The sequence below is a fragment of the Arvicola amphibius genome, chromosome 13 (assembly GCF_903992535.2).
Source record: "Arvicola amphibius chromosome 13, mArvAmp1.2, whole genome shotgun sequence".
NCBI classification, from domain to species: domain Eukaryota; kingdom Metazoa; phylum Chordata; class Mammalia; order Rodentia; family Cricetidae; genus Arvicola; species Arvicola amphibius.
Window position 1 is genome coordinate 45,387,064 of NC_052059.1, and position 144,179 is coordinate 45,531,242.

Consider the following 144,179-nt stretch of genomic DNA (forward strand, 5'->3'; position numbering starts at 1 on the left):
TCTTGTCTCTCCTCCCATGAGCTGTGATTACAGGCGGGCTGTTATGTCCACTCAAGCCTCTATGTGTGCTCTTGGGATCTGAACTCAGGTCCTCAAGCTTGCATGACAAACACTTTACTGAGCCTTCTTCCCAGCCCTTAAAGTAAAGGTAACAAGCTAAAGTGTTTTCCGGTTCAGTGTAGTGTAACAGGAACGAGCGGGCTGCTTGTCCCAGCCGCCCTGCTAGCTTACACCTGAAATAACCACACAGAAACTGTATTAATTAAATTATTGCCTGGCCCATTAGCTCTAATTTCCCATTGGCCAACTCTTACATCTTAATTCAACCCATTTCTACCAATCTTTGTAACACCACAAGGTCGTGGCTTACCGGGAAAGATTCTAACCAGCGCCAGTTTCAGGCAGGAGCTTCATGGCATCTTCCTGTCTGCCCTTCTTCCCAGCATTCAGTTCTGTCCACTTCACCTGTCTAAGTTCTGCCCTATCAAAAGGCCAAGGCAGTTTCTTTATTCAACATTTGAAAGCAACACATAGACAGAAGACCCTCCTATACCAGTGTAGTGCTGAAGGTCATCTGTGCCATTTAGGAGTGCATTGTGCAGTAAATCTGTCTGGGATGGTCTTGGTTTTGACTTGGGATTCTAGTTTGTTGGCCACAAACAGCCTAGCTCTACTTTAGTCCTTGACCCCTAGCTAGCCATCGTTTCTGTTCTTTTATTGTAGAACAGGGTCTAGGATCTAGAATCTAGGATTACCCTGTTTTAATGTGTGTGCCCAGAACTAACAAACAGGGAGAAGCTCCAATTCTCGGCTTTCTCTTCTTTTTCTAGTGGACAGAAACTCGTGCCCCTTCCTGGAAGGCAGTGATCCTTTTAGCCCACTCATTTCTGAAAGCTGTCTTTCAAGCAGTGGAGGCCAGTTTTGCCAGGAGGTAAGGTTTGATTTGGCATTCTTCATTCAGCTCTCCTCACCTTACGGACAGATGTTACATTTTCTGTACATCTTAGGTTCTGGTATAGTAACTTCTTATCTTCCGCTGTGCCCGTCTCCAGTGACAGATCAGGGGGAATTTGGGTGCCATTTTAACCAGGAAGTTTTGCACATTGTCTTTAATCAGTGGTTCCTACTCAGCTACAAAGGACTCATGAGCTGTGGGTTAATGATTCTGACCTCGATGTCTTCTTTCCCCTGTTCAACATGAGTAATTTAGGGCAAAACAATTATGCTGCTTTGGCTTCAGTATTTCCCCTTCAAGAATGATCAACTACCTTTTGACCATTACTGGGAAACAATGTGTGTTTATTTGGGTCTTGTGTGTTTGGTGTGTGCTCATGTGTGCATTTCTAAACACATACTGAATGAAAGCATGGGAAGGTCACGTGCAAGTGGGGTGACTTTGAAAATGCTTCTGAGCTCAATTGGTTTTAAACAACTTGCTAAGTTCATTGTTTGTTGAAGAGAGACAGTGGAACAGAGTAAGTAGCTGAGGGGTAGCTTGGTTGATATTAAATGAAAGTTATCCATCTTCTACCAACATCAGACGTGTCAAACCACAGTGGATTATAAGCTACATGGAGGCTTGGGAGCTGGCTCAGAAATCTTTGAATCAAACCAAAAAAGAAAGAAAGAAACCAGCATGAGTTTAATGGTAAGTGCCATGCCAGGCTGTTTCCTACAACAGGTTGGATTCTCAGAGGTGTCCTACTTGCCAAATAGCAGGAGGCAAGCTGGCATGAATCTTACAGAAGTTACTTTTAGGAAGAGTGGGAGAAGTTCCATTGAAGCAGAGGGTCTGGCTCTATTTCATGTTGGTGGAATGGTGCTAGTTCTCTACCCATTTTTTTTGTGTGTGTGTGCACGCACGCACACACACACACATACCACAGCATGCAGGTAAGAAGTCAGAGGACAATTTGCGGGGGCTTGTTTCTACCTTCTACCATGGGATCCAGGGACTGAGCTCAGATCATCAGCCTTGATGGCTAGCAGCCTTCCCCACTGAGCCATCTCACCAGCTTGAATATTTACTTTTTAATGTTTCTTCAAGAAAGTTGGAAACAGTCAATGCAGGCAGGAAGTCAACACTCAGGCTGGAGAAGGCAATTGAGCAAGATGGAAGGGCTAATATTACATAATAACTCCACCAGAGCATAGTGCCCAGATGTTTGGTCAAGCATCAGTACTATGGTCATTGTGAAGATATTCTGTAGGCAAAAGCAACAGTTAAACTGGTGGGTAAAATTTGAGTAAAGCAGATTGTGTTTCCCAACGTGAGTGGGCTTTCTTGATTTGTCCTGGAAAGATAAAAGATTGAGATTCTCTGAGGAAGAGGGAGTCTTTGTCTTCAGGCTCATCCTTCCTCGAGTCTCCTGATAGCAGGACTGACCTGCCAGGCTTGCTTATCCCACAACAGAATAAGCTAAATTTTCTGAATTTAACTAATTTTCTAAAGCTTCCTTCTCTCTATGTTCACCCACTGAGTCTGTTACTCTTGAGAACTTTGCTTAGCATTGCTTTGTTGACTATTCTAGGGAGATATGAAAAAATGTCCATTCACCAAAGATAGGGTACTGGTGACAGACTAAAGCAATGATTCTGCCAAAGTTCAGCTTGGTGAACCAATGAGTTTATTGGGCTGCCTTATAGAGCACAGGTCACTACTGCAGAGCCCCACCCTACTACGTGTGGCAGTCTCATGGAAGCTGCATCGTGGAGTCCCACCTTCAGTTTCCCTCCACTTTCTGTATACTCTAGCATCTTCCAGTGTCACTTGCAGCTGTTGGGATGGGGGACATGAAGGAACATTGGCTGGAATCCTAGCTGAGGGTCTGGTGATACCCCCTTACTTCTTTCTAGTATAGGGAATGTAAACACCTTTACTATGGACCTAGCTACTGTGCTGTATTGTTTTCTGTAATTGGTTACCATGACTAACTGGCTAAGCTAATCTCTACTTCAAGATGATATCATATCATTCCTAGAAGTAAAAAGGCCACATTGCTACAAGTATATTTACTAAAGTCAAAAGAAGGTTTGTTGTGCTACAGGCCTCTTAGACAAGTGTTGGCTCATTCTTCTTTAATAGTTGCAATTCAAGCATATGCCTAACCATGAAGTCAGTTCATGCTTGAATCCAAATAGCCTTAACATGGCTCCACAGTGCCCCAAAGTCAAGGCTAGGCTCTCCTGACAGAGTGAGGACAGCCTGTGTGTTCTGTCTGATCTTTCTTACATAATGCCCCCATTCTAGGCTGATCTTTTTCCTTCTTTACTTTTGTTTGCTGGAAGAGTTTCCTCCTGTGCACTTTTGGCAGAGTCTGTTTGCCATGTAAAAATGTCCTTCTTTCTTTTCTTCTTTAAGTTTTCCCACTTCTTTGTATAGCTCAAGTTCCACTTTCTTCTTGCATTGATATTTCTTGGTCTGTCTTTAACTCCATCCGTGCTCCTAGCAAGCCTCGTACTGCAGTTGGTTAGTATCTAATAGTAACTTGAGAGTGTGCATGAACCCAACTGTGGACTCCTCGAGAGAATAGAGCAAACTTTCCACTCATTCTACATGTCCCATGATGCCTGAGGACAGCCAAGCACACAAACTTGCCTTGCATTCCTTCACAACCTGTTGTTTTGAGAATATTGTCTGGAGTAATGCCACTCGATCATGCTTCTAGAAGATCTATGGCTAACTCATAAACTATGTTAGTAACTAGCTTTCTATTCAGATGATTTGGTCTTGATTTTGTGATCTCTTTGTGCACAATTGCAAAGACTTCCTGGCTGTTACTGTTCATGTTCTCATCAGTAATAGCTTTGTGATAATGTCTTTGGAGGTTTGAGTTGCTTTTTCTATCCAGTAATGGTATATATATATATATATATATATATATATATATATATATATATATAAACTGGGTTATATCTTATAGTGAAAGACTTTTGGCATGTGCTGATTAATGTTGACTCTCAGCTTGATTGGATTGAAGGCTCCTCGGAGATTAGTAGAGCATGCTTTTGGGTATATCTGTAAGAATGTTTTTGGAGAGGATCAACTAAGGAAAGAAGACTCGCCCTGAATATGTATAGCATCACCTCGTAGGGTAGAAACTGAGATGAAAAAGAAGGAAAGAGCCGAAGACTGTTAACATGTGTCTTTGTTTCCAGATAAGAGCTACTTTGCTGTATCATAGCCTTCCCAACACAATGGACTGAAAATTCTGAATCTGTGAGCCAAATAAATCCTTTCGTCCTTGAGTTGTTTCTCTTAGGCATTTGGTCAGAGCAGCAAGAAATTCAAACAGTACTCTCATAACCGGAGTATTACATAAAGAAGGGGAGTTGTGCCTTTTGCTGCAATCTTTACCCCGAGCTATTACCAGACGACCTTTCAATCTGTTTGAAGCTAGGCATAGACCACAGTGGGTGTGATGGAACTCAGGGCTAGGATTGTCTGGAGCCCAGGAAGCTGCTTTGAAGCTGCTTTGAATGCTATCTTTGCAGCATCAAATAGCTCCAGCTTAACAGAAACCCATCTGCTGTTCAAAAAGAAGCCATGCTTGTAGAACATATCTTCAGAAAAAAGGTTCTCTGCAAAACCAGAAGTACAGAGTTGCCAGGTGTTCTGTTCTCTTAACGAACAGGTTGGTGCCTTGGCATGAGAATTAGCTTTGCATATCAACTTGCATGAGCCAAGGGGTACCCAGATATTTGGTCAAACACAATTCCAGGTGGGTCTCTGAGGGTGCTTTTGGATATGTCGCAGTTACTATTCTATTTTTGTGAAAGGGATGCTTTGACCAAGGAAACTTTTCTTTCTTTCTTTTTTTATTATTTATTTATTTATTATTTATTTTTAGTTTTTAGAGACAGAGTTTTCTGTAGCTTTGTAGCCTATCCTGAAACTAGCTCTTGTAGACCAGGCTGGCCTCAAACCCATAGAGACCCTCCTGCCTCTTCCTCCCGAGTGCTGGGATTAAAGGCTTGCATTACCACCGCTCAGCTGACCAAGGCAATTTAAAAAAGAAAACACTTAATTGGGGGCTTGCTTACAGTTTCAGCGGATGAATCCATGACCATCATGGCGGGGGCCATGTGGTAGGCAGGTATATATGGAGCTGGAGTAGTAGCTGAACAGTAGGCAATCAAACACACACACACACACACACACACACACACACACACAGAGAGAGAGAGAGAGAGAGAGAGACAGAGAGAGAGAGACAGAGAGAGAGAGAGACAGAGAGAGAGAGAGAGAGAGAGAGAGAGAGAGAGAGAGAGAGAGAGACTCTGGGCCTTGTGTGGGCTGTTGAAACCTCAAAGCCCACCCCCAGTGACATACCTCTTCCCACAAGGCCACGCCCCCTAATCCTGCCATATCATCTTGTGGTGATTTGAATGAGAATGCCCCCCCCCATGGGTTCATATATTTGAATGCCTAATCCCTAGTTGGTGGAATGGTTTTTGGGAAGAACTCATCTTTCAGATCTGTAAGTCCCAATAAACTCTTTCTTGTATAAGTTGCTTTTATCGTGGTGTCTCTCTTTTCAGCAATAGGAATGTAACTGAGATGGATGTCATTAGCATTTAAATTGCTGGACACTGAGGAAAATAGACCACACTCCCTCCTGTGGCTGGGCCATACCCTATCAGCTGAGACCCATAAAAGAACAAAAGGCTTTCTTACTTAATCCAAGTGAGAAAGCATTCTTTGAGCTTAGTTGCTTTAAGAACCCGGACGTTTGGCTCTTTCCTGCTTTGAACTTGGAATGAGACATTACTGCCCTTTGGTTCTTTAGCCTGGTAACCTAAAGCCTACAATCAAATTCTCATTCTCACACATGTGCACACATCTGTGTGCTATTAGTTTTGTGCTCAGGAAACCCTAATATGCCTGGACTCACTGTGATCCTGCCTGGTACCTTGTGCTTCTTGTTGGGTGGAATCAGAATTTCTGGACCTCAAGCATGGTGTGACCAAGGACTGGATACCGCTTTGTCTGTATTTCTCAGGTGAGACTTTTCTGGACCGATTAGGGACTCTGGTGTTTTTTAGAGCAGGACAATAGGATTGTTCTGCTTAAGAATGAAGTCAACAGGGGCTTGCCTTAGCAAGTCAGTATATCCTATTAATACAGCAGGACTCTAATCTGCTTTCTTAAAATGTAATTTTTGCCCTCCTTAAAGTTCTTGGTCTTTCTAAAGCAGCTCTTTATAACTCTGTAAAGGGTGAGTGGTCCAGGAACTTTCTAACTATGATCATATGGTAAAATATGTCCTTTGAGGACCCTTTCACGGACTCATGGTGGTGAATATCTTGCATGTCCTCAGGACAGAATGAAGATCACTGTTTCTGCTTTTAACTCAGGGTGTGGCCTTGGTAAAAATCATTTGATTGATCTTGGCTATCTATGGATGTTCAAGTGGTCCTTGAACTAGCAGGCTCTATAGAACCTGTAAGCAGAACTTTAAACTCTTGTTCCCCATTTGCTAAATCCAATCCCCATTTTTGTCAAAATTTCTACGTGTTGTAGTGAATCTTCACTCTTTACTGGCTTTGAATTCACCTTGTCTGTGAGGATTTTCCAGAGAGGTTTAACTGAAGATGGAAGATCCACCCCAAATATAGGCAGCACTATTCCAGGGGCTTGGGCTATGGACCAAATCAAAAAGAAAAAAAAAAAAAAGGAGAAAGTCAGTTGAGTATTAGCTTTCTTTAATTTCTCTCTGGTACCCGATCTGCTCAGATATGAGCAAACAACCTCCTACTGCCATGCCTTCCCCTCCATGATGGACTGTATCCCTTCAGACCATAAGCCAAAATAAAACCTTCCTCCTTTAAGTTGCTTCTTCTCAGGTATTTGTTCACAGCCACAAGGAAGATAAGAACACATTAGATGATCAAGTTTGATAACTATTAGTATGGAGACAAGAAGAGACATAGAGGTTACTTAGCAAGCGCCATTTTCTTGTCTGGATGCTCCCTGTGTGACTTTGGACATATTAAACTTTCTGAGATTCAAATTTCTTGTCTGAAAATGAGAGGAAATAAAAAAAGACTTACCTTCCATCCTCCAATACAACCAACATTTGCGAGTTTAAATTTTCATCTGCATAGATCAAGTGTGTTGTGTTTGCCCGCCCTCACTTAAGCACTGCAGGTAAGACCTGGTCCTTGTGCTCAGAAATTCAACCTCTAGTACAATGAGAAAGTATGTATGAAAGCACTCCGGAAATGCACAGGGCCACCTAAACATTAGCTATTATTAGCATGCATGGGATAATAATACTTGTCCTACTTATAAATGCTGCCAGCTTATGCAGATAAAGCACGGCAAAGCAATTTGAAAAGCTGAAAAGTACTGACGTAAAACTTATTATTAGTATTATTATTGCCATCAGTGAACGAGTGATAATTAAGTTCAGTAGGGGAAAACCTAGATTTTAATTACAAGTTGCAAAGAATCCTGAAATTTAAATACCAAACTTGGGACTCAGGTTGAACAGCACCAGGATGCCCACCTAACTTTTGATTCTACAGGGGAGCCACGTCAACAATTAACAGTCTGTTAATACCTCTGCTATTTCAGAATATCTGATCGAGGAAACAGGGATTTCTTTGCAGCTTATTGGCGACCCAGTGAAATGCATCCACCTGTATGGTGGAATGTTGTATCTGATGGGCAGTCTGACAACGGCCCTAGCCTGAAAACGTAGGATTGCTCAGGTGGAAAAAGCAGGTGGGTTATGCCCTGCAAGGTCTCAGGTGGACTCCCCTCTGCATGTGGTGGTCTATGGAAACCATGGTATGTCACTGAACCCCTGAAGCTGAAAGAAGGCCAAGAACTTAGAAACAATGCAGTTTAGAGCTCCTTTTTGTAGACATTGTGGCCCTTAGAGCTTCCTGTAAGAATACATCACAGGCTGATGGGTGTGTCTGAACTTGAAAATCTCTCATGACATTTTGAGGATGCTTTTTGCTTTGAGTGAACTTGTAAGCAAAGAAATGGTCTTTAGTCTTAATTTGGATGTCTCCTTCATTTAAAGGTAGAATCAGTACCCTCTTTTTTTCATACTTCTGATGTCTTCTCTCTTTATCCTGTTATAACATGACCAGCACAATTATATATTTATTTTGTCAGTGTTGAATATGGAACTCAGAATTCTATCAGTGCTAGCAAGCACTCTGCCATCGAACTGTACTCACACCTCACTACTAATTGTATTAAGCAATATTAATATTCCTGTCCAGGAAAGGTCTCACACAAATTGTTTATTCTTCTGAAATATACTTCTCACAATCTCATGAGTAGGGTCAGACTCTCCTGTTAGATCTCATAGTCTAGGACTTTGGAGGGGGCAGCTCCACTGTGAAAATCGAGCTATGTCTCGCCAGAGACCACACCATGTGACTTTGGGGAAGTTAGACCCTGAATCTCATTTTTCCTACCTGTAAATTAAGATGTTGTCATATTTGTTTTACAAAATGTAAACATAAAGCAAACAAGCAAGAGTGAGGGAGAAAGGACTAGAGGAGAAGATGGAGGTGAGTCGATGTGAACAAAGGTACAATGGTAGATGTGTGTAAACTTATCATTTTGTACGCTAACTGAAAAAGCAAGGAATAAACAGAAGATCATATTAAAAGTCATTCTAATGTGGGGCTCTGTCTCTATCTCCATCCATTGCCAGGTGAAGGTTCTTGCTTCTGCTGGGACTGTACTGGCCAAGATCCAGCACACAGTTCCCACTACCTGGTTCAAAAGGGCTGGAGAAGTGTAGTTTTGGCTAGGAGGCTGTTTTCTCGTGATTAGCGGAGGCTGACTGAGAGGCCAGGGACAATGGCGATGGCCATGGTCTCTGCGACAAGGATGGGCTCTGTGGGAGCCTTGCCAGTTTGGTTGCTCACCTTCCTGGACCTGGGGGGAGTTGGGAGGACCTTGGACTTAACATAGTGTGGGGAACCCTGATGGCTCTTTGGCCTGGAGAGGGAGGGAGTGGGGATATGGGTGGAGGGGATGGGAGAGAAGGGGGAGGAGATAGAAATTTTTAATAATAATAAAAAAATTTTGTAAAAAAAAGTCATTCTATTATACTTACCATGAAGACCATTTCTGCTGCTCCAGGGACCTGAAGAGATGCTGCCTGCTGGTCTACAGCCATTTACCTCCCATCTCTGTACTATACCATCAACACAGAGGAGCCCAAGGTTCCAGCTCTACAGGCCAATGCATCACCCGTGATGTCACTGGTTCTACCTATTGGCCCTCTTCCAGGAAGGCCATGTCACAGGCCATTAACTGTCTTTGCCTTTGACCCTTTTGTAACTGCTTCTTGGCTCTGATGTTTCTTGTTCTCTCACTTCCAAAGCTCACCTCCATTTTGTTTTCAGTGATGAGCAATTCTTTCAGCAGAAACTCATGACGTGCTTCTCTGTGCATCCATCAAAGTACATTAGACTAAGAACAGTCAGAAGCAGCCTAACTTGAGACTCTCTGCTGAGCCTTTGATTCTTACAGCATAATTATAGCCACACCCATTATTATTTATTATCTATATGGGTGTTTTGTCTACATGTATATCTGTGTACCACATGCATGCCTGGTGTCTCGGAAGGCCAGAAGAAGGTGCCAGATCTCCTGGAATTGGAGTTACAGATGGTTGTGAGCAGTCATGTAGGTTCTGGAAATTGAACTCAGGTCCTCTTCAAGAGCCACTAGAACTCTTAACCATGGAGCCAGTCCTCCAGTCCAAACAGACTTCTTGTCCCGGAGCTCACAAAAAGAAGTGACCACCATTCTTCCCTATATCCCACTTGCATGAGTCGAGTCTCAAAGGCAGGACCGCCTTGCATTGCTGCAGTTCCACAATAGTGTCTTGCAGCCAGCAGAAATGAACTACAAAATAGCTTCATGACTGCTTCTTGAATCTGGTGCTCCTCCTTAATTAAAAGGAGCCAGCGATTCCACTTCACAGCAGGTGTCAGAATCTTTCTGAGGTAACATCATGGTTCCTTTCCTGGAAAATAGTGCTGTGGGATAATAGTTTTGTACACTATGAAGATTTGTCACTAGTATTGGTTTAATAAAATGCTGATTGGCTAGTAGCCAGGCAGGTAGTATGGGCAGAGCAACCAGAATAAGAGAATTCTGGGAAGAGGAAAGGTAGACACGTAGTTTCAAATCAGACAAGTTACAAGTCAGAGGAAGCAAGATGAGAATGCTGCACTGAGAAAAGGTACTAAGCCATGTGGCTAAATATAGACAGGAATAGACAAAAATTATGAGTTAATTTAAGTTGTAAGAACTAGTTAATAATAATTGTGAGCTAATAGGCTAAACAGTTTATAATTAATATAAGCCTCTTGGGTGTTTCTTTGGTACTGAACAGCTGAGGTACTGGCCAAGGCAGAAACTTCTGTCTAGAAAATACATTCTAAACCTACCTTGGGTAGAAATGGAACATTCAGGGCTAGTGCCTAGGTTTCCGAGAGAGAAAGATCATTTAGAGAGAGAAAGATCAATAGCAAAGAGTAAAGTCATTGGAACAGGAGGAAGGTGGGCAGAGAAAAGGACAAGGAGCCACGCTGAGTATGATGGCAGGTTCCATGCCTTTGGTGTTGTGACCTCTACCCCGATGTTCTAATTTCTCAAGGGCTCAGAGTTGCCTAGCATGGCAGGATGCGTGAGAGATGGCATCTGTGGGGAGGTAGGTCTGCGGTCTGCCCATCTCTGTGATACTCCCGAGTCTTGAGGGATGAATGTGGGTAGGAAATCAACTCTGGACTTCCCCAAAACTTAGATCTGATGTAATGTGTGCAGAATGTAGTAATTCAAGGAAATCAAGCTAATTCGAAAGGGCAGAAGGTCCCTAGCGGCCCATGGTTTAGACTTGAGTGGAGCTTGGCACAAACTCACACATTTAAAATGATATCCTGCCCGGACTTTTTTGTTTCCTTAGAAAGGAATATGGCAGAATTTCAAGGGAAAACTGTTGATATCAGAAAGCCTTTGGGGTCACCTCGTGGAAGAGTCTTTTCAGATTCTAATGGAACAGGCACTAGGCAAACTTTGGAGCCTTGATTCTGGTTCTTCTCCGCATGTCCTTCCATCCCTGTCAGCACAGACAGGTGAAAGCCATCTGGGTAATCTTGATTACACCTTGCAGAACATGGCTATTACTCGCCCTGCACACCATTACCTCCTCTTCCATTGAAAGCCAGAGCCAGGCTGGCAGCAGATCTTGCAAACTGAGATGGGGTTTGCTGGAACACAGATCTGTGTTCAACGTCTTACCCACCTCCTTGGAAAGGGGAGAAAAACCGAGTGAAAAAACCTGGGTGAGCCTCAAGAGTGAACAGATGGGGGTTTCTGAGAAAGTTCCCACATAATTCCTTGCAAAAGCATTCAGCTGCCTTCCCAGATTTGCTGCAGGGCAGCAGCTGTACAGCTGGCAGCAAGGACTTGTAGGGATGCAAGTGTGCAAGATGGATCTCTCGCTCCCTCCCTTCCCCCCCCCCCCCCCCCGTGTGTGTTTCAATTTGACTTACAACAGCTGTTCACATATTTAGTTTCTTTTTAACATTTTCCCACTGGGTTTAAGTAGAGGAGGAGTTTCTTGACCTATAATATGATATACATTAAAATTACCAGTAAAAGTTTTAAATAAAAAAAAATTGACCTTAAATGATATTTGGGGTAACTGAGAGATCATGACGGCAATAATCGACTATTTAGAAAAAAAAAAAACAAACCAACAATAGGGATATCACACATCCAACTTATGCCAACCTTGTTCTCACGGGAAATAGTAGTACTCCAAATGCATTCAGGAATAAACAATAAAAGTGGAACAGAATTAGACTGGGAAACTCACTAAGTCAGACAAAAGAATATAGATCTACAGAAAGCAAGAATAATATTTTTTCAGGTCCTTAGTTTTCCCTCTTTTCTAAAGGAGATGTGGTGGTGCTCTTTACCTGACATCTCTCCATCCCCTAGGCCCCACACCTGCAGGTCATTCTCTGTCTATAGTCTGGGTTTTAGAGTCTGCGTGCACGTGAGGGCATGTAGTATTTGCCTTCCCATGCTAGGTTTATTTACTTATTTATGTTCCTGTGATAAGCACCATGACTCCAAAAGCAACTTGGTGAAGGGAGAGGTTTATTTCAGTTTATACTTCCAGGTCACAGTTCATCACTGAACCAAGTCAGGCAGGAGATCAAGCAGGAGCTGAAACAGACACCATGGAAGAACTGCTTACTGGCTCACTCCTTGCTCGTTTTCTATATAGCATAGATACACCTACTCTAAGAATAGTCTCACTCACAGTGGATTAGGACCTTTTATATCAATAGATAATGAAGACAATTCTCAGACATGGCCACAGGCCAATCAGATCTGGACAATACCTCAGTTAAGCTTTTCTCTCTCCTAGCGACTCTGGGTTGTGCCTAGTTGAGTATAAAAACTAATATTTAACACTAATGACCACCAGGTTAATGCACCAGGTTAATGCACAAGGTAGATGGAAGAGTGTCTTCTGGGAGTCAGTTCTCTCCTTCCATTCTGTGGGTCCTAAGGGATTGAACTCGGGTCATCAGGCTTGGTGCAGTGCCTTTACCCCCTGAACAATTGTGCTGGCCCCTTTTAAACTTTAAAGAAACTCAATGATCATCAAAGAAAACATAGATGCAACTTGACCATGGCTCCAACCCCACTTTCTAGCCTTTCTCCTTTCCCTCTCTTCTCTGCTAACACCACACGCATTCATGTCTCTTGAAGATGGGTCATCTTAGTATCTGATCGGTCATCTACTTGGTACATGTCCGCCCAGCATATTTACATGTTTCTTCATTGCCTTTGCAATTTAGTTCAGTTTTTCCCATCTCAGAATTTCTTATTTAAAATATAAATCCTGCTGAACTTACCCATGATGGCGACATGCAAGTTTTTCTTTGTAAAGGAGCATTTTTATTTATTCCTTAACAATTTAATAGATGTATATAGTGTATTTCGGTCAGATCTATCCACAAGACCCCCTCCCACTCATTCCAGGACCCTCTCAAAACACATCCTGACCTTCATGTTCCCTTTATAACAACCTTGTGAGTCCAGTTAGTGCTGCCCACATGCCAATAGGAGTGGTGGTGCCATCTACCTAAGCATGGGAAATTTACTATTGACCACACTCCCAAAGGAAATGACTCTTTGTCCCCTAGTGGTCATCAACTACTAATAGCTTCTCAACTAGGAATGGAGTCTTAGGAGTACCTTCTCTGCTCATGCTAGGTGTTCACTGACTTAATCTTGTATGGGCCTGGTGCAGGCAACCACAGTTGCTGTGGGTTCGTGAGTGAAATGGTCATTAGAAGACAACATTTCATAGCACTCCTCCACATCCTCTGGCTCTTCCATTATTTACCATCGCAACATTCTGGGATGTTTCTTGAGACATTTGTGCGCACGCGCATGCACACATGCACGCGTGCACGAGTGCTAGATACTCTGTTTAGAACTGAGCGGTCAACAGTCACTATTGTGTGGTTTTGGGAGGCAATATTTGAACCTTAGCAGTGAGAGTCAACACCAGAAGACTGTGATCTATCTTTCAGGGCACCAGACAGGTCTTTGCTCCTCACTTTTGCATTTTCTCACAAAGCACAGCAACTGTCATTAATAGTATGTTTCAAGGTTTCCAAAATCTCCAAAACTCTCTTTATAGAGCTTAGCTCCTGCTGGTTCGTTGCTTCCCACGTTTGCCTCTCTTCGCCTACATCTCTTCTGCCTTGATCACCTCTAGCATAAAATAGCTTAGAATACACGACTGCTCTTGTTCTACATCTCTGTTGTGTCCCATTTACATTGATTTGACCTTGACATTTAATGATATACAACAATTGGCATATTTGCCTTTACCAAGTCACCGCTCTTCAGGCTCAGTTTCCTTCTCTAGAAAGTGGGAAAACCACATGTGTATTTCAAGGCTGTTGTAGGGGTCAGGTAGCAAACCTCTGCTTTACCTGACTTATGAGATGCTCCTCCGATACGAGTTGATTCTGAGTCTGAAAGCTCACGTTATTTTTTCTTTTACTTGCAACACCAAGCTTGATGCTCAACTAGAAGAAGAAACTGGAAAAGAAGCTTAAATATCTAGCAAAGGAAATGGTTAGATGCTGATTACGTGTTATACTAAATAGCAACAACAACAACAAAACAAGCCAAATGAGCAAATATACACAGGTGACTTCCAGCTCAGATGTTTCCAGGGGTCATTTCTGGGGACTCCTTGGATCATAGGCTATACTACAATGAATAAAGAAATTGTCTAACATTGAGGTTCTGGGTTCTAGTTCCAGTTACCCTTACCCAGCTGTATCTCCAGTTAAAGTACTTATTTTTCTTAAGACTTAAATTTTTATCTTTTAAATGGGAAAAACAACCCTCAAATAACTCAACAACAATGGGAATCTCTGTCTGCTTCATGGAGTGGCCACCATAATGTATTTTACCTATTTTAAAATAGAAAAACTTAGATTATTATAATAATTTTATAGTCTTCAGTTGAATAAAAAAATTAAAAAGTCATGCAGCACGTGCTTCCCCCAGTGCAAATTTTCCAGGCGCACACTTGAGGTACTACACAGCTTCTTCCCTCCCTTTTGGAAAATACTGTTTTTAACTGCATTCTCAGGGCAAGGAAGGGCATGACCAATACCTGGATCTAGAGCTGTGAATGGCCTCCTTAGGCCATTGCTTTGAGTTTGGCAGAATCGTAACCCATACTTCTGGGGCTGAGCAATGTCTGTGGTCATTCAATGCTCCCTATCTGCCATCTATCTAATTAATATATCAACAGCTACACCTAAAGAGACATAGATACCTATATCCATGCTTGCCTTTTTATACTACTTATTTACTTTCAACCTTGACCCTTTATTGATCTAAATTCCCTTTCTCAAGTTTTTGCTATAAGATCTATCTTTATTCATTTCCATTAAATATAAATACCCTGGAATGGCTGAGGGGCATGCAAGTAAAGATCATTTATCTATCTATGTCTGTCTGTCTATCTATCTATCTATCTATCTATCTATATCTATCTTCATCATCTATCTAATTTATCATCTATCTGTTTATTATGTGTCATCTGTGACCTCCAAACAGAGCCCTAGGCTGGTGACCAGGTCTTTAGAGTAAGGGCCTTTAAGGACATTCAGGGTCTACACTACAGCATTAGACCTCTATCTATCTATCCCTCCTATCAATAGAAACTTTTGTTCAACCCCAACACTTCATCCCACCTGCTATAATCTACCCTTTTCTTTGTCTTTTGCCTGTCTTTGAGTCCAACCTGGAACGGAAACCATGGCTTTCATCCAAGAAAATGTCATTCAACTTGTTCTCAGCCAAGTGGCATTCTAAATTTGGATCCCGCAAGGTTTTGAGAATGTCTTTCAACCTGTGGGTAATTATCTGAACTCCATCCAAACCTTCCTGCTCGAAGATTTGGCTATTATTAATCGGAGCTCCTGCTCACTGCTGGTCAGTCACCTGGCTGTTTCCATTTTGCCTGAGAAATGACTTTGTACAAATTCCCTGGATGGTTTAACGCCAGCTGCATGGCAAAAGGCGGTTGATGATGGGGGAACTAAAGCAGGCTGGTAGATTTCCTCTTGGCCTTCTCTGGGTCAAGGCCCCATGGTCTTGACTTTGTGAAAACCAAATTGCAATTCTGAAGACCAGCTTCTGTTAGCAGTTGCTTATGTGACAGTTTAAGACACAGAGGTACTGAGAACACTGAGCCAGACTGCAGACATGGGCATGGCTAGAGACAAGTTGTGGGGGGGGGAGGGGGAGACGACGACAAGGGAGCTGACTTCACAGCCTATCTTTCTCATCATCGGGGTAGCTTAGGTTTGAGATTTGATTTTAGTACACCCCAAACTCATTTAGGTTACTGTGTTGGAGACTTAATAAAGCTTTTATTTCATTCTTGGCTTAAAGAAAGATAAAGGCAGAATGTTCTTTTCAAAAAGAAAACAACAAAACAGGTTTTTCAAGGGCTGGGCTTTCAGCCTGGAGTTTCCCACACTATGAAAGGCCTTGGCAAGGGCAGCTAATGACTGTTTAAGGTGAAAAAGGTAAAAAAAAAATCTTTAGGCAATGAATCTGTAACTTACTATGGTTCAAGACAGCAAATAAATTAATATCACGTGGTCCTCGGCATTGTATCACAAACTAGCTCTTGTGTTAGCTGGTTTTGCTTAGCTGCAGGCTGGTGGAAGTGTTCTGAGCACACACAGGGCAGGCTAGACTAATGTTTACAAGGTTGTATGTTCTAAGTGCATCTCTAGTCTCAGATATTTCTCCTTGCAGAGGTTTCATTTTGGTGTAACGTCTTCACAGCTTATATACGTGAACAGAGTTGTGTGCTCTATCTTCTCAGATATCATCCATCGGATGCAGACTCTCCGCTAGGCAGGCTGCTGTGGGCACAAAGGAATGAAGCAAAGCCCTTGCTCACAAGAGAGCATACAGGATGGCAGAAGGAAATCCACACTGATGTCAGAGCCCCTGTTCAGGCCCCCATGCCCGGAGGGAAAGGCCAATATTGTTGAGTATGGTGCGGTATATATGTGGAAGAAAACACAAACATAAATGGAGTTTCTATTTTTGTATGATCCTATGCACAAATTTTAAAGATGAAAGAGCTTTATTTGAAGACATGAAGGGCCTAATCAAGGGCCAATAGCGACATGGGCAGTACAGTGGGACAAGGACATTCAACTTCCAATTCTCAAGGCAGTGGCTCCCTCTTCCCTGTGACGATGCTTTGCACCTGCAGGAAGGGACCAGAACACTTTCACTGGGTACCAATTGCTAGAAAGGGTCTCACTAGCTCTTTGCTTAGGACTAGTTCAAGGCCAGCTGAGCTTTCAGCCCACAGTCTCTACACTTCTAATTCTCTTTTACTGACTGTTGGTGTTCTGATGGCATCTGGGTCTTCCTACGTGGGTGCTAGGAACAGAACTAGGGTCCTCTGAAAAGAACAGTACATGCTCTAAGCCCCAAGCCATCTCTCTAGTTCACAGACCGTATTTTAATTTTTGGACTTGTGAACATTTAACATGGGTTTCGAATCAAAGCTATATAAAAAGATAATAAAATAAACCTTATTACTTCCAATATCCCCTCCATTCCCTCTTCTTTCTGCAGATAATTGTTTCATTTATTTCCTATTTAAATTAATTTTAAGATTGGCATATAAAGTAATGGGTTTTGTTGTGGGATTTTCATATCCCCTTTTCTTTAGATAAAGGAGTCTTACTATGAACTGATTTGCTGTGTAGACCAGGATGGCATCAAATTCATGGAGAATCACCTGCCTCTGCCTCCCAGATACTGGGACTGAAGACATGTTCTGCCCTGCCCAGAAGTCACTGTGTTTGGTTCTAATTTGTCCTTCTCCACGACTGCCCTTGCCTCCTGTCCATCTTGTTTCCTGTTCTGTTTTCATGTCACAAACATTCCATTGTCTCCTCTCTCCCCTTTTCCTTAAGGTCATATTCTCCTATCTTATTATTTACTCTCTGATTTCGTGGCTTATATATACACCACACATATACATTCAAATGCACATATGTGGATAAATCTAAATCTAGATCTAACATCCAAGAGAAAGCATATGGAATCTGACCTCAGAATGGTTTATCTCACCTATATATTGATTATTTTGGTACTGGGAATTGAGGGTATGTTCTCCATCATGTATGCATACTTGCCTTAAGGCAATGTGCTCTATAGCCTGAATACTTCAGTGTAAAACTTACCCAGGAAAGGTGACCTTTGCCCTTTCTCCTGGCCATGATCACACTTTGCTGAGCTCCCCTAGTTCCTAGTTTGACTTTTACCCTCCCAGACTCCCCTTGAACTGAGGGTCCAGATTGGAGCCCGTGGTATCTGATTCCTGTGTTGACCCTTAGTGCTTAGAGGGCCAAATGAGAATAACGTGTTCCTTGTGCCTGAGATGGTCCCTATCCTAAAGCCTGATTGGACCTTTCCTCGGATGCAGCATTCTGTTTCCTTGCAGATTCAGGACTCTCTTGTCAAGGAAACCAGAGGAGAAAAATGCTACTAACAGTTCTTCCCGAGAGAACCTTTGCCATATTGAGAGGGTCCAGCATGCTGGGGTAGAGAATGGACGCATTGCACATTCTCTTTTAACAAGGTATGGCTTCTGAAAAGGCCAGGCCTTTGGCTATAAAGTTAACGAGTGGCTGAATTTACCGTTAGGAAGATTTTGAAAGGCAGTTCAACTTGTGGCAGAGTTGGGCTAGGCAGAACCTTCGGAAAACTCATCTAGAGATTCAGAAAAGTGGATCGATGGGGCTAAGTTTTAAAATTCAGAGTCTGATTGCTTAATAAAGCAGTCCTTTGCTAATTCCTCTTTGCCCCAACTGGATGAGCTATCTCAAATTTAATTTGTTTTCTTAAAGTATCAAATTTATCAATGAGGCAATAAAACAGAGATTCTTGCCAGACTTTGAGCACCATCCCAGATGAGGTGCCAAAGCCTACTAGAGTAGTTTCCTTAAGGGATGGGGGAGAAGGGTCAGCGTGACCGAGTTAGGAAGGGGCTATGTTTCTGAGCTGGAAAATACCACATGAGAAATGGCCGCTTTCCCAATGGGCTCTTGGAGAGAGAATCATAATCACAGGCCCCTTGGAGCAGACTCCCTGGAAAACCACTTATTGCTGTAGCAGCATGGTTTGGCTTTGGAGCTCCAATTAGTTCTGCCCCATCCAAACAATCGGGTCATGTCCCCACCAGGGTGCTGGACATTCAGCATACCTTGTAGAGGCAAAGGCAGCTATTAGTACAAGACTCCCTTTGTGTCCTTTGTATAGAATCCACATCCTTCAGTGGTGTACTTGGAGGCCTGCCATAGCCCCATATGGGTATATCAAAAATGTCTCATCTTGTCTAACTGTGAATCAGCTAACACTGGATCTTAGGTGAATAGGGTCGTGTAACAATGTAACATTTTATCAGAATAAAAGCCAAAGAGGGAAGGAGAGAGGGAGAGACACAGAGAAGAGAGAGGGAGGGAGACAGAGAGACAGAGAGACAGATTTTCTCCCAACACAGAATGAAGATCTCCTAGACCATCTCTTTCGACATTTTCTTCCTCCACAAATGCCTTGTGGCTTGGAGGTTTCTGGGCACACCGCCAAGGGAAAGAGCTCACCTTGTCTCAGGCTCCCTCGTCTAGAGGCTGCAGATGAGGGTGGTACAGTAATAACACCCATCATCTTGGGGGGTGTGATAGAGAGATGAACAATGGTCTGAGGGATATGTCTAGGTCAATGGAGAGCATATTTTGATAAAAAGAGTGAATTTATAGAATGTTATAGCTAATAAGTAGAATGACAATTCTGTTTTGCAGCATTTTTTTTTTTCATTTGTGGTTTAATAGAAGACTGGTTTTATCTTATCTGCTCTTGCAATATAGTGTTTGTGTTGAAGTATGTTTGGTAAAACCCTCATACAGGTTCGTAGTTGGAAAAGGAAGTATTTTAACAGCCTTTTTTTAGAGAAAGGTTACTCTCCTTTGTTACATCACCAAAGCTCAAGAATATAGATCTGAATGATTAGCACATTAGGGAATATTAAACCACATCAATGAACTTTTGTACACCACAAAGTTGAAATTTTCTTGGCCTAATTTACACTTCAAATACAGTGCGATTCATACAAGATTTTATAATTTTCCTCTAGTGATTCTTTGAGATATATTAGTTCATTGAGTCATGACCACCTTTCAATGATTGGTTGGTTTTAAGAAATCACATAAGAAAGGCAGTCATGACAAATATTGATGGTTATTTCTCTTTAATAACAGGTCAACTTTGGTTTTCAAGAAAATGTCTTCCCAATTTACAGATCTAAAAACCATAGTATTCTGGTAGGTCTTCCTTTTAAAATAAAGTGAAAATGCCACAGTTTTTATGTGACTCTAAGCTCATAGCTGAACCACACAAATGCTTCTCGAGCTGACTCTTAAGAGGCCTGTGCAGCCTCTGGCTGCAGCAGGTAGATGTACAAAGTCCCCATCTTGCAACACCTGATCCCAAGGTGCTGTGAACCTCAGAAGTCAACACTTAAAGACTTTGCCACTTTCCCCTGCTTTATCAGGAATCTTCTCTAGATAAAGTGAGCATCTTTTATCCCTGCAAGCCTCTGGTACTGAACATGACCCAATAACAGAGTTCTGTGTCACGTTTTTGATGCCTGCTAAGTAAATAGCAATCTCAATCACCAGTGTGAATGTGAATGTAGTTGGTCTAGGATAAAACATGAGGTTTTTAAAAGTTGTTCAACCATTCAAACGGTTTGGTGCTACTTTTGGAAATCATCTCCTTTGATCCTTAATTTGTGGGAGCTAAACCTTGTGGGTGGTTCAAATGATTATAAACAATAGTGTAGGTCTGCAGAGGAGATGCTAACTCCATTTTCATGTTTGCAGATCCATCATTACTTTTAGGAAGTAGCAGGGTCATGGAACCAGCTTTTTAATCCAGCAAACATCAACTGTAAAGTCTTAATATTTTCTTTACTTCTTCAGCCCATCATTGCATCTCGGAATGACACCTCAGTCTCACTGATACCTTGGCGCTATCCCGAAGTGTCCCACTGTATAAGGTAGCATTTCGTGGTGTCCTACTGCACGAGACACTGACTTTTATATTTTAGAGAGAAGAAAAAGGGGCAGGATTATATATTGTTGGACTTAGCTTCTTTGAGTAGGAGAACAAAATAGAATTTAAAGGCAAAATTTATCCTCAGAAACTAGGGTGGGTTTAGCTTCAGAGTACCTGGTGTTGAAGTTCACACTATAAGAGACTGCTTGCCTGAATCAAGTCCACTGAAAGACGGAAATACGTGATAGCTATGGGTTAGTGTGAAGCCATTTTATTTTTTAAAAAGGAAAAAAGACCAGAAAAAGCATTTTAAACTGTTCCTTTTCCACTTCTGAAATGGCACATGTCAGTTCCTGTGTTTTTCAAACCCTCTCTTGAATAATAGGCACATACATTTCTCAATCACTGTTCTTTTACTCATTCTTTGATTCTTGTTTCCTGCTTGTCTATTTCACGACATGATGGCTTGGCTCTAGACAACACATTTATACTACCTCTCTAAAGTTCAGAGATCACTGGGGAAGAGGGCTGGAAAGAAGGTAGGAGTCACATGATGGGGCACGGGGCAGGATAATACTATCTAAGCAGGGCATAGGCATGATGTAGAGCATAGTAGCACTGAGTGCCTGGAAGTCAGGCCTCCTGGGTAAGGAGAAAAAGGGACTCATGAGACCAGTTACACATTGAGATATGTTGGCCACCAACAGATTCTGGGAGACAGGGAGGTATGTTGCCTAGTTCTTTACCTACTAAGTCCACCAGGCTCACATGGTCCTAATTAAATTCTGTGGGACACTACAAAACCTAAATTTGAAAGTAGAGGAAAGAAATTTGTGTGGGGGAAGAGAGGGCATTTGTTGGAGGAGGCTGCTTGGTTGTTCCTGCCGCTCAGACTAGAAATAATCACACAGAAACTGTATTAATTAAATCACTGTTTGGCTATTAGCTCTAGCTTCTTATTGGCTAACTCTTACATCTTAATTTAACCCATCTACATTAATCTGTGTATCGCCACGTGGCAGTGGCTTACCTGGTTAAGTTCTGGTGTCTGTCTCTGCTGGAGCTACACGGCTTCTTTCTTTCTCCCAGCATTCAGTTTAGATTTTCCTGCCTAGTTAAGTTCTGTCCTATCAACAGGCCAAGGCAGTTTTCTTTATTAATTAACCAGTCATATTCAAAGCATACAGAAGGAAATAGGAGAGCTATAGGAGAGAGTAGGTGGGGTGGAAGGGACCAAAAGATATTAGTTGACATATATGAAATTGTGAAAGAACAGAATTTACTAAGAAAACAAAACAAAAATGCCATGAACAAATAATAAAACGTGTAGCAGCTCAGCCTGTAAGAAAAGCCCCCCAGTGGGTGTTCCTGTGACAGTCAGCATGGCATCCTGAGTCACAGGTGGCTATTGGATTTTGGAAATGCAGCAGGCACAGCTGATGGGTTGAGTAGTTCTAGTGAAGCTTAAGTAGTGACACATGGCTTGTGTGTACTATATTTATTAGTGCATCTCTAGCAATCTTTCACTTAGGCCAATCTTTTTAGTACCTTCTGTCATCTGTGCTCCAGAAACCCTTGGGCTTTAATAGCTCATCTTTCCTCTATAGAGATTGCTCATGATGTTTTCACAGTTTGGTGAAATGTTATTTGTCCTTGAAGTTGCCATTTCATGGCCATGCTAAATTTTCCCAGCCTACAACAGCAAATTACCCTGTACCACACAGTCTTGTTTATGTTAGGTACAGCCCTTGCCATGTGGTCTTTATGTAGTTGACTTGTTGGTCTCTTCCTTCCACTAACCAATACAGATGTTACAGCAGTCTAAATTTAATTTAATTAAACTTCAATGAAATTAAAGATTCTTCTATTTCAAGCATCAATTCCAGAATCCAATGGCCATGTATGGTTAGTGGCTACCAGATTGGATGTACAGGTGTAGCATATTTCCGCCATTGTAGAATTTAATTGTATATTAACAGTATAATATGATAACAAAGAATGGCTATGGGACAATGGTCTTGTACCCTGTAAAGATTTGTCACTTGTATAGGTTTAATAAAACACTGATTGGCCAGTAGCCAGGCAGGAAGTGTAGGCAGAGCGACCATAATAGGAGAATTCTGGGAAGAGGAAAGGCTCAGTCTGCAGTCGTTACCCAGACACAGAGGAAGCAAGATGAGAATGCCTCACTGATAAAAGATACCAAGCCACATGGCTAACACAGACAAGAATTGTGGGTTAATGTAAGGTGTAAGAGTTAGTTAATAAGAAGCCTGATCTAACAGACCAACCAGTTTTTTTTTGGTATTTTTTCAAGACAGGGTTTCTCTGTAGCTTTGGTGCCTGTCCTGGAACTAGCTCTTGTAGACCAGGCTGGCCTCGGACTCAGAGATCCGCCTGCCTCTGCCTCCCAAGTGCTGGGATTAAAGGCGTGCACCACCACTGCCCAGCTGCCAACCAGTTAATAATTAATGTAGGCCTCTGTGTATTTCTTTGGGACTGAATAGCTGTAGGAATGGACAGGACAGAAACTACTGTTAACCATTATCATGACCATTATCATGCTACTTAGACAGTCTTAGGGGTAGCTAGATCCTTATTCTGCCAGGCCACACTATGTTGAAAGGATGGAGCTCTTGGGCACAATTTCACGCTCACAGGTAAATGGTAGAATTAAAAACCAGTTGGTGAGTTACAAAAATAGAATGTTGTAAAAAAATATCATCAGAGACCTCTGTGCAGTAAGAGAAGTCAGAGATTAGATGCTAGATGAATCAGAAAATCAGCCTTAAAAGCAAAGAAAATCTGCTAGATAAAATATGGACACAAAGTTTGTAAATAAAAGGAATTTTCTAGTCAGGTGTTCCCTGCATCTGTGCTAACTTATGGGAAAGTTTATGGTGGTACCAAAGGCATGACTTCTGTTAGAGAAGAGACAATATTCACTATTTTTGTGAAATAAAATGGAACAAGATGAAGTGAAAATTACATATTTGAAGTATATCATGTCTAAGTTATAAGTAACTGTCTTGGTCAGCTTTACCTGTCAAATGGCACAACTTTAAATTATCTGGGAAGAGAATTTCATTTGAAGAATTGCCTAGGTCAGACTGGCCTGTACGCATGCCTGTGGGGGATTGTCTTGATTGATAATTGATATGGGGAGCTCCTGTTCACTGTGGATGGCACTATCCTAAACTGGATAAGGAAGCTGGCTGAGTTTGAGCCTGCCTGTTTGCCTGAGAGCAAGTGGCACTATTTATGGATCCTGTTGTGTTATTTTGGCTGTGGAGTGAATTTCTTGATCAGAGGCAATTTTGTGTAGAATAGGAAGAAAGGACCCATGATTATTCTCTTTCTGCTCCTGGCTGTGGGTGTGATGCTTTAGGTTTGTGCCCTGACTTCCTCTCAATGATGGACTGCAACTTGGAATTGCAAGTCAAGCAAACCTTGTATCCGTGAAGGTGCTTTATGTCAGGATATTTTATCACACCAGAAATGAAACTAGGGCAGTCAGATGGACATTTAGGAAAAATAGACGGGGCTGAGATGAATGGTTCTACTTGACAGCATGTTCCCAGTGGACAGAAACACATAGACAAATAGAATAGAATATGATAATGCTGGTATTATGAACAAGAAACACATAGACAAATAGAATAGAATATGATAATGCTGGTATTATGAACAAGAAACAAGGCTCATTCTTCCCAATATGAAAGCACACCTTGCTGCGTGGGGCACAAGCAAAATGATGATGTACGTCAAGTAGAGGAATGGATATCTCTTAACAAATGTGCTTTAATTTTGCTGCCCCTAATCTGAGCCTGACTCTTCATTACAGACCATTACGATGTCTCTAAATTCCCATCTTTAGACAGATCCCATCTGTGTGTTGTTGGGCAGTTTTCATCAATCAGTGTTGGTAGAACATCTGGATACTTGCTTACTCTCAGCTGCTTTGGAACTGAATATATGTATCTGTTCCTCTTTTATTAATTATTTTTAGTTTTGCATATGCATATGTGTGATTATGTGTGATATGCATGCATGTGCGTGTGGGTATGCATGCACTTGTGTGTATGTAGGCATGTGGGCCTGAAGTTTACACCTTCCTTGATCACTTTCCATTTTACTAATTGACTCAGGAGCCTTTTGCTAAACTATGAGCCCACCAATTCCAACTTGTCTAGCTAGCCAACTTGCCCTAAGGGTATGGGGTCTCTGTCTCTGCCTCCTTTACTTTTGTGTGGGTTCTGAGACTCTGAATTCTTCTCTCCTTGTTTTCATAGCACACACCTTATCTACTGAGCCATCTCCTTGGTCCTATTTTTTTTTGTATGTGGTATATGTGTGCATACATAATGTGTGTATGTGTATACACATTTGGAGGTCAGAGATCAACATCACGTGTCTTCCTCTACTGCTCCCCACCATATATTTTGAGACATGGTCTTTTACTGAATTTGGATCTCACCGGCTGGCTAGTCCAGTTCTGGGTACATCTATGTCTCCATTCTCCTTCCCATCCCCCAGTACTAGAATCACAGATAGACACTTCTTATCTGGGTATGCTGCCGCAGCAAGCATCATCAAGTCACCTTCCTATCCTCTACCTATCCTTGAGAATTTTGAAAGGAAATCAAGGAGAAATACAGTTAAAGTGATCACCCCACCCAAAGCGACTTGTTAACTATGACGTGGATGTTGTAGACATTAAGTTCCGGGGCAGTGCATAGGAGGAAGAAGTGTTTTCCAGCTGTTAGGATCCAGCTGTTGGGATTAATCAGCATAAAGATGCCCCAGGGGAGAGGTATCAGGTCTGGTTTAGGAGGCCCCTACTATTAAGTCACTTCAGGGAAAATCCCCTACTTTTGCTTTCTTTCTTGGCAGACAGTTGGCAAGCGGAACCTACTGTGATTCAGAGACCAGCAGTCTGACACACTGCCACCCTTTCCCCTCTCTGACAGTGAATTGGGTCTTTAGGGAAGCTGTAGACATTCTCCCAATTATTGTGTTTCGTTTTTGCAGATGACCAAAGACTCCCTTAGCAGTTAGGTGCTTGGGAAAAAATTAGATTCTCCTAATGTGCTGGTGGTAATTTGTGGCTATCAGAGAAAGATCTGAGTTAGGAGATCTCTCTCGGCTTTCATGGTGACGACGTGGTAGATCTAGAGACAAACCCACAACACACAAGTGCCTAGAGTACTGCCCCCTGAGAATGCCTCACACTCAAGCTAGTTGCCACTGAGCCTTGAGAAACTCATTGTTGTTATCGATATGCACGTGCCTACCAGTTTGTACACAACTCTGGCATCTTGTCAGGTGGGCCTGGCTTTGCCTATCTCACCATGTATGAAAGACAGACATGCACACCTGCTGTCTGTCCAGAATGGATGAACAGGACCTGGCAGTTGGGAGTATGTTTTCCTCTCATACGCCAACTAACCTTGGCTCTAAAACTTTACCTAGTTTTCTGTGTCTGTTCTAGAAGAGCTAGAAGAGCTCTTGTGCATTTAACGAGCTCTTCAGTATCTGTTTTATTTTTTATTTTTTTATTTATTTTTTATTTTTTTGGTTTTTCGAGACAGGGTTTCCCTGTAGTTTCTAGAGCCTGTCCTGGAACTAGCTCTTGTAGACCAGGCTGGCCTCGAACTCAGAGATCCGCCTGCCTCTGCCTCCCGAGTGCTGGGATTAAAGGCGTGCGCCACCACCGCCCGGCTATCTGTTTTATTATTTGAGCTTCTGACACCAAGTTCCTGTAAGCAGGGAGGAGAGCCCTGGAACACTCTGTAATTTATTACATCTGTAATTCTTTATGGTTTTAGGTAACATCATCAAAAGACTTACTGGGAACTGCTGAATTCATATTAAATACATAGTTGACTTAGCAAAGAGAGCTACACATATAGTCGTAAACAATATAATATGGTTCTGCTATCTCATGGAAGAGAATAAAGAAACCCGAAGTGTGATGGAGAAAATGGGTATGCCCTGGCTTGCCTGCATCCCTTTCATTCTTTCTTGGGTTCTGTTGAGTCCTTTTTTTTTAAAAATTTTTATTTTGTAGAGTCTTTAGTAGATATTATGAATCTTATTCAAGTCTACCTGAGTATGTATGTTTTAAACAGTGCTTAAAAATTATTTTAAATTATGTGTAAGTGGGGAGAAGGGGTCTATTTGGTTGAATGCAGTATCTACAGAGGCCGGAAGAGGGTGCTTAATTATCTAAAGTTGGAGTTACAGGTGGTTTAAGCCACCCAGGAGGGTGCGAGGAACCCAACTCTAGTTCTCTGAAAGGGCAGTTTGTATTCTTAGCTGCTGAGCCATCTCTCCATCCCCCTTGACTGCGGTTCTTAGTTAAAGTACCCCATGGTATGCAGTTGTTTAAATTTCACACTTAAAAGTGCAGAGATAATTAACATTACAGCTTTCAAAGCAAGCCATCTCTGTTTGAATGTGGGTCTGTGTTGTCCAAATTCCATGACCTTGGGCGTTTGAATCTCTTCAAGTCCTCGTCTCAGGAACAGATAGAAGATAAGAATTACACCTATGGGATAACAGGGAGGGGTAGATGAGATAGCTCTGTGCTTGCATTCTGCATGATGCCAAGGTGAGTTAGCTCTTACTGGCAGCCATGCTAATGCTCAGTGCTTCGCTCTGCAGGTGCAATACTGGGCCCAGGGCCACCCAGTTCTTCCCCAGTCTTATCAAATACCTGCTACCAGCACCAGTGACTCGGGAGAGACTTTAATTTGCTCTGTGCTCCGTGACATCTCCATGGAAGAGCTTTCTTGTCCTTACTTACTGTTGGTAGAAAGAAGATATTCTGTGGATTGAGTAAGAGATGAACAAGAGTCGTTTCTTTTTAACGTCTCCCCCAACACTCCATGCACTTTGCAGTATGGCTTTCCTTACCGAGTTGCACCAACACTTGAGGGATTTAGTTTCCTTGTGGCTTGACATCGCATGCAGGGACTGGATGCGACTGTATGCGGGCTACATTTGTACTGCCACAATGACTCATTGGTGAGATTAAACAGTTGCTGCAGAGCTGCTTCCTCCAGATTGACGCATTCCCTCCTGTAGGGAGGATGTTCAGGTGACCCTGGAGTTCAATAAAATATACAAGATTCTGGAAGCTAGGGAAGTTACAAAAGTTACCCCACAGAGCCCTAATGCTGTAAAAGCAAGCAGTGGACAGTGAGGGAAGGAGACCCTGGTGGAGCTGATTGTGGGTTGTGCAGGGGGTTCTGGGGATGGAGCTGTCATGAGTCATAGACCGGGGTGAACTTTTCAATGAGGCAGCTGCCCTCTGTCTCCCATGCTCCACTAAGTGACTGTAACAATTCATGGCTTCGGGACTAGATTTGGATGGAGTTTTCCCACTCTGGGCTGTTACTGGTGTCCTATCCGGAGTGAGCAGACATTTATTCATGTTTCCCTCACAGTATCTACTCTGTATTTCTCCAACAAACAAGTGTGCTTGGCACAACCCTCTGCTGTTTCCTGGAAAAATTATGGAGATGGTGACCCTTGGGAATAGCTTTTCTCAGTTCCTTTTTCTAAGTCCCCTTGTCCGTCTGACATGCAAAAGTTGCCCCGATCGATGTCATTAACATAATTCAATTACACAGAGTTCTGGATTCCTCAAAGCCCCCTAGGCTGTGTCATATTCTGATTAAGGAGGTTTACCCAGGAGTCAGTGTGTTTAGTGCAAGGAACTGAAAGAAATGATAGTGTGGATGTGAGCCGGGGAAGCAAAGACACAGTGCATGCGACTGCTTCCTCCACGCACACAAACACCATGTTTGCCTGTTTGCCCAGTCTCCGGATGTAGGAAGCCGAATAATAGAGGAGAAGGACTTTGACTATGGTTCAGGTGGTAAACCAGGGGCTCACAGAGAGTCAGTCAGAGAGAGAGAGAGAGAGAGAGAGAGAGAGAGTAACACGGAGGCCAGAGAAGAATGTTGGGTGTCATCCGTGATCACCCTCCACCTTATTCCTTTGAGTCAGGGTCTGTCATGGGACCTGGAACTTGGCATAGTTTACCTAGACTGACAACCAACAAGTCACAGTGATCTTCTTGTGTCCTATTTCCATACCTGCTCTACTCCTGGTAACATTAGGGTTTTAGGCACATGCAGGTGGACACTGGAAATCCCAGCTCAGGGCCTCATATGCCCAAAACTAGGGGTTTGGATACCAAACTTGTCAGAGTACCGTGGACACATTCACAGTGTGCCTGTTGGGTGACTGGGTAGCTTGCCTTCTGTCTGCCTGGTCTACCTTGGTGACTGAAACCGACCAGCAATTGAAGTTCTTGAGGGAAGAAATTGTTCGTGACTGGAACATGTGTTGACTTTCTTCTTGGCATTATTTCCTGAACAATAGAGCGTGCCTGCTATTTCTGTGGCAATTTCATGGTTTGAGGTGTTATACATTCTCTGGAGACGGCTTGAGGCACATGGGAAGCATTTGTAGAGGTTATATGCAAATATTATTGGGCATAGGTAACTGACTTGAGCATCCCTAGGTTTGGGAGCCTACGCAGAGTCCTCTGCTGACCCCTGGACCACTGTTCTCACTCCGTGTCTTAGGCTCCAGGAAGATATAGCCTCAGGTACTTTGTTCATATGAAGTCTGACTTTTCCTCGATCAGCTGTGCAGGTTGAGATCAGAAAGGGTTAACAGATGGGTCTGTGGTTTCTTTAGAAAGGCTGCTGACTTCCTTACAGTGAAATAATAAAGCTCCAAATTGGAGCGAGTTTGCTACTGTGACACTAATACCGCCCCAGGCTATTGGAGGATTAGATGAACACAAAGCTTTCTGAGACATCCGTGTGGTACTGGAGGGTGATTCAGCATGTCTGGGGCTGGGAGGGTGGCTGTTAATTGGAACTGGAGGGAAGGAGCTCTGGTTTGGCAGACCAGCTTTAAATGGGAGGATTGTCTGGCAGGGACTTTTGTTCTCTCAGAGAGTCCTGCTTTGCACACTCTGCCTGCAATGCTTTGCCTCTGGTCCCCTCCCCCAGCTTAAAGCTTCATGCCAGTGTGGGACAGCTGACCACAACCTTTGCCCTCCCCTCCCCCAACCCCCGTGCCCATGAATTTTCTGGAGCCACGCTATACTTCTAGTGATTTCTTTCTGCAGCCAGGGTTGCCCTGTGCGACCACTCCATGTGTCCTTGGAGCACAGCAGTGTGACCTTGGGACTTGAAAATGATCTCAGGGAAAGTAACTTCATTGCTTTGAGAGCTGCTTTCTCCAGGTTTGAGTCTCACCTGATATACAGGGTTACCATGGAGACTAGGGTGATAATGCCTGAATGATGCTTCCTGCAGAGCCTCGCTCACCTCAGGAAGCCTGAACACATGGCTGTCTGTCTTCCACCCTTCACTTTGAAAAACTTTAAGTTGTTATAATTATTTGTGTGTGCGTGTGTGTGAGTGCGCATGCATGCGTGTGCTCACCTGCAGGTGCCATGGCACACAGAGGGCAGAGGGCAACTTTCTGGAGTCGGGTCCTCTCCTCCCGCCATGTGGGTTCTGTGGGCAAACTCAGGTCATTAGGCTTGGCAGCAAGCATCTTTACCCGCTGAGCCAGATTGCTGCGTCTCTTTCTCTTTATCTTTTGATTCTCCGTCTCCCATTCCTCTCTTTACAGGATCCCAAAAAGAAGTGCTTGCAAAATAGTCTTTGAAACTGGCAGAAACTGATAGGATTTTCTCTTACAAAAACTCACATTAGCAGGATAAGAGACCCCGTTCCATGAACACCTGGCCCTTTAGCGTCTACTTCTGCCAGAATTTTAGAGGTTCCTCTGTCTGATATTAAGAGAGTCCACACCAGGTACTTTTGGGGAGAATATTTACTTTTTAAAGAAGATTTCTTCTCTCTCCAGCTGTGATAATTTAATCCTCTCATTTTCTTTGTTTCCGTTTCTTAAATTCCGACCTCTATCTTTGTAACTTCTTGGACTGACTGTCTTAGCTCCTTAGTTTATTCTTCCTGTTTGATTGATGTGAGATTTAGCTTTCTCTTCTAATTCTTCCAGTTTAAATAATCCCACTAGTTCATTTTCAAACTTCCAAGGCTTCTTTGTGGCTCTTTTCTTGAACAATATCCCATTCTTATTTTACAGATCTATATCGAGTCCCAAGCATTATCATATTTGTTACATTAATCACGTTTAGTTTTTCTTCATGGTGATACCATCTCCTAGGTTATAGGATTTCCTCAAAGCTCAGGTATTGCAAAGACCAAATGGAGGCTGTGTGTGGCTGGCTGGACCTCGGCGTAAGCAGGATACTTGGGTAATCCGGATCACGAGTTAGGGACCAAACATCAACCTCTGTAGCTTTTCTTTGTAATCCTTCCTTAGGCCCATCTTGTTTCTTAGAGAGGAACTCTCTGGTTTTCAGCCTTGGATGGAAGAGCTAGCTAAGTGAGGTTGAGTGTTCCTGTCTTCCAGGCTATTCCTTCCTCCTGCTTACGCCCACGGGTCCTGTTTCCAGAGCATCTTGGTCAAATCTGTCTAGGAAATAAACCTGCTGCTGTCTGCCGAGTTTGGGGGAGAGCAACATCTCGTGGTTACTGGATGAAGAATACAGTCTGGGTAGGGTTTCTGAGCATCCTTGCCTCTGATGTCAGGAACTTTCCCTCCCATGTCACCCTCTTGCAATTGGAAGAGATGTGGTGGGAAGTACTCGTCCTGTGATAGAGAAGAGGGGATCACAGCATCCGCTCCGCCAGGGGCCGTATACACTGATAGGACCACCGAGCAAAGGCAAAAGCCTTGTCCAGTTCCACATTGCTCCCTGTTTCTTCTTGCTCTTTGCCGAGGACCCATGTGACTAGTCCTTCATGGAGTCTTCTAAATCACCCCAGCTCATACTTCCACGGTGTTTTCTAGCCTAACCATCTGTGACCCTAAGCCGTGAGCTTGCCTGGGACATCCCATGCCACTGACGGGGACCATCATTTTAGGTGCTTGCCTCTTTTGCCTCCACAGATGACAGGCATTTGGGAATGATGGTGACTGTACTGCATTTGTTCAGACTTTCCTGCCCTAAGCAAAAATATCTTCATGTTCTCTCTCTCTCTCTCTCTCTCTCTCTCTCTCTCTCTCTCTCTCTCTCTCTCTCTCTCTCTTTCTCTCTCTCTCTCTCTTTCTTAAAGCAACAGGTGTCTGAATGTGAATGTAACATTATTTATGGGACTATTGATGTGTATGGATCTCTAGTTTCATAAAGAACTTCCTTGAGTGTTGTGGGAGGAATACTATGTTGAGCCTTTTAACATCTGTGAACACAGGTGCTCAGAGAGGCAGAGGAAGCCCAGACTTGGCCCCTGGGCTTTCCAGGACACAGATTCTTCTTCTTGCAAACCTTATCCGTTGCCCTTATAGCAAGCAGGTGGCTAAGAGGGCAGAAGATGTCTGGCTCTTGTTGTAGGCTGAGTGGGCCATCTGAGCTCCCATGGAATCGGTCTGGCAGGACCCAGGTGTCACATCTCCTCTCCTACTTAGCTCCTACTTCCTCTCCAAAGAATGAGAGATTGTTCAGTAATAAAAATACAAACATAGTCATAAAACATGTCTTTGTGGTGGGAAAAAAATGTCCCCGGGCCTAGGAATGTGTGTGTGTATGTATATGTAAGACAGGCTGGGGCAGGTGTCTCTCTTCTCTCCCCAGCCCCCAGCCAGGCCTGTCGGCCAGGTGTGATCTCCTGCTACCTTACAATATGACGAGAGCCGTGAATGGCCAGTGGCATCTGATACTCTCCATCTCAGACCTAGAAATATTTCCCAGAAGGCTTTGCATCCCCAAGGTCAAGAGCTCATTTCCTCCCCTCCCTTCCCAAACCACATGCATTTCAGAAGAAATTTAATCCCTGGGGTTCCGACTCCTCCACACTTACATGGCTTAAGGCTTTTCTGGGGGAGATGTGGTCCTTTAGAAACACCTGGAGACGTACCCAGCATGGTAGCCTTCTCCTTTCTAGGCTTGAAACAAAACCAAAACCAAAACAAAGCAACAACAACAGAGCTGGGGTGGGAGAGAAAAAAAGAGAAGGGAGAGGAAGAGGAGGAGGTAGGATAGAGGGGGAGAGGGGGGGAAGGAGGGAGGAGGAGGAAAAGAGACAGGAAGAAGGAGGGAGGGAAAAGAAACAGGAAGTCACATTTTGTTTTCAAATGATCTTGACAGAGTCTGGCCTTCCAGTCGGGCCCTGGTGAAATTTCTTCTCTCACAGATTTTTTTTTCCCCATGGTCCTATCGCTCTGCATGAGAAGCAGCTGCCAGTCCTAGGGTGTGGCTCTGACTCTGATTTCACCAGTCTAGAGGTGAAGAGCAGAGGAATCTTCGAAAGGGTCCGATTCCCCTCTGGCCTGCCTTACCTAAGGAAACTTATGGCCAGATATGAAGTGTCTCCCTTTCCACATGACACATTATAATTAATAGAGAACCCATATCCCCGTTTCCAAGGATGGATACGGCCAGCCTCTGTCCTGAATTTGTATCAGGAGCTCACTGGTACTCTGATTTACTGACGGCAGGAATGAGGCTCCCTCCTCCCAAGAGGGCCACCTGTTATCCAATGCCCCACGGTTTTGGGGACAGGAGGAATATTTGAGTCTAGCTGTCTAACATCCTCTTTCATGGCCCTAACCAGGTGTGCTGCACTCTTTCTGTGGGGCTCATGTGAGGGGATCTGGGACAGGTTTCAGGGCTCCCAAAACCTATTCCTTAGGCTTTTTAGGAGTTTGGTCTTTGAACTTAATTTACACAGTTGTTAGACTTCAGTGTGTGGACCTACTGTCTGCAACATTGAATCTAATTTTGCCTAATTTTGGCACTGTGAGCACTAACATGGGTGATATTATTTAGTTTTCAACGTACCTCTTTCCACTCTTCACTATGCTTTTATCTCTCTTCGTCTTTTATTATTTTTCAGGAATTGATTTTTTACATTGTAATGTATATTATTGTTATTAGGGCACCTGTGTGTGTATGCCACAGCTTCCTTGAGGTCAGAGGACAACTTACAGGAGTCAGTTCTCTCTTTCTACCACGTGAGTCCTGGGGATTGAACTCAGGTCCCCGGGCTTGGAGGCAAGCAACTTTACCTGCAGAGCCATCTCGTTGGCCCCAGCTTTATCTTCTTTTTAGAAGCAGTTTTGCAGAAAATTGGTAACTTCTAACTCACTCTGAACTTAAACCAAGAGGGAGGACCTCTTGTTGGGAAAGCTGTCTTACTCTTGCTATGAAGTGGAGAAAGAGTAACAAAGAAGGGACAAGCAAGGAAGTGTCACTAACTGACATGCACTTAGTACCAGAGACGGCTAGATTCTATCTCACAACATTGTTCATACAACATCTTTGGATCATTCCCTGGCTGCTGCTGCTGCTGCTGCTTCTTTCTTCTTCTTCTTCTTCTTCTTCTTCTTCTTCTTCTTCTTCCTCTTCCTCTTCCTCTTCCTCCTCCTCCTCCTCCTCCTCCTCCTCTTCTTCTTCTTCTTCTTCTTCTTCTTCTTCTTCTTCTTCTTCTTCTTCTTCTTCTTCTTCCTCTTCCTCTTCCTCTTCCTCCTCCTCCTCCTCCTCCTCCTCCTCCTCCTCCTCCTCCCCTCCTCCTCCTCCTCCTCCTCCTCCTCTGCCCCCTTCTCCTTCTTCTCCTTCTTCTTTCTGAGACAGGGTTTCTCTGTAGTTTTGGAGCCTGCCCTAGAACTAGCTTGTAGACCAGGCTGGCCTCGAACTCACAGCGATCTGCCTGCCTCTGTGTCCCAAGTGCTAGGATTAAAGGCGTGTACCACTGCCGCCCAGCTCCCTGGCCACTTCTTATAGGAATGTGAAGCTTGGAGAGGTTTAATTAATTGCACCATGGCATCCTGAAAGGGCTTTTGTTTCCAGGACTTTCCCACTGCCCTAAGCACTAGATGGAGGAGTTTGGGGGATGCTGAGGGTGGGGAGTGGGGGATATTGCACATCCTTGAATCAGTTGTGAGACACTGACCTCTGCTGGAACCTTTAACACTTGAACACTTGAACACTGAAAGAAAGGATCCATTGGTCTCTTCTCACATTTCCATGAGAAAGTAATTGAACATATGTTCGGCAAGGACCCACTACATGTGAAACAGGAGATGAAATGAAGAAGAAAAGATAGAAGCTGCAGCTTGGCCAGTGCAAGTCACAAGCATCCTATACCCAGGAGGGCTCTGCGACTGGGGAGACATGTGCAATGAACAAACATCCACGGATGGGAGAACTCAGGTCTAGCCAAGGAACAGCTCATCTATCACACCCACCCGTGGTTTGTGTTTCATTTTTTATATCTCCATTTTCATTCTATATCATTATTTTTGTCTCATTGTCCAATTTTGAATTTAGTGTTGATTCTCTAATCAGCCCCACTCACATAAATAGCTTCCAGACCTAGAGAAGTAGAAGTAGGTTAGTGACTGCTTTATTTGCTTATCAGTCATCATTCCTTTTGGTGGCTTTGTCCCCTGTCTCCGGTTACCTTTTTCACTTAACTGGCTGAGAGGCAGATGAAGGCAGATTGCCTTCAGATGCCGGACAAGAGGCCTTTCTTTTGGAGGTTTTACTTTCTTTCACAAATGGTTTTATAGTCACTGAGGTGGATTTCCTTCTTTCTTTCTTTCTTTCTTTCTTTCTTTCTTTCTTTCTTTCTTTCTTCCTTCCTTCCTTCCTTCCTTCCTTTCTTTCTTTCTTTCTTTCCTTCTTTCTTTCTTTCTCTCTTCCTCTTTCTTTCTCTCTCCTTCCCCCTCTCTCTTTCTCTCTTCCTCTTTCTTCTTTTTCTTTCTTTCTTTCTTTCTTTCTTTCTTTCTTTCTTTCTTCCTTTCTTTTTTTCTTTCTTTCTTTTTTCGTTTTTTTGCAAAGCAGAGGATGAAGTGAAGAGGTCAGTGTCCTTGCTAGTGTCATGAGAAACTTGCTTATACCTTCCCTGCACTTGGGAAGGGAGAGGGTTTTCATGATCAGTTTACCTTTCAATTCTTCGTTGGAATTAGGAGACCCACAGCTTAGATGACATCCTACTGCACTAGAGAGCTATGTACAGAACCACTCCCTGTATAAAAGAAGCAATATTATATTAATTTATAGCCTTTTTATTGTGCTTTTCTTATTTTCAAAGTGTTTCACGTAGAAAATTTGATAAGTGCAAACATATATAGAATACAGAAAAAAAACCCACTTGAACGTGGTCATCCAAAGAAGTCCACTGATCATATTTTATCCTAATCCCTAGGTTTTTGAAATGCTTACTTTGTTAGAATTCTCATACTGTTGCCATATCTCCACAGTGATTTCTTGGCAATGTGTCACAGTGTCTTCTTAAGGCATCACATTCTCCTACAATATGGTCACCCTGAGTGTCATGCAGAAGTATTCTAAGTTATTTAGGCATTTCATCCTTTAGAAGTTCTCCACTGATACCCAGTATTTTGTTCTTCTAGACATTTCTCTCCTAAATACCCTTGTTGTTACATTCTGGGTGTGAAAATTACAGACACTCATAGCTGAATTTATTTATTTATTTTTTAGTGACCAAAGACTCTACGAGTACAACAATTTAAGAATTTTTGATACTGGTTGTAAAGCTAACTTCAAGAAACTTGTGTCAGCCTGCACACATCTGACCTGTGAATCGTAACTGAGACAAGTGCGGGTGACAAATTACTTAGAATTTTGCCAACTTGGTACTGCCACGTACATATTTAAATATTCTTGATTGTTGCTGAACTTGAACAGATTTGGTATTTGTTCAACAGTCTTCCTGACCCATAAATAGTTCTTTATTTCATTTGCATATATTTGCATATTCACGTATCCAAAGCAAGGGCTCTGGAGACACGCTGGCTGAGATCCAGGACAAACTCTGACATTTTTGCTTAGCCTAGAATAGCATCACTTGGAGACGATATGAATATCAACTCCTGGGTTTTTTTTTTGGGGGGGGGGGTGACCCTTTTGGATCTCATTCCTTGCATCTTTTTCATTTTAAAAGCTACGTTTGTGCCTGTGCCTTCATGAGGATGCTCTTTCGGGTCTACTCTTGCGCCTTCTCCAGTCTGTTCTGGGCTACAGCACAGCCCAGATGAACCAACATGAACAGGCCAGCTTGCCTGCAGGTTTGTGGCTGGATCCATCCAAAGACGACAGGGCAAAGAGGGGAGAATACACTAAGAAGCTGCAGCACTATCTGGGATGGTCCAGAGAGTTGGGATTCAATTCTGTGATTAGTGGGGAACGGTGGAGGGGTTAGATGATCCCAGACCAGAGTTAATGAAGACAGTTAATTTGTCAATTACCAAGTAGGTTGGAGCAAGGCTGGACAGAAATACCCACAAGGTTGGTATGCGTTGGAACCCCGAGTCTGAACTTGTGCAATTGACTTGGAGAAAGGAAAATAATAAGAGACCGAGCTACAAGCTGAGCTGTGTCCAAGGAAAAGATGGAGCTCATGGATGGGTGTTTTAGGTATAGGGAAGCTTAGTAATTCTGCCATTATGTAATGTTCTGTTCCTGCCCCGATGTCCTGAGTGAGATATCTCGCATGGTCTGTGCAGGAGACCCTAACTGCTGCCTAATAAAAAGCGAAGCCTCCTCCGTTATTATGCTGTGTTTGTTCTCTGGATATTTAAACATCCTGATTTTGTGAACGTATGCCAAACAGTAGTAATAGCAAGGGTCACTGATGACCTCTTTCCCCTTTTCACATATATTTTTTAAAGATGTCATGGTATGGTTTCCACTGCTATGATAACACAGCGTGACAAAGAGCGACTTAGACTTCCAGGTAGCAGGCCACCATTGAGAGAAGTCCAGGCTTGAAGTCATCCGGAGCAGAGGCAGGAACCATGGAGGAAAGCTGCTTCCTGGCTTGCTCCTCATCGCTTGTGGAGTTTGCTTTCTTCTAGAACCCAGCATCATCGCCCAGGAGTGGCATTACCCATAATGGGCTGAGCTGTCCCTCATCAATCATTAATCAAAAAATGCGGGGGTCCCTGCAGATGCTATGGCTAGAGGGGAATGATTCATGTGAGACCAGAAGGAGATCTAGTTCCACATAATGTAGCTAGCTGGTGCTTGTTCAAACTTCTGGAGTCTGGCCCTGAACGGTTTGTTTTTGACATATTTAAACACAATACAACATTTGAAAAAAAGTTTTCTCGTGGCAATAAGCAAGCTTAGAGAATGACCACATTGAAACCCCTCTGCAAATTACAACTCTTTGCAAAGTACCTGTGACCTCTTCCTTTCTATATATCTTTCTTTACTTCTTACTCCATGACTGGTGGTGTTGCTGGGTGACTGGCCCCTGGAGTCCTCCCTCCTTCTCTTGTTCTTGCTTCCCCATCTTCTCCTCCCATTTGAGTTCAGCCAACATGGTATGATAATGATTGCTAGAGGAATGAATGAAATGTTTTGGACCAAGTTGAGAGATGTCTCAGCGGTTAAGAGCACTGCCTGCGTATCCATAGGTCCCGAGTTCGATTCCCGGCAGCAGCACTGTGGCTTACGGCCCTCTGTTATGAGTCTGGTGCCCTCTTGTGGCCCATCGGAAAAAAGTTTTGGGTAGTGTTAAGGATTAAAAACCCATAGGAACTCACCTGCATGTCTGTAAAGATATCACATGTATAGGTAAAACTGAGGTCTGGGAGATCTTCTGCCCTCACCCCAATATTCTCCTTTCTCCCGGATCTAAACAACTACATCACAGAATTGAAAAACTCATAGAGAGGTAATAAACGTGTCTCCTGTTTGTGTAGAACCTTTGATGTTCTCATGTGTTATTTCACTAGAACTTCATATAACCCCATGCCAATATTGTTATATTCATACAGGTAAGGAACCTGAGGGTCAGAGACAAAAATGGACTTCCTCAAGACTCCGTACTTGATTGAAGCAGCTAGACCAAATGGTGATGACTAAGGGTTGAATCTCTATTTGTTACTACATTGGGCTGAGTTCTTTCTCTCTGTGGTTAGAATCTGTTTTTTTCTTTTATTCTTCTTTTTAAAATATATTTTAAAAATTTTTAAAAAACGTAAACAAACTATCTTATTTTCATTTTATATACCAATCCCAGTGTCCACTCCCTCTGCTTCTACTATTCCCCTCCAGCCCCTCCACCCTACCCTCTATCCTCTCAGAGAAGGTAAGACACATTACCTTGGGGAAGGTCCAAGGCCCTTCCTACTATGTCTAGGCTGAGCGAGGTATCCACCCAAAGAGAATAGGTTCCCCCCCCCCCAAAAACAGTACAAGCAGTAGGGATAAATCCAGGGGGCACTGCCAGTAGCCCCTCAGTCTGCTCCAGCCATGCAACTATCAACCACATTCAGAGGGACTAGTTTGGTCCTATGCTGGTTCCTTCCCAGGCTGGCTGGAGTTGGTGAGCTCCCTTTAGCTCAGGTAAACTGTTTCAGTGGGTGAACCCATCATGGTCTTAACCTCGTTGCTCGTATTCTCACAAGAACGAGTGGAAGGAGTGAGATGATGAGCTGGTGTTGATGAGCTCCCATTAGCTTAGGTAGACTGTTTCAGTGGGTGTACCCATCGTGGTCTTGACCAGTTTGCTCATTCCTCCCACTCTTCAACTGGACTTCGGGAGCTCAGCCCAGTGCTCTGCTGTGGGTCTCTGTTTCCATCAGTTGTTGGATGAAAGTTCTATGGTGACATTTTAGATATTCATCAATCTCAGGGCAAGGCCAATTCGGGCACCCTCTCCTCTATTGCTTAATGTTTTAGCTGGGGTCATCCTTGCATATTCCTGAGAATTTTCTCTAGTGCCAGGTTTCTTGCTAACCCCACAATGGCTCCCTCAATCAAAGTATCTCTTTCCTTGCTCTCATCTCTGTCCTTTCTACATCTCGACTATCCTGTTCCCTCAAATTCTCCTCCTCCCCCTTCCCCACTTCTCTTCCCTTCCCTTCTCACTTCTCCCCCCACCTCCATGCTCCCAGTTTTGTCAGGTGATCTATTTCTATTTTCCAGGTGGATTTATATATGTTTTTCTTGAGGGTCACCTTGCTACTTAGCTTCTTTAGGATCATGAACTATAGGCCCAATAGCCTTTGCTTTACAGCTAGTATCTACTTATGAATGAGTACATACCATGTTAATCTTTCTGAGTCTGGGCTACTTCACTCAAGATGGTTTTGTCTAGTTCCATCTAGTTTCATGTAAATTTCAAGACGTCATTGTTTTTTACTGCTGAGTGTAAATGTGTATATTTTCTTTATCCATTCTTCGTCTGGGGGCATCTAGGTTGTTTCCAGGTACTGGCTATTACAAATAATGCTGCTATGAACATAGTTGAACAAATACTGTCTTTGTAGTATGATTGAGCATCTTTTGGGTATATGTCCAAGAGTGGTATTTCTGGGTCCCAAGGTAGGTTGATTCCCAGTTTTCTGAGAAACTGCCATACTTATTTCCAGAGTAGTTGTCTTGCTTCTGATTTTAGTGGAATTGCTTTGAGTTTCTCTCCATTTAATTTGATGGTGGCTTTCAGCTTGCTGTATATTGGTTTTATTATGTTTAGATATGTTCCTTGTATCCCTGATCTCTCCAAGACCTTTATTATGAAGGTGTGTTAGATTTTGTTGAGTGCTTTTTCAGCATTTAATGAGATGATCTAAAGGAGGTTGCTTTGTTACCAAGTATGCGGTCAATTTTAGAGAATGTTCCATGAGGTGCTGAGAAGAAGGTATATTCTTTTGTGTTTTGGTGGAATGTTCTGTAGATGTCTTTTAAGTTCATTTGAGTCATGACATCTGTTAGTTGTCTTATTGCTCTATTAAGATTCTGCCTGGTTGACTTGTCCATTGGTGAGAGTAGGGTGTTGAAGTCTCCTACTATTAGTGTGTGGGGTTTGGTGTACAATTTAAGCTTTAGTAATGTTCCTTTTACATATGTGAATGCTCTTGTATTTGGGGCATAGATGTTCAGGACTGAAACTTCATCTTGACTGGTTGTTATTATTATAAGTATAAAGTGTCCTCCATCCCTTCTGATTGATCTTAGTTTGAGATCTATTCTGTTAGATATTAGGATAGCTACACCAGCTTGTTTCTTAAGTCCATTTGATTGGAAAATCTTTTCCCAACCCCTTACTCTGAAGTAATGTCTGTCTTTGAAGTTGAGGTGTGTTTCTTGTATACAGCAGAAGGTTAGATCCTGCTTTTGTAGCCATTCTCTTAGCCTGTGTCTTTTTTCTTTAAATTTTTTAAGCCTGTGTCTTTTTATGGGTGAATTCAGTCCATTGATATTAAGAGATATTAATGACCAACCAGTGATTGTTAATTCCTGTTATTTTTCGGTGGTGGTATGGTATGAGACAATAGTCTTCTATCCTGTAAAGATTTGTCACTTGTATTGTTTTAATAAAATGCTGATTGGATAGTAGCCTGGCAAGAAGTATATGCGGGGTGGCCAAGTAGGAAGTATAGGCAGGGCAACCAGAAGAGGAGAATTCTGGGAAAAGAAATGGCTTAGTCTGCAGATGTCACTCAGACATAGAGGAAGCAAGATGAGAATGCCTCACTGATAAAAGGCTAGCACAGACAAGAATTATGGGTTAATATAGGATGTAAGAGTTAACAAGAAGCCTGAGCTAATAGGCCAACCAGTTTATGATTAATGTAGACCTCTGTGTATTTCTTTGGGACTGAATGGCTGCAGGACCAGGTGGGACAGAAACCTTTGTCAGCAGTGGTGTTTGTGTGTTTCCCTTCTTTGGGGTTTACTGGTATGAGGTTATCTGTTGCCTGTGTTTTTGTGGGTGCGTAGAATCCAGTTTTTCAAGGAGCAAATGATGATAGAGCAAGGAAGTAGAAGAGGGAGAGGGGTCTTCACAGAAATACGATCAAGTGCATCTAGGAAGACCAGCGGCAGCATGGGGAAAATACAGTGCACTTCTCCAGATGTTCTCAGCATGCATGAGCAGCTTCATGTGCCATGTATGTATACAAGTATGTGTGTGCAAGAAAGATGAGGAGGTATTCACACAAGTACACACACACAAGTACATATATTGTTAATGACACTTAGGATTTTACTCAAATCGGTTAGCTTTATTCAACAACAATCAAATGCATGAGAACATTGAGTCTTAAACAAGAAATAACAGGAAAACAGCAAAGAAAACTCTTCCCTTGCTAAGTCAAGGTTGCAGTCATAGTCCCCAGAAGGCATATTGCCATGCCTGGAAGACACTACCCCATGCCCTTTCTCATCTGGGATTCTGAGATGTCTAACCTGTTCTTCCTTGATATTCACAGTCTGTGTCAAGCCCATCATTGTAATACCCTGTCCCTTAAGTTCTCATCTTCACCACCACACAACCTAGGTTATCACAGTCCTCTAAACTCGACAAGTGACCAATGCATCGCTCAGAATAGTCTGAGTTAAATGAGCCACCATGTGGAAAGGAACCTTTGGAGTGACACAGAAACCATGCTTGGGTCTTATACCAAGCTTCTGACTTTTGGAATGAAACCATAAGGAGGGTCCAGGCATGGAAGTGGATTGGGCCTTTCTTCCCAGATATATGTACAGTCAGCTGTGTATATAGCCCTGCAACTCCATCTTTACAGGAGCCAAACTCACTTATTTTTGTTCCCTTCTTTGTCATTGTAACTGTTCTTGTCTAACTGAGATGCCCCTGGGACACCACAATCTAGATTATTACAAAAAGCAAGCAAGCAAACAAACAAGCAACCCCCTAAACCTCATTCTTGGCCATCTTGTCTTTAGTCTTCTGATTTCACCCAAGATGTGACTATGAGAATAATTTTTATAAATCTTAGACTGGGCCATTCACGTTTCTGCTTGGAAAAATTAAAAACAAAACAAACAAAAGCGGTGCTTTCTATTTATGTGTATTTGTATATGTCCATATGTGTGTAGGCCGCATGTGGGTGCCTGTGGAGAGACTAGAAGAGGCTATCAGATCCCCTGGAACTGGAATTACACGATGCTATAAGCTGTTTTAAGGGAGCGGGGACTGAACTGGGGTCCTCTGTCAGAATAGCAAGCTCTCTTGCTGTGGCCATCTCTCCAGCAGTAACATGAGAATCATAATTTATTTTTATACTATCATGCCTTTTGGTGTGTAAATATAAAATTGAAGTTCAAAAATACATGTGCTTTGGTATTGGAGAAACCTGGGAAGGAACTCACAGCCTTTCTGCAAGCCTCCTCTGCTTTTGCCCCTGTAGAGAGGAACTTTATCCCAAGGAACCCCCCCCCCCCCCATCACATAAACAGACAGTTCCTGGTTCAGTCACTTGTCATCATTCAGAATTATTCAACCAAGTCAACCTCCCTTCCAGGAAAACCAGGGACATCCCATTTTTTTTGATAACGTAAAGTCTGTTTCTTGCATTCCAGGACTGAGTGCCTCCCCTGGGTGGCCCTGCGTGGTGGTGTGTCCTATCCTACAGGCTGTGCATATGTGTGACCAACAAACTGTCATTGCTTTCAGAATCGCAGTGTTTGAGCATTCTCATAACCAATCGCAGGACACTTCCGCTATGAATAGGGCAAAGACTGGGACAACAGAATGACTCTCCTTACTAAGACATTGTTCTCAGTTTCAAATCACAGTGCGACTTCTCGCAGCCGTTTTAAAGCACAGGTGAAGGATACGGAGAACAAGCAGCAACAACTCAACTTTTTAAACATTGTCCTATGAAGATTTAACTTTACCTTTTTTGACTAGCACAATACAATTTTGAAAATTACATTTGTGTGTGTGTGTGTGTGTGTGTGTGTGTTTGTGTGTGCAGGTGTGCCCATGCTGTGGCTTGTGTGTGGAGGTCAGAAGACAAGTTTCGGGAGTTGGTTCTCATCTTGGACCTTATTTGAGGCAGGATCTGTCTTGTTTTTGTTGCTGCTGCATACTCCAGGCCAGCTGGCTCCAGGGCTTCCAGGAGACTGGTAGACACCTTGATCTTAGATGTCTAAGTTACAGAAGTGTGTGATAAAAAATTTCTATTGTTTATACCAATTACTCATGTTGCATTTTATGTGGTATCTTGAATGGATTGATATAACTACAATTTAAAAAAATTCTCTCTCTCTCTCTCTCTCTCTCTCTCTCTCTCTCTCTCTCTCTCTCTCTCTGTCTGTCTCTCTCGCTCTCTCTCATGAGCACTAGTGCCATGATGTATATGTGGAGGTTAGAGGACTTCTGAGAATCTGGTTTCTCCTTCTAATATGGATCAGGAGATGGAACTTTTACCAACTGAGCTATCTCAGCAGCCCTAATTTTAGAACATTACCATCACCCCATCACCCCATCATCACCTCATCATCCCATTTCCCATGGGTAACCACTACTCTATGTTTTGTTCTACAGGTTATCTATCCTGACTTCTCATTGGCATGAAATTTGTGCACCATGTGGTGTTTTGTGATGGGCTTCGTTCACTCCGCATAGTGTTTCAAGTTCGTCTTCACTGCAGTGTGTGCCTGTAACTCATTTCCTTTCCTGGGTGGGTGAAGTTCCATTGTACAGGCGCACCACATTTTACTGAATCATTCAGTGGTTGATTTGGGATATAAATACATGTTATTATTTCTGTGGTTTTTTTTTTTTATAATTCTGAGGATGGAATGCAGGCCTCACACGTGCTAGGTAAGCACCCAGTCACCGAACTCCCACTGTACTGTAGTTCTAGATAAACAAGCCTTCCTATGACATCCATACATAAGACGGTTCTCTCTCTCTTTTCCATCTCTCTCTGTGTGCACACATGTCTGTAGTTTTTCTCGTGCATGTCCAGGGGTGGAATTCTGGGTCATATGGCAGCTTGTATCTTTACTGTTTTGAAGAATCACCAGGGATTTATTCAAAGTGCTACAGTACTCGGCATTCTTATCGGCAATAGGGGCGGGTTCTGATTTTTCCATGCCTTTGACAATTTTGGTCACACTGTGTGTCTTTGATTATAGTTTCCCATGGGTTAGAAGTGGTTATTTTATCTTGCGGCCTTGAATTGCATTTGTCTAATTTTCATGTTTTTTTATGTACCTACTGATTGCTTTATATTTTCTTTGGAGTTGTGTCTATACTATTGTTCATGGCATGCATGGCATAAAACTTTATTATGTGTTCTCAGTGTAAGTTTGTTACAAATGCTCTCTCCCATTCCATAGTTCATTCTTTCTTAGCTTTTCCTTTCTTCTTCCATTCCTCTCTTCTCCTCCCTTCCTCTTCCCTTTGTTCCTCTGACCCCACTCCCAATTTTTTTCTTCCTGGGTCCTCCCTGCCTTTCTTTTCCCTTTCTCTCTTCTATAGACTGGCTTCAGGATAACTACAAACCTCCTGCCTGAGCTTCCTGGGATTGCACGTGCAAGGCACCAAGCTGGACCTTCTTATTTTCTCGAGGATACAGAAGCTTTTGATTTTGATAAAGTGAACTCCTTCTGTTTTTCTTTTGTTATTTGTGCTTCAGAAACTGTTGTTACATCCAAGACCACAAAGGTCCACTCTTATGCTTTGTCTGAAGAGTTTTATAATTAACATTCTTAAATTTAGGTCTAGGGCCCACTTTGAGCTGATTTTATTTTGAATTCTTTGGGGCAGATGGTCACACTCCATTCCCTTTGCCTTTAGACACGAGTTGCCCATCACGGTTGTTGAAGAGACTCCCTTCGTTTTTTGAATTGTCTTGCTATTCTTGTGGGAAATAAACACAAAACTTTCTGAGTTTGTGCATCTCCAAGTCTGAGGAACACTTTGTAAATTTCTGCCAAGCAGGCCATGGGATTTTTGGTAACATTGTAGCAAAACGTTGGTCAGTTTTAGGATGTTTGGCATCTTAGCAACAGCGGGCTTTCTAACCTACAAATTTGGGTTTCTTTATGCTGATCTGGGTGTTCCCCAGTTTTTTTTTTTCAATCCATCTTTTATAGTTTTAAGCATTTACTTCCCCAGTTTTTTTTTGGTCAAATTATTCTTCAATGTTTTATTCTTCTCTGTATGGATTTCTTAAGATTTGTTTTTTAGCTACTGTGGGAGACTTACGTACACTTGATTTTTATGTTATTTTGCATGCTACGAGCACACTGACCTTGTTTATTTCCACAGCTTTTAGATTGCTTAGGGTTTCTGATATGCAAGATCTGTGAATGCCATCTGTGAATAGAAATAACCTTCCTCATTCATTTTCTGCCTGGATGTTTTAAACTTTTCTTCTTCTTGTCTAATCACTCTGTCTAGTATAACCCGGGGAAAAACACTGAGTCATATTCTTGGTTTATCATTTTCTGTTTTTAGATTCATTATTTCTATTTTATGTGTGTGTGTGTGTGTGTGTGTGTGTGTGTGGTATCTGTCATGTGTATTTAAATGCCTGAAGAGAACATTGAACCCTCTGAAGCTGGGGTTACATGTGATTGGGAACTACCTGAAAGGGGCCCTGGCATCCAAATTTAAGACCTCAGAAACGGCAACCAATAGTCTCGACCACAAAACCATCCTGCCAGCCCTCTTGAGTATTCTTAGCCGTATGGCGAACTGTTCAGTCTTTTCGCATTAATCACTGTGGTTTTTGGAGTTGTCGTTTGTTACTCAAGGTGTTCTCTTCTATTCCTAGATCTTTGAGTGATTTCACCGTGGCAGACTGTGTCAAGTGCTTTGTATGACTACAGAGGCACTGGAGTAATGCTGCTCTTTGTCCTATTAATATCATATATTTCACAGACAGATTTTTTAGATGTGAAAGCAACCTTGTGTTCTTAGAATAATTCCCACGTGGCCATGGTGACCAATCCCTTTCACACGTTTCTGGTCTTATTTTTATGGTGTCAGGTTGGAATGCTTGTGCATGCTGGGAAAGTACCCGAGCCCCCAGAGATACCCAGATTCTTGTTGGGTTTGAATTACTGGGGTTTCTTAAGGATTTTACATCTAAGGGAGGCTCCATGGCAGTTTTCAGGGAGGCCGTCTGAATCTCAGCTTTGCTGGTGGGAAATCTTCGTAGTACTGATCTATAGTATCACTATATTTCGGTCCATTCATAATTTTAACTTTTTCGGTAATTCCTATGTTTCTACGAATTTGTCGATTTCATGTTATTTACTTTCTCACACATAGTTTTTGTATTATTCCCTTTTCATGCCTTTTATTTCTGCAGGATCTTCTATTTATTGAGCATGCATGGTCTTTTGTTTCTGACTTTCACAATTATGTCTTCTCTGACTTGTTTAGTCTAGCTGAAAGTTTCTTAATCATACCCATGTTCAAAGAACCATCTTTAGTTTTGTTTTTTAATCATTTATGTCTTTTTATTGGATTTTTGTTACATTATAAAACTGTTTTGTGTGCATGTGTGCATGTGTATATGTGTGTGTTTGTGTGTGTGCATGTGTACATGTGTATATGTGTGTGTGCATGTGTACATGTGTATATGTGTGTGTTTGCATGTGTACATGTGTATATGTGTGTGTTTGTGTGCATGTGTACATGTGTATATGTGTGTGTTTGTGTGCATGTGTACATGTGTATATGTGTGTGTTTGTGTGTGTGTGTTTGTGTGTGTGTGTTTGTGTGTGTGTATATGTGTGTGTTGTGTGTGTGTGTTTGTGTGTGTGTGTGTGTGTGTGTGTGTGTAAAGGAAGACTTGCAGGAGTCAGTCTTCTCCTTCCACTGAGTGGCTGCTGGGCCCTGAACTCAGGTCGTCAGGCAGAGCAGCAAGCGCCCTTACCCTCTGACCCATCTCCCTGGATCTGTTACTTTTCTGATCTCTCCTTTATTCACTCCCACTCAGATCTATTGTTTCCTTCCTTTTTGCTTTGAACTTCATGTATTCCTATTCTCTACACTTAGAAGTTAGGTTATCAATTTGAAAGATCTTTCTTTTCAATCATATTTTCTTTTAAAGCCATAGACTTTATTTATTTTATTTATTTTTTAGGCACTTCATTGGCTATTCCCCACTAGTTTTATATTGTTGTATTTTTGTTTGCTTTTATCTCAAAGTATTTTTCCAATTTTTTTGAGCTTTTTCCTTTGAACCATTGGCTATTACTCTTTGAGTTGTTTATTAATCACATATTTGCACATTACTCAAATTTTCCTTCTGTTCCTGAGTTCTAAGTTATTCTACTATAGTTGAAAAGCATACCTGTATAACCTCAGTCTTTTAAAATTTGTCATGGCTTCTTTTATGATCAAATTGATAATCTGTTTTAAAAATTTCTCATTATACTTCAGAAGAGTGTGTATATATTATATCTAATATATACACATACGTATATCTAATTATATGTACATAGACACATGTGCATATTATAATCAATGTACACATATGTATATAATCACATACACATTATACTATGTATATATATTATAGTATATACATATATTTTGATTTTATTGGGTACAATATTCCACAGTTGTCTTCTAGGAAGCTTACACTGAACAGGCAGCTGGATGTAATGATTATCAAGTTCAGAATTTGAAAAGAGGATCACAAGAGGATGGGAAGAGAAGAGGCGAAGCTTTGAACTCACTTTGTCGCTATGGGTAACCTTGAACTCTTGGTCCTCTTGCCTTCACTTCCCAAATGCTGGAATTGCAGGACTGTGTCAGCATATGTGATTTCCAAGCCATTCTTTTCAATAACTTTAATGAGACAAAATGAGCTGAATGTAATTCAGACATCAGTATGAGAAAATTCCTTCAGCTGGGTGAATTCTTTCTTTAAGGTCTGTTCCCTGGGACTCTTCTGCACATTGTTACAGGCCTGGTGCTGTTCTGTGGTTAGACAATTATAGCACATTCTGTTGTAGGAATGTCACCGCTGCTGCCACCACCACCCAACCTGTGCAAATTGTTCAGTGTCACTACCAGGAGGCTTTTCCTGCAGCCTCATCTGTCACCATCCCCCAGGCTAATCTTCCTTTCCGTCTCTGCCTTTGTCTTGCAGAATCTGTGACTGGACCCCGAGCTGCTGTGTTGCTCGGGCTCTGATGCCCTTGTTGTTGTCTCTTTCAGAAAACACAAATTCTTAAGTTGCTTTCTCCACAACCCTCCACACAAAACAAAACAAAACAACAAAACAATAAACAATCTGATATTGGCTCATGAATTTGAGTTCTCTCTGTGAGCTTTTCTAAAAATTTAATAAGTATTGGAAGCCAGAAAACAGAGTTTCTTGAATCAAAAAATAAGCCTCAATACCCATACTATCTCTCTTCCCAAGTTCTCTCACCTGGGTGAAAAGTGGATGTATAAGTTACTTGATTCTCCAGGCTGGAGGACTGGGCGAAGCCCATAGCGTTCTGCCTCCTAGGTATGTTTGCATCGACTGTATGCCCTTCTGGCAATTGCTCTGTCATACGCCATCATAGCCAGAGACAGCTTTTTCTTTCTCAATTCCAATCCTGTCATCCCATTAGCGCCACAGCTCTCTTTGCTTAGCAATGAGTTTGCTTTACGGCCCCAGCTCCTTGTCCTCCAGACACACAGTTTTTCCTCTAGTTGCATAGCATGGCTTCTGTCACCATGAACATTCCAGGCTCCTGGGGACAGACGTGACAGGAGATGTACGAGATGGTCCTGTAAATGTTACCTTCTGGGAATACATATGCAAGCTTGACATGTATTTGCCAAACGTATTTGACTGGTTCACTTCCTTCAGTGATTCAGGTGAACGCCCACACTGGTGTGTGGATGACTCCGTCCTGTTCCTCTGAAATCTAGGGTTTGGGATCTGGGAGGTTGTGGACCTTTTGCTTCTCATTGTTCAACAGGGATGCTCATTGACTTATATGTGATCTCCGTGCACTTCAGAATCTCATTACAGAGGAAAGGGGATGGACAAATGCCTTCTGCTGTGAGAATTAAAACTGTGCTGATAAGTGTCTCTCATTCTCTCTCTCTCTCTCTCTCTCTCTCTCTCTCTCTCTCTCTCTCTCTCTCTCTCTCTCTCTCTCTCTCTCTCTCTCTGTGTGTGTGTGTGTGTGTGTGTGTGATACAGGTGAGGTTCCCTGTTCATAAATGATTCTAACGTATCAAGTTGACATAAAACTGGCCAGCACAAACTGCATGCATATATATACACCATATGCATGCCTGGTGCCCAAATTAGTCAGAAGAGGGCATTGGATCTTTTAGAATGGCATTTATGGTGGCTTTGAACCACCTTTTGGTGCTGAGAACCAAATATAATCCTCTGCAGAAGCAACAAGTGCGTTTACCCTCTTAGCCATTTCTTTAGCCCCTATATCACCTTTACAATAATAAGGGAAAATTTAAAAATAACACTCCCCCCCACCCATACCCACACCCCACCATCCCTGAAAAAACTATGTATATGTATGATACACACACACACACACACACACACACACACACACACACACATATTCTCAGAATGAGTAGCATACACTTCTTTCTTGTAGAAACCAAGCCAGATGGGTAAAAAAGATTCAGAGTAGTTCTGAGTGATGTTAGGTTGTTCTTTGTTGAAAGTTATTCCCAGAGGACTTCCCATTTGAGGCTTTCAAGTGTGTTATCTTACGAATCACTCAAAAAGTATTTAAATGATCCATTATAATTACCATTTTACAGATGAGCCAATGCAGGCTTAGACTGATGAGTGATTTCCCCAAAGTCAAGGTGGAGTGTCAGAATGACATTCTATCTAATATTCCTGCATTGCACAACAGGTGTGGCTACTAAGACTCAACACGAGCCAGAGGGAAAATGAACAGATCTCTTTTTCCAGAGGGGAAGGGAGAGAGAAAGAGAGAGAACTTTCATGCAGGTGGCCTTAGGGAAAGCAGAAACATGCTCTAAGTACAATGCGGAAAACTATGGTTTTTTTGAGAGATACAAGCTCCAAGTCTGAACGTCCAAATATCTTTGGGTAGATGCCGGGACAATAGGAAGAGGCCTTGTGTCCCTAACTTCACATAGTACAGTGCTCTTAGCTATTTAAATGTGGCAGAATCCATAAAAACTAATCTGATAGACACTCACGTGTTTCCTGCATGACTGTGTAAAGACAAGAGGTTTCCATCGTGGTAGAAAAGAAAGACAAGCTAAACTTTGAATGTTACAACAACCTCTGCTTCTACTCCCTAGGTTTTGTCCACTCTCAGCCTTGGAGGATGAGGTGACCCCAGTTTTAGAGCCTCGTTGGTCTTCTGGTGTTCTTGCCTGCCTTGGTGTAATCTCCCGGGAGAAACCCCCACCCTCTTCTCCTCGCTATTTACTGGTGAGTCTCTGTCTACTGTGTGTGGACTGACATGACTTGTTTAAAATGAGACACTGCTTTAAAACAATCATCTTAAAGAGTGCAGACAGCAAGCAAGTGTTGGGAAATAACTGAGTTGGAGAATAACTGAGTGCCCTAGGTTTCTTGAAGCTGTGATTTGGAGAAGGCCAAGTAAAGATGGTTCATGTAACAAAACCACCTCTGGCCTAGGAGACTAAGGTTCCTAGTTCGAATTCATGGTGATTGGGTGATATTAGTGAGGATGTGGATCTCTCTCCTAGTGTTCGATGAGAAAATAGGTAAGATGGCTGTGGGTCAGGGATAAGGAGTATTGTGGTACCTGGAACACACAGTAAGAAGGTCCTGAGCAGCAGACAGTGAGGTGATGAATGGTAGAAGGGTAAAACCATGGAAGAAACACCCTTGAAGACATCTCTTTGTTACCACTGAGGTAACAAAGAGATGTGTCTCTGAGGACCATGGAATTCTGGAATGTTCACTAGCTCAGGGGTCACAGTTGTAGGTGACTAATGTGGAACTTTGAACTTCTGAGGGGTAAGAGTTCAACAGCTGTTGGTGGCTCATAGTTTGTCCTTTTTCCCTTTTCTTGAGGAGAGAGGAGAGAGAGGTAAAGGAAGAAAAGAAGAGAAGAGAAGAGAGAGAAGAGAGAGAGAGAGAGAGAGGAGAGAGAGAGAGAGAAGAGGAAAAGAAGAGAAGAAAGAGAGAGAGAGAGATAATCCCCGCAGCGAGACCATCGCACTCGAGAGCGGATAGAGCTCTCTGCGTCGCCCTGAGAGAGAGAGCGAGAGGAACAAGAAGAGGGAGAGGAGAGAGAGAGGGGACCCTTGTAGAATCAGGTGAGTCGCTCAGTTGCACAGTCCCTAGGCGTGAGGCAGGAGGGCGGTTTTAGTGAAGCCAGGGCCTTTGCTTGTTGGGGTGGAATGTGTACTGGGCTGTAGGTCCACCGAGGGCAGAGAAGCCTGGCTTCCAATCTCAGCTCTACTAACAGTGTCTTCTTTGGTAAGTCACATTTTTGTCCCCTTACATAGAAACTCATGAAGCTATGAGCTGCAGCCTAGATAGATGTGGCTACACATTTATGTAAAGATTTTATGCAATTTCAAATTTTCTTGCAGCCATTTTATAAAAATCAAAAGGAAAAAGTAAAATTATAGGCATGTGGGCATCCTCACACATCTCAAATTGTTTAGGTGTATTAGGTAGTTAGATGTTTTATTATAACCTGAAAATGACTAAGGCGTTTGTTGACTGTCCTTTACTTGGGGGTTGAAATGATTACAGATGTCAGTGTTTTGGATCTTGAACTATCTTTCTATGCAAAATATGACACCTTTGGTACGGGACCCAGGTTTTAACATAAACTTAATGTATAGTTTCTATGTACCTTCCATATAGCTTGACTTCAACTTTATACAATATTTCTAGTGTGCCCAAGTTTTGACCGATACTAGTTACATGAGGTCAAACGTGGAAATCTCCACTTACTGGCGGTTTTGGATCCCAAATGTTTTGTATTTCAGGTTTTTCAGCTTAGGGATGTCATCCCTACAGCTTTGCATCCTTTCCCTTACTAACTCTGGTCCAGAATGGAGCTAAGCTCTGATAAACAGCATCTATGTGTTAAAGAACTCAGTGGCTCGTCATTGCTGTGGCCCTCCACAAAGCAGCCCTAGATGGTGTCTGAAGTTCTCCTCAGTTCTGACATCGTATGATCCCATCACGGGCCACCCTGGAGACTGTGCTGCCACGTACTCCGTGATCCTACCGTCGACTCCCCAGTGCTCAAGGCCTCGTGTGCCAATCTGAGCACTCATGAAGAAATAATTTGTGGCTAGGCTTTCCTGGTCTAGATAGGCACTAGGCCTTCCAGGAACCAAGCAATTATCTCCACTCCTTGCCTTGGGAAACTGCTCTGAGGTCTCGTGTGAAAGGAGATGGTGGCTACATATGCGCAGCAATTGGGCCGTGAACATTTCTTCTTACGTAGGCACCTCCGTAAGCTCCGCTACAATGCCTGTTTCTGCCCCGAGCCTTCAGAGGCCTAATTAACGATCTGTCATAAAACGCTGCAAGATGTTGCAGATGAAAGGTGGCCATCCCTAGACAAACATCCTCCCTCCCCAGCAGCATCTGATTGTACCCCTCCGGTGATGCACCATTACCTCCCCGACTGACGTCATTCGCTGCAGTTAGCCGTCCTTCTGCCCCAGGAAAAGATGCTGTGGGAGAGGCAGGCCTCTCAAGGTGATTCATCCAAAAGAACATCCCCAGATCTCTGGCTGTGGGGCCCTTGTGCAGGTTCTAGGAAGTCAGGTCCTGTGTTTTGCAAATTGCACTGCGTGACTAAATGCCTGCGCTCTGTTCACTCAAGTCAGCCTGTAGTGGATGAGTCAGATACAGCCACGTGGTTTCTTTTGCTCTGAATGAAGCTGTTATTTTTCTCTGTTGAATTGACTCAGTCTTGAAGAAGAGCTGTGGAATTCAGGCTCCAAGACCCCAAGCCTTTCAGTTTGGCTATGTGAGTAGGGGTTCTTCATATGTCTGTTTGTCCATCCATCCATCCATCCATCCATCCATCCATCCACTCACCCACCCATTCGTGTGTTCATACACATTTATGTCTCTTTATGTATATGTGTGTTTGCACAAATGTAGAAATATACATTCTACTTTTGAGTTCTGGAGGCTCCAGATACAATCTTTTTGACTCCATGATGGTATGAAACCAAGACACATTCATGAGAAGCTGTTCTTTCGGTTTTAGCATTTTATATTATCTTGGACTGAGCCCAATGAGAGGCCTGTGGTACTTTCTTTTGTGATGCCAGAAAGTGGCATCAAGCTGCAGCTCCAGCCAATCATGTGATCATGAAGAGAAACAACCGGCACCTCAAACTGTCCCATGTTGCTAAGCTATGATGTTTGCTAAGTCTGGTATAGTTGGTGCATTTTGTTTTATTATGCTTTTTTACTTACCTTGGAATTATTGGGATATAATACCACTGTTAGTTGAGGAATGTATCTCTCCCTCCCGTGTGTGTGTGGGTCTGTGTTTGTGTGTGTGTGATATTATACAGTAAATATCTGTAGGGATTTGATCATTATTACAAGTTTGGAAGATTTAATAACCTGCCATTTGCAAATTGAAGAACTAGGAAAGGGAACTGAGGAGGTTGAGGAAGTATGAATCCAACTTGGATTTCAAAGGCTGATGTCCAAAGTAAGAAGACAATGGACATCTTAGCTCCAGTCTAGATAATGTGGTGATTCCTCTACCACACTTTTGTCCTGTTTGGCTCTCCATAGCTTAGGCCTGGAAACCAGATCACTGCTGAGCGCCCTTATTTAGTCTGTTGGTTCAGATGCTGTTCTAGTCTAAATACACCTTGTTCTCTGAGCATCACTTAGCCCAATGAGAATGACATAAACTAGCCATCGTCCTGACCACCTCACACCAGTCCTTGCCAGTACCACACCAGACCCTGGAGACATTTATTTCCTCTCCCATCTAATAAGCTGCTTTCTTATAGCTGGAATTTTATAATTTTGCCACACTCATTTTAGTGTTGGAAGCCATCAAGCTTTCTTAATCAGTCATTTTTGTGTCATATTCCTTACCTGATATCTGGTTATCGCATCTTAATGCCCAGTGTGTGGGAGGCCGTGAGTGGTACTTTTTTTTCCCAGTGATTCTCCTGCCTATCCCTTAAATTCTGACATCTCTCTGGACTCCATCTTCAGACTAAAATCCTCCCCATTCATTCATGGAATGTTCTCTCCATTCCATAAGCCCTCCCTGGGGCTACTACTTTGGACTGTGAAGGTTGTCAGCTGCCTAGGTTCAGGGACCATGAGCGTAGAGTTGAGTGCTGTGTGGATGGCTTCTGCTTAGCCTGGGAAGTGCTACCGCTGCTAAGCAGGGTACCGATCTGTGTCACCAGGGTTTCAGTCTTGAACTCCAGACACAGCCTTGCTGTCCTTGCATCCCTTCCCTCCTTCCATTCCCTCTGTTCCTTTTCTTAGCCTCTTCTCTCCTCCTTTCTTTTTTTTAAAATTGATGTAGCAGATAACATTTACATTTAATAAAGTATATCAAGATCTCTGCCATCATCATTTTAGGCCGCCATAACAAAAATGTTATTGACAAGGTTGGTAGTTTAAGTGACACACATTTATTTTTTCCTATAAGTCTGGAGGTGTTGGCTGATTCAGCTCGAGGTGAGTGCTCATTTATTGGATGCAGATGTCTGTCCTTCTTGTATAAAGAAGAGAAGGAAGGCTAAGCTCCAACTCCATCCTAATGGCCTCGACTCCCAAAGGTCCCATCATCTAGTACCATCATTCTGGGATTAGGGTTTTAGCAAATTGACGTGGGAAGAAGGAATGATACACACACACAAACTTTCAGTCTACAGCCAAAGCAATCTTATGTGTACAGAACTGTGAATGCCTTGCACATGAACTTGTGTGTATTCTTGATCCCGCTCAAGAGAGAGGCTATGTCTAGAGCATTATCAAGTTCTCTTTGCTTCTTCTCAGTGGTTAGCATCTCTGGGAGCTAACCACTTTCCAGACTTCTTTTTTTATTTCTTACTGCTTCTTTGTGGATTTCATATCATGCATCCCAATCCCACTCATCTCCCTATCCCCTCACTTCTGTCCTTTGCCCTTGCAACCTCCCCCTAAAACAAAACAAAATTTAAAAGTAAAACCAAAAAAACCCCAAACAAACAAAAACCAAAAATAAGCACAAAGAAAATAATTCTCAGCATGGAAGCTATCGTGTGGCCTACTGAGTCACACAGTTTACCCTTCAGTCCATACATCTTTACTTTTAAGTATTTATTGCAAAGAATCATTGATCTGGTTCGAGGCTTCTGACTTCTGCTACTCTCTCAACACTGAGCTCTCATTGGGACTTCTCTTGGATATCCTGTTGTTGCCTTGCATCATGGAGATCCCGTGGCTTTGGATCTGCAGGTCCGGCCCCAACATCACGTGCTCCAGCAGTTCATAGATGAGGTGGATGTTGGGGAGGCTAACTCATAGCCCTGGTTCTGGGTCTGGATGGTTGCTAGGTTGGTCAGCCCACCAGCTTTCCCTCATCACCACCACCTGGGTGAGTTCTCCAACACTGCCCTGGCTAGCTCACTCAGTTCAGCGGGCAGCAAGAAGTGGGGGCTAATTCTTTCAGGCCCTTGGGTTTGGCTCACTCACACTCATATCACTAAGGCTTTAACTCCACTGTTTTGCCCAGGAGGGTCTGCTCTCCTGATTGCTCCAGTTGGTAAGGGGCAGGGCCAGCTCTTCATTCTCAAGCCCCCAAGGCTGACACTATTGCCTGCCACAGGTGGCAAGGGGTGAAGGGTAGTAGGGCATCTTTCCCTCACCCATACCACCACATGGCAGATGGTGGGGGGAGATCAGCTCTCCTGCCCTCTTGACCCCATGGCCAACCCACTTCTGCCCTCGCCAACAAAGTCAGTTCTTCCATGCTGCCCTGGGCAAGATACCAGGGAGGGTCAGTGAAAATTCTCCCATTCTCATGACTGCAGGGCCAGCTCTCCCACCTGCCACAGGCAGCGAGGGGTAGAGGAGGAAGGGGAAGTCATCCCTTCCTCACCCATTCTACACTGTTGGTAGATGAGGGGTGGGGCCATATATCCCATGAGTGCTTGTGGGACTAGATTACCTGCACCCCTGTCAACAAGGTCAGCTCTACTGTGTTGCCTGGACAAGGTGCAGTGACTGGTCTCCTGAGTGCTGCAGCCGGGTGAAGGGCAGGGTCAGCTCTCCCTAGTGCTGCAGGCAGTGAGAGGCAGGGCCAACACTGTGTAGCCCTGTTCTCACTACCTTTGGTGATAACAGGAACCATAGGTATCAACACCAACTGTGGTTGCGGCAAGGTCATATACCTGACATGGACTTCGGCAGCAGCCCAGGACCAGATGACACCATGACCCCAGGTGGTAGAATAGGTCACTCACATCTGTTTGGCTCCAGCAGAGGCTCAGCCCTCAGACACTAACATGGCCCTAGGTGGTGGTCCAGAATCCTGACATCCATGTAGCCCTCAGTGGCAATATGGGTCGTGGATATCAACACAGACCCCAGCTGCAGTTAGACCATGGACCCAGACATGGTTCTTGGCAACAGCCTGGGCCCAGCTGGCACCATGGCCCCGGTTGGCAGTGCAGCTCATTCAGATCAGCATGGACCCAGGTACAACATGGCCTCAAACATCCATATGGACCCAGGTGGTAGCCCAGATCATAGGTATCTGCATGACCTTTGATGGGAATAGGAGCCTTAGGCATCACAGCTGACCCTGGCTGTGGCAGGACCATGGACCCAGACATGGTCCTGGCTACTGTTTGGGCTCATTTGACGCCTTGGCCCCAGGTGGCAGTGCTTGTCACTCAGATCTGTATGGCTTTGGCAATGACACAGCTGTTAGAAACCAACATGACCACAAGTGGTGGCCCAGATCATGGGCATCCATGTAGCCTTTGGTCACAATGCGGGCCATGACCAAGACATAGTCCTTAGCAGCCAGGACCTGGATGTCATCACAGCCCTAGCTGACGTTTCAGGTCACCCAGATTGGCATGGCCCCAGTGGCGGTATAGTCCTTGAATGCCAACATGTCCCTAGGGTGCAGCTAAGACCCAGGTATCCACTCAGCCTTTGATGATAGCAGGAGCTATAGACATCAGTGTGACCCTAGGTGCTGCGGACAGGGCCCCAGTGGCTGCTTCACTCTCAAAGTCTAACATGTCTCAGATGTCAGTCAGACTGTGGGCCTCTGAACATCCCTCAGTGGCAACAGGAGCCGCAGATGTCAACTGAGAGCCTGGCTGCAGCAAGACCATGACCCAGATTTGGCCCCTGGCAGTAGTCCGGGCCCATATATCACTATAGTCCTGGATGGCAGCACAGGCCTCCTGGATCAGCATGGCCCCATGGTTCTCAGTGACAACAAGCAGGAAGTACCCTTGAATGCATTGGCACAGGAGACCACTTTTTTAGTATAGCAATAGGTGCTCAGATTCTGAGAACAACAATAAGTAAAGGGAACCTCCTGAAGATGAGAAACTTCTGTAAAAAGCAAAGGACACAGTCAATAAGACATAATGGCCACCTACAGAATGGGAGAAGATCTTCACCAACCCCACATCAGACAGAGGACTGATCTCTAAAAATATACAAAGAACTCAAGAAACTAGACATCAAAATGCCAAATAATCCAGTTAAAAATGTGGTATGGATCTAAACAGAATTCTCAATAGAAGAATCACAAATGACTGAAAGACACTTAAGGACATGCCATCCTTAGCCATCAGAGAAATGGAAATCAAAACAACTCTAAGATACCATCTTACATCTGTCAGAATGATTAAGATCAAAAACAGTAATGACCCCTTATGATGGAGAGGAAGTGGAGCAAGGGAAACACTCCTCCATTGCTGGTATGTGTGCAAATTTTTACAGCTACTGTGGAAATCAGTATGAGATTTCTCCGAAAATTAGGAAACAACCTATCTCAAGACCTAACAATACTACTTTTCGGTATATACCCAAAGGAGACACTTTTACACCACAAAGACATGTACTCAATTACATTCATAGAAGTATTATTCTTAATAGCCAGAACCTGGAAACAGCCTAAAAACCTCTCGAATGAAGAATGGATAAGGAAAATATGGTACATTTACACAATGGAGTACTACTCAGTGATAAAAAAATAATGACATCTTGAAATTTTCAGACAAATGGATGGATCTAGAAAAAAAACCATCCTCAGTGAGGTAACCCAGACCTAGAAAGACAAATAGAGTATGTACTCACTCATAAGTGGATACCAGACATTAAACAAAGGATAATCAGCCTACAGTCCACAACTGATGTGGGATTCCCCTCTGTATATTGTGAATACCATTGGTTAATAAAGAAACTGTCTTGGGCCCGCATAGAGAATAGAGGAAGGTGGGGAAAACTAAACTCAATGCTGGGAGAAAAAAGGAGGAGTCAGGAAAAGCCATGTAGCCCTGCCAGAGACAGACTCCGGAACTTTACCCGGTAAATGACAGCCACGTGGCGATACACAGATTACTAGAAATGGGTTAAATTAAGATGTAAATGTTAGCCAATAAGAAGTTAGAGCTAATGAGCCAAGCAGTGTTTTAAATAATACAGTTTCTGCTTGATTATTTTGGATCTGAGCTGCCAGGCGGCTGGGAAACTAACAAGCAGCCTCCTTACAACACACAATCCCAGAAAAGCCAGAGCCCTCACCTAGAAGCATATGGAAGTAGATGCAGAGATCCACAACTAACCACTAAACCAAGGTCCCAGAGTATAATAGAAGGGAAGGAGTAATAATATGAGCAAAGGGGTAAAGATGATTGGTGTGGAAGAGTTGTCTGTATTCTGTCAGTCATGTTTTAAATAAATGCTGATTGGCCAGGCAGGAAGTATAGGTGGGAAAACCAAACAGGAAGTAGAAATGATGCAAGGAGAATGGGAGAATTCTGGGAAGGAGGAAGCTGATTCCTCCCACTCCTGCCCAGATCACCGAAGCAGCAGAATGTGATCTGCCCCACTGAATAAGGTACTGAGCCACATGGCTAACATAAATCAGAAAAATGGGTTAATCAAGATGTGAGAGTTAGCCAGTGAGAGGCTAGAGCTAATGGGCCAATCAGCTTTATAACTTATAGAGATTTCTGTGTTATTTCTTTGGGGCTTGCCGGCTGTGGGGTACCAGGTGGGAGAGAAACCCCAACAAGCAGGACCCCTCATGTTACAGATGATGGGGAAACCCACAGAATCAGCTGACCTCAGCAAGTGACCTCAGCAAGGGAGCTCACTGAACCGACTTTGTGGAGTCTATTCTCTATGGAGAATAGTTTAGCCTAGACACAGGGGTGGGAGGGTGGAGGTTGGTTCTCTCAAAGAGGTGATAGGGCAGACTTAACTGATTACCCAGGGAAGGGCTTACCCTCTCTGAGGAGCATATAAGAGGTGGGGTGGGGGGAAGGTGGGGAGAGCAGGAGGAGAGGAGGGACAGGGAACTGGGATTGGTATGTAAAAACTAAAATAAAAATAAAAATAACACACACATGTAGAAGTTTAAACAGAAATGCTTTGCGTGCATTATTTAAAGAAAAAGCTCAGTGCCAGGCATGGAATATTTCTGTATGAGTTATTGGTTAAGGACACCCCAGAGGCATCCAAAACAACATAGGCTTTTGCCACTGTTTTTGGTTTCCTACTGTAACTAGGTGGTAAGACCATATTGCTGAAGACATCACTCAATTTGGACACAGAATGCAGAGGAATCAACTTGAGATGAACATGCATTAATTTTTTTTTTTGGGGGGGGTGGAATTACAGAACAGACTTTGGTAGTGACTTAATGAAATCTGCAGTGTGGGAAACATAAACCAAGTGTTTTGTTACTCTGAAGCATAGGAATTTATCTTTAACTAATAGAACCTTAATATAAATAAATATAAGTAAACAGAGGAGGGACTCCTATAGGTATTCTTCATCCCAAGTAAATGTCAGACTTACAACACCTTGGGATGGTACATAGTTTACTTTGCATAAGGTAGAGATCATGCTCTATGCCTCCCCAAAGCTCTGTCCAGTATTATAAACATCAAGATAACAGAAAAGAATGAAACGAAATTTTGGAAGTTGGGAACACAGAATTAGGAGTCTCCCATTATGGAAAATGGCACCAGAGCCTGGGAACACAATGAATAGGAAATGTCTGGAGCCAGAAAAGAGATGTATACTGTTGTCTTAAAATTCTACACAGTGAAGATGAATCCTTGGTGGGAACGGCAGCCCCATTCATCTTTGATGCAGTAGATGTAGCCCTTGCAGCTTGCCTGCTACAGCACTCACTTCCCTTGTCATTTAAGAGGCAAAATTTCCACTCCTTACACCCTTCAAGATCAATGTAGCCTAATGTAAAACTGTTATAGTAATCACACATTTAAAAAATGGGAGCAATAAGGAGCTTAGCTTTACACTGATGGGGTTGTCAACTTACTTCATGGTCACAGTCTAAAGGCTGTCTACAGGGAAAGGAAAACACAATCTTATCTTCTCCACCTGTCCCATTTTTCAGCCCCTTGCTTTTCTGTAAGCACAATGAGTAGACTTAGGGTGACACAGAGGAGAGTCCTCTAGAGGACAAGTGGGCCTGTTGGATGTTGAGGCTCTGAGGTATCCACAGATCATCTGAGTGCTGAGAAGTGGGTCTTCCTCATTGTCCTGAGGGTCCCTACAGACAATGAGGAAGACCCACTTCTCAGCAAAAAAAATGAACAGCAAGTGGTGTGAGCAATTACTCTGACCTCCACGACTCCATCTTCTTCAATTTCATGGTCTTAATGTTATCTTCCTCATTTATTGTTAATTTATTGTTATTGTTACTTTATTGTTAATTCAGTGCACACATTTGTGCTTGCTTGGTGTAGGACACTATGCTAGGTTGAATGGCATAAACATGAGCATAACATGCCAACTCTTATGTTATTGATGCTTTTGGAACCATGAGGATGACCTTCTGGAGAAGAAGTGTTGCCTTGAAGATAGGTGAACCAAACTGAAAGCTTTAGGTAGTGGCTTGTTGCTCAAAGATCAAGGGTGGGGAATGGGTGGTGAGAGAGACACATGGCTCGACCCTGGGAGAATGACTGCAAATTAGGACTGAATTCCAGGTGTGTGCCCTGCCAGTGGAGATCATGGCTGGCCACTCTTCGAACTTCCTCTGTGACTCAGATGACTTCCTAGGACTGAGACCAAGGTGAGGTGATATATTGAAAAAGCAGAGGGGAGGACAGGAAATGATAATGGCCTTTCCATTTATTTATTTACCAGCCATTCTTCCAAGGATTCCCCCACTCCTGCTCATTTCATGCTTGAGTCCAAGGGCGAGGCATGGCAGTCCCCATAGAGTCTGCAGCACACACAGGGTACAGCAAGACTCTCCTGGGGTTCTAAGAGTAGCTGTCATATTTCTTTGTGCTCTGAGACTAGATCTCTCATGAAAAGAAGGTTAAAAAATGTAGACCATGTAAAGAATCTTCCTGAATTGTTTCATATGAGTTGGCCTCTGTGTTTCATGCATCCTTCATTACCACCTTCCTATGAATGGATAAAGCTGGTAGAGAGGGATCAAAACCTTTAAGTTGTTCAGTTTGCAGTGATATTCCCACAAGAACATCATTAGTATTGGGGGACATCTTTATGCCCAGATTAAAGTCTACTGTTTGGGGGAGCTTTACTTAATAACTAATATGCAATTTAAAAATAGTAAACCCCAACCAAAAACATTGTTTTAGACCTGCTAGGATGGTGGTGTGATATACATGCGCCGACAGCCTTTAGCTAGTATGAACAATTACCCCTTCCTCAATGGTTCATATCTGCTAAGGTTACTTACGCTAGGACTTTCAGAGCAGGCTGTTCAGCTGCAGTTGTAGATAAGCTCAGGGTGAGAAGGTCAAGTCCCCCACAGCCCAGTCCCTTTTCAGGCTTCCTGCAGCCACCCAGGCTCTCCCAGATGTTTCAAATTCCAAGAATACTTTCATTGATTAAATATTCTATTTTTTGCTTGTTTCTCCATTCTAGACCTTGGAAATGTCATCTGTACTTTTATTGCTTGATATCAGGGCTATTTCTGGAGGGTGTGGGGTTTAGGGAAGAAAAAAAATAACATTGTGTGTGTGTGTGTGTGTGTGTGTGTGTGTCTTCTCTCCGAGAGTTCTATTCAAGGTGGAAGCTGAAGTAACTTTAAGCACAGCAGAGGGTCCTGGAGAGGAGCCAGCCCCTATGCTTGAAGGAGTCTGCCAGAATGTTTCTTGAGTGATGGGTAAAGGGATGCTGACGGGTTCTCTGTCATATATAAAAGATTTGGCACCCTTCTTTTGAGAAGTGGATATATTTTGTTTAATAGTGAAGAACAGAGAACAACTGTGTGTGAAAAATGGGATGGGATACAGGGTGCAAGCCCTAATGTCCTGGAGAATGCACTTCACTTCGGAAAATAAACTAGAAATCTGTGATTTCAATTCTGCCTCACTTCAGTGACCCAGTAGATCACTGCCTTCAAGCTGTGCTTGGGTTAGCCACCAGAGCCCAGTGTGACAGATGGTGTGGGTTTTGAATCAGAAGATAAGACAGAGTTCAGCCACTTTCCAACTCCAGATAGCTAGATAAGTTATTTAACCCCTCAGAACCTTTATTTATTTTTAAAATTTGTTCTTTGAGAATTTTGCAATTTATATAAATACAATATATATTGATCATATCCATTTTTCATCTTCCCTCCACCCTCCCCAGAGTACTTTCCCATGCCTACTTCTAGCTCCCTCTCCTTCCTTTCCCCTCCCTCCCCCTCCCTCCCTTCTTTCCTACCTTCCTTTCTACTTTTCCTCCCTCCTTCTCTTCCTCCTCCTTTCTTTCCTTCCTTCTTTTCTTCCTCCCTTTTTTTCTTTCCTATCCACTAAATCCCTAATGCATATAGGTAAGGAACCATCCACTGAAGTGTGGGCAACCTATCAGAGACTACAGTCTTAAAGAAAATTGAATCTCCCTTCCTCAACAGATATCAGTTTCCAAAACTCCTCAGATAGTGGTTAGGGGCCCCACGAGCCACTCCCCCAACTACACCAGAATTTTGACTGACTTGATTTTGAGCTGATAACCGCAGTTGCTGGGAACTCAGGAGTGCAATGGGCACACCGTGTCCAGAACACAGCACTTCACATGCTTCTCTCCATCCTCCAGCCCTTACATTCTTTCCACCCTCCTCTTTTGCGACATTCCCCAACCTCCGCACAGGGCTGCAAGAGTAGTGTTGATATAGAGTTTGTTTATTCCATTTCATGAAGCTTCATTCATTTAGCAGATGTTTATGGAGTGCTTACCGTATGCCAAGGGCTTTGCTAAGCAATGAGACACAGAAAACTGTAATAAATTGTTCCTGTTATGAAGGAGGTTCCTCTCTTAGGAAGAGGCACCAAGTGGAACAAGATTGCCAAGAGCATGCGAACTGAATGTGACATCAACTCAGTGGACAGTCTGATTTTTCTCTCTGACCCCTCCCATGGCTATCTAAAAGTGAAATCAACGGTGTCAAAATTCACCTGTTCTAGTAGGTGTTGTGATGTCCTTCCAAAATCCAGGCCTATCCAGAGCCTCAAAATGTGACTTTATTTTAAAAAAAAATCTGTGCAGATCTAATCTAATCTAGGGTTGGGGTAGTCCCTAATAAATGGACGGGCTCCATACCAGAGATTGGAATGAGGCTGCCACAAACCAAGATGGTCCTTGGGTTTCCAGTAGTCACCAGAATCCAAGGGAGAGGCATGGTATAGATGTCCCTCTGAGTCCCCAGAGGGAGCCATCCCTGATGAAATCTTAGACTTATGGTTTCCAGAAGTGATGTTTAGCATAAAGCCTAGGAGATGGATGGAGTTGTTTTCTGGATATTTTGTGTTGCTATCCACCTCCTTAGACTGTCCTGAAAACACACAGATGTTCTTGGTATTTGAAAACTACTAATTACAGACAAAACCAATAGATGAGCAAGAGACTATCCTAGATGCGTTCTTGGTGCTGTAATAAAGTACCACGGCCTGAGCAAGTTAAGGAAGAGAGGCCTTATTTTGGCTTGTGGTTCCCGAGGGCTAAACTCCATCATGGTGGAGAAGACATGACATATGGGTGGGTGGAGTAGCAAGCAGGCCAATCAAATTTTTATTCATACAGGAAGCCTAGAGAAAAAAGTAGAAAGTGAGTCAAGACTATAAATCCTCAAAGCCCATCACAGGTCCCCAGTGACATACGTACTCCATCAAGACTCTGCCTCTTAAAGGTTCTATAAACTCTTCAATCTGTGTTACCACGGGCGGGGGGCGGGGAGCATGTGGTCAAATACAGGAGCCTATGGGGGCATTTCTCATTCAAGCCATCTCAGAGATGGTCTAGAAATGATGTAAATGTTGCCATGGTTAGTTTAATTTCCTTCTACCTTATAGTTGGCAGTTTCTGATCAGGCAAACCTGGCTTGTCCTTGGTGCTGGAGTTTTCTTGAAGATTTATCTTCTCCACTGTCCTTTAATGCTATCTCCCTCCACTTTTAACTACCCCAACCCCAATATTCTTTTTGTTTTGTTTTTCAAGACAGAGTTTCTCTGTGTACCTTTGGAGCCTATCCTGGCACACACTCCGCAGATCAGGCTGGCCTTGAACTCACAGAGATCCGCCTGCCTCTGTCTCCCAAGTGCTGGGACTAAAGTCATGTGCCACCACCACTTGGCTCCAATATTCTTTCTTGAAAAACATTTCCCCCTTCAGACACTTTGTATTAGATAACTACAGGGGTTTGTTGACTCATGAGAAACATTATCATTCTTCGGTCCCACCTCGCTGGCACAGGTGAGGAAAAGGACCATGGCTGGATAATGCAGGGGCCTCTTAGCTCAGTAGTTTCCAGTTGGACTTACAAGCCTGGTGACATCTTCTATTGCACTGATAGAAAATCTGAAGTAAGTAAGCGTTGGGCTTTGCCCAACACAAGAACATTGCTGCCCAGTGTTGGAGAGAAGCTTGAACCAAAGTTCTGGCTGTCCACTTCCCACTTCATGAGGCAAAGACACAGAGGCTACTGTCCACTAAGGCCAGTGTTGTAGGGGGCAGAGACTAAGGGGCTCTCTATCAGGCTGGTTTATCTGGGAACATTAAAACAAAAACAACAATCCTGCCTCTCTGCCCTTCCCCCAGCCTCATCACGAAGCAGATGCCAGATGGTGACTTATAGATTGTGTTTCAGTTTTTCCCCTTCACTCGCAAGTTCTATGACCTCGGTTTCATGTCCAAAGGGGGAAAGTGTTTCAAAAGAAGCTTGAAAAATTATCGAAGGATTGCATATCCCCCTAGTAGCCCCCTGGATTACATTCAGGACTAAAAGGACCAGTTTAATCAATTCACTTTGCTAAGGTCTATCTAAGGGGAGCTACTGGATAGAGCATCCCAAAGAAAAGAGTACGTTAATAATTCAGCAAAATAGATAAGTAGATAAAATGACTCCACGGATCCTCAACTTATTTCTTTCCCCATTTCCAAACATGGTGGGACGGGAACCCAGGATCATTCATATGCCAAATGCCTATCACTATTCTATGTGACAAGTTGAAGAGGCCAGCCACACTCCAAATCCCCTCAGCAGCGTGAAGTCCCTGTGTCTGCCTCCCACAATGCGTCTGTGGGAAAGAACAATTGACTGAGTGTGTCTTTGTCACTGAGGACAAATTACTTCCCCTCCGTGGCCTCAGTTTCCCCAAGTGCAACATGGTGGCCTTTGCTCATGTCTCAGGCTTATTATTCCTGGGAGCTCATAAAGCAGTGCTCAGCATGTGATATTCCTCAGTCAACAACCACAAACCTTGTGTATTAAAAGGGTTCTAGTCCTTTGAGTGTATTTCTGTGCAGTCTGGACAAATGGAATTTTAACTGCGGGGAAAACTTCCTTTAGGCTTAAACTTATTAATTTATCGAGGAGATAAGATTTCTTTGAGTTACTTCATTCGTGTTTAGTTGTTTGCTGGCTTATTCAGGGCCATGGACTTTCTGTGTTCTCCTGGAAACCTGATTAGATGAAGGCCTTCTGGTTTCTATCTAGTCTCAGGTATAATTGTGCAGGATTGGGAGCAGCAAGGAGGAAGAGGCAAGGAGGGGTACCCAGTTAAGCAAATAAACCCGGTTTCTTCAACTCCACAGAACTCCTTTCTAGAAGAGCCCAGAGGGGGGCTTTGTTTTGTTTTTTGTTTTTCGAGACAGACTTCTCTGTAGCTTTGGAGGCTGTTCTGGCACTAGCTCTTGTAGAGCAGGCTGACCTCAAACTCACAGAGATTCACCAGCCTCTGCCTCCCGGGTGTTGGGATTAAAGAAGCGGGCCACCATAGCCTGGTCAAAGGAGACTTTTAAAGCCAGAGGAGAACAGTTCACGTTAGACAGACAGTGACATCTCACGGCACCATCTCACCCAGAAAGGTGAGATAGTCTTTGCTCGTGATAACCATGTCTACTTCTCTCCTGCTGTCTTGGAGGCCTCTCAGTTTGCTGCCTTCTGTCTTCTGCTCACTTCTTTTGGGACAAGGAATTGCTTCCCTTCCCATCTAAGACAGATCGTGCTTGTGCTTCTTTGGTGGGAAGGGGGCACTGTAGTCATATGGCCCATGTCTGTATTTCCCCATCTCTCTTTTCTTTAAGATTTATTTTCTACTTATTTGTGTACACATGTCTCTCCAAGGAGCCAGAAGAGTGTCAAATAAATACTGTTATCACATTATAACCCAATAAAATGGAGCTTCATGCCTAATGATTTAATCTGATCTTATTCTCCAAGGAACTTAGAGTCAGCAAATATTTACACACAGGAGAGTGTTCACAAAGCCAGAACTGCCATCTTTGGGAGCTTTTTGTCATTTCTAAATGGATCTGGGGAGAATTTAGCCGCTGAAGCAGTTTCGTTGCGCTTCATTTGTTTTCAAAACCTCAGGTCATCTGGAAAATGACAGGGTTGGAGCTGCGGGGGAAGACAAAGTCACCGAGGAAGACATTGCTGGAGAGCCTGTGGCTGGCTGGATAGTCCTGCTGAGTTGGGGGGAGTCAACTGGATGAGCCATTCTGTGTTCAATCCCCAAATGCTAGAGGAGGGAGTTAATTTGCTCAAGCTTGCCCAGAGATTTTCTGGTGCACAGAGGGTAAAGAAAAAAAAAGATGAATAGGAGGAGATGGGAAATTAGGCTTCTTTAAATTTCTGTGTACTGTGGGAGCAAGAGGTCAGGGAGAGAGGCGTGTCCCTCCCTAGAAGCACTTCACTGGTCCCCGTGGCAGGAAGTGCAGAATTTGTCTTGCTAATAGAGTCTTGAAATATTTCAGCCAGTATGTGGGCTCTTGGAGGAAAGGCACATTGAGAGGCTTCCCTTCATTATATGCTAATGATGGATTTGTGCTCGGATAATGAGGATGGCTTTCATAGTGTGCACTGTAGACAAAGTAACTCCGACTTGACTTCTAAGAAAGCTTCATCCTGCTTTCCATCTCAGGGATGTGTATTTAGGAACCACAAATATTCTCAATCCTTACAGACTCAGGCTAGGTCGACAACATGCCCAACATAATAATTGATTCATTTATTTATCACATTCTATGTTTTATTTATGTGTGAGTTTCTTTTTATAGTCCTCAAAACAACCCTATAAAAGAGGTATTATTACTCTGGTTTTCAGAGAAAAAAAGATAGAACTGGTCAAGTTTTAATAGCAAACTAAAAACACATATATAGATGTCCGAGTCAGGGTTTGAATGCAAGTCTGTGTACACATGGCTTCATATGGTTCCGAGTGAGCAGAGATTTGCTGAGGACTCCTCAGTGGGCAGGGTACTGCTGAAGGTTGCTGTCGCGTCTGTCTCCCAGACTTCAACAGGAATTTCACCTCACTGGAAAAGCAATGAACACTGATAGCTAATCGCATAAGCCCTGAACAGGGTAAATGTCTGAAAGAAGGGGTCATAGCCAACCCATGTTATAAACAGACAACTGAGCAATCAGAATAGCTACCAGATGAAGCCATGGGTCCAGCTATCTCAGCAGAGAAGAGTTAAGACTGATGAAGGCAAGGGAGACAGTGCGTCGTGGAAGGAAGAAAAAGACCAGATCTGCCTTGCTCAAGGCACCCAGCCTCATATTAAACCTTCATGAGCTCATCTGAGCACAATGGAATTTTCCTATATAACATCTTCATGCCATTACTTTTTATTAATGTTATTGAAACATAGAGAGCAGTGCTAAGCAACGGAGAATCTATTAGAGAGCCAAATATCAACTGTATATTTTATAAAGAGAAGGATAATTGTCACCTGGGGTATCTATGGGAGGGACTGAAAAGGGATCCACTGAATTTTAAAGAACAAGCAGGTTCAAATCTGCAATAGAGAAGGCAAACTTAGTTCATTTCTACCTAAAGATTTTTGATGATTAGGAAAATAACCTGTTTGGATAAAAATGGAACTGAAAGCCTATCTGATGCCTCAAGCTAAAACAAAAGGAAACAAGGAACAAACAATAAACCCCAAACCAAACCAGGGTTGGGAAGTGTGTTAGGAGCTCCAGGAAGAGAGTGAGGAGGGTATAAAAGAGGAGATGATGTTAGCTTTTGGGAAAGAGGAGTGGGAAGAGCATATGGCAGCATGAACGGAAGCAGGTCTTGACAACTGAAGTCAGAAACAGAGATGCAAGTCAGTGAAGACCATGAGTTTGTGAGACAGTGAAAACCATTAGCTGCAACAGGGACTTCAGAGGTGGATTCAGTTAGGATGTGGGGACAGAGGGGACAGCTTATGTTCTGTTCACCAACATTCAACTCCTGGAGTATTGTATTTTCATTCTCTTGAGGTTTCTCCTTTTGGTTTAGAGATGAGGATGCTCCTAACTAACTCCTCAGGAAAGGCCAGGGCCACAGCTATTGCTCTCTCATCTCCAGGAACCGCTAGGGCCATGACTTCTGACCTCTCATCAACCCTGTTAGGCAAGTATGGCTCCTTCCTTGCCTTTGCTCTGCCTGTTCTGACATTTAGGTTGGCAACCTTCTACTCCATATTCCAAAGTACGAGCAATCACACAGGTGTTTGAGCCATCCAAGGTGGTGGCAGAGGCAGCACTGACCAACAAATTATCCTTCAGAAGGGAGAGTCCACGGAGTAGAGAAGAAAGGGCTGGAAGGAGAGGGAGGCTGGGCAGAGGTCAGAGAGGCGGAAGCGATCAGATATCCAAGGATGACGTGCTGGACAGGGCGGTGCCTGGGGTATTCCGACGCTTCCATGAGGGAGAGCCTGGCTGTGGGATGCCCTGTATGGAGCTAGGCTCAATCCCCTCCAGGGTGAGCAGCAGCAGTGCCCTGAAAGGTAATTTAGTAAGAGTAGCCGCATGTCTGAGCGCTGTGTTCCGAGCACTTTGCATTGATGACTTGTTTACCACTGCAGTAGTTTAAGGGGAGGTATTAGTACGGTTGCTCTGGGATCTACTTCAAGACTTTTCACCTATGGCGGGCAACTAGGCTCAACTTCCATCTCTACATTAGTGACAGCTGGCCCTTTGAGTGGAAATTCTGAACTTTTTCACCTGCCCCCTGCAATTTTTTTGTTTGTTTCTAGATCAGGTTTATCTGAGAACACTGAACTCAGAGAAGCAGGTGATTAAAAAAGAGTTTATTAGTAAGAATTTCTGTGAGGTGGTTGGCTGTGTTATCTGTTGCCTCGAGCCTAGAGAAGCTCTGAAGACCATGCAGGAGTCTCTGGCTCCTGTTTTCGGAGTTACTTGCAGCCAGGCACCAAGATTTCCTCCCAGAAGCATGGCGCCGGGATTTGTACCTGACTTCTTCTCTTCAGAGTGATGGGAAGAACGTCGTTCTTTGGTCACACTTGCCTGACATTTGCAGGCTGACTGACAGCAGAGTAGCCGTGGCAACTCAAATTTCCTGGAAATAGCCCTTTCATAGTGAGAGACATGTTTAAATAATAAAAATAGGCTGTCACCCCTGGTTTATGGGTGAAGGAGCTATTTATAGATAAGTGCAAAATAAAAAAGAAACCCAGTGTGATAACTTACATTATTTTACAAGGACAACGGAAAACTCTTCAGGAGGCAGATAACATAAAATAATTTAAAAATTAATCTTGTCATGTTTTGCACATCAAGGTCTTAAGTAGGCTTTTTGAAATGCTGGCTGTATAATTTGGGTCCCTTCTACTCCTCTTTTAAAAACTAAACCAGCATTTCAATGATTACCCAAGGCCACACACTGTCCTACTGCTCCTTCCTGCCTGAAAACGTACTCGTTTTGCGTATAAAATCTTGGTTTAAGTCCTTCAGGATGGCCCTGTGCCCTCCGGTCATGTGGTCTGTGTCAATTCTCATGTAAGTAGCTTAGAGATGGCTTCAGTCCCCCACAGGCACCAAAGTCTGTGGTGCCCATAGTTGTCTTTTTTGCTTGTGCTAATCACTGCTCTTCCGTGCCCTTGCCTTGCTGCTACTGGACCTCCCTCATCAGTTCATTTTTCTTAAGTCTCTGTTTAAATGCGTCTCCCAAAGTCTCATGTACTGGTTCAAAGACAGCTCAGGTTGAGTCTATGGTGTCTGTAATGATTTCAGCCACATAAGGCTGATAATTCTGGTTTCTAGGGGCCATGCATGTGCAGACAAACCCTCAGGCAGAAGTGCCAAATGGCCCCAGGGGATGTAAAAGGGCCCCATGTGACCCATGTGCGGCATGGATTACATCATCCACTATGACTTAGTTAGCTCTTGTGCACATGCATGAGCTCTGTCATCTGTGTATGACGTAGCCATGGCAACCCCCTGTGCGCATGTGCTATGCAGCTTTTAAAAGCTGGATGCGCCTTCTTTTCTTCTTCTTCTTCTTCTTCTTCTTCTTCTTCTTCTTCTTCTTCTTCTTCTTCTTCTTCTCCTTCTTCTTCTTCTTCTCCTCCTCCCCCTTCTCCTTTTCCTTCTCCTTCTCCCCCCCCCCGCCCATTGACTTCCCCCCAGGCCTATACACGCCCCCTCTAATAAACTCCTAAGTGGGTTTGCTGCATGTTCTGTGTTTCCTTCTCACTCACACCAAGTAATTTCAGTAACCTCTCCTCTTCCTGTCTCCTCTACACCTGTAATTCTTTTTCTTTAATTCTTCTCTCATCCTGACAGCAGTTTCCACTCTTTTTCCTGCTCTTCCCCCTCAGTCTCTTCTTCACCTTCCCTCTTCCCTAGATCCACCCTCTCTCTCTGTCTCCACTCAGAAAAGAGCAGGCCTCCCAGGGACATCAACCAACCTTGGCATAATATGCTACTATAAGACCAGGCACATATCATATCATATCATAATCATATCAAGGTGGACGAGGCAACTCAGTAGGAAGAAAAGGGTCCCATAAGTAGGCAAAAGAGTTAGCAACTGCCCCTACTCCTACTGTTAGGAGTCCCACAAGAACACCAAGTTACTCAGCCATAACATGTATGTAGCAGACCTAAGCCAGACTCCTACAGGCTCCCTTATCTCTGTGAACCCCTATGAGTCCTGGTCAATTGATTCTGCAGGCCATGGTCTCCCAGTCTTGTTCCTCAGATCCATCCCCTCCTCCACAGGACTTCCTGAGAGTTCTGCCTATTGTTTGACTGTGGGATTCTGTATCTGCTCCCATCAGTTCCTGGATGAAGAAGTCTCTCTGGACTCTTTGATGAGGAGTGTGCAAGGCTCTGATCTAGAACACTCTGCAGGCAGGACAAGCTATAGGTTGAATGTTTCGTGGCTGTATCAGTATCCCAAGCTCTCCACGTAAGGCCTTGCCTGGTTACAGAAGAGGGTCAGTTCAGGCTCTGTGTCCCCTGCAGAGTTTCCATTGCACTAGGTTTCCACCCACCCCGAAATGTCCCCAAATTCCAGTTGTTTCTCCTAGTTTTTATACCTGCCTCACTTGATGCCCCCTGTTCCCAACTTGTAATTCTTATATTTGAGACAAAGACTGGCAGAGAAAATGTGATTACCAAAAACTGTTAGGTGTCAGGCACGGTGGCATGCATTTGTAATATCAGCACCCTGGAGGCTGAGACAAGAGGCAGGTGAGTTTGAGGCCAACCTGCACTACAGTGAATCCCTGTCTCAAAGAAAGTGTTCTAATAATATTTAAGATCTGTGAGAGCAGGCATCTACCCAAAAGTGTGTAACTTACTGTTGGCATGGCTTGCATCTTGTAAATAGACAGCAGAAGGAAGTAAAGTCAAAAATAACAACAACAAAAAAACCCAAAACAAAAAGAAGGAAGACAGAAGAAGTGAGTGAGTCAAGGAGAGAGGTTGAAAGAAAGGAAAGAGTTCGCAGTAATAATAATAATAAGATTATCACTGGGTCAGATCTTAGTGGGCATTTATTGACCTTCCCTCATTTTATGAGACCACAGAGATGTGGAGACACAGGAGTTGGAGTGCCTAATTCAATAGTCTGTTAATTTCCATAGTAGTGTCAGTTGATTTTCTCCCCTCTCCCCTCTTGATGTCCATGCACACTTGCGTGTGTGTATGCGCATGCACGCGTGTGCCTCTCCTAGCATGTATACAGGTACTCTCACACTGCTGTACATACAGTGCTTTGGAATTCTGTTTATAAGGAAAGCCTATAAGACATACTCTTATGGATACAGGGTGACTTTCTGCTGTAAGACTGGTGAACAAATGGTTAACTGGAGAAGAGAGTTTGGTAATGTAGATTTGGAAAATCTCATCCTCAGGTCTTCAGGAAGAGTTAAACAAAAAAAAAGCTGGTGTTTAAACACATCGGAAGCCAGCCATTCTATGAGCTGGGAAGCTGGGCTGGAGGGAAAAGACTCCTTCCCCAAAGTTTACAGAAAGTAAAGCTTTCATTGTATTTCAATTGGTTAACAAATGGGAAGGAACCACCAGCCCTAGCCTTTGTGAGTCTCTGGAGGTGGGGATGGGGGAGGCTCCAGGTGGACAGGGTGCCCTTGCAGAGCCTCTGCCTCGATGCCCTCCTGGTGCAGGGATTGATAGGCAGCTGCTCTCCAGATGTGGCTCTCCCCAGAAGCAGCTGCATCTCAGCAGGGGCCCTTCCATCAACGTGACAACCTGCTGAGGGCTTTGGATCCCCTCCAGATGTGAGGCATGTTGAGGCTATAAAACAAAATCATTAGCATTATCTCCGTTCTTGGCCCTAGAGTCTCAGCTGAGAATGCTGCTGGTACAGATTTAGCGCTTTAATTATTCTCATTTTTCTTCTTGGGTAGCTTCCTTTAGACAGCATGGGATCTTCTTTTCGAGCTGGTTTTCCTAAAAAGAAAGAAAGAAGGGCCGTGAGTAATGTTCCCAGCTATGGCAGGCTGGGAAGGCTAAGCTTAGAGCTCAGCCTCACCCCAGCGGCAGTTAGATGCCTGTCTGCGAGCTACGGCCCTAGGATGACTTGCGCTGAATCACAGGCTTGCTTGTGCTGAATTCACTAGAAATCCATTCCTCCTCCCCCCCCCCCCCTCCTCCTCCTCCTCCTCCTCTCTTCCTCTCCTTCCCCTTTCTACCTTGGGAACACAGCTCCTATCTGTCATATCTTTGAGGGAGGATGTAGTTATGTCGTCCTTCCTGGGACCTGCATTTTATGCAGGAAGGGAGATACAGTGTTTAGGTGAGGGTGTTTAGAAGCTTACATATTTACTTTTAATCAGAAAATAGCAAAGGACTTCGTATGGAAGGTGCAGAACATTTGTAAGAGGAAGCGTGAAGGTCTGTGGAAATAATAAATAAAAAAAGTAGATAAAATAATGACTTTGAGTGACCTTGCCTGTGCAAACTATTTTACTGATTTATATTGTAGATCCATTTTATTATTTATTTATTATTTATTTATTTATGTCTTGTTAGACACTTTTTCAGTGCATAGCTTCAGCATCACACTGGGTTTTCATGATATGACTGGAAATTCTCCCCAAGCGACATGCTTGTTTTTATAGTTTACAGCATCCGTAGACAGCAACCCATGCCAGGAGCTGCTGAGAGGCATTTGTTCACACAGGGAGCCCAAGAGTTGGCCAGGAAGAAAGTCCTGCACGTACTCCTCTCTGCACTTCCCCTACGTGCCTTGAGTGTGGCCTTGAGAACGTTCCTGTTACTGTCCCTGCTTATAGAATGCTCTTCAGGAGGGCCTGCTGGGGATCCTGAGAAGCAGTCTTTCTGAAGGTTAGAGGTGGTAAGCCCATCTTCAATAGGTTCCAGTTTGTGTGAAGAAAGTTATCAAGTCTGGATAGAGTAGTGATCTTCAAATCAGAAATATCCTCATTATGAATTATGAAACCACATGGAAGAGTGGATGCAGTAAGATCCCGTTTAAAATATGCATCTACAGATATGATATCTATCTATCTATCTATCTATCTATCTATCTATCTATCTATCTATCTAATTATCTATCTATCTATCATCTATCTATCTATCTATTTATCTAATTATCTATCTATCTAATACCTATTCCTCCTTCTCTGTAGCTACCTATCAGCTGTCTTATACGCATATCTATCTACCAATTTATGTATCACCCATCACTTACCTATATATCTATGTACCATTTAATCTACCTATCCATTATCTATCATCAATTATTTATCTGTATCTATTTATTATCTATCATTTGTCTTTCTATTATCAATCTACCTATCTTTTATCTATCATCTATCTATCTATCTATTATTTTTCCATCCTCTTTTATCCATGAATGATCTATCTATCTCTCTATCATCAATCAAAATATACTGGAAAGATGATAAGATACAAAGCTGACTGATCTTGATTGAGTGGTGGAACTGTGGATAATCTGTATTTTCATATATTTGCTTTTCTTCTTTTATAGACACTAGTTATCTTTATAATCAGAATATCTCCACAATTGTGAAAAATTTTTCTATGAAATATACAAGCCCTTAAATTATCCTCGAACTTGAACGTGATTGGTATCAACAGTCTTTTCTCTCTGAATCCACGGAAATCTTACTGACTGGGGAAATAGCCATGCATGCCCTGCAGTCTAGTTTAGGCAGAAGCATTCTGGGAACAAAGAGCCGTCATTGCATCATGGTTGTTGCTGACAGGTTTCTCTCACACTTGCAATGTTGTAACCTTTTGGCTACTTCTTTGGCCAATTTGGCTGACAAAATTGTGAACTCTTTTAGGATCTTTGCCTTGCATGTATGTTAATTATATATCAACCAAAAAGAAAGAAATGCGGGGGCTGGGGCTAGGGCTGGGGCTGGAGAGAAGGCTCAGTGGTTAAAAACACTTGCTCCTCGTCCAGAGGGATCGGCGTCCTATTCCCAGCGTTATCTCAAGACAACTGTGGCTCAAAACTGCCTTTAACTTTAGTTCCAGGAAGACTGGATGCCCTTTTCTGGCCTTTGTAGGAACTGCACACATGTGCATGAAATTTCTTATACATAAAACCCCCCAAAATTTAAAAATTAATGCAAGATGAAATACACCTTTCAGACCTTTGTTATTTCTTATAAGATTATCATTTATACATATAAATGAGGTGACTTACTCAGGAGGATGCCTGATGAGAGGAGAACTGACCTTGAGTAGAAGCAGTCTCTCTCCCCTTGAAACATAAGTCCTAGAAAGGTGTGTTTTCTTTTTCTTTTTCTTTTTTTTTTCTTTTTTTTTTTTTTTGGAGTCATTGGTGTTATGGAAGCGTAGCCCTCATATGTTATGATGGCCGCTCCTTTGGTAGTCACATAGATTAGACTGCTCACAGGCGTTAGAATCCATGTGTGGTCCATGGCAGGGTCTGCCTCATTATTGAGCCATAGCAAATAGATGAACACAAATGAAAAGATGAGTGCCCAGTACAAAATAGACTCTGGCAAGGTGCCAGGTGAATTGCCTCCATAAGTGATGACAGGACTCAGGGACAGGAACATGCAGAATGGGACAGCGTTCTTAAGAAGAATCGGTACTGCTGTGTATCTGCAGATCTGGTATCTCACAGTGTGTAGGCTGGCTTTATACACTTAGCAGCCTGGAAAATCTACCTTTGAAGTAAATGTCATCAGCAGATGTCATGTTCACTACTTTTATTTGAAAGAGAACATGACTGTCACAGTGATCATGGCTCGAGAAACACACTGAGAAACATCACACCATCTTCAGAACCCGGGCCCTCTGCACCCCAGAAGGGTGCAGTCTCCAACAATCATTTACTGTTTTTAAACTTATTTTGTCCCTTGAGTCATCTTCTACACGCACTAGGATTTCTCATTAGAAGTGAAAACATTTTTGCACCTATTTTTCTACCACATGTTTTGTGTGTGTGTGTGTGTGTGTGTGTGTGTGTGTGTACGCATGTACACATTCTTGGGAAAGACAGAGTTTAGTCTGGGGTGTTATTCTTCAGGAATTAATTCACTTTGTTTTCTTATACAGCCTCTGACAGGGACCTGGAGCTGGCTGATTAGGCTAGGTTGGCTGGCCTAAAACTTGGGACTTTGCTTCTCCAGCATGCTTTTTGCATGCTAAGATCAAGCTTGTATAGTAAGCATTTCACTGAGTAAGTCATCTCCCAAACAATGCTCCTCCTCCTCCTCTTCCTCCTCCTCCTCCTCTTCCTCCTCCTTCTCCTCTTCCTCCTCCTCCTCTTCTTCCTCCTCTTCCTCTTCCTCTTCCTCTTCCTCTTCCTCTTCTTCTTCTTCTTCAAATGAAGCTTCCTCCTCATTCTTAGTTCACATGTTTGGCAAAATGAGGACGTGAATTTATAAACTGATGTGCAGGGTAAAGGAGGGGGTGTTTGGTAGGTGATGACAGGTGCATGTGAAGTTGTGAACAGGTGTGGAAGGCAGGATGGTGGAGCAAGGCGCTGTCAGCCTGAGTCACATTTCCTCTCACAGGGTGATTTAGTGTGAGACATTTGACACAGCAGGAAATGGGAAACAGAGGGTGTCAGAGCAGATGGAACACCTGTAGAAATCTTAGACTTGGACAGAACTGAATTCGACATCTTCATTTGCTTTGCTACCTGGAAGGGTGAATTATTTTTTGACAGTTTTTTTTTCTAACTGCACTCCAAGCTTCCAGGTGGAAGAGTGGCATTTTGCCTTATTTCCTCCTGTAGTCTCTGGCATGGTGCGCCCAACAATGTATGTGTTTATAACGCTTTGTTAGTTGATTGATTCCTGCTGTTCCCTTGTGGTCAAGGAGACATAGTTTGTTGCTCCACAAGCTTCAGTTAAAGTAAAAAAAAAATTGCAGGAATCTCGATAAGTAACATGTTAATAGTTCTTTAACTGTTTCCCTGCAGCCTTAAAATGTCCAAACGCCAAGGTAGTATCAAAGGGATCTGTACATAGAATTTTTTTTGAGGGGGGAGGCAAACATTAATTAAAAACTTAGAATAAATGCTCTAGAAAAGTTTGTCCAAACTGTGACATCTCAAGAAGAGTTTTCTCATCTAGAAATAACCATTCTGTCAACCCAATCTCTTCCCTCATAGTCTGTCTCACTACTGGTTTCTGAATGGATGGTTTAAAGGCAGCAGAACTCAGTATCAGAAAGATTTAAAATGCAAGTGTGCCAGAGATCAGAACTTAGAATAAAGACACTGTGGCAGACCCCAGGAACAGCTGCAGAGTCTCCTTCTCCAGTGTCTCTCCTTCTTCAGCATCTCTCCTTCAGTGTCTCTGCTTCTTCAACATCTCTGCTTCTTCAGCGTCTCTGCTTCTTCAACGTCTCTGCTTCTTCAACGTCTCTGCTTCTTCAGCATCTCTCCTTGCTCAGCGTCTTTCCTCTTTAACATCTCTTTGCTGTGGACTTGCAGCTTTTCTCGTGTTTGCAGTCTCAGTCTTTCCTCTTTAAGCCTGGTGGGTTTATTCTTGCCTGTGGGCCATGAGCTAATGTGATGCATGCAAGGGTCTGAACGGACTTTTCCACCGAGCCTTTGTCCTCCCTTTCCTCTACTGCAGTGGCTCTCGACCTTCCTAATACAGTCACTCTTTAATACACTTCATGCTGTGGTGACCCCATGGTAAAATTATGTTCATTTCTATCTCATCATTGTAATTTTGTGACTGCTATGAATTATAATGTAAATATCTGTGTTTTCTGTAGGTCTCAGGTGACACTGTTAAAGGGTTATTTGATCCCAAAGGAGTTGAGACCCAAGGGTTAAAAATGGCTGCTCTGTAGTCTCAGGGTACCATGTGAGCTGAAGCTCATTGACCAGGTAGCCCAGGGCTTCTGTTGTCCCAGTTAGTAGCCAGACAAACCCAGAAAAAGAGTCACCTCAGTTTATTAGTAATGGACATAGACAGCTAAGGGAGCTTGACAAAGACTAGCAAAAACAATGTACCCTGCTGAGCCCAACTCAGACTACCAATCAGGAGCTAGCAAAATACTTGATGTTTTAGATACTAAGTATTGTGGTCATTATACAATAAAAGCCAACTAAAATGGTTTCAATGAAAGTTCTAGAATAGGTAAATATATTGAATAGATGAATTAAATATATAAATATTTATTCAGTCTTTCCACAACAAAAGAAAGTGAAATCAGAGTGCTCGGATAACGTGACTAATATGGGAAGATGAGTCAAAAATTATAAGAGGTCAGAAGAAATAAACTAATTTTTCCTTCAAAGTTATTCTTCCTAAGAATACTTTAAGAGTACTATTCTTCCTAGGAATTCCTAAGAATGCTATAATCCACTAACAACAGAGTTTATGAACTTCTGAGAAGGCTCAGTAGATAAAGATGCTTGCTACATAACCTCAGTTCAGTCCCTAGGATCTACGTATCGAGAGCAATGACTCCTGTACGTTGTCTTCTGACCTCTACATGTGTCATGCCTGCAAATACTCATACATCTGCACACACGGACGCATGTGCACACACACACACACACACAATGTATACACAAACGAACAATAATGTATATATACAAATATGCAAACAATAAACTTTTACACACAAGTGATAATTGTTTGCACATAAACAATAAAAGGTATACAAGTTATTTTTTTAAGAAAATGAAGCAGAGAGTATATGTCCATTGATACTTTCTATAGCGACAGGATCTAGAAAAGTGTTTTATGGGTTTCCTATTCCAAATTACCTTTTTTGCTCACTAGTTCATGGCTATAGCACACAGTAACATGGCACAAAGGCTGCAATAGAAAGTTAACCTTTGGCTTCCTTTGCTCAGCTATCCAGCTTGCCTTGGAGGTATGATTTACCTAACATACCCCACAGGTTTTGTGCTTGTTTTACCTTGTGCAGTTTTGGAAGATTTTTATGTGTTTGATAGGGATGATGGTAAGTAGCACGCAGGTTGTTTACAAAAATCAGAGAAAAGAAGCAGAGGAGACAGAGGGCACAATAAACATATCCCATCTCATGTCTTTCTTCCAGCCATCTTGTATGCCACCTACAAAGCTACACCATTTTTTTTTTTTTAAAAAAAGAGATAAGGTCGGGTAGAAGACAATCAGAGCCAATGAAAATCTTTGAAGTGATATCGCCTAGCAGATTGTCATCCATAACTGCCTAAGAGTCAAGTCAAAAGAAAACAAGAGAAATGTGAAATGGTGAGGGAATCTCTGAAAACTAGCCAAGATCCACATCCGTAAGTGTTTTTCCTGGATCAGAAACCATGGAAAAGGATCTCCCGAGTGTGAGGTTCTGAAGGATTTCTTAGGTTTGATCCCCCCATAGAGAGCTGCGCAAAAAAGACAGAAAACAACAAAGGAAGAAGGTTGAGATCTGAGAACAAGTTGGGCGCAGTAAAGGATGGGTGTCATCTGTAGCAGTTGAAGATGCGGTGGAGACATTCAGGATGACCTGTGAAAGGGGGAAGGTTGGATGTGGTTGGAAGGAGGCTATCACTCCAGGGAGGTGCACTATGTTTCTGTAGAAGCAGGGGGTAGAAGCCAGACTGCTGGAATTAAGAAATCAAGGGAGGTAGAAGAACGACCTGTCTAGAGACTAACGGCTGTACGTGTGCCAAGTTTTCTCTCTTTCTCCTGTAAGAGAAAAAAACGAGTAGCAGGAGAGGAGAGATGAAAACATGGAAAGATGTTTGCTTCTGAAGTGGCTTTATTTGTGTTCGCGCGTCTGTGTATATACTGCATGTGTGTGAGTGCCAAGGAAGCCAGAACAGGGCTTTCAATCTCTGGGAGCTGAAGCTACAGGCAGCTGTGGGTTGCTCGACATGGGTGCTGGAAACTGAATGAGAGTCCTCTAGAAGACCAACAAGTGTTTTTATACACTGAGCCATCTCTCCAGTCCCTTGGGGGGTACTTTAAACACAGAGAAATTCAGAGCACGTTTGAATACGGGAAGAAGCCAAAAAGAAAGGTCCAAAGAAAGAAAAATCACTGGAAATAAGTTTTAGTTAATGAGGAGTATTCAGCTGTCTCAGTAATACTCTGAGTATAGCATATTATTTTTTCAAAGAGCTTCAATCTGCACTTATAATTATTTTCTTCTGTCAAGCAAGACAAGGCTTTTTTTTTTTTAAAAAAATAAGACCTAACGTTTTATGACAGTGAAAAACAAAACAAAAAAAATTTGAAGTTTTTCTCTTCTTTTTTCTTCCTTTTTCTCCTTTTCCCTAAATGCACGGTCCTCTAGTGGACACCTCTTTATTTTTTATACACCTGATATCGTTTAGCATTGGTCCCACCTTTTGCCAGAGATCCCAGAAAGTCACTCTCTCCCCTTGTCCTATTATTTTCTCTCAACACAATTCGGTAAACTTGCTTTCTCCGTGTTTTCCTGTTTTTGTTTCCCCCGCTCCCCAAACTTTTACTGTCATAAGTTTACAGAGAATGTCGCTTGTAAAAGCATACTTCACAGGGGCTGCTTTTCTTCTATCGTGGAGGGATACAAAAGTTTCTCTGTCGTGGGTGTGTCTGATAACACGCACCCTTCCTGCTCCATCCAGGTCTTCTTGGTGCAGTCTCCACTGGGGAGCAGGCTCTGCCAACATCACCCACGACCACATCTTTATTTTGCACGGTGAAGATGTCTGGGGTCCTGTTGGCATTTCAGCATGGACCATTGATGATCCTTTGTGGCAGTAGGCCTGGATTTCTCTCTCTAGGCATCCTTGGAGAACAAAGTCCTTGCCAACGTCTCCCTATATCTCCTCATTCTGGTCTTTTCCTTTCGGCTTGCATGAAGGTTCTCAGGTCCTTGCAGGTTTAGCCCACAGCACAGCGTGTGAAATCTCTCCTAAACAGAAGACACTAAGACAAAGCCAAACGATCCAATCCATGTTACATTCTGTAAATCATAGGCGCCTGGGATGTGTGGGTGGGGTAAATGGTTCACTTTCCAGTCTTCATACTCTAAAAACCTTTCTTTAAAGATTTTGCTGTATTTTGTTCCACTTTTCCACACAAAGTACTTTCGGTGATACCTTTTTTTTTTTTGTTATCAGTACAATTGAAGTTGTAAGAAGTTCTTTATATAAAATATATAGATGTTTAGCTATGCATTGTGTATGAAATATGTAGATGAGAGAAGGTGTGAGTAGCTTCAGGGGAAGATGAGACTTGATCTGACCCTTGATGGAGGACTTCTTAGATAGTGTATAACTTGAGGAGGGGAGAGGGCTCACTGGCTTTTTCTATCTAGTGCGCTGCCACTGTGCCTTCTCCCAAGATGACCCTTTTTAGGGGTCACTTTTAGTTTCTGTGCAAAGGCTTCAAGCCACCTTTGAACAGTGGCTCTGTTTCATGAATGATCACTTTTCTCCATTTTCACTAGCTCATGTGTTCCCCTTTTCTGATGTAATAGCCAAAGGTCTCTTAAGGTTGGGCCTCATCTACATGTTCTGTCTCTGGCAACTTTTGATGCTTAACTTCCCTGGAGAACTCAAAAAACACACAAACAAACATCACTCCTTCCCCCCACCCACCTAAAACCCAACTCTCTTCATTAAACCTTCATTCGACTACCCAACTTGCCTTCCAGGTCCCTTCCCACATGCTTCCTGCGGCTGCCAGCCCCGTATCTGTCTAGCTCAACTCGGTGTCCACTTTGATAAGAGCTGGAGCGTAATCAGAACAGCTTCAGTTTCCTGGCTCTGGTTTTCCCTTGTGGCTTCTGCATTCCTGTCGATAATTAGAGGAAGCTTTCTTGCCGCGCTGAAGGCTATATAAAATAAGTTAATAAGCAATGAAGCACCTGGCAAGGGGCCAAAAACTTGCTGCTGCTGGTGTCCTGCCTACCCTGCGCTGCAGTCCCTGGGGGTTGGGAAGCTTGGCTCTCAGAGTCTGCCTTTTGAGTTGGTTAACTGGCACTGCAGGAGAAACTTACAAACTGTTGAGCATGCACTGTAAGAGTGTTTGCAGGGCTCTGGCCTTTGAATAATAGAGATCCCTGATTTCTCTTCCTATCTTTCTTTTTTTTTTTTTTTTTTTTTTTTTTGGTTTTTCGAGACAGGGTTTCCCTGTAGTTTCTAGAGCCTGTCCTGGAACTAGCTCTTGTAGACCAGGCTGGCCTCGAACTCAGAGATCCGCCTGTCTCTGCCTCCCGAGTGCTGGGATTAAAGGCGTGCGCCACCACCGCCCAGCCCTTTCTTTCTTTTGTATGTCTCCCGTCTCCCATTTCAAGCCCGAGATTACCGAATTTTCCTTGCCATTTTTGTTATAGTCCCCTACAGCTCCGTCCCATTTTATTAAGTTATAAACAAATGCTGCGTGGATTTGACTTCCAAGTTGTAAATGTAACCCAAGCATTGGTTTCTTCCCTCTGCTTTCAGGGGTTTACCTGAATATAACATTGGAGACTAGAGCTTGGGGAGAGGGCTGTGTATTTTAAGGCTACTGTGTGTTCGCCTGTTGTAAGTGGGCATGTAGTTACAAAGCCCTACCCAACCACATCGAGTCATCCCTTGGTCTCCATGGAGATCCTTTCCAGTATACATAACTCAGTGGATATTAAAACTCCTGGATAGTTAACTTCTATATATAAAATGTAGTTGTATTAAACGCTGTTGCTGTGATAAATACTGTGATCAAACGTAGCTTAAGGGAGAAAGGAGTTTATTTTGGTTTAAGGTTCCAGAGGGATAGATTCCGTCACCCTGGGAAGGCATGGTATGTTGGCTAGAGCAAGAAGTTGGCTAGTTGCATTTTCTCCACACACAGAAGCAGAGAGAAGGGAGTGAGTTTGGCTACAAAACCCTCAAAGCACCCCACCCCCCAATGACATGTTTCCTCCAGCAAGGCTCCACCTCATAAAGATCTCCTTATCCACAAATGCTCCACTAATGGGGTACCAAGTGTTCAGATACATGAGCCTACAGAGCATATGTCTCAGGCAATCCATCATAGTTGTGTTTGTATACAGCCAATGCTCTTCTTCCAGTATATTCTGCATCACATTTAGATTATAAAATCTAGTGCAATAACGCAGTTGTAAAATAAATTTACATGGTATGATTTAGGAAACAATAGCAAGAAAAGTGTTCAATTACAGATGCAACATTTTTGTTGAATATTTGTAAATCCAAGCAATCTCTCTCCGTCAGTAAATTCAACTAATCTCTGATCAGAAAGAGCACACAGCTGCATGGAGTGGTTTGGACTTGTAATCCCAGCTCTTGGAAGGCAGACACAGGCAGATACCAGTGTGTTTGAAGTCTAGAGAGTAAGTCCCAGTTCAACCAATACTATATAGTAGAGAGGTTTAGTTCAACTCTCAAGGTCTCAGAATCTGGGTGGATGGTGGACAATGCTCTGGTTTTTTGTTTTATCTGGACTCTCTACTGATTGGGTGGTTTTTTCTTACTTAGTTCACTATTTGTAATACTAGTGTTTTTTATAACCACACAGTTCTGGGTATTCCTCGATCTAATCACAATGACATCTAAAATCACCACCACACCTTCTACATGATGGGGGCCCATTTTTGGTTTTATAAAGCCTCACAAAAAAACCCTGTAATGGCCCCATCACAGCCAAGGAAACTCTGATGAAATGTTTGGGCCCGGAGGAGTGAGGAGGTGGTAAGGCTGCTTTGCTGGAATACAAATGGCTTGGTGGAATTCAGACTGCTTTTTGGAACAAAGGAAGAGAATGGGTGAGGGTCACTGTTCAGGTCATTTGTGTTAAAAAAACAAAATAATTGCCCTGGTTGACTTCCCTGTCAAAGAAGAAAGTGATATTCGATTGTGGAGGAGCCAAGATGTGTGCTTCAATGAGTGTTCGCGACACATACTTGCTTTTATGAGCTGCCCACACTGTTTTACACACTAAAAAAGACACACTGATACTATCCTAGCAGGGTAGTTCCAGGAGCGACCCACGGCAACCCTTCTGAGGTCTCACAGCCTCAGATCTGCTGGCATCTACAGAAAGCATGAGCAAAGTTACCTTTTCCGTTCCTAGCTGTTCCTCTGACTCTGGAGTTCATTTGGTAATTATCTGCAGCACATTCCTGGCTTCAGTCCTTGATACTTTTTTTTTTCTCTCTCTCTCTCCATTTTTATCTGGAAACCTACTTAATAGCTACATTTGAAATTTTATCAGTTACATTTTATTTTTCCTTCCTAAGCCCCCTTGTATCATCCCATATTGGTTGCATATACTGTCCCAGCACCATCCTTAGCTGCTTCAGAATTCCTCCTTGGTCTTCTAGGTTGATTCCTGACTTCACTATCACTTAAGGTCATTTGTTCTGAAATTTGACTGAAGGGCAAGTGATGAAACAGTTGCCACCACACAGCTATTTGCTGACTCACCCTAGGATTCCCAAAGATATAATTACAATACCTACCATTACAATTAATTAACCTCATTCTAGACCTGGATTGCCACAATCTACAACCTCAGGGCACGGTTCTCATAAAACGTAGCATGCATGGTACCTTCTGCATTGTGCTGTTGTGAAGACTGGAATTACAACGTTGGCCATGTGAATCAACTCTCTCTTCCACTCTACCACCCAAAATTAGATTTGAGAAAAGTCTGAAAATACTGGCACGTTTAGTCTTTGCAGGAACTTTAAGATCAGTCTTATTAGAGGTAACTGATCTGTTACTGTCTTCTGTGCCTATAATCTAGTGATAGGAGAAAGATCCATCTTTGATCTAGTAATGCAAAATATTATGAAAACATAAAGTGAATTGTGAATTATTTGTGCCCTCTGTCCTTCCTTCCATACCTCTATCCCTAGTTTTCCTGTCTTTCTTCTCAACTCGTGACACTTTCTGCTACTTACGGTCTTTGTTCTAGTCCGAGTTAGTCAATTCATATCCTAATACACACTGCACATGGTTTCCTCTTCTTTTGTATCAGACTTTATTTCTAGTCAGGTTTGACTAATTGAATTTTTTGGTGTTAGTCTTTGACAAGTTCACATAGTGACTGAAGTCCCTCATGTAACCTCTGGGATTCTTCTTTCATTATTGGCATGGAGAGAGAGAGAGGGAGAGAGAGAGAGAGAGAGAGAGAGAGAGAGAGAGAGAGAGAGAGAGAGAGAGAGAGAGAGAGAGAACCTTTTGCCATCAGGAAGACTAGGGGAAGACCAGGGGTTGAGTAAATCAGATGTATATCCTTCCTGCATAGATATATTACTGTGAGTTGAAGGGGGCTTACTTTTGTTTTTTTTTCCCCTGTTACTGAAAAGGAATTGGACAAGCAGTCCCAGTTACCTGACTCAATTGCTAGACATGGTGTGTAAGTTCCTCTTGAGAGGCTGTAACCTGCAAAATTCTATGCTAGAACATAGTAGTAAACAAGAGAAATTGGGTCTGATGTTTGATGAAGGGAGCCAGATATTTCACAACCAATCACAAATATTTCACTATAGTCCCTTTGAAGTGTCTTGAGAGAGAAATCTAATCATCTTTCAGAGATGATCAAAGGGGAAGCAACTGACCTTGAGGATCAGAAAAAACTTGGTTGAACTGGAGTTGAGATTTGGATACAGAGTAAGAATTAGTCAGCAAGATGAGTTGACGGTGATGAAGGAGTCGAGAAACAGAGGAGCTGGCACTAAATCTATAGGTAGAGCCCATAACGTGTAAAGATTTAAGGTAGGGGGGCTAGAGAGATGGCTCAGGGGTTAAGAGCACTTACTGCTCTGCCTGAGGTCCTGAGTTCAATTCCCAGCAACCACATGGTGGCTCACAGCCATCTATAATGAGATCTGGTGCCCTCTTCTGGGGTGCAGGTATTCATGCAGGCAGAACACTGTATACATAACAAATACATTTTAAAAAAAGATTTAAGGGAGGGAGAAAAAATCCATATAGCAGGAGCTGAAAGAAGGTTAGAGTGGTAAGAGCTTGGGATGCAACTCTAGAGATCAACAGAGGTTGGATCTTGTGTAGTCTTCTAGATCATGTAGAAGCTGTTGCATGGAGAATGGGCTAGGATGGTGGAAAGACTGGTTCCAGGGGCAACTGTTAGGAAGTGTGACAATAACTCAGGCCACAGATCACCACAAATTGGCCTGGATTGATTGTAGAGGAGATGTTTTTTTTTTTTTTTTTTTTTTTTTTTTTTTTTTTTTTTTTTTTTTTTTTTTTTTAGTAATGACTGATCAGATATGGAAAAGAAGAGCTGATAGTGGATTGGTTGAAAAGGTTGAATGACATTCGAGTACAATTATCGAATGGCTGGTTTTCAGAAGTATAGTGACAATGCCATTTGCTTGGCTAGACAACAATTGGAAATCATGAATTCAAGTTAGGAAACTGAGTTTTGGTACTCAAGAGACATTTGAGAACAAACAGCATTGCATATACAACCCTAGAGATCAAGAAAGATGTGTTGGGATACAGACATGGCTTTAGCATGGCTGTAGTATGTGACAGGAGAGAGGGTAGAGGAAGAAGGGAGCCTAGGAAAGCACATATAGAATGTATTAGTTACATTTCTGTTGCTGTGATAAAACATCATGACCAAGTCAACTTACAGAAGGAAGAGTTCATGTAGGTTTATGATTCCAGAGGGATAAGAGCCTGTCATAGCAGGGAGACATGGTGGCAGGCGGGCACGGAAACAGGAGAAGGAAGGTGGGAGCTCACAGCTTGAAATACAAGCACAAAGACGAAAAGACAAACTGGAAGAGGTATGAGGTTTAAACTCTTAAAATCTACTTCCAGTGACATACTTCCCCTAAACCCAAAACAGAACCATTGGCTAAATACCAAATGTTCAAATACCAGAGACTACGGAAGATGCTCTAATTCAAACACCACAGAGAAACTTCCACATTTCTTTTTAGTTTTCTGAGACAGGGTTTCTCTGTGTAACAGCCTCTAGCTGTCCTGGAACTAGCTCTTGTAGACCAGGCTGGCCTCAGACTCACAGAGATCTGTCTACGTCTGCCTCCCGAATGCTGGGATTAAAGGCGTGCGCCACCACCACCTGGCAAGAAACTTCCACATTTCAAGATTAGGGGGAAGATAAAAATGAGCCATTAACTTAAGTGAAAGACAACAAAAGGGCAAGAAGAAGGTCAGGGGAATGCAATGTTTTGGAAAACAAAAGGACGTTAGGATTAAGTTGCCAATACTCCTGTACAGCAGGTGTGTTTTAGATATTTTTTATGCAGTCAAAAAAAATGCCATCATCTGAAAATACAGTAAAGTATATTCACATGTACTCATCATGCTTTCACAGTTCTCTGGGGCGAGAGCTACTTCCTTCAAGTTTTTAAAGTATGGTCCTACGTTGTGGTTTTGTTAAGGATCTTTACACTGATGTAAGTCAAAAGTTGCTCCTGAATTTTGGTTATATTGCACAGGATGACAGTTGGTGAGGTTCCGTGATGGGCACCTACTCTCCAGCATCTCCCAAATGCTTTCACATTCATGCTGTCCAAGGGAAAAACCTTTTCTCACAAGAGACTTAAAAGACACTCAACAACCAAGACTGACTGTCTTGTCAGCTATGTCTTTATTGCGAAACAAATGGTGCTCTCGGGTAGCAAGAGCAAACATTGTCCGAGAGCCCAGGAGAGGCTTAGTGGAGACACTGAAGTTCCAGTTTGGTCTTCTAGGTTGGGTCAGGACTGGATGGTAAGAAAGACACCTCTGCTAAAGGATAGAAGTTGCCCAAAAGTAGGGAGGGAGACATATGTGAAATATATTTAGAAGATTGTGATAAAGTAAAAATGTGACACTTGATTGCTTTTGGAAAGAACTGTCATATTTTAAAAAAATCTCTAAAAATTGCATTTTATTTTACCTGACACAATTATGCTCATTATATTTCAGTATTTGTAAACAGAATGAAACAATCATGCTAGAATGATTAGCACTTTGACTACCTCAGACATTTAGCATTGTATTGAGGAAAAGCCCCCTTTTCTAGCTATCCTGAAGTACAAAATAATTTATTTAGTCATCCCAGACTAGAACTGCTTTTTCCTAAGCAATTGCAACTTCGAACCCCATAATCGACTGCTTCCTATCCTTTCCTACCCCTGTCCCAGCCCTTAGAAACTGATACTCCACTTTCTGCTTCTGTGAGGCCAAGTGTCTTTACTTCCAGCCATGAAGAAAACATACAGAGTCATTCTGTACCCGTCTTATAGACCCTAAATTCTAACAGAGCCTTTAAATATCTTGAGAGTTAGATTTTATATATTTTTGAACTTCTTAAATCAGATGAAATGTTGTCTTTTGCATTTTGGTTGGTTTGTACTTGGCTTTGTGGGTTTTTTCCCCCCTCAGGTTGACTAACTTTGACAGCCAAGCCCTAGAGGAGGCTCTCTCTGAAATGTGATCCACTTACACCCACATCTCATTTCATTTCTTTTCTTTGTTTTGTCCCACCAAACCCAAAGAGATCATAATGTGTGTTTTCCCTAGTGAATTACAGATAATGGGTTTGGTAATGGCTGAGAATCCAGGTGAGTAGTTTTTTGAAGCATCTAATCCCTTTGTTTACACTATTTCTGTATCCAGTCAGAATGAACAGGTTACGGCAGAGGGAAACAGGGCAGCACATATAAGTTGTCCCTTGCTGTGCATGGGAGAGTTGGGCCAGAACTCCATGGAATCTGACATCCATGGATGTTTAAGTCCCTCAAGTAACATGCGTTGACATTAGAATATAACTATGGCTATTCTGAAGACTAACAGTCTGACATAGTTTTATTCCAATGCTGCTCCATACAACTCCCCTTTCTATTGCCTTATTGTGCACTGCACAGCCAGTGCCGTAGGTCAGTTCTATAACCCTCCTACATACTTTACATCCTCTCCAGATGACGTCTTACATACAGTATAAATGCTCTGGAGGTAGCCAGTGCTCTCTTGTTTAGGAAATATCACAATCCAACTAGATGTATTGTATTCTCTGGGTATTTTGATCAATAGTTTGTTGAATCTGCAGATATTAAATCTGAGGACATGGAGGTTTAGTTATATTCTGAGGTCCTAAGTAGATAATAGATCCCTGGTATTATTCATATGAGAGATGAACTGTTTAAAAAGTGACAGATGATTGCTGTCAGTCTTTTTCTGAATATCTGATACTAAATATCATTTTACAAGTTTGTGATCCTTAAATATAAACTACTAGAATGTTCTTTCTTTGTAGCACAGACAACTGTGACTATTCTGAAGATGAACAGTCCCAGGTAGCTTCAGCCTCATGCTGCTCAATGTAACTTGCCTCCTCCACCTCCTTATCGTGTAGTACACAGCCTCTGCTGTATATCAGTTCTGTTTGCAGACTGTATGGCATGTAGAGGAGATGGATGCCTTGACTGTTGTCTTCTGGTCTAGGTTGCTTCTGGCCACCTCAGCTAACCCTACCATATACCTCTGTATGACATGTCTGAATAGAGATTTCAGAGTTGAAATTAATGCTCTCTGAGAATTTGGAAGGGTTTGTTTGTTGTAAGAGGCTGCTTCTTTGTTCCCAGCTGCCCAGTTCTGAAACAATCAAACAGAAACCATATTATTTGCAACGCTGTTTGGCTAATAGCTTAAGCGTATTTTTGGCTAATTCATATCTTAAATTAACCCATCTCCATTAATCTGTGCATTGCCATGAGGCTGTGGTTTACCGGCAAAGTTCCAGCATGTCTGTCTCTGGCAGCGGCTCCATGGCTTCTTTAAAGTCCGCCTTCCTTCTCCCAGCATTCAGTTTAGTTTGCCCTGCCTAGCTCTACTCTACCCTATCACAGGCCTAAGATATTTTATTTATTAACCAATGATATTCACAGCATACAGAGGGGAATCCCACATCATTTGTTCTATTAGTTTCTAGCTAATATCTCTAATAGCTAATATCTTGGCAGCATTGCTGCCTAGAAGGCTGTTGTGTTTGACTTCCGAATCCTTGTGTATGCTCTGTTTTGCCTTTTAAGAAACTTTTTGGATCTTTTCTTTGTCTCTAATGACACAGAACTTTCTGGTTCCTGAGTTCTCCTCTCCCATCTACCTCTTTATTTTGGTGAAGGAAGAACCTTGCTCATGCCCTTAATAGGTCACTTTGCTGACATAGTACGTGTCCACAAATATCTTTATTTTAATTTCTCATGTGCTAGTTTGCCTGGGTATAGAATTCTCCCTAAATAGTAATTTTCTTCTCAGAATTTTTTTTAAAAGACTTGGTTCCTTGTCTCAGAGCTTTCAGAGTTTCTGTTGGCAAGGCTGTTTTTCTGATTTCTACCCTTAAGTGTGATTTCTATTTTCTTTTTAACTTGGGAGTTCTGAAATTTTAGAGTGATGTACCAAGGATGAATATTTAAAGAACATTTATTATATTAGTCATTAGTGAGCTATTTGCTTTGGAAACTCATGATTTGCAGTTTAAAGAAAATTTTTACATTGCTAATAAACTACTTCACTTTCTAGCTTTCTATTAAAATTTAAAAACATTTATTTATTTATCTATCTATTTATTTATGTGTGTGTATGTGTGCACATGCATCACTGAGCACAGTTGGAGGTTGGAGGACAACTGGCAGGATCCTACAATGTGGGTCACAAGACTAGACCTCAAATCCTCAGGCTTGGCGGCAAGTTCCTTTATCCACTGAGCCATCTCACAGCCTGATGCCATTTTCAGGGGCAGATGTATTGAATGTGCTCATACTCTTCTTCAAATTTTATTTCTTAAGTCTCAGTGGTTTTTAAATCTGGGTTTTCTTTACTCTGCAAAATGTTTTATCTTCTCTTTTAGCTTCCTTATATGGAATATTTTATTCAATGCTCATATTTTTGATTTCTAAGAACTCTTCTTGTTCCTGGAATGTTCTTTTTTAAAAATAGTATCATGTTCTGTTTCGTGGATTTGGTGTCTTTTCTTATCTCTGTGAGGACTTGGATGGTAAGTGCATTTTTCTTTTTGAATCATCTGATTTACTTCACAAGCTTTTCTTGTTTGTCTTGGATTTCATTCATTTTTCAGAATTTGCCCAATATTGGACAACCTCTGGCAGCAATTAACATTTGAGGGTGAAACCGTGAAGGGAAACAGTGTGTAAGGATGCTCAACCATCAAGGTCATTCCCAAGCGACTGAGTAGGACTGTTGCATCAGACTGTTAATTATCCAGGAATCTTGGAATCTATGGGATGAAGGAGACCGTAGGACTTCTGTTTTTCATGAAGCGGGTGGAAGGATGGAGTTGGGATCTCACCGCTCAGCTTATATACTTTCCCACAACCTGGAGTTGGACCTTCAACGTGGGCATTTCTTTAAGGAGTCCTACTGGCCAACTCAGCAGACATTTCATTTTCTCATAGACAGGAGGAGGGAGGGTGATGTTTTCCTACTTTTCATCATAATTATTTTAAGTATTTCAGGACTGAGGGAACTCCACAGAAGAGGAGGTAGAAACAGTGTAAGAGCCAGATGGGATGAAGGACCAACAGGGCCCTCTAAATCAACATGGTCAAAGCTCATGTGAACTCACAGAGATGGAGACAACATGCACAGGGCCTGCACAGGTCTGCACCAGGTCCTCTGTGTATATATTATGGCTTCTAGTTGAAATTTTTTTAGATTTATTTATTTATTATGTATACTGTACTCTGTCTACATGCATGCCTGCAGGCCAGAAGAGGGCACTAGATCTCATTACAGATGGTTGTAAGCCACCATGCGGTTGCTGGGAATTGAACTCAGGACCTTTAGACAAGCAGGCGGTGCTCTTAACCACTGAGCCATCTCTCCAGCCCTAGTTGAATGTTTTTATGTGATTACTGAGTGGGCGAATGAGTGGGTCTCTCATTCTTCTATCTACTCTTGGGCTCCTTTTCTTTTATTTTCTCCAATTCTGATGGGTTAGTTTTTATTTTATCTTATTGTATTTTTTCTTATTATATTTTACTTATTGAGTATTTTAAGAATGGAATTTGGACATAGGTTCACAGAGAGAAGGCTGTTTGATAATAGAATCAGAGACTTGCTGTCACAAGCCAAGGAACACCAAAGATGTTTGACTCATCAGAAGCCAGAACAGACAAGGAGGGGTGTCTCCTTGGGGACCTGGGCGGGGAGAACACTGCCTCTCTGGGGGTTCAGGGGAGAACACGGTCTCTCTGGGGCTTCTGGGGGAGAACATGGCATCTCTGGGGGTTCTGGGGATTCTGGGGTAGACACAGCTTCTCTGGGGCTTCTAGGGGAGAGCATGGCCTCTTCAGTATCCTTATTTCTAACTTCTAACTTTTAGAAATGGGGTAGTTAATTTTTTGCCATGTCATGCAAAAACAAACCGACAGAAACCAAACCCAAACCCAAACAACAACAAAAAAAGAACAAAACAAAGCACACAAAAAATAAAACCCAAACAAAATAACCCCCACCAAGCTAGTCATAAAATTCGAGGAGATAGAAATCTTGTAGTTTTCCCAATAAATCAAAATTTTCATCATTAATACAAATTTATTACAAATGTTTGAACTTTGATGCCATTACTTCAAAGTAGACCCAAAAGGAATTGAAAAATGCATAAATATTGAATTAAAAATTGAGCCTCTTTCTGTTGGAGGGAGAAATATTTTGACCCCGTTTTTAAAATAAATTTTTTTTCCAAGTTGTCATTCTAGTATTATTACACAGTGGGCACAATCTCCCTCTCCCCCCTCGTTCCTCTATCTGACCCTGCCCTTTCTCATCAGTCCCAACCTCACGTCTGCTTTAATATCATCAATAAACTCATGATTTCATATATGCAAACAAAGTCTAAGAAGTCACAAAGAAGATAAAAAGTTTTCTTTCTGAGACTGTCTTAACAAATGTGATTATCTTCATTGCATACATATTCCTGCAAGTAATATAACTTTGTGGTTGAAAACAATTCATGGTGTACACGAACCCTGTTTCCTTCATCCCACTACCCTGTCGTTGACACCTAGGTTGAGTCCGTAATTTAGTTGTTGTGAACGGTGCTGTAATGAACACGAAGAGCAAGTGTCTTTATTATGTGTTGACTTGGACGACCTTTGTTGACCTTGTTATTAATAGAGTTAAAAAACATTAAAATGATTAATTTCCCATAAATAGCTTGTGTCATAGCACCTCCTCAGACTCCTGTGACCTCTGCCCTCTCTAGGCCTGGCATCACTGCATCCCCTGTGAATGTGACTTTGAAGATCACTGCTGTTCTCATGACTGGAACGGAGAATGCCTTCGCCTGTGCAGTTTGCCAATCCTTATCGCTGTCTCCAGGAGCCTTTTGGGAGTTGCCAGGAGGTCACCTCCCCTAGGCTCTGTTTGGATTGCAAAGCAAAGGAACCCTGTGGTCTGTTGGATGGGTCACATGCTAAGCACTCATTCTGCCTATGGTCTGAGGAGGCCTGTCCAGTCTTGCTTGCCCAATCTTCACCCATTCCCTGAGAACACAGGCTCTCTAGTCCCTCATCTGCATAGCCCCTGCTCTTCTCACACTGTTGTTTACCCTGTAGCAGCTTGCTCACCTTCTCTGTTAGAGAGAGATATCCTCACCATTCACATCTATTTGAAAAATTCTCAGTCTCTTTACATAATTTTTCGTAACGCTTTCTTTCACCTTTACTGAATTTCTCCACGTTTTGCAACTCATGGGCTCTTTTTACAATATCATATCATTCCTTTGACTACTCCCATTCTTCCTAGGGGAGGGAGTGCAGGTGCATTCGTTTGGTGAATTTGGCACAATATATGATAAGGCAAGGCTTTCAAGCAACGTATTTTTGCTTATGTCGGCCTGCTGTTAAAGTTCATATTGCAAGTCTCATTAAAATACAGCCTTTGTTTTTGAATTTTTAAACCAAGCAAAGTAAACACTGAAATTGTATGTGTAATATAGGTTATTCATTAATATACATATTTTAACCTTCTCTCTTATGTATATTTCAGCTTTTTCTCTACTTAAAAGGGGCATGGGTCTTTAATTTATAATCAATATATAATGCTAAGCAAAGTTTTCTAGGAGATACTCAAGGAATGGTTAATTAAGGCATACACATTTTGAAAATAAATTTGAATTGAATTTAATGGTGGGTGCTCCATACTAAAAGCAGTCTATGGTCTGACACTTGAGATGACTTCACTTTTAACTTTAACTGTAGCCTAGCTCTTCTCCTAAGATGCTATCTTCTTACAGCTCCTTTTCGTAGATAATTATTTCCCCATTTCACAGGCCATGGATAAGCCATTCACAGTTGTATTCCTACTTTTTTGAAAACCTGAAATTATTATTGTCCTGATTTCAGAAATTCTCTTATATTATTTGAAACTATTGTTACCCAGATCATAGACCATTTCCATCTTCAGCGGGACCTTGACTATAATGGGCGCGTTGTCCTCTAGATTGTTGGGGTGGGATATCCCATATGTCGGGAAATATTAGCTGGACCAGGTACTATTAAAGATAACATTTGAAGTGTCTTCTAAATGTTTGGAGAGTTGCTAACCGCTTTACACCAGTAATCACACTGAATTCAGTGTGATGGTTCACACTGATAGCTCTCTTAACAGTATCTGGAATCATTTAGAAGAGAAACCTTTAGGCATGTTTGTGAGGGAGTTTCTAGATTGAGTTAGTCAAGGTGGAAAATCTCATTCTACCCGTGAGCAGCACTCTCCTATTGGGTTGGAGTCATGGGCTCAACAAAATAGAGAAAGAGAGATGAACACTAGCATCCCCTCCTCTTGGCTTCCCGACTGTAGATGTGATGTGACCAGCTGCCACATACTCCTGTCGCTGTGTCTCTGCTGCCATGGTAGACTGCGTCCTGAAGTTAGGAGACCAAATCAACCCTCCCTTCTGTAAGGTGACTTTGTCTGGTGTTTTGTCGCAATATCAAAAAAGAAATAATGCATACATCTAGATGTTGGTATTTCTGGTTTACAGGTGAAGAGGTTGTTGTGGAAGAGGTAGATTCCTTTGTCCAGGAAAGGTGGCTAGAAAGGGTTGTTCTGGGTCTCTCTGTAGCTAAGAAGCTATTTTTGGTCAAAGAGATGTGCTGACACCTCAATAGCTTCATCACGTGATTGACTCCTCAAGGACTACAATCATCCCTTGGAGAATGCTGTAAGCATGCTCCCTGAGACCATTTGGTCATCTTCTTTTCTAATCTTCCACCGGGGAATCAGAACCATGAGAGGAAACCACTGAGCGACCCACTCAGTGGACTGTGCTTTGATAGAATCAACTGAGTTTTTCTTTCTTTCTTTCTTTCTTTCTTTCTTTCTTTCTTTCTTTCTTTCTTTCTCTCTCTCTCTCTCTCTCTCTCTCTCTCTCTCTCTCTCTCTCTCTCTCTCTTTCTCTCTCTCTCTTTCTTTCTCTCTTAATTGCACATTTTTTTTAAAAAAGAGAACAAACTATCTTTTTAAATTATACATACCCAATCCAAGTTCCCACTCTCTCCCCTCCTTCCATTTCCTCCACTTATCCCTCCCCCAATCTTCTCCACAGAGAGGGTAAAGCACATTGCTTTGGGGAAGGTCTAAGGCCCTCTCTTCTATGTCTAGGCTGAGCAAGGTATTCATCCAAAGATAATAGGTTCCCAAAATGCCAGTACAAGCAGTAAGGACAAATCCTGGTGCTACTGCCAGTGGCCCCTCAGTCTGCCCCAGCCATGCAATTATCATCACATTCAGAGGGACTAGTTTGGACCTATGCTTGTTCCTTTTCTGTCCTGTTGGAGTTGGTGAGCTCCTATGAGCTCAGGTAGACTGTTTCAGTGGGTGTAGCAATCATGATCTCTTTGCTCATATTTTTACTCTTCCTACTCTTCAACTAGACTTTGGGAGCTCAGTTCAGTGCTCCAATGTGGGTCTCTGCCTCTGTTTCCATCAGTAGCTGGATGAAGGTTCTATAGTGATATTTAAGATATTCATCAGTCTGACTTCAGGGCAAGGCCAATTCAGGTACCCTCTCCTAGAGCAGTTTTCATGGACTCTATCAGAAAACACTTCCTTCCCAAAGTGACCGCTCAAAACTTGTTCAATCCCAGCCCAATCATATTGACTATTAGTCAATAATTTTGAGTTCTACCTCTTAATAAAATTCTAATGGACAGTATTACAGTACCTTTCTTTGTTGCCTGGACACTGACAAGTGGGGTTTTATCTGCAGCCACTTCTGTCTCTTTCTCTGTAACCTAAGAAAGGATGTCTGTTTAGAGTAATCCTTATTTTGAGCACAATACTATATATTTATTGAGTCTGAGAGAAGGAACACAGTGTGGATTTATTACTCCTTCTGGTCTAACTTCTGTGTCCTCATCTCCATCACCTCCTTTCATATTCTCTATCAGCCAAGGTCCAAGAAGGAAGCAGCTGATATATATATATATATATATATATATATATATATATCCTAAAAAAGTTGAAAAATTTATTAGTAAAGTTCCAAGCAAGGGAATAAAGCGAAGAATAAACAAGCCAAGCTGAGTGGCAAGGGATGGGAGTGTCAACTCCTTCAAAGCAAAAGAGTTCCATTCCATTGGCAACATCAACTTAGGAGAGCTTGTTTAAATTAACACTGAAGGTTGCTGAGAAATAAATCCTGCAGCCACATCCATTTCTTGTGAACACCCTGACAGAACTTCTTTACTGTCCAAATGCAAATAATAAACCAGAAGACAAAAGTCTCCTTGATGTCATTACACATCATGGAGAAAAGAGATGTGATGCAGAAGGACTCAAAGTGGCTTAGTCTGGGGACACAGGATACAAACATTGTAAGCTGTTTTTTTTCTAGATAGTCTTTAATTTTCATTGAAATGAGAATCTTAAAGGAAAAAATGCCAATTATCACTATTTTATTTTTAAATGTTGGGAATGTATTTAATTGTTTGAAATAAATTCCAAACAAAACTTATCAGTGAAGAAGAGCATGGTTTCTACTCTTCGTTCCATAATTGTAGATGGCTGTTCACATAACACACACACACATGGTGACATGCAAATGATTGATGAACTTTATTTTAAATAGACCATTCTCTGTTTATACTTATGTTGCCTGGTAAATTTAGAGGCTTCTTTTATTAAAAAAAAGTAAAAGAAAAGAAAAGCAACAAAAATATTCAGGATTTCCGCTATTATCATAAAACCTAATGATCATTAAGCAAGCTATAGACTGTTATGCACTGTGAAAAAAAAAAGTAGCTCCAGAGGTAAGCAAGTATGTTCCTCTGGCAGATGAGGCTGTGGAAAAGCTGAGGGTCTCTTGTCATGCATGAAACAGGACAGGCATTTGTCTGGCCACTATCCTTTGATGCCTGGACATTTGTCCCAGACGACAGGTAAGGTCGGCTGAGGAATGAATTCATGACTAAGTACGTTTCAATTACATGACAATTCCTGTAGAAGCTTCCCATTGCTATAAGAATTATCCCTTCCCTTTGGGTAGGTTGCTAGGGGAGCAGCGGGTTGGTACTATTCTGAATACACAGTGATTAGAAAATTGCAAAGGGCAAGCAAGCATGTGCTTCTCAACAGAGTCACTCATTCCTGTATTATTAGAAACTGGACATTGTCTGTGCATTTGAATTTGAATAAGTCTGTTTTCAAAGAAGCTTTATTCCATATCATTATTTTATAGCCACCCTTGTGTTCATTCTCTCTGCTGATATTTGCTAAGGGCCTTTAAGAGCTGGGTTTCATTTCAGATTCTGAGATTACATTGAAGACTATTAGACAAGTACCTGAGTTCACAGAGCTTATGTTTGAGTGTAGCAGATACGCATGCAACAGACGCATTGTTAAAGATAAGGGTTAAGAGGAAAACTTGAGGCATTATGGGTGAATGACAGTTGCATTTATCCAGGCCTTCGTGTGAGAAGGAAACTTTCCCTAGAGATCTGAGTGCTGAACAGGAGGTAAACAAAGAGCCCATTCAAGGAAAGGGTGTCACAACAACTTCTGGTGTCAGGCCTCTTCAGCCTGTGTGTCGACACATGTATATGGTGACCTGGTTAAAGCATGTGATACACAATTACATGGCTAGGCCATATGCTTCCTTGTTTTCCTCTCTCAAAAAATTATAGCGATGTTTCACTGCACCAATACCCGGAAAACTATAACCTGATAAACATCAGTCAAAGATGCTGCAAATATATTTGTAGCATTTATTGGATTTCATTCCACAAAGTTATAAGAACTAGAAGAAGAAATTAAGCTTCTTAATTCCTGCTTTAATCTGCTCCAGCCATAGAGAACCAGAAGACCATTATTCACTTGGCTGAATGGCTACTGTGGTCAAGTTTGATTGGCCACCATGATCAGCTTCCATGGACCACTCGTGGTCATGACTCTCTTAGAAGCAGAAAAAGCTTTGGGGGTCTTTACTTAGGTCTGTGAGCTTTTCAACGGGCCCTACCCGTGCATGGCTGGGCAATCTGTGCAGGCTCTGAGAAACACATTCAACAGTAAAGGAGCAGTAGTATAGCCAGCCATGTCTGGAGGCGTCGGCAGACCAGTTTGTCTGGAATGGAGCCTTTGAAGAGAAGAACCAGAGAAAGTTTTAAGAACTCAGGTTAAATGGCGGAGGCTCTTAAATACAGTGCTTTCAGCAAGTTTTTTATGGATGAGCAAGCATTCGTTACCTCATGTTTAAGATGGGATAATCACACACATATTTCAAGGTGAGCACGAGGTGATATCATTCATATAAAATGTTGGGCATTAGGTTGCATACATATTAAATGCTTAATAAAGAATAACGGCCACTGCAATGATGTAGCCAGTGTTTAAGTATGACTAATGCGGCAACCACAGTATATAGGGTTAGCTGGAAGAGGGAGGCAATGGGATAGGAGGTCCGGTTATAAGATCATTTTAATGGTCTAGAAATAAAGGCAAAGATCATGAACCTGGAAGGGAAGGAGGAGACCCACGAGAAATCACATGGAGGAAAAGTCAGAAAGACTTGATGTTGCAGGAAATTTGGTGGCACTCTGATTCTCTGAAACTGTTAGTTAATAAGGTTAACCTTAAATCAAGAATTAACCACAGAAAAGCCAGGAATGAGGATAGGGACGACAGACTGTAGCATGATTAATAAAAACCCAGAGGCAGATATTGAGGTCCAACCTGAAGGTCAGAAAAGCAAAACAGTCAGCCACTGGGTCTTGCCTCTACCCCAGTCTGAAATGGTTATTCTGCTTCCAGGAATCTCAGAGTGAGGCTGTGTTTGAGAGTTGTCTCCTCCTGTCTTATATTTCTCTCTAGGGCTGGGATTAAAGGTGTGCACCACTACCTCCAGGTTTCTATGGCAAACTAGTATGGCTACTGGGATTAAAGATGTGTGCCACCACTGCCTGGTCTGTAAGGCTGACCAGTTCTATTCTCTGATCTTCAGGTAAGCTTTATTTATTAAAATACAAATGAAATATCACTACAACAGATAAGAAGAAGAAGAAGGGAGGGAATTCACATCTTCTTTTAGATCTGGGAAGTATAGAGAGAAGGATAGTTGGTCACTACTCTGCAGCTCTCTGTTCCATCAGGTATTCACCCCAATATCGACACCCAACTTTTTATTACTAGTAGAACAACTTATATAATCACCTCACTTGAAGATTGCTGGGCACGCACTGCAGATAATACAGGAAACTTGCAGAGAGCTTTAAGTCTGGGCAATGGTGAGAAAGGTGGGTGGGCCTGAAAAGCATGGAAACATATTGATTCAAATAACGATATGCTGAGGAATGGTGGGCTGTGAGAGAGCCCCCGGATGGGAGTTAGACTCAAGGAAAAAGGTGCAAGGTAAAACAGCTAAGAGCAGAGAGATGAAAACAGCCCTGTCTAGAAGAGAATTTCCAATAGCAATGCCTGAGCACCATAAGACACAATAGCAAGGTGCTTCACCCCACCAGCTGTCTAGCTTAGACTCTAGTCTATATGGTTCTCAACTTGTAGACCCCTTTGGAGGATAGAATGACCCTTTCACAGAGGTTGCATATCAGATATATCCTGCATATCAGATATTTATGTTCTTAACAGTAGCAAAATTACAGTTATGAAGTAGCATGGAATAATTTTATGGTTGAGGGTCATCATATGAAGAACTGTATTAAAGGACTGCAGCTTTAGGAAGGTTGAGAACCACTGGCTAGAGTCTAGGAGTTCAAGCATCCTCTCTTGCCTTGTCCCTTCTTTCTTTTTTCCTCTCTTCCAGCTCTGTCTCTTCCCTCCCTCCCTCCCTCCCTCCCTCCCTCCCTCCCTCCCTCCCTCCCTCCCTTCCTTCCTTCCTTCCTTCCTTCCTTCCTTCCTTCCTCTGGGTCCTTCCTATTTCCCTTCCCTCTTTTTCTCCCCTCTCCATTTCCTTTGCACTTTCCTTGTTAAGAAGTTGATTAGACCCCATGACTAGACCTAGATGTATAAAGGCAATGAAACAAACAAACAATAAATGGAATCAATGACTCACGCTGTCCCTGTCTTAAAGACAAGTTAGAAAAGGTTGGGTAGGAAATGTGGGGAGAGAGTCCAACAAATGTGGTCTGCTTATTTTGGGTTGGGAGAGGAATAAATATTGACTTTCATTTTTCTCTCTGAAGATTTATAGAATACTAGGTAATGTGTATAGAAGGGTTTGCAAATGCTTTGTTTAATGTATGATCTAAATGAATTTTGTTCCGGATTTTTTTCTTAGAATAAGACCCATATATTCTTGTATTGATTTTGAATTTTTTTTCTCGAGAATGTTGAATTTGGGCTTAGTGTTGTCAAAAATGATTGTGGACTGGTGACCAGAGTTCGAACCCCCAGAATCCAAATAAAAGCCAACCATAGAGGCAGACACACTAACACAATCCCAGCATGCCTACAGGAATAGACAACGACAGGAGAAGCTCCAGAAAGCCTCCTAGTGACAAAGAGACCTTGTCTCAAACTAGGATGATATTGGAAGGTTGTCCTATGACCTCACCCTGTGTTGTGGCATGCCCACTCTCCCACCCTATGCATAAACACATGCACATACTTATGAGTCACCCCTCCCTTTCACACACACACACACACACACACACACACACACACACACACGCACAATATCAGAAACAATGACAGAATAATGTTGAGCTGGTTAGGTATGAAATTATTTCATAGTTAGAATGATATTGCAGAACATTGTACTCTTCTTATGAAGTAAATGGTCTCAATACATCTCTTCTTTCATATTCACCCATTCAGATATTTGCTCCGGAAGTGGTATGGCCATCTCACCCTTATTGGAAATTCTAATGCCAGAACTACTGATTCAGAGTTTCTGCGGACTGGCCCCAACCATTCTTCCAGTCACAAGTTGTCCCTTTGATTCTGAGGTCAGTTAAAACTTAAAGTTTCTGCTACATTACTAGCCTGGAGCTCACATTGAGAGTAGATGACAGAAAATACATGTTCGTCAAATTAGGAGTGTTTGAAGCTTTTCTCCCTTCTGACGAGGAAGTGGTAGCAGGCTCATAGAACACTATGCTGCATGAAGGTCTCTTAGGAAGTCAGGCGAGTACAGCTTGTCCTGGGTTCCATTTATACATCTAAGTCTAGTCATAGGGTCTAACCAGCTCCTTAGCAAGGAAAGTGCAAAGGAACTGGGGAGGGAAGGGAAGAAAGGAAAGGAAATAGAAAGGACTTAGGGACAGGAAGGAAGGAAGGAAGGAAGGAAGGAAGGAAGGAAGGGAGGGAGGGAAAGGATGGAGGGAGGGATGGAGGAAGGAAGGGAGGGAGGAGAAAGGGAGAGGGAGGACAGCAGGGCTGGAAGAGAGAAGGGGAAAAAGAATGAAGGGACAAGGCAAGAGAGGATGCTTGAACACGTAGGCTCTAGCCAGTGGTCCTCAACCTTCCTGTGCTGCAATCAATCCCTTTACACAGGTCTTCCGTGTGCCCCTTTCCCTTCCCATGCTGTTTCCTCTGTAACTCTGTCCCAGCAGTCATTGGTCAGCTTCCTCTGTGTGAAGCTTAGGTTAGAAGAGTTCGGGGTGAGCAGTGTTCTGGGTTATAAAGATGTAGGGAACAAGGACAGCAGAAGAGATTTGTGGGGTGTAGCCACTCCATGATAGCTTGTCTCCCAGTTTCGCTTGGCTTAGTGAAGAAAAAACATATTTTCTTTCTTTTTTTAATTTATTCTCTCATATATTATATCTCGATAATAGTTCCTCTCCCTCCTCCCCTCTCAGTCACCACCCCCTCCACCCACAAACCCCAGTCCCTTCTCCTTTTCCTTCAGAAAAGGGCAGGACTCCAGGGATATTAACTGAACATGGCATATCAAATTGCAATAAGACTAGGCACCTCCCCTTGTATTAGGTCTGAATGAGGCAACCCAGTATGAGGACAAGGGTCCTAAAAGCAGGCCGAAGAGTTGGGGACAGCCCATGATCCCTCACTGTTAGGAATCTCAAAAGAAGACCAAGCTACACAGCAATAACATACATGTAGAGAACCTAGGCCAGACCCGTGCAGGCTCCTGGATTGTCAAGAACAATTTTCTTTTTTAGATTTTCTTTTTGCTTTTGCTTTAGATCTCTCTCTCTCTCTCTCTCTCTCTCTCTCTCTCTCTCTCTCTCTCTCTCTCTCTGTGTGTGTGTGTGTGTGTGTGTGTAAATATCACATTTCTTTGAGTGCTCATGGAGTTTCGAAGAGGACATTAAATCCATTGGAACTGGAGTTATAGGAGGCTGTGAGCTGTCTGGTGTGGGTATTAGGGAATATATTTATGTTAATTTGTGTCCTCTAGAAGAGCAGCAAGCACTCTTAAATGCTGAGCCATCTTTCAAGCCCAAGAATACCCCTTCTCTTACAACACTGTAGTATTTAATCCTGCTTTCTTGGGACTTCCTCTCTCTTTACTTCTATTCTGAACTCTGAACTTAGTCTTTAGTGAGCTCTTTTCCTTTTCAGGATACCTCCTCTCCTTCTCATTGCCCCATCCCTTCTTCTCTCTCTTTTCCTCCCTTTCCATTCTCTCCTCCCATCCCCTCCCATCCCCTCCTCTCTTCTTCGTTTCCCAACTATCTTCGCTCTCCTCTTTCCTGTCCTCTCTCCTTTTCTGTCTTTTCTCTTATATTTCACCACCACCTCCTTTCTCCTTTTTCTTCCTGCTGTGGTGATGTCAATCCTTTACATGGCTCCAAGTAGTAGTCCTAAAAGGACTTCTCCCAGACATGCTGCTAAGCACAGTCCTTCATCAGAGCACCACATCTCTGAACCTAGCTATTCATATGTCAAGAAGTCTAAACAAGCATCTTACTGGTTCCCAAATTTCACTTGTCCAAACTGCTGTTTTCTGTTCCATCCCATCATCCAACTTCCTCATACCCTCTCCATTTCTATTGAGGGTACCACAATCCTCCTCATCCTAAATTAAATGCTAGAATCATTTTTTTTTTAGTGTGCAGAGTCAATGTCAGAGCAGGATGAAGGAGATACAAAGGCTGTTGCTTCTCCTTCGCATGCTCCCTCCCTTCTACCTCATCACGTTATTACCTTTGGCTGAGGCAATTGCCACCACCTCCTGCTTTTTTATCCGGGTGAGAAAAGGAGATTTAGAGAGACTGCCCCAAGCCTTTCCGTTTTCATTTTAAAATCCCCAAATCATTACTGAAAATGAGAGAAAATGATCTTCTCTGCAGTTGCGTGCGATAAAGCTCTCCGTGGCAGCTTGTTCAGCGTGGGCTGGGAAGAGGAAACAAATGGAGGTCATTTTGCCTTCTGGGAGGTTATTTTTAATATCCAAGAATTTTGTTGCCTGCTCATTCCCCTTGCTGCTTCTTGCTTCAGAAACCCCTCACGGCTAAATCCATTGGGAGCTTTAACAAAACATCGATTTTACAAAAGAATACATAATTTATCCATAGGAGAGCTCCTTGGATCTTCAGTCAAGACACAGATAATGCTGCCTTAGACACATTCTGACCTGTTGTAGTTCCTTGGTTTTGCATATCAAATGGAAACAGCAAATGAGATTTCTATAAAGATGGGAGGGGTGCAGATAACGCTGACATTTATTGAACGTCAAGGGTGCCCTCTGAGAAAGCTCACAGGCAAGCAGGGAGGACTCCAGAGTTCCCTTAAACGTTTTCCGCTCTTTGTTGCGCTCTGGTAGGTATTTAGCTGGTGAGGAAACAGACCTGGGGATGACCAGTGATGCCCTCGAAGTTGCACTTCTTCAAGTGCTGGAGATATTGACTGAGTCTCTTCAGCATCCAAAGCCAATATTCCCTATAAAGTTCTAGAATTACAGATGACCCCATGGAGCAGGCTTTCTTTCAAACAATGATGGCTTCTCTGTGTAGGTCAGCAGGGTTCCATGGAAATTCCATTGTTTCTCTTTGGGTCAGCCCCTTTCAACCCATAGCTTTCTGGTTTCTTTGTTTATGGGAAAGATATATTTGCAGCGATCCTTACTGGGTGTCAGTGGGTTGTTCCTTACACTGCTGAAGAATATTCCACCATTCTTCGAGCTGCTTATCACCTGTGGAGTGGAGGACATCCACATTGTTTCTAGCCATCGTAAATAATCGCGTAAGACTTTGGGGGCAAATATTTATTTGTATTTCTTTTGTGTGGTATGGCCAGAATTATGACGAGATGCAAATTCCTCAATAACTCTTGCTTTTTAGTACCGGTCAAAAGGTTAGCTGAATTCTCATAAAGACATCTGGTTTACCTCCATAGATAAGCAGGAGTGTTGCTTCTTGGCTCCACTTGTCTTTCCTCTATTGTTGGTTAAGTTGGTTACCCTGAAACCTTAGCTCTCTGGTGTGCTTATGTAAAATTATAAAATTGCACTTTGTTTAGCTTTTATTGCTAGGAAACAGTCCTTTAGGGAAAAAAAAAAGCCTTTTTATGTCTCAGGTTGGAAACCTCCAAGCTATGGTTCTATTTTGCCATTAAAACAAAACAAAAGCCATGGTGGATAGAAACAAATATAAACAACAGTTTTTAATAGATCTGAATGACTCAAAATGTTGGTACAGTTTTCTTCCATAATGACTGATAGGTGGGTTTATAAAATTTGTTTGTAATTTTTTTCTTCATCTGTGAGCACAGAAATGTGTCTCTAGTCAGGGAGAAAATGAAGACTAGCCAATATGGTACCTCCATCCTGTTTGTTTTCCCAGGAAACTCCGAGGTTCTTCAATAATAGTCATCCCCTTCTTGTCTAACTGCTTCCTTATCTGATGATTCCACTGCCTTCTGGTCAGAGAGAGGTGACATCAGGTGAGATTGTTGATGTTACCCCTATGTCTTTTGGTGGCTTTAACTTCCTACTTTGGCTTAAATAACTTTATTCTGACATAAAGTTGACCTGCTTCTCAAGACAAAAATATATTTTCTGTAAAATGTAGATGCAATTGCCAACTTTGACAAAGAAAACAAAAAAATTCCATCGAATTTATAAAAAACAATCCCATTATTAAAATTAATAGTTATTAGACATCGTGGAGGTCCCTGCAGCCTCATTGCTGTTCTGTGGAGAAAAGATGGATTTGTAGACCTCAGGATGAGGTTCTGCTGGCCCGAAGCTGCTGTGGTGTGGAGATCCCTGGGTGAAGCCACTGTCACCATGTCTGACCAGGACTTTCAACTGAGGATGTAGGGGGATAAGAAGAAGGAGAAGATACAAAACTCGGAGTTATTGGACAGGATAGCAACGAGATACAATTCAAAGTGAAAATGACAACATATTTCAAGAAACTCAACAAATCGTACTCTTAAAGACAAGGAGTTCCAATGAATTCACTGAGATTGCTCTTTGAAGGGCAGAGAATTGCTGATAATCATACTCAGGAAGAACTGGGAATGGAAGAAGATGTCGGATCAAATGGGGTGGAGGGTGCTTTAGTTCTTTTTATTTTTTTCTTTTCCCTCAATCCCCCCCCCCTTTAAAAAAATAGTTCTATTGCAATGTGGTATTCAAAATGAATATTGAATAGCGGCCCTCCATGTCTTTAGAACACCTGGTAATCTGCATTCTAGTCTTTACTATTCAGCTGTTTTTGCTGTTCTGAGTTTTGGTGATGAGACCTCAGTTCCCTTAATAGTGCTCTTCTTCTTCTTTAAACAAATGTCGTGTGTGCACAGAGAGACGAAACCTTTTCAGGACTGTGCATTTTTAGTTTTACGATGATAAAAAGATCCCATCGGCGGGAACTTTCCTATGACCTTCCAATTAGCCAGGAAGTTCCAGCATACAGTTGCTTCATTCCTGTACTGTGATTTTCAGTGGGAGATGTAAGTTTTTCAGAGCCCTGAGCTGTGGGGAAATGACCTTCCCTCAGCTTGAAGCTACTTTTAAAATCTGAGGGTTCTGGACCAAAAGAAGAGTATCACGTTTGTAGTCAAGATGATGGGTACAGCGAGACTGACAACGGACTCCCGAGGTGGCTTCGCTGGAGAGAAAAAAGCGACCTAGAGTCAGGCGGTCTGTTGGAAGATCCCAGGAAAGCTGTGATTTTCACCAGCAGTTGATAATCAAGTTACTCATGCAGACATGTATGCAACAAACCCTGCTTCTTTTGACTTTATTTCTACTTACGACCTGGGACAGGGACTTTCAAGGGACTTCATTAAAATAAACAATATTTGTCAAAGCTGTCAAAAAATTAATAATTATTGACATCCTTGATAATCTTTTTTTTGAAAATTAATTTGGTAGAATTAATATTATGGATCCATCACTTTCATTATCCATTTTTGTATGACTATTTATGATTTTTTTAATATTTAAGTTGATTTTTTAGGGGGGGGGGTGTCTAGCAATATGATGTAGTGGGTGAACATGTTTACCGGGCAGGCCTGGCAACCTGAAGTTGATCCCTGGAACCCACATCAATGTGGAGGGAGAGGACTCACTTCATAGAGCTGTCTTCTGACCTCCACAGGTGTCCCATGCTGCGCTCCCTCCCCCCCTCTTCCTACCCCTAAGCAATAATAATAATAATGATTAATCTTTTTAAGTTAAGACAAGTTTTTAATTTTTATTTTCTTTAAGTTTTCTTTCTTCATTTCTTTTTAGATTTTTTTTTTAAAGATGAGTTTTTAGTAGGCAAGCTGGAGGCTTGTGATTTAAAGTAGTTAAAATTTAAGCGAGATATTTTATCTACCATTTGCTAGATGCTGAGTAATTGGAGTGCTTAGAATATTTTTCAATTGATTCAATTTATTAATTTTTTTTGCATTTCGACCAGTTTTCCCTCCCTTCTCTCCTCTCATTTCTTTCCCTCTGCCTCCCTCTTGTACCTCCCAATCCACTCCGCCTCTGTTTCTGTCCAGAAAGGGCCAGGCCTCTCAGTGTGGACCACAAAGCATGGCACATCAAACTGAGGTAGACTAGACTAAGCCCCTCCCCTTGCATCAAGGCTGAGTGAGGCAACCTAGTAGGAGAAATAGGTTCCCCAAAGCCAGCCAAAGTGTTAGAATATTTTTTGCTGGTCAAAACAACTTGATATATAATTTTACTAATTCTGTTGTTCCATCGATTTTTGTCCCATTTTCTTGTTTTTCTTTCATCTGTTCATTTGATGCAGCATTGTTTATTGTGAAACGCCTTATTTTAGCTCTCCGGTAATTGTTGTAGGGCTTCTACTTACGCGTCTTCAACTTACATCACAATCCACCCTTTGGTGGTGTGATTACAAAGCTTATTCTGATTTTTTTTTTCTCATTCTGTCTTTTCCTCATATTACCCAGTGTGTATTCAGTTTGGGGACAGCGTCCAGACGATCATTTGCACCGTAGACTTTGGGAAGGTTCCCTGTTTAGGGACCCTAGCAATGCCAAGACCTAGTCTCGGGACTCTTATCCAAGAACATAGCATAAGGTTGAAGAAAATAAATACAACAGGGTAAGAAGTGTGCGACAAAAAAAAAAAAAAAAAAAAAAAAATCAAACCCTAAGGACCAGAACAGATCCAAAGTACAGTGTGAACGTGTGACTGTCAGGAAGGCCAGTGTGGCTGGAAAATCATCGGAAGATTGAACAGAAGTCTCAGACTCAGGCAGGGCTTCCCGGAAAGGAGGATTTCAGTGGCTGGAGAGATGGGAATGAGATAGCAAGACTAGGGTGTGGTCAGGTCAGAGGAAAATGGGTCGAACTGGAAGAGCCACCGGGATTAGAACTTTCGAGAACTTGGGGTAATAGTTCATGTTTGCTGCAGAGCCCTGCCTCTTTATTTCACGGATCGTGTGTGTACAGCTGTGTGTGTCCCTTTGCGTGGAGTCGCTGTTCCGTTCCACATTTTTGAGGCAATGGTGAGCTATGCGCAGCTTTCTAAGGCAGACGTTAATTTAATAAATATAACATCTAACCATGCTTTGCTGATGAATTACTGAGACGGGACCGCAGAGCTGGGAGGCAGAGATTTAATAAGGGAGGGAGAAAGTAATAACACATCTTGCAGCGAGCACCACTTTTGGTCTAGCAGGGATTTTACTTGCTGCACTCCCCCTCCTGCGTAGACCACCTTCCTCACAACATATAGACGTACCACTCGCTCGCCAATTTATCCCTAATTATCCTTCCTGTCACAACCTGTGCTGCTGCATAAACCTTAATTACCACGTTAATGGCCCACTCAGTGACCTCATTCTACAGTTGCAGGCAGCTAGGTGTGGGGATCCTCTGGGTGGCTGGATCCCACTCCTCCACTGCTTTGTGGTCTTCCCGGGAGGACATCTTTCAGGGCCACATGGCGATCATTCTTCAGTCAGTAACTTATTGCCCCTCTGTAGACAACAGCATGCAAACGGAAGCCCTGTGTTGTTGCTAATACCAAAGAACGACTGTCACTCCCTCAGTCCCAATCCCTGCCGATATTCTCACTGCCATAGCCTGTTCGTTACCTTAGGTCCGTCACTGTGACCATCAGGGACAGCTAAGCTCTGCTCCAGGCTGTGTATTGTTCCCACCTCGCTCAGCCCTCCCAGAATCCTGTCATTTCTACATTGTGTTTGAGGACACTATTTATCAAATACGATATAGAGCTCTCCCAGGAGTTTATTAAACCACAGAGTGAAGCCTATGTCTGCCTACCTCTGCAGCCAGCATGCTTTCAATACAGACAGCCTTCCAAACACACTGCACTTAGATAGTAACTCACATCTCAAAGTTCCCGAGACTGACAGTGCCTGGGTGTGTCAGCCTGTTGCTGGCAGGCTCATGGATGCCTTTCTCTAGCTATTGCTTTTTGCTCTTTCTTTCCTGCTTACTCCCCGTTAAATGTCCTGTCTTGAGGACCTCCCACCGCACCCCTGCAGATGTCGCTCAGTGAGCACCAATCTTCAGGGCAGGTGCTCTAAGTTCTGCTTAGCACAGTTTTCAATGTAAGGCCACTTTTGTATAATAATGAAATAACAGTAACTCTGGTAATACACTAGTTTAATGTTCTTAGGTGTGGTGGGTGGCACATGGCAAACCTGGCTAGGAAGAGTCTTTTTGGGGGAAGACGTGTAGGTGCTGGGGGTTAGTTTAAGCACAGATATGATGAAACACTTCCGCACCCCCCGAATTGCCCATAGGCTCTGTTCTTAGCCCGTGTGGGGGTTTATGTTATGAGGTCTAACAGTCCATCACGACTTCCAGCCAGACTGCTGTATCCTTTGTCCATTCTAGCTTCCACCAACACTTCAAATCAGATCAGACTTTTTTTTCCCCTCAAACCTCTTGGATTTCTCTTTGAGCTCAATGAATGTGGAACTGATCTTTCAATTCTATAATAATTTCATGTGTATTTGAGAGAGAGAGAGAGAGAGAGAGAGAGAGAGAGAGAGAGAGAGGAGAGAGAGAATGCACATATTCAGGCTTGGGCTATTTGTGCATATTTTTGTGTGTGCACATGCATAAGAAGGGCAAAGGTTATGTCATGTGCCTTCTTCAGTTGACTTTCTATTGTATTTCATTTCATTTATTAGCTTTACATTGGTGTTTGGGATTTGTTTTCAGGCTCATAATCTGACTCGTTCGGAGATCTCCCCAACCCCCATCTTTTCTTTTGAGACAGGATATCTGCTAAGCCAGAGCTTTCCAATTGGCTAGATTGACTGGCCCATGAGATCTGGGACTGCACCTGGCTCTACCTCACTCCCCCCACCCCAAAGTGCTAGGTAATAGACATTTGCTACCATGATCAGCTTTGATGTGAGTGCTGGGGGTCTGGGCTCAGGTCCTCCTGCTTGCTGAGAAAGTGACTACTGCCTCAGTCATCTCCCACGCTCAACAAGCTTGACTTTATCCAAGCTATAAGCAACAAAACTTGACTAATTTTTAACCAGTCATAGGTCAATTTACTGTCCTTGACAGTTAATGACATTGGCATTTAGTGCAATAAGCTATGAAGAGATGTCGGGTGAATGATTATCGAAAATCTTTTTTTTTTTTATTTTTATGTTTTGTTATTGGGAATATTCATGGTAGAGGAAGCCTTTCTTTTTCTTCTGCCCTCAGTGTTGTGCCTTCAGTGATGGAAGAAGCTGCTCCAGCAAATCTTGCGGTATTGCAAAGCAACCCTACAGGTGAAAGGGCACACAATGTGGATATGAGATAGGAAGGCAAAGACAACCTGCGCCCCTGTGGTGTTTCTAGGTGACTGGGCTAATAAATTCTGAAGCTCAATGGTAACACCTTAGGGATCACACCAGGTGTGAACTGGTCAGTGTTCACAAGCTACTGAATTTTGATAATGGTCAGTTCTTTTTTTTTCATCCTTAATCCCTTTTTATTTTTAGAGTAGCTTTGTTACAAGGTTAAAACCAGAGAGATAGCAGGGGAAGAGACTCTGGGAGGTGGGGAAAATACTTTATAATTGTTAGGGTGTGAAGATCAGCAACCACATATTGTTGCTGTGTTGCGTTCATTTATAGCACACGCATTATTAGTAGCTGTAATCTCATCTTTCCTGGACTTTATTATTCTCATGAGGATGAAAAATCTATGAGAAATAATGATGAAATTCTCTACTGATCTCAAAAGTGCACGGGATTAGGCACAATGATTAGACAGATCTCCTTTTTCTGGAGTTTTCCCTTTCTTTCTCAAGAGACACAGTTAAAACCATTGGTATTTATTACCCTTTGTGATAAAAACCCCACATCCAAACTCAAAGTTCACTGGAAAGTGTAGACAAGAATGATGCATGGCATCTTTTTTCTTTTTTATCTTTGTTTCATTCATTCATTCATTCATTCATTCATTCACTTCTTAGGTTTGTCGAGACAGAGTTTCTCTGTGTAGCCCTGGCTGTCTTGGAACTCACTTTGTAGACCAGGCTAGTCTGGAACTCAGAGATCTACCCACCTCTGCCTCCCAAGTGTTGGAATTAAAGGCATGTGCCACCATGCTTGACTGACATTTGATATCTTAATGAACAGTTTTGTCAGATCCTGCAAGCATGTCTGGGACTGCATACAAAATAACAATGGCTAGGGGCTGGAGAGATGGCTTAATGTTTAATAGCATATCCTGCTCCTAAAGATGACCTGATTTTGGTTCTCAGAGTGTACAGCAGGTGGTTCACAACTGCCTGTAACTGTAGCTACAGAGGGAGCTGGTACCCTTCTCTGGACTCCACAGGCACCGGCTCTCACATGTGCATATACCCCCACTCCACATACGTGTAATTTAAAATAAATCTTTAAAAACATACAAAAATAGCTCCGTGTACTCTATCCTTCTGTTTGGGACATGCTCTCCAATTACCTTCTTGTTCTTCATTAAGGTTTCAGGATCTAACTCGTTTTGGGGAAAATTAGAGAAAGATGACCCCCCCACCTCACCTTCCCTCTGGTCTCTGGAACTTTGTCTGTTTTGTTCCTATCCTGTCAGATGCTGTAATTTGCTGACAGACTGGAAAACAATCAGATAAATTGCATGGGTTTCTCAGTACTAGTCTTAAGACTTGAGTTTGGACTCAGAGACATCTTTGTTGGGCTGGCTAGCCACAGTCACAGTAGGTGAATTTGTTTTATTATTGTCCAAGTTTAATCAAAGTCTAACTGATTTGTTTTCGTTCATTCCTCCTTCCCTCCATTCTTTCTTCTTCTTTATTTTTTTATATAAACCATAGCTCTATGCTAAGTTCACAATGAACAAAGAGAATCACTCTAAACTCAGACTTGTCTTATTTGCTCCATAGTACAAAGCATTATAATGTTTGCTGGCCAAAGATCGCGAGGCTCTTACCCTTCAACTAACAGTGCTCAGGCATTGCTAATGAAGCTAGGGTCTGGATCCCTGGGGCTGGGCGAAGCTCTGTGCTCCACATGGGCATATGGCATTGTACTTGTTATGCTTAAACTTCTACCAGCTGTGTTTATTAGCCTTGTTGCATATCAACTTGTTATGAATAGCTATGCCAGGGACTGTTGAGATGGGTGCAAGATACAGAACAAATGCACAGATGTCATTTGTGGATCTCCTGGTGAAGATGAAGCAGGGCCATGACTTTCCTGCCGGGTATTTCGGAGCTGACTTATGGCTTTGGAAATGACACCAGATCCATATTTCTCCTTGGCCTCCCCCTCACTGATTTATAACATATTGTCAAGTGTTGACTTGGTGAGATTAAATTATGATTTCTAGAGAAATAAGCCTGCATTGTCACACTTGAGAGATTTTATGTCATACCCATACCCTGGCCGTCTCACACTAAAATCAATTCCACATTGTTGGGTTTCTTTTATTTACTGTCGCAGCCTCTGTTGGCTGCAAGGGTTCCAGTGTCAATGTCAGGCTAGAACAATAGGATTTGTGTTCTCGAGGACTGTACAAACTTGCTTACCTGTCAGGCAAAGAGCAATTGAGAAAGCAAAGGAGGGGTCAGGATGAAAGTGGAGGGAAGGCTGATAGATAAGAACCCCTGTCTTGAAGAAAGTGCAGGGAAGGAATTTTCTCTTTAAGAGTCAGCCAACAGTTAGCCCTGTAGGTTTTTAATTTTCTTTGTTATGGACATGGTGCCGGAGTTTGTGAGGCCAGACAAGTGTGTATGTTGACTTCAATCATCTAAAGATTAAGGAAGCACTAACATGTTTGAGTTTTTTATATTCACAAAGCAGGGAATTTTCCTTTTTGTTAATATTTCTTTTACAACTGTCTTGGAAGCTCTCTTTTGCTCTATTATTGCAACATGCAGGAACACCTGATCATGAAGTAATCATGCAAATGATGAAGTAAGGGAATGGTTGTGAAGGAAATAAGCTGCTTTTTTTATTATTGTTCAAGCCAATTAATGTGCAGGAATTGAAATGAACAGAACATTAGTGGGCACACATTACTAAAGATGTCCCCATTGGGCTGTACATTGACCCAGTGATAGTTTGGGCCTTGGTGGTCCTGGCCCAATGCATCCTTTTATATGCAGGGAAAATGAAATATATGACACAACTGTTCAAGACCACCTGAAAGGTGAGCATCAGAGCCACCGGGACCCAAGGAAGACAATGCACCCAAAAGGTGTAGGCGTGTAGATCTTGGAGCTAACCTCTGAGATACAACATGATTCTACCACCCAGTGATTATGCGCACCGGAATCCATTGCTGAGTGTCTGTAGGACTCATCTTTCCCCTCTGTAAAACAGAGGCGTTATGTTCTTATGACTTTGTGGTACTTATCCTCTAAGGTGATAGTGTGTGATAATATATGTAAGAAGTATCAACATGTGTGATATATCATGATATGATATGACAAATGTCAGCGTACATTTGTCCATACCTAGTAGCCGATCAGTAAGGTTAGCTACTAATTGCGAATACTACACATTTAGTCAAGTGTGCATAGCAGTAATACAATGCAAGGTCACAGAGAACACACAACATCACTCCTGACTGCCAGAAGCTCACGATCTGGTTCAGAAGTCAAAGCATGATGTCTGGAATAGCTGCTGAAGGCAGGAGCCTAAACTGGCTCTTTTTGATTGTCTTCAAGGTTAGATAAATAAGGTAATTTGGAAGAGCACAACTGTAGGAATGATAGCAACCCCCTCAGGAACACACACACACACACACACACACACACACACACACACACAGAGAGAGATATCATGAGAAGAAGACCTAGATTTCATTAAAGAAGACCCAGATTTCATTATATGTTTCTGTAAATTTTTTGTTTTATTGTTTTTGTTTTTGTTTTTGAGACTGGGTTTCTTTGTATAACCATCCTGACAGTCCTGGAATGCTCTCTGTAGTTCAGGTTGGTGTCAGACTCACAGAGATCTGCCTGTCTCTGCCTTATTTCCTGACTGTTCCTTATTTCTTTTCCCTTTGTTTTTTCTTACCCTAGAGGAAAGGATCAGAAGCCATAGCTGGAAAGTGAAAGAGAGAGGTTGCCTAAAACCATTTCTCAAAGGCAAATACCTTTTTATCCAGTACAGTTTAGCTTGGGAAGTGCATGGGGATGTCTCACGTCTGAACCAAGTAGTTGAGAGGGCAACCTAATCTCAGTAGTTGGTGCAGAGTCATCGGACTCAAGGTCAATCGCTGACTCAAGGTCATACAACAGTAGCTGTTGTAGGACAGGTACCTGAAAGGCAAAAAAAAAAAAAAAAAAATGGTTTTCACCCAAAGGTGCAAAAGCACTTGCATTGCATAGACACCCAGACAAACATAGTTACTATATGATAGTCTTCATAAATCCTCTGTTGTCAAGGAATTATTAACCATGTTTGCCTGAGTTTGCTTTCATCTGCTACATTATTCTCACTTGGTACCTTCATGGCAAACTGGTATGTTGTTATTTTAAGAAATCTCTTTAAATCAAGGGGAGGGAAGCATGTTTTCACCCATCTACCTACACACAAGCACACAATTACTGCATACATGATGCAAGTCTCTAGACCTGTGCACACTCACTTTCAGAGTGATTTATTTATACTCTGTGGCCTAGATTGGCTTTTTCCATTCGAGTGAAATAAATAGCCAGAGAGAGGATCTCATTTACTTGACCAAATAATACAACTTCTTTATGTATTTTTTTAAATTAAATTGTATGTGTGAGAGAGCACACATGCATATAGTCACATATGGAAGTCAGAGGACAATTTTCAGGATCTGGCTCTTTCCTCCCACTTCTTCAAGGCAGAATTTCTCTTGTTTCTGTTGCATCACCGCAAGCTCAGTGCTACCCGCCCTTCAAGGTTCTCTGAGATTCTTCTGTCTTATACTCCTCTCTCACCATAGCAGGAATGCCAGGATTCCGGACGTGACCAACTACAATTAGCTCTTTTTTGCATTGGTGTTGGGGATTTTATTCAGATTATCAAACATGCCTAACTAGCACTTAAGCTCCCTGACCCATGTCTGTGATTCCTAAGACAGAAATTTCTGACAATTGCTGGAGAAATGAAGACTGAGATCCGCAAGGGCAGATCCCAGGGAATTCAATATAAATATAGTCAAAGCAGTAACAGCAACCATCTCAGAAATTTGACAACATCCAGAGTCATACAATAAACCAAAAACTGTATATCTAAAGGGAAATGCTACAGGTCAGTAAGATGGGGTATTTGAGATTTACAGCTGGAGCTGTCTCTGTTCCCCCTTTATTCTAGATCAGCAGAGTGAAAGCCAGACATGGGCATTGTTGCACAAAATGAAAAGCTCTGATTGCTTTTGGAACGTTGTCAAAAATATCATCCCCACGGCGCATGAAACATTTTGTCTGAACTTGAAAAACCTCAGGGAAAGCTTTTTTTCCCTCAGAGTGGTGTGTGTGTATGTGTGTGTGTGTGTGTGTGTGTGTGTGTGTGTGTATGTGAGTGAGTGAGTAATACGTGTGTTTAGGAGAAAGCCCGTGTATGTATGTGCACATGTATAAGTGTGTGTGTGTTTGTGTGTGTGTGTGAGTGTGTATGTGTGTGTTTAGGGAGAAAACTACCTCCAGGTGTTTCTGCAGCAATAGCAAACAGCCTTCAGTATCTCAGCTGCCTGGGGCTGTGATTTCAGTTGGGCAAACCAGAACCTGGATGGGTAATTGAAGGGGAAATGCTGGAACACTGGACAGCTACAGGGGCTTTGAGAAACTCAAACATGTTCCGGGAGATCTAAGAGGCTTAACTTGTGCAAACTTGAGGAAATGGGCAGGAAAGGCCTGAGAAAGAAGGCTGACTTTGTGCAAGTGGAAAGACAAAGGAAAGGATGTCTTTGAAGTCATCTGAGGTTTGGAGGATGACATTATTCTATGGATAGGTAACTACACATTGGAGAAGCACCATCCTAGTTGGTATTGTCTAGCGTATGCTCTTAGTAGAGGCATTGGTCCTTGAGCATCATTGGAGCCTTCTACAGTGCCTGCAAATGCCAGCAAGGGCCACCGTGTGCAGATCACAGAGAAGATGACACAAGGTCTAAGCAGAGGTGAAGAAACAAGATCAATTAGGTGCCTTGGCAGGAATGAGGAGATTTGGACGGAATACTTATAACCCCACCCCCCCCCCACACACTTCAGCTATCAGACTGTTAAGATAATGCACCCAAAGGAATTGGAATTTCCCCAATAATCTCCTGCAGGGAGAAGACATCGTCTAGAAACCCTGGTGCCAGTCAGAGGAGGAGCTTGTTTCCTGGAGAGATTTCATACAGTTCTGACAATTTACCAGACAATCTTGCAAGAGGGATTGGAGCCAAGACAGTGATGATGGGCAGGGCAATAAATACCTGGACAAAAATTGCTTAATCATTTATGGCTTTGGCCCTCTGTGTGAACCTAAAGTTCATGTCAGGATCCCAAAGATACAGTTGGGGAATAGACACTGAAACCCTTTGTTTCATTCCCAGTGTGGCCACACTGAATTGAACACATCTCCATTCCCCCCCTTTCCCCCCACTATATCTTTGCTTCTTTAATTGGCTTATGGAGGATGGTCAATCCTAGATCAATAGGTCTGCCAGGGGCCAGATTCTCCCTGTACTTACTCCAGTAACAATCAGATATAGGCAAGAATATCAGAGAGAGAAAGAAGTGTTTCTGTAACCTGTGTAGCAGGGATAAATCTATTCCAGAATCACTCTTCTTCTTCTTCACATTGACTATCAGGCTATTGAAACAGCGGACCTCTCCCCACCCGCCCCAGTTAGAATCTCATACAGGGAGAGGAGAAAGCCTAATACACTTTCCAGCCAGATGAGAAACTCATCTCTATCTTTCTTCAGAACCCTGAAGAACCTGAAGAGAAGCAGGCAACCTGTATCTCTTTGTCATTGCCACATTAAATAAATCCCCTTTGTCTGTTTTCCACTACTAATTTAGCTGATTTGTTGGCTTATTGAGGGCAGGTGACCTGATCTGGCTTAGGGCACAGTTTGTGACCCTAAGTCTTGTGTCCCTAAGAACCAGTGAGAGTTCTTCAGCAATCAGTGAACCAAACCTGGGTAAACCAAAGACTGTGAAGCCTTGATATTTGGGATCATGGGCAATCTACCATTGGTAACAATGCTGAAGATAATGGAGTCACAGGTGTCAATAGCTTCCCAGTCAGGTGCGAAGTCTTGGCTCCTTCCCCCTCCATGCTGGAGTGTTGACTGGCTTGATGTCGTTCAGGTCTCCTGCCCGATTGTGAGAGCAAGGGTCCTGTTGTATCCAGAAGAAATTATTTCACAGCAATACTCCATGACCTGTGGCTTTCACATTTCAATGACTCCCAACTGGTCAGTGTGGAGAGGAAAAGTGACCACAGGGTGCTCAGGCATAGATGGGGCGTTTATGCCACACCTCCTCCAAAGAACATCTCAGAGGAAAGGCTGCAAATTTGCTTTTATCCTGTGCCAATTTATTTCATCAGATGTAATATCTTCTAGGTCCCTTATGTTGGAAAGACCTAGATTTTCCTTTTAAAAGAATGACCAATATTCCCACTAAGAGTGCACGAGGATTCCCTTTTCTTCACATCCTGGTTAACACATACTACTTTTCATCTTATTGGTAATGGCTGTGTGTGTGTGTGTGTGTGTGTAAAACGCATATATACATGTGTGATCAAGTGCATGTGTCCATGTGTATTTTGTGAGGCCAGAGGAAGACATAGGGCATCCTGTTCTATCACTCCTAACCTTATTCTTTAGAGGCAGGAAAGCAGGTTGGCTAACTAGCTCTTCACCTTTCTCCAGCTTCCAAATCCAATCCCCAAATCCCATCACTAACTCTCCTGCAGCCTCCCTTCCAACCCCTACCCCATCTCCCGTGGCTCATAGAGATCTCCTCCAAGCTTCCTCCCCACTCATTTTGCTTTCCAGCTCCAACCCCAGGAGACTTTCTCCAGGAACCAGAGAAGCAAGGAGGCCAGCAACGTGGCCAGCAATGCCTGTGGGCTCCACTGAGGTTGTAACTCTCCCTCCTCTCCTCCGGATCCAATCCCCCAGTCTCATCCCCTGCTCTGGAGCAGACTACCTGCTGTGGCCTCTCCTCACTCTATGCCCCAAATCCCAGGGGACTAAGCAGATCCCAGGAGAGCATCCTGGTTTCTCCTTCCTGTGCACCCCTTCAGTCCCCAATTGCTAAGTGATAACTCCCAAGGCCTAGAAACACATTTTATCCAGAAACTTCAGTGGCCACATCTATCAATATCCCATAAGAATTTCCTACCAGGAAACACACAGCCACTACTTTTTCCTAAAAAGAAAACATAAACTAAGGAGCAAAATATCCACCCCCCCCAAAAAAAAACAAGACCAGATATCAACTTTTAGAATAATAAACTTCCCCAAACTTGATGCCTAAACACTCGCATAAAAACACAATAATGACAACCAGGACAGTATGTCTCCACTAGAGCTCAGCAACCCTACTGCAGTGGGTTCTGAGTATTCAAACATAGCTGAAGCACAAGACAATGACATTATGAATATGACGCAGGTCCTTAAAGAGGAAATGGATGGATCCCTTAAAGAAAGCTATGAAAACATAAAAACAGCAGAAGGGAATGTGTTAACAAGTTCAAGACCTGAAAGTAGAAATAAAGTCAATAAAGAAAACCCAAACTGAGGAAAAAATTTGGAAGTGAAACTTGAACAGGAACCACAGAGACAAGCCTCACCAACAGAACAAGATGGAAGACATTGAAGACCCGATAGGAGAAATGAATACCTCAGAAGAAAATGCTAAATCTAAAAAAATATGTGACACAAATATCCAGGAAATCTCAGATTATAAAGAGACCAAATCTAAGAATAATAGGAATAGAGGAAGGAAAAGAAACCCAGGTCAAAAGTACAGAAAATATTTTCAAAGAAGAAAATTTCCCTTACCTCTAAAAGGAGGTGTCTATAAAGGTACAGGAAGCTTAAAGAACACCAAAAAAACTCCACCATAAGGAAAATTCCCCTTGGCACATAGTAATCAAAACAACAAATGTACATTACAAAGAAAGAATATTAAAAGCTGCCAGGGAAAAAGACCAAGTAACATATAAAGGCAGACCTATTAGAATAATATTTGACTCCTCAGTGGAGACTTTAAAAATCAGAAGGGCCTGGACAAATGTCCAGATGACCACAGATGCCAGCCTAGACTATACCTGGCACGACTTTCAGTCACCATAGATGGGGAAAATAAGACATTCCATGATAAAACCAAATTTAAATAGTATCTGTCTACAAATCCAACCGTACAGAAAGCACAAAACTCCAACCTGTAGAGGTTAACTACACCCAAGGAAACACAAGGAATAAATAATTCTAGACCAGCAAATCAAAAAAGGGGAAACATATCACTACCACACAACCACCACTACTACCACAACGAGGACAACAATAATAAAATGCAAGAGTGGACAAAGACCACTCACTCATATTTCTCAACAGCCATGATCTCCATTTCCCATCAAAAGACACAGACTAATAGAAGGGATGTGAAAACAGGGTCCATCCTTCTGCTGCATCCAAGAAACTTGTTATCATCAATAATAGGTATCACCTCAGGATAAATGAAGTGCTGGAGCTAACCGATGTTATAAAACCTAATGAAAATAACAGATATTTACAGAACATTTCATCCATGGAATTTTTTTTTTAAATGACTACATGCTTGGAAACAAAGCAAATTTCAACAGAAACAAGGAAATATAAATAAAGTAATACCCTGCCTCCTATCTGATCACCTCAGATTAAAGATGGATGTCAGAACAACAGAAATGACAGAACCCTTACCAACTCAGGGAAATTGAACAACTCTCTATTGAATGAAAAAAAAGGGTGAAGGCAGAAATTAATAAAGAAATGAAAGACTCTCTAAAATTGAATAAAAATGAGTACACAGCCTACCCAGACTTATGAAACATGAAAGGGTGGTTCTAAAGGCAATCACATAGCACTAAGTGTCTGCATATAAAACATCGGAGAGCTCTCACGCTAACAACTTAATAGCCCACCTGACATATCTAGAACAAAAAGAAGAAATCACACCCAAAAGGAGTAGATAATAGTCAAAGAAGTAATAATAATAAACAAACCAAACCGAGGGCTGAAATCATTAAAATAGAAACAAAAACAAACCAATGCAAAGAATTGACAAAACAGTTGATTCTTTGAGAAAATTAGTTAGATTGACAAACCCTTATCCAAATTAACTAAAAGGCAGAGAAATAATATAAAATTGACAAAATTAGAAATGAAAAAGGGGACATAACAATAGACACCAATGAAATTCAGAGAATCATAGGACATACTTTTAAAAACTTATACTCTACCAGATTAGAAAATTAAAAGAAATGAATATTTTTGATACATACCACTTATTAAAATTAAATCAAGATCAGATAAACAATTTATAAAGACCTATAATCTACAGTGAAATAGAAGCAGTTATTAAAAGTCTCCCAACCAGAAAAAGCCTTGGGCCAGATGGTTTTAGTGAAGAATTCTACCAGACTTTCAAAGAAGAGTTAATGACAATACTTCTCAAATTATTTCACAAAATAGAAACAGAAGGAACATTGCCTAACTCATTTTACAAGACCACAGTTGCCCTATACCCAAACCACATAAAGACCCAGCAAAGAAAGAGAATTAAAGACCAGTTTTTCTTCTAAACATAGATGCAAAAATTCTCAATAAGATAATTGCAAACGGATACTAAGAACACATCAAAAAGATAATCCACCATAATCAAGTAAGCTTTATCCCAAAGATGCAGGGATGGTTCAATATATGAAAATCAATAAGTGTAATCTACCATATAAACAAACTGAAAGAAAAGAAAAGCACACAATAATCTCATTAGACAAAGAAAAAAACCTTTGACAAAATGCACCACCACTTCGTGATAAAAAGTCCTGGAGAGATTAAGATTATAAGAGATATACCTCAACATAATAAAGGCAGTTTACAACAAGCCCATAGCCAAAATTAAAATTAAATGGAGAGAAACTCAAAGCAATTCCACTAAAATCAGGAATAAGACAAAGTTTTCACTACCCCCATACTTAGAAAATAGAGTACTTAGAGTACTTGAAGTGTTAGCTAGAGCAGTAAGACAATTTAAGATGAAAGGATTGTCAATAGAAAAGGAAAAAGTCAAACTATCTTTATTTGGAGATGATCGGATAATAACCATAAGTGACTCTAAAATTTATACTGAGAAACTCCCATTGCTGACAACCACTTTCTGCAAAGTAGCTGGGGACAAAGTTAAGTCACAAAATATTAGTAGCCCTCCTATATACAAATGACAAATAGAGTGTGGAAGATATTAGGGAAACAATACTTTACACAATAGCCTTAATACTGTGGTGGTTTGAATAAAAATGGCTCATAGGGAGTGGCACAATTAGGAGGTGTGACCTTGTTGGTGTAGATAGCCTTGTTGGAGGAAGTGTGCCACTGGGGGCGTTTTGAGGTTTCAGATGCTCAAGCCAAGCCTACCATCTCTGTCTCTTCCTGCTGCCTGCTGACCCAGTTGTGGAACTTTCAACTATCTCTCCAGGTACTATGTCTACCTGCTTCCTGCCACGATGATCATGAACTAAACCTCTGAGCTGTAAGCCACCCCCCAATTTAACCTTTTCCTTCATTAATTAGAATTCCCATTGTTATGGTGTCTCCTCACAGGAATAAAACTCTAGCTAAGACAAAATGTATAATATCTTTGCCAACTCTAACCAAGCAAGGGAAAGACTTGTATGATAAAAACCTCAAGACACAGAAGAAAGAAATTGAAAAAGATGTCAGAAAATGGAAAGATCTTTCATACTCACTGATCGGTAGGCTTAATATTGTAAGAATGGCCGTCCTATCAAAAACAATCTACAGATTCAAATCAGTTTCCATGAAAGTTCTAACATAACTCTTCACAGATCTTGAAAGGACAATTTTCAGCTTCATGCAGTGACATGGAAAATAAAACCCACTCAGGATAGCTAAAACATTCCTGACTAATAAAAGAATGGTAGAAGGTATCACTCTCCTAGGTTTCAAGCTGTACTACACAATTATAGTAATTAAACAGTAGTTTAGGCACAAACACACATACATGAATCAATGGAATCTAACTGAAGACCCAGACACAAATCAAACACCTATGGACATCTGATTTTTGATAAAAAAAAAAAAAAAAGTCCAGTAATACACATGAAAAAGACAGCATCTTCAACAAATTGTGCTGGTCTAACTGCGTGTCAGCATGTAGAGGGATCTAAATAAATCTGTATTTACCACCCTGCACAAAACTAAAGTCCTAGTGGGTCAAAAACCTCAGCATAAAACCAGATACACGGAACCTGATAGAATAGGAAGTGTGGATATCTTTGAATTCATTGCTTTTTTTCTTTTTAAATTTTATCTTATGTATTGAATACACACACACACACACTCACACACACACACACACACACACATATTTCTTCTCTTTTTACCTTACAGTTCTCTGGCTTACAGTTTAGTGTTTTTGTAAGTTACTGTAGTGTGTCAATGGGTGGGTCTCTCTTTTGCCTTCTCTTGTTTCTTTTCCTTGCATTTGTTTTGTCCAATTCCAATGTCTTAGTTTTTGTTTTATTTTATTATTGTATCACAAAAGTCTGTTTATTTTCTAATGGTAGACAGACAAAGGGGTGGATCTGGATGGGAGGAGAGGTGGAGAGGATCTGGGAGGAGCAGAGGATGGCGAAACCATAATTGGGAAACAGAAAAAAATCCGTTTTTAGTAAAATAAAAAAAGAAGTTATATCCTTAAAGAATGATGGTTTGTGTGCATTTTTGTTACTTATTTCAAATACAGTGAGTCTTGTCTTACTTAAATGTATAAATAAGTTAAATTAGCAAGTATTAGAAACATTTAATCTTGAATAAGTGAAGTACATAACTTTAAAAGCAATTCATTATTATAACCCCCCTTTTTTTATGCCAACACAAGTTGAATTTGTAATAGACAAGTAAATTGGCATCACATCTAATTCATAGAACCCTTGGTCACAGCATTTAGTGCACAGAACTTTTGGTTTTTCCAAGCTGCTGCTTGTAGGAAGATTGTCATGCACCAATATACAGTTCCTGTCCTCCCTTCTCCTGCAGTCAATCTGGCTGGAGTGGTGCTGTCTTATTGTAAAGACACTGCAGGGAGATTGCTGTTCAGAGACAGTGTAGTCCAGCTGGATCTGTGACAAGAGGAGGACGAAAGACAAACCGAGGAGACAAATCTATTCTTTTGGAGCTCAGATGCTGACAAGATCAGTTGGAAGGAAGCCATCTGTCTCCCATGCATGGGCTTCTGCAGAAGGGTCAGCCTTGCGTTTAAAACCACACCTCCAATGCATGCTTTGATGGACCCATCCTGCCAGGTCCTGCCATCTCCCCTCCCCCAGAGTTGTTCTTCAGGCCTGCATCTCGCTGTTTATGGAGCAGTGTTAGGTTTTATCTTGTAGAAGAAGTTTTATGGCCAAAGGATAGGTTTATTTCCACTTTAGTTGATACCTCGTGTCAAACCCCAACTTCTTTGGGAGATTGTGTTTCAAACAGAAGCTCTCGAAAGATCAGTTACATAACTGAGCGGTCATAAGGAAAGTCAGAAGCACATGGTCTAATTGTGTAAATGGGCAGGGCAGGAATGAGGTAAAAGGAAGGCGACACGGAGGGATTAGTGAAAATCACGGGCAGTTTGAAATGGTTTGTCTTTTTTTGCTCTGAGAAAATTCATATTTCACGGTGTTAAGAACACTTAAGGCAAGATTTATCCTCATAAAAAGCACACTTTTTTGAGACAAGATACACGGTCTTATGTATTTCAGGTCTGCTGTGTAGCTGAGGAGGACCTTGAACCTTGGGTTCTTCTACTTCTACACATTGAGTGTTGGGATTACAGCTACATACTTCCATATATGTTTATATGGTGCTGAAGTGCAAACCCAGGGCTTCCTGGATACTAGGCTAATACTCCATGGACTGAGCTATACCCCTGTAGCCTTAATTGTTGTGGAATAATCTTTTTGGGCACTGTGAAGATGGGTCACTCTGACTGGTTTAATAAAAAGCTGAATGGCCAATAGCTAGGTAAGATTTCCAGGCACAGAGAATGCTAGGAAGAAGACGGGCAGAGAAGCCATGAAACACAGAGCAAGGAGGGTGGGCACTAAGGAGATGAGGTAATAAAAACATGAGGCGGAAAGTAAATTAATATAAATGGGTTAAGTTATAAGAGCTAGTTAGAAACAAGCCTAAGCTAAGGCTAAGCTTTCATAGTTAACAATCAATCTCCATGCCAATATCGGGAAGTTGACAGTCCTGATGAAAAATCCACCTATACTTAATGGATTTTTAAGTGGACAATGTAGTATTCTTCTTGTTGTTGTTTTGGAAACAAGGTCTCACTATGTAGCCCAAGCTGTTCTGGAACTCACTCTATAGATCAGGCTGGGCTCAGACTCACAGAGGTCCACCTGCCTGTGCCTCCCGAGTGCTGGGATTGAAGGCATGTGCCACCACACTCGGCATTGATGCAGTCTTCCTGACTGAGGGTAGATATGGTGTAGAAAGTTTTAGAGTTTATCAATCTTTCTCTAGTAACACTTCACCCACTCCCTGCCCCATCATGCCTCTGACAGCTGTCGTTCAACCCTTTGCTTCTGTGAAGTCCTTGCTTTCAGCTAACGCATACCTGCAGAACCATGAAGCACTCATCTTTTGATGACTGGTTTATTTCATTATCGCCAGTTAGTAAGGCCTGGCTGAGTTCCAAGCAGTGTACTCTGTATTGTGTGGCATTAAAATATTTATAAAGCAAAGCCTTTTTTCAATTAGCTTTTACTTCGGTGCGTAGGATAAGAATGAGATTTATCTCAACAATTACATAACGCTCCCCAGTGTTTATTTTTCATAAAGGTATTAAAAATCATTTGTAATGTCCATAAAGAAAGGTTATTAAGATAATATTTTTCAGTAAAATGAAAATCTATCTTATAATCTCCCTTGCTCGGTTAGAGATAAACTTAAAGAAGAACAAAAATGCATCAATAAAAATGTAGGCTATGATACTCTCCCCCTTCTCGTCATTGCTCTTGCATGATTTCCATCAGTTCTTTTTCTTTGTGATGAATCATGATATGAAAATACTGGTAGAATTTTCAGAAAGAAATTATTAGAAAGTTTTAGTTTTCCCATCTTCCCAATGTGATAAAATATTCAGTTTGTCCCAGAAGTGAGCTGTCTCTTTTCCAGGGTAGCAATGCTCTATACACTAACTTCCCAGAGGTAGTTAGAGACAGCTAAGTAGAACATGCTTATATAACCATCATTGCAATATATCATTGTAATTGATCGCATTTACTATTATTTGAGCTTCTTAACTTCTTAAAATTAAATTTGAAAATCAATTTAAAGATATTTTTATCAACTTCAAGAATTTCATGTGTGCATACACTGTATTTTCATCTTTTTTTAACCTCCTATTTATCTCCCTTAACCTTCCCATGTCTGCTTCCACCTCCTCCCAACTTTACATCTTTTTTTCTCTTGTTTTTTTTTTTTTTTAAATAATCTAATGTTTGCAATTTGTGCTGGTCAGACACCCGTGCATGTGTGGTCCCCCAATAGGACATGCTCTATCTACCAGAAACCACACCCTTAAGACAAACTGACTCTCCCTTCTCCAGAGCTCTGGATTCTTAGCTTGGGTTCATAATTACAGAAAGAGAAGAGCAGAGAGAAACGGAAAGGCTATAGATAAGGTGGCACTAGTAGACCCGGTCTGATTCATTCCCTGGACTCGGATCCCATGAAAGCAAATAGAATGAAATGAATGTTGGCCTTCTACCAACTCTGTAATAAACAGAAATGAGGAAAGGGCTAAGCATGAAAGAAGGATCTTCAGGCAGTTGTAGATGTTCCATTTAGGGAAGACGTGTTGTGGGTTGCTGGCCAAGTGGCACAACTCTTTTCCATCCTCAGACAATCTCACAATTAGGCACTGAAGATTATCATTTAAGACAGTTACACCATGGAGCACCCCTGTTAGCACTTCAGGGCACTTTCCAGTTTATAGCTGCAGAACTTTGTGCTGCAGGTAAACAGAGCAGATGCGCCTCTCTGGGTGTGCCTGACTGTCTGGAAGTTGAGGGGGTAGTTTTCCCTCCAACTTCAGCTCTCCAGTGGGTCCAAGGAAAACCATTGGTTTTCATTTGTCCTATATGTTCTTATTGCAAAAAGAGAGCTGAGCAGGACTGGAGCAATGACTCAGTGGCTAACTGCACTGGCTGCTCTTGCAGAGGACCCGGGTTCAGTTCCCAGTATCCACATGGTAGTTTATAACATCTGTAATTGAATGGATGCAACTCTGTTTTCTGACCTTCATGGGCCCTGGGCACACTTGTGGTACATGTACATACATGCAGACAAAACACACACACACACACACACACACACACACACACACACACACAAAATAAACTAAAGGAATAAATCTAAAAACAGTCAACTAAAGTTTTCCAAGGTCTGTGCTTGTTAAAATGAGTCTTTAACTCTCACTGTGGGCCAGTTTTTTTTGATTCTTATCATAGCCAAGAAGCTGTATACTTTTTAAATTTTCTAAGAAAGTCTCTTGTTTAAAAAAATAACTCATACAATATAATTTCTGAAATAATTAATTTGCAGTTGTCCTGATTATACTTTGAAGATTAAGTGTTCTTGATTTTTGTTAAATGTCCAAATGAAAGTTTCTTGCTTTCCTAATTTTTCATTTAAATTATTGTCTCCATCTGCTTAGAAAATTAATTCTTTCTTCAGTTTTCTTAAAAAAATAAAGTTGTTATACAAGTCTCCTCCTTTTTATGAAGCAGATGTTTAATGAAAAAGAATATGATTCTCATTTTTCAGTATAAAAACTTTAACATTTTTTTCTTTTATTTTACCTCTCCTGAAAAAAAAAATAGGCAAACCTGACCTATTGCTTCTAACAGGAGCTTTATTAGTTTGAACATGGTGATACACTCCTTTAATTCCTTAGAAGTCAGAAACAGGGTGAGTGGTCACTGTTAGTTCAAGGCCAACCTGGTCTGCACGGTGAATTCTAGTCCAGCCGGGGCTATGGAGTAAGCCTCTACCTCAACTCTATCAGCCGTTATGTAACCGTTGTCAGCAGGCCTAAAGTTTGCCTTTGCTTTGCTGAAATACAGACCTAGTTAGACCACGGATCACAGTTTTAAGCAGAAGTTTGCCTTGTGACCAAAGCGTTTGCTTTCTACATTTGTGTTGACAACTTTTTGTTCTTGTTATGAAATAGTCATGTCCATCCTCTGCCATATTCAAAGATTAGTAATGATCCTGGTCTAGGGTGAGCTATGTCTATTCTGGGAAGAAGAATTTTTCTCTGATATTTTTCTTTTTTTCCCCCATAGAACTTTTTCAATTTATTCTGTTGTCATCATGAATGTTGTCAAATATTTGTGTCCATCTTGTTCCTAATCCTGTAATTAATTTATCTGATATTTCTACATGTTGCATACTTTTTATTGTTTTTATTGAGCTATATATTTTCTCTACTGTCCTCCCTTCCTTGCCCTCCCCTTCTACTCTCTCCCGTGATCCCCATGCCCCCAATTTACTCAGGAAATCTTGTCTTTTTCTCCTTCCTATGTAGATCCATGTATGTATCTCTTAGGGTACTCTTTGTTGTCTAGGTTCTATGGGGTTGTGGACTAGTTTTTCTTTGGTTTATGTCTAAAAGTGACTTATGAGTAAGCAAAGAACTTGAAAACATCAACTTTTGACCTAAACAGCTACAGTTACCCTAGAAAACCAATGACTCTGAATTTAGGGTAGAAAAGACATCATGATTGTTGTCTGTCCCCCATGGTATATGTAATTCTTGCTCATGATTAAGTTTGAGATGGAATATACAGTGTAGACAGGTAGAGTAGGTGATACCAACAGTCATACATTCATCCTTCATCTACCCATCCTTTATCCGCCATTTTTATCTTCCTATCCTTCTTGTCCCCATCCTTTATCTCCCCATCTTTCATGTCCCCATCCTTCACCCACCCATCCTTTTCCCCCATCTTTCATCTTCCCAACCTTAATCCCTCTATCCTTTATCTCCCAACTTTCAGCTTCCTATCCTTCATCCACACTTCCTTTATCTACCATTTTCATCTTCCCATCCTTCATATTCCCTGTCTTCATCCATTTATTCTTTAGCCCCATCTTTCATCTTTCCATCCTTCATGTGCCTATCCTTCATCCACTAATCCATTATCTACCATCTTTAATCTCCCAATCCTTCATCTCCCCAGCCTTCCCCTACCATCTTTTATCCTTTATTTTTCACCTTCTCATCCTTCATCTCCCCAGGCTTCACCCACCATCCTTTATCCTCCATCTTTCATGTTTCCAACCTTCATCTCCTCAGACTTCATGCTCCCATGCTCATTTCCCACCTAGAACTATAGCAACAACATTTACTGACAGCTTTCAATGAATGAAAATGGTCTTGAGAAAGCATGTCTCACTCTTGAGGTTCCAGCTCATTGTTCATACTACATGTTTCTGTGCTTCAAATATGACTCCACTTCTGCTTCAGGCGAGTCCCTTCCTGTGCTCTTGAGTCCTAAATGCCTTGCAATGACCTTTAGTAGAGGCCCTGGCTCTGTCACTGCTCTATAAACACCTGTTCCTTGAGTACATGAATCATTGTCAGAGTGAACTCTACTGAAGCTCAGGTCCTGGTCTCAGTCAGGATCCAGCTCATAACACACTGTGAGTGTCCCTGTATTAGACCCCATGACCCCAACATTGTCAACCAGTCCTCTGTCTTCTATGACTTAGAGTCACTGTGCTCTGCATGTGCTTGTTCTTCAGACTGATGTGTGTGTGTGTGTGGTTGGTTGGTTGGTATGTTTGTGGTATGTTTGTGTCTGTGCTTGTGTCTGTTATGTGAAGATTTATGATGAGGAACCTGAAGCGACTTCTGGAACAAAATTGCCTGTGTCTTACTTCTCAGGACAGTAGTGACTCTTCATGTGTCCCATTCTAAAGCCTGTTTTTGAGACTGCTTGCCCAGTACCCATGTCTCTTCCATGGCACCATGTGAGCTGGAGTTGAAGGCTTGTATGAGTGAAATGAAAACTGTTCCTGAGTGTCTACTGCAGATTTATCAAGAAGAAATAACTTATAAGCTTTACTAGTAATAGGGGTTCCTGAAAATGCAGTTAGTAAAAGAAAAAATAAGGAAAAGAATTAAAATTAATATAAACAACTATTTTCTGAAGATAAAGAAAAAGGGCTAGAAATTTACTGAAGGAATTAAAGTCTGAAAACTAGTTAAATCTGGAGAAAGAAGTATAAAGAGATGGAGTCACATTCAATTCAAAGGAGGCATCACCAAAATGTGATAAGTAGTCAAAAATTAATAGTCATGACTAGAGAAGGAAGACTCAACATATGTAAGGTAACATTTATGCAAGTTTTTGTGCACCTCTTAATGAGAGAGAGATAGAGATAGAAAGAGAGAGAGAGAGAGGAAGAGAAAGAGAGAACATTCAAAGTGACCAAAGAGGGCACTACCAACTAAGAAAGTCAAGTATGAATATTTTACTGGGAAAAACCGTGACAGTTGTTCTTCATGCTGATCTGCAGTGTTTGCTATCATGAACACATATGGATTCTGAAGCTCACCGTGAAAGCAAATAGACAGCAAATTTGTAACATGCTGATATGGAGTGTGAGTCATTCACCCTTCTAACATAAGTACTGGAAGCAAAAACAAATGTTAAAGTAATTGTAGAGATAACCGTTCGTTAATGGACATACAGAGTGTAACAGGAGGTATACTGTGACATGAAAATACCACATGTGGGCTGGAGGAGGAGTTATAGTGCGCTTGCGTACAGTGAAAGTGTTGCCAGTTTAAGACCGTAAGAACTGCAAGATGGAATCCATGAGCTAATGGTAGCCACAAGGAAAAGATTAAGCTGTAGGATATGCAAAAAGTAAGTGAAGTGAAGCATACTGCTGCAAAATATAAATAAACCCAGGGCATTCATGAAGGAGGACAAGTAAGGAGGAAAGAAGGGATGTAGACAGAAAAAACTGACCAAAATGGAAACGCTGAGCTCTTAACTATTAGTGATTATTTTATTTTGCATTTAAATAGATTAAATTCTCAAATCAAGAAGGCCAAGAATGCTCAATGATGAGGGTAAGGATAATTTCTTTACTAAATGGTGATTTGAAAAAAAAAACTATGTATAAATGATAAAGTTGTATCTATAACATCATTTACAAATTACACTAAAAATTTATCGAAAATGTAAGCATTAAGACCTGAAATCGTAAAACTCCTAGAGGAGAATATACAAGAAAATATTTTTTACACTATTCTTGGCAAGGATCAAAAGATCATTGGCATTGAATACCAAAAGCAAAGACAACACAGCAGAATTTCTACTCGGCACGGGAAACATTCAATGGGATGAGAAGGGAAGTAATGGAGCAGGAGGAAGTACTTGCAAATGATATACCCAAGAAGGGGTTATATACAAAGGATATGGAGACTTCTGCAGCTGAATAGTATCAAATAGGACAAAGGACCCACAAAGACATTTTTCCAGGGAAGGCACAGAAATGGCTCTTATTTCTATAAAAAGATATTCAACACTATCAGTTATGAAGGAAATACAAAAAAGAACCTCCCTGAGACATCATCTTACATCTATTATGATGGCCATTATTTTAAAAAAAAACACTCTTACTTAGAATGTGAAGGAGATGGGATCCCTATAGTGATTACCAGGACTGCATACAAAGCAATACGGTAATTCTTTACTAGTTATAGGTAGAAGTACACTATGACCCAGAAATCCTTCTTCTTGTTATTTATCCTAAAGTGATCAATACTATAGCCTTGAAGGCATAGCTATAATTTCACAATATTGCAATATTATTGATACAAAATACAAGATACAAAATGAGTGCAGTGTCCTCCCACAGTTGAGCACAGTAATGTTGTATCCAGTGTTTGTTACACACTATCAAGCATTCATCAAATGTGTACACAATATCAAATGTGTATAATAATATCCTACTGGTCAGCTTTCAAAAACATAGACTCCTTGCCATTTAAGACAGTACAGATAAGCCCTGGGGTGGTGGTGGTGGGGATGGTAGGGAATCAGACTAAGTGGAATGATCCCAAACCAGAAAAATATAATGCACATTCTCACCTGTCTGTGGAATAAAACTCACAGGAACCGACAGTAGAAGGGTAGTTATTAGGGAGTTGGGAGGAGGGGTGTAATAGCAGAGTTCGGTCACAGGGTACAAATCATAATTATAAGATGAATGATTCCCCGGACCTAATGATGCACAGCACAGCGGCTAAAGTTACACAATGTGCCAGGAACTTTCTCACAGAGTTGACCTTAAACATATGTAGGTGTTAATTGCTTAATTTTGGAAATAACAATGCCTCCATATCTTGAGACATCACACTTTACATCTTGAGTATATATATATATTATATAATCTTATTTGTTAATTATACTTCAATAAGCTAAAATAAAAGATTGTAATTAAAGTCTAAGATTGGTCAACTCTTCACTTCTCTGGGATTTTTTTTTTTTGGTCCATACCCTTCCCATCTGCTGTAATCTTATAGATTTCTTTTTGTTTCCATAGTCTGCTCCCTATGGAAATTGGAGAGTGGGCAGATGAAAGAGTGCTTTTGATTTTTTAGTCTTTTGCTCTCAGATTTCAATCTCGACTCTTCAACCATTTCTCCTTTTCAGTTTTAAACTAAATCTCAGGGACGGAATCTATCACAATCCCCTTTGTGCTGCCGTAACAAAATGCCCAAGATGGGATATCTTATAAAGGAAAAAAGTGTTTGGATCATGAATTAGTAGGCTAGGAAGTCTAAGCTCCTGTTCGTGCATCCGGTTTTGTAGTAAATAAAACAGCTCCAAAAGACCTAATCCACTCCACTAAGATGAGCATTAATCCATTCTCATCTACTTGGTGTACTTCTTTTTAGGCTCCATCTTGTGAAAGTTCTACCACAGTTTAATGCTGTCTGTCACATCAGGAGCCATGTTCCCAGCATGTCTGCTGTTAGTGGGAAAACTACATCCAAACAATCGCCGAGCTTCTCAGTGTATCTAATGTACATCAGATTTTCAATTTGCTTAATTGAAAATTATCTATCAACATCTATCAAGCAGTATCACCAATGCTAGTTAGAAATTATAATCCAGAAATCAACAGATTCCAAATTGCTTACGTCACACTGGAACTGGCATGTATTTTGTGCCAATATCTGTCTTCTGAGGTCATCACATACCTCGAGACAATATGCAAGCAGAATTTCAATATGCGCTCATCATTACTATAGAACGGCAGGTATTGTACTGTTTGCTATGTATGTTCGGGATTCGTACTTTTTTGTGCATATCTTACTCACCTTGAAATATCTTTCACAGAGATAGAGATCTGATACTTCCAGTTTTGCCACCGCAAAAACTCTAAAATTTGGAGAATGTGCTAGAATGCAAATATGCTGAGCCATTGTCACTCTAAAAAGCTGGCTGTCAGGGGCAATAAGAAATAGCTGCACATAACCAAATGCAGAGAGGAATTTGGCAATATATTTTGGTTGCCTGCCCAACATTTAATATTACTGGAGGGCATGTCTGCTTTTAATGAAAAATAGATTTGTGAAGTGAGAGAAAAATTTTATTTGCTCCTTTATAAAAAATTAAGGCTTTGGAGAGAGGCTGTGACTGCAGCCCTATGTATTCTGGAAAAATAATGTAGGTTTGCACTCAAGTTAACACATTGCATGACGTGAGGCAATGCAGCCTTGTTTTATTCTGGTTCACCCTTTCTGAGACTGCCCATGGGGAGAAGAGTGAATTATCTCCAAACTGCATTGAAGGGGTTAAGAACATAGACGTCTACAGAGTCAGGAAGACCTGTAAGTTCTCCTGACCCTAGGTACGCCTCTGGAAAACCACGTGAGCTTTATCTACTTTATCGGATTGTTGAAAGGATGAAATGACCCATGCAGAACCGCTAGCACCGTGTGCCCCAGGGGAAGCCCACTGAATGGCACAAGAATTTTCATCAACTTTCATTTTGTCCCCTAGGACAAGGAACGAAAGAAGGAAGTGAAAGGAAAGTGGGTGGCAGCAGTAAGAGCTGACAGTGTGCTGCTGTTAGATGGCTGTTAAAATAGGGGATCTTGACCCGTATTTCCCTTCAGAACTTTTTACACCTAGCAAAAAACAAAACCCCAAAGCTTTGTGTGAAATATAGAGTGTGGACCAGTCACCAAAACATTTCCATATAACCAACCTGGTGAGAATACATGGTTTCTGTGGTGCAAATTGGAGAGGAAGGCCTCGAGTCTAATCCAATAACTAAACCAACTTCAATGGACAGAGCATGGGAATTTTGTGGTGCTGAGTCTGTGTCTGTCCTGCATCCCTACAGCGTCATCCTTCTCTGAGTTGTGCAGCTAAGGTATAGACATGAAAGGGTACAGCTTTTGAGAAACTACCTAGTAAACTTGATCTATGGCATTGCTCTCATTCTCTGTCTTTTTTGCTTGGGTTCAAAGTTTTGACTTGGATTAAGCTCAGAGGGAGAGATTTTTTGGACATTGAATTGTTTATATGATTTCAGGAGTTTTTATAAACTCATGTGCCATTTTGCTACAGTTTCCTCTATTTCCACTCCAATCCCAAGATACCCAAGTCCGTTTGACACAGCTACCATCTTTCCTCCACTTGCTGTGGGGTCTCTAACTACCTTTCTTTTGACCTTTGAAGGTAGACACTTTTTCACTACAATCCTTTTATGTTGTCTTACTATCCCTGGCCTTTAAAGGCTCTTTCCTCTCTCTGGAGAACTGTCTATACTTCATCTCTATTTTGCTGTGTGGACTCATCTTTATAATTTTAGCTTACAGTCACTTCCTTCAGGAGATCCCTTCTGACCTTCCAGTCATTTCTGGACATCTTTCTTGAGCAGTGCTTGCATGTGTGCAATGAAAGACCTAGCAACTGGGGCTGCAATTATTCTGTTGCTGTATTACCATGGTGGTAAATGTTTGTTTAAACAAAACTTAAGTTTGTTTCTTCATTATTAAACACAGTGCCTGGCACATAGAAGAAACGCAACAAATCCTTGCTAAATCGCTACATGTTAGCTATGTCTTAATGTATAGAGTTTACAAAAGAACTGTTGATCTGATTATAACAGCTTACCTCGGTCTGCTAGTTATAACACATTTGAAACAAAATACTAAGGATCTTCACAGCACAGTCTGTTTAATAGTGATGGACACTTTGATTTATAATGCACATAGTAAGCAGTGGAAGAACATACGTATTAAACCCTTCCTGGTGGCACTTAGCAGCAGTTCAACTCAGTGTTTTTTTTTTCATTATCTATAAAATCAGAATGATGGCATATAATCATAAGATTTTTCTTTTTGAAAGATTTGTTATTCTTTGTTAATTATGTGGGTATGTGCATGAGTGTCTGTGTGTGAGAGTGCACATGATTTCAGTGGCTGGAAGAGGGTATCAGATGCCCTGGATTTAGAGCTACAAATGACTGCAAGCTTCCCAGTATGGGTGCTAAGAACTGAGATTCAGTTATCTGTTAAGAGCTTTGCATGCTCCTAACTGCTGAGTCATCACACCAAACATTAATCATGGGGTTTTATGACAACTGAATGACACACTTTACACATAATTGGTGCACTAAACACTGTGGGTTCTAAAGGGGGTGAGTAGGAAGCAACTTAATTGTTTTGTTCTCCATTATTCTTTTGGAATTGTTCTGTTAAGTTCTTCTTTCCTTTCCTCTGTCTCAAGAAGACAACCAAAGCTTTTCTGATCATTGAATAGAAGCACATAGCTCCACTTCTGGATGTTCTAGAGTCCAAATCATTCTAATTTACAAGCGAATGTCAGAAAATGGTGGTGTGTCTGTGTGGAGAAAGGAGAGCCCTTCCACTGTTGGTGGATTATTTAAGCTAGGGCAATCATTTTACATTCTCAAAAGTTAAAATTAGATTCTTTGATCCAGCTCCACCACTCCTGGGCCATATATGACTAACTCTACTTACACATGCATGTTTATTACAGTTCTGTTCTCAGTTGCTAAGAAATGGAATCAGTTATGATGCCCATCAAGTAATGCCTGGACAATGAAGATGTGGTCCTTATACACAAGAAAATTTTATTTAGCTATATAAAGAAAAGTAAAATAAAGAAATTTGCAGATAAACAGTGGAAACCAGAAAATACTATGATGAAGGAGGTAACCAGACCTAGAATGACACACACTATATGTTCTCTCAAACATGCAAATCTCAGCTTTGCATTTTTAGCTATGTATGTTTAACTGTGGTACCCATGGAAGCCAGAAACAAGAAAGAGGCTATTAAGTTAGGGAGGTGTTAAAATATAGGTTAAAAACAAGTGGAGAAGAAGAATATTGGGGGTGGAAAAAAGTTCTGATTTATTTGATCTGAATTTTTCTTTCTCAGTGTACTTAGCTGGGATAGCCTCAGGTTGAAGAACCATGATCGAAGAAGGGCTTATAGAGAACGTTCTCCATTTTTCCTTGGGTCATTCATTCTACTCTCAGTCACCATGCAGTCTCAGCCTACGACACAGTGGAGCCTGGGGACAGGAGCACAAGGAAGGATGGAGCTAGCCTCCCTTTCCCATGACATTGATTGCCTTTCTGATGTCATAAAGAAAGATCCAGATCATTTTCCTTTGGAGCTCTCTCTCTCTCTCTCTCTCTCTCTCTCTCTCTCTCTCTCTCTCTCTCTCTCTCTCTCTCTCTCTCTCTCTCTCTCTCTCTCTCTCTCTCTCTCTCTGTGTGTGTGTGTGTTGGATCTGAGGGTTCCCTGTCTTCTGCCATCTGTAGGGTGATGGATTTGCACTTGTTACTTAAGCATGTCCTTAGACCACGTCTATCGATTTTAAACAAAACCTGGGTTTTCCTTAACCTTTCAAGCCTAACTTTTGGGCTGGATTTGTTTCTAGTTGAATTGCATCTGCCTCCTTTGCCTAAAGCACACACCTTTCATCTTGGAATCTAGCAAGTCTCTAAGTGCAAATTGCTCTTATTCTCTTTTCCATAAGCAGAACTGGGATTTGAAGGCCTTGCTCCACACAGTAGATAAAGAGGGACACTTTCTCCCTTGTGAGTTTCTATGGGTGTGCAGTTGCATATCTATCTGGATGCAGATGCACATGTGTATGTGTGCATCTGCCGAAGGGAGCCAGAGGACAACCTTGAGAGTCCTCCGTCAGGCACCATCCATTTTTCCTATGATATAGGGCCTTTTTACTTATCTGGAGCTAGCTAAGCAGATTAGGCTGGCTGTCCAGTGAGCCACAGGATCTTCCCACTTCTTCCTTCCTAATCCTGGGATTACAAGCACACTACCATTCTTGATTTTTAAATGTATAAAAATGTCTCAGGAATTGAAAAAGCCTGTTCTCATAAGCCAAATACTTTACCGACTGAGCCATTCCCCAGTCCCACTTTTGACACAGAATTCACAATGTAGTTCATAGTTTTATTGTTTACAGTTGGAACCTACCACGTCTCTTCTGTCATGCCAAGCTGCTCCAAGAGTTTTCCAGCCTTTAGGCTTTGTGGGGGAGGGCTTTCGACATAAGTCAAGTTCAAGGCCAAAGGAGGCACAAACTGAGAGAGTGCCTTCAAAGTTTACGAGGGTGAGAAAAGTTTAAGCGGGAGAGCCCAGCAACATGCGATATTATTACCAAAGACATAAGCATGCCCTAGAACCTCCTTACTAGTTGCCAGGCCTCCCTGGTTGGTTGTGCCCACAAGGGCAGCCTGCGTTTCCTAAGCCTGTTTGCAGAACCTCTAGTAAGCAGTGCAGCATCCCCTTAGAATACTGGGTTTTCTTCACCCTTTAATTTCAGGCTTGGTGTATCAGCCAACGTCAACACAATGGGAAAGCACCCTTCCTCACATCCTGTTGTCATGTACATTTTATGAATAATATGGTTAATTAATGAGTAGTTCTGGCAATTAGCTCATTATTAAAGCACAGCAGAGGTGCCGGCGTCAATTCTGTCATACTGAGTCATTCTAACTCTGAAAAAGGGGTAGGAAGACTTAAGAGCCAGGTGTTAAGCAAAATGCAAGATGAAAGAGAACCATGTGTGCCTCCGAAACCACCCAGTCACTTCCTTCTCCTGCGAGAGCAGCAGAGGGTAGGAATTGACTTTTCCCTCAAACACTCGGGAATTTTATGTCTCAATCTTTATCCTTGACCTAGGAGTTGACCCATCCTCCCACCCATTGGCCAGTCTGTTCATACGCTTAGGAACTTTCTACTTATTTTTGAGGAACAGCATTGCTTCACCGTATTTGGCAACATTTTCAGAGGAGACCTCCTTTTGTCCAGATAGCATGCCACCCCAATCATCTTTATTTTGAGACTTACTCTACATTTTTAAATTTATGTAACTTCTTCAAGAACCATAACTTATCATTGTGCCTCAGCAAGCGAGCGTGCTTTTTGAAATTGTTATCATAATTATTATTTAATTTGCAAGTAAATGGACAAAACTGGAACAAACCGTACTGTGATAGCCCTGGCCCAGAAAGACAAATGTGACGAATCTTTCCTTCTATACAGATCCTAGTTCTGAAACATACATACATGGCTGACCATGTATGTTTAACGTGCAGTACCCATGGAAGCCAGAAAACTAGAAGGGTGGCATCTGGGGTGGGGGCTGTGTTTTAGAAGAGAGGGATAGCAGAGCTGAGGTAAAGTGAAAGCAGAGAGGTGCACATGTGGTGTGTGGAGCAGATGTTGACCCCCCCCCCCTCCCGGCCGGAGGCTTGGCTCTCTCCTTTCACTGTGAGTTCCAGGAATCAAACTTCATTCAGGTTTACACAACAAGTGATTTTGCCAACTGAACCCTCTCAGTAACCTGACCTAGCATTCTTAGGAAATTTAGACTCTATTATAATATTGGCAGACATTTTCTGCTTAACTGAAGTCCCCCACAGGATGTCTTTCCTTGATGTGCTGCTCACTTTCTGCTTGCCTGTTAGCCAGCCACTTCAACCTGCCATACATTTCCATTCCACATCCCCTGCCCTGCTGATCCACAAAAGTCAACCATGCTTTTCAGTAACCAGAGCCAGGAGAGCCCTTAGAAGATATATCTGTTAGGGTGAGCTATGTTCTATTATTTTCATAATTTTGAATGGGATTTATGCCATGACTTTCAGTAGATCATTGGAAGTAATAAATCCAATGTTTATGATCAACTGAAACACTGCAGTTTAAAAACAATTGTTACATTCATTATCTCAGTTCTTGATTCATGCTCCAAGGTGGGATCACTCCATTATTTAGAAAAACTGAAGCTCAGCATTGAAAACTGCACATAAGTAGTAAATTATTTGTAGATCATTATCCAAGACAATTCTGCTGATTCAAGGTCCATGTTCTTTGATTTTGCTAAGATCAGGTAAGTTATGCAGTTAATACCAACAGAAAGATGCTCACATGATTCCATTAAGGACGGATTTGCTGCATAAATCTATTTGCATGTACTAATATCATATAGCTAATATTCACTGCAAGAAAGCATACTGAAATAGTTTTAAATGCATACCAAATTTGCATATTTGCATACACTTTGTATTTTTTAAAAAATGGTTCAGTTATCTCAACTAATTCCCACAATACTTGAACCACCAAGGCTCATTTTCCATTATTATCTAAGCAACTCATGAATATTCTAAAAACAGACACAAACTCAAGCATGCATTTAATGACATTGTATAATATGGAGACCTGGTACAAGGTTCTGAGAAAGTGAAGCTGGAAGCCACAATGTCCTTCAGAGTTGTGAACAGAGGATACATTCTAATGATAAGAGCACAATTTAACCAGTTTCTTACTGGTTATTGTGATTCTATCATAGTCTTTAGAACCAGGCTTAGAGCTGTAGAAGGCATGAAAGATAACAAAGCTTATCCCTCACCATCAGAGGATTAAAATGCATACCGCAGATATTCTGCAAATGCCAAGTAAGGAAGGACAGAAGACCGAAGAAGCACTTTTTAAAGTTCAGTACAATGAAAGTAACATCCTCTCAGAAAATTAGGCAAGAAGAAAAGACATTTGAATAAGACCTAGGTGATGACAAGAGAAAAATAAAATGAGAGAATCTTCTAGTGTTAGTAAGGATAAGATGAAAGGAAAAATACATTAGTACAAGTTGATTTTTTGTGAATAACTGGTTGGCTTGTAGAATGTATGAAAAAACTGGAAAGAGGTGGGTCTAGGAAGACATCTGAGGTAGGACAATGAAAGGCCTTGAACATCAGACTTTGGTGGATTTCACACACAAAAAATGGGGATTGGTTGAAGGATTTTGTTTTTTTGTTTTTTTGGGGATAATTACTATTAATCTTTATTTTATTTTTTTATTAAAAATTTCCACCTCCTCCCCACCTCCCATTTTTTTCCTTTCCCTCCCTTAACTCCCCTCCCCCTCCCTTTCTAGTCCAAGGAGCAGTCAGGGTTCCCTTCCCTGCGGGAAGTCCAAGGTCCAACTCACTCCATCTAGGTCCAGGAAGGTGCGCATCTAAACAGACTAGGCTCCCCAAAAGCCAGTACATGCGGTAGGATCAAAACCCAGTGCCATTGTTCTTGGCTTCTCAGTCAGCCTTCATTGTCTGACACGTTCAGAGAATCCGGTTTGATCCCATGCTTTTTCAGTCCAGGTCGAGCTGGCTTTGGTGAGCTCCCCTTAGACCAGCCCTGCAGCCTCAGTGGGTGGGTGCACTCCTCGCGGTCCTGACTTCCTTGCTCATGTTCTCCCTCCTTCAGCTCCTCATTTGGACCTTGGGAGCTCATTCCTGCACTCCAGTGTGGTTCTCTGTCTCTATCTCCATCCATTGCCAGATGAAGCTTCTATGGTGATATGCAAGATATTCATCAGTATGGCTATAGGAAAGGGCCTCTTGGGAATTTACCCAAGAGATGCCCAATCATATTACAAAAGCATTTGTTCAACTATGTTTATAGCAGCATTATTTGTAATAGCCAGAACCTGGAAACAACCTAGATGCCCTTCAGTGGAAGAATGGATGAAGAAAGTGTGGAATATATACATATTAGAGTACTACTCGGCGGTAAAAAACAATAACATCTTGAATTTTGCATGCAAATAGATGGAAATAGAAAACACCATTCTGAGTGAGGTAACCCAGGCCCAAAAAGATGAACATGGGATGTACTCACTCATAATTGGTTTCTAGCCATAAATAAAGGACATCGAGCCTATAATTCATAAAAAATCCTAGAGAAGCTAAATAAGAAGGTGAATCCAAAGAAAAACATATAGTTATCCTCCTGGATATTGGAAGTAGACAAGATTGCCGGACAAAAAATGGTTGAAGGATTTTGATTCAAAGAGTCTGACAAGTGGGCAGTTTGTGGGTGCCAGGGAAGAGGTGCCATTCTTCCTTAGCACTGCACCCATTGGTAAGATGATTGTATTCATGTAAATAACCCTCAACTCAGTGGGTGGAGAAATAAATCAAAGTGGAAAGAGACTTTAGAAAGCAAGGATTTCAGTAGGGGATAGAAAGGAATGAAGGAGAGTGATTCAGTGGGTAGTAAAAATGGCCAAAATTCAATATACACATGCATAGAATTGTCTATGAAAAAGTACATAAGGAATATACATTAGAGTGATCATAATTATGTATTTGATAATCTTAGTCTTCTCAAATGTGGCCTTTCAAGAAAAATAAAGATAACTTGAGAAGATCCCAAGTGTTTCACCCTTTTTGACCTTGCCATCCCTCCATGTATCCCAACACATACATGTTCTTTGATGCCATACATGTTGCTTTTTATTCTGCCAGAAAAATGTTTCCCATGGTTTCTTACCAAATGAATTTTATGAATATTTGAGCATGTTATTACTTTAAAGTGATCTTTTGTGTCACTCTGTAAAACAATACCCATACCCTGACCTGTGTCCCCAACACACTGAATATTTCCCATTCTGGTGCTTAATACATTTTAGTATAACCGGTTGTTTGTTTGTGCATATACAGTTGTCGGGTAGTTTTATGTATATAGTTTAGACAGAGTTTTTCTAAGCAGAAAACTCAAACTCACAGTGATCTTTCTGCTTCATTTTCTAGGAGTTGAGATTCATAGGTATATTCCCAACTTTACCTAGCTCTAATTATGTATCTTACCAATTATATATAAATTTTGTGGGAACAGGGACAGAGCCCACCTTGAATAGTCATATGCCCCTAACACAGTGCCTGGCTTATGGAATTTACTTTCAAAATATTGTGGAGTCATTGTGGACATATATACCATGTAGAAAAGAAACCCTAGAGCAATGGTAAAGATGTTCATGATATTTTTATAACTAAAGTTCAATGTGAAATTACAAAGAAATATTTTCACAAGTTATTTGCCACAGTGTTCTATTTATAATTTGTAATGTTTAAGGGTTTTTAATTTGTGTGTGTGTGCATGTGTGTGAGTGTGAAGGAGTAAAAGCATATATGCTTCTGTCCATGGTGCTAAATGTGGATCATCCATTCTTGAGAAATACCGTATCTTCGGGAGTTGAAAGATGAGAAATTTTAACTTTTCTGTCCTGTATAAATCTGCATCTATATGCATTTTCATTTTTCTCCTCCTCAACATCATCAATATCATTATCTCACTATCACCATCATCCCTATTATAATCATCCACATCATAATCATCATCCCAACATTTAGTCATCATCATCACCATTATCCCCGCCATCAATCACTATCATCACTATCACCGTCATCATGACCAGTATTACTATTGTTGTCATAATCATCTCTGTCATCATCATAATCATCATCATCATCATCATCACAACCATTGTCCCTTTTACTTGCAAAAAACTGACAATATGCCATTCTAGGTTCTAAATTTTATCTGTATTGTGAAAGATGGTATACACTGCTGTATACACAGTAGTATGAGGAGTTTCCTATTCAACGCAATATTAAAGATGGCGAAATGTCAGGCTAGAGATGTTACACAGTTTGCTCAAGGTTACACACTAATCATTTACAAGGCTATAAAGGAGACACATACAGCCATGATTCCTAACATTGTTTCTAAACCCTGGGCCAAATGACTGACCTCAATGCAATATTCTTAAGCTCAATTCTAGGATTTTCTGATCTGTCTGGCACTTCTAGCAAATTTCAGTTCCTCCCTTTACTGAATGACCTTAGCATTCTTTGGCATTTCTACCAAACTCAATAGCTATTATAGCTATTATATGAATTCCTCATACTCTTGGAGGTTAGCCAAAGGCATTGGATCCCTCAGAACTGAAGTTCTGGATGGTTGTAAACCACCATGTGGTTGCTGTGCATTGAACCTGGCTGCCCTGCAAGAATGCCAAGTGTTCTTCAGCAACGAGCTCTCCAGCTCAATCATCATAGTTCTTAAAGTGTACCTTTTCAGCTCTGATTTTTATGTATTGTCAAACATCCATAGGAAAAAGGATAGGCAAATGGATAGTTAGCCTTAAATATTTTCTGGCACTTGGGATAGAGCTAAGATCAAAAGAGAACTTAAGTTCCCAAGATAATTGAGATAGGTCTCGGTGGGAAAAGAACCAAGGTCCTCAAGAGGCACTGGAGAATGGACTGGTACT